Source organism: Arvicanthis niloticus, chromosome 1 (genome assembly GCF_011762505.2).
Source record: "Arvicanthis niloticus isolate mArvNil1 chromosome 1, mArvNil1.pat.X, whole genome shotgun sequence".
Lineage (NCBI taxonomy): Eukaryota > Metazoa > Chordata > Mammalia > Rodentia > Muridae > Arvicanthis > Arvicanthis niloticus.
This window is the reverse complement of record NC_047658.1, coordinates 143,219,094-143,363,272: the sequence shown is the minus strand read 5'-3', so window position 1 is coordinate 143,363,272 and position 144,179 is coordinate 143,219,094. Positions and strand designations below refer to the sequence as shown.

At 39.7% G+C, this 144,179-nt stretch overlaps 1 protein-coding gene, 1 non-coding gene and 1 pseudogene across 7 annotated transcripts; 2 read left to right on the top strand and 1 right to left on the bottom strand.

The window, feature by feature from the left end:
• The first annotated feature begins 20,442 nt into the window (after positions 1 to 20,442).
• Positions 20,443 to 20,578, top strand: LOC117701731 (small nucleolar RNA SNORA17). The gene has a single exon (XR_004605820.1). It is a non-coding gene; the product is annotated as a small nucleolar RNA SNORA17 (small nucleolar RNA).
• A 3,614-nt stretch (positions 20,579 to 24,192) lies between these two features.
• On the bottom strand, positions 24,193 to 88,567 carry Hectd2 (HECT domain E3 ubiquitin protein ligase 2). 6 transcript variants are annotated; one of them, XM_034486467.2, is made up of 21 exons: positions 88,311 to 88,567; positions 72,428 to 72,557; positions 57,871 to 58,009; positions 56,973 to 57,075; positions 56,544 to 56,633; positions 54,683 to 54,747; positions 49,071 to 49,116; positions 47,206 to 47,315; positions 45,427 to 45,575; positions 44,568 to 44,691; positions 42,195 to 42,294; positions 39,399 to 39,506; positions 38,470 to 38,602; positions 37,418 to 37,506; positions 34,443 to 34,601; positions 32,520 to 32,594; positions 31,758 to 31,845; positions 31,570 to 31,676; positions 29,908 to 30,023; positions 29,291 to 29,434; positions 24,193 to 25,929 (listed from the first exon to the last, which is right to left on the bottom strand). In XM_034486467.2, the coding sequence occupies exons 1-21, from the start codon at positions 88,440 to 88,442 to the stop codon at positions 25,809 to 25,811; spliced, it is 2,328 nt and encodes a 775-aa protein (XP_034342358.1). In that variant the 5' UTR covers positions 88,443 to 88,567; the 3' UTR covers positions 24,193 to 25,808. The 6 variants fall into 6 exon arrangements, 3 of the variants coding, with proteins under 3 accessions (XP_034342358.1, XP_034342362.1, XP_076775736.1); XM_034486471.2 differs by having other exon boundaries at positions 42,195 to 42,291; XR_013106225.1 differs by lacking the exons at positions 24,193 to 25,929; positions 29,291 to 29,434; positions 31,758 to 31,845 and having other exon boundaries at positions 88,311 to 88,552.
• Positions 88,568 to 95,640: 7,073 nt separating this feature from the next.
• On the top strand, positions 95,641 to 96,241 carry LOC117722892 (peroxiredoxin-1 pseudogene; annotated as a pseudogene).
• The last annotated feature ends 47,938 nt before the right edge of the window (positions 96,242 to 144,179 follow it).

Below are 144,179 nucleotides of genomic sequence, written 5' to 3'. Positions count from 1 at the left end.
TTTGTGGAAACATATTGTGTAAATTTGGTTTTTTCGTGGAATATCTTGGTTTCTTCATCTATGGTAATTGAGAGTTTTGCTGGGTATAGTAGCCTGGGCTGGCATTTGTGTTCTCTTAGGGTCTGTATGACATCTGTCCAGCATCTTCTAGCTTTTATAGTATCTGGTGAGAAGTCTGGTGTAATTCTGATAGGTCTGCCTTTATATGTTACTTGGCCTTTTTCCCTTACTGCATTTAATATTCTTTCTTTGTTTTGTGTAGTTGGTGTTTCGATTATTATGTGACGGAAGGTATTTCTTTTCTGGTCTAGTCTATTTGGTATTCTATAGGCTTCTTGTATGTTTATGGGCATGTCTTTCTTTAGATTAGGGAAGTTTTCTTCTATAATTTTGTTGAAGATATTGGCCCTTTAAGTTGGGAATCTTCACTCTCATCTATACCTATTATCCTTAGGTTTGTTCTTCTCATCGTGTCCTTAATTTCCTGGATGTTTTGTGTTAAGAACTTTTTGCATTTTCTTTGACAGTTGTGTCAATATTTTCTATGGTATCTTCTGCACCTGAGATTCTCTCTTCTATCACTTGTATTCTGTTGGTGATGCTTGTGTCTATGACTCCTGATTTCTTTCCTAGGTTTTCTATCTCCAGCATAGTCTCCCTTTGTGATTTCTTGATTGTTTCTACTTCCATTTTTATGTCCTGGATGGTTTTGTTCAATTCCTTCACCTGCTTGGTTGTGTTCTCTTGTAATTCTTTAAGGGATTTTTGTGTTTCCACTTTAAGGGCTTCTACCTGTTTACCTGTGCTCTCCTCAAATTCTTTGAGAGTGTTATTTATGTCCTTCTTGAAGTCCTCTATCATCATCATTAGAAGTGATTTTAAATCTGAATCTTGCTTTCCTAGTGATATGGGAAATTCAGGACTTTCTTGTATGGGAGAACTAGGTTCTAATGATGCCAAGTACCCTGGGTTGCTGATGCTTATGTTCTTGCGCTTGCCTTTTGCCATCTGTATCTCCTTAGTGCTACCTGCCCTGTCCCTGACTGGAGCCTGTCTTTCCTATTATCTTGGTTGTATTAGAACTTTGTTGGGTGGGTGTAACTACTGGGGTAAGAGCTGGGGCCCAAAATCTGCTCAGTGCTCAAGCTCAGACAGGATGCTGTCCAGGTTAGAGCGCCTGGGATCCCCGCTTCCTCTGGGTTCTTAGAGATTGGGGGCAGAGCTGCCACCCAAGATCTGTTCAGTGCTCTGGCCCAGACCAGAAGGAACTAGTGCTTAGGGCTGGGAGTGACCTCCTCATTGTGTTAAATGCACCTGTGGCACCCCACTGCCTCTCAGAGGACACCCCAGATCCATCCTGTGTTTGATGACTGTTCAGATCCAGCCTGGCTTCTCCCCCTCATCTGATGCCGTCTTCTCTCTCTCTCTTAATCTTGACAGTCACGCTGGTCTTCCGCCAGTTCCTCGTCTGGATCTCTCTAGTGATTGGGTGTGGTTACTTCCTTCCTTAATATTTCTCTACTTTCGCCCATGCCTGTCTGCTTAGAAAAGACACCAGGGGCCTCCTCCCTCATCCCTTCTATGCTTGTAAACACCGTTTGCCTAGCATCCTCTTTGCTCTAATGTCTAGCTGGAGTGTGGGCTAAGTGCAGAAGGAACATTATTGCACTGTTCATTGTTCTCTCCAACACTGTCTGGCAGTGTCCTTAATAAACAATGTAAGTTCCTCAAGAACACTAAGAGTGATTGCTAATGGCATGGGGACCATGCAAAATAAAAACCTCAGTAACTAAAAAAATGGGAACCTTGCACTTTTGCGAAAATCAGTTCTGTATCGCATTTGTATGCAGGCATTGAGACTCACCCTCTAAAGGGGAAGAGAGAGATATTGTATTCAGAGGTGCCCAGCTTTGTTTTCAGAATTATCCAGTTACATATGGAACTCCTCAGCTCCTGCTGATGAAGTGGTTTCTGCGGAAAACTGGCTGCCTTCCAAGAGGAAGGAAGGACTCCGCAGATACTTCCCAACAAGATGAAAGAATTTCCGAAATAGCAGCTTAATGTTGTGCCACATATGGGCTTTTCAAATTCACAGCTGGTTGGAAAAAAAAAAAAAAAACATTTCTGGCTTCGACCCATTTGAGTTACTGTCTCTGTGGCTTCAAACACCCCAAATGTTAACTCGTAGTTACTGTCAGGGATTTCCCCCCTTCCCCCACCTGCTTCTTCCTGTTCAATACAGTATTTCTAGTGCACAAAACCAGCATTAGACTGGTATCCACATAGGATGTAGGCTCCATGGATGGATGTAGCCCAGTCAGCAGAATGTTCACCTATCATACATGAGGTCTCTAGGTTTGGTCTCCGATATGGGAACACATGCCTATAATCTAAGCAGTGATATAAAGGGTTCAAGGTCATTTCTTCTATACGCAGAGAGTTTCAAGGACAGCCTAGCTTACCTGACCAGGGCTCCATGGAGGTGATGCCTCACCTGTCCTTTGTCTCTTCAGTCCTTCAAGTAACTACTTTTCCTACATAGTATTGAATGAATGAGTCACCTGTCAACTATCAATCGACATAAAAGAGACATTGATACCTACTCAAACCCTCTCTTTAAATGTGCTCACCCCTGCTCACATCACCCACCCCTCCCTTTTCCGTTACCATCGCTATGTAACTAACAACCATCCCAAGGTATACTGGCTTAAAACAACCTTTCCTATTAAGTTCAAAGATAGGAATTTAAACAGAGAAGATCATAGAGTGTGTCTCAGCTTGCTACACGACACAGTTGCGTGACCATAGGTATGATGTCTCAGTTTGTCACACGACACAGTTGCGTGGGGTCTAAGGTGAGGGAGGTTTTGGCAGGTGGTATACTCACACTGAGACTCCTCCATCCACATCTATTAGGCTGCTTTGACTTGATGTGGGTGTGGTCTCTCCATGTGGTTTGGGCTTCTGCACAGCGTGGCAGCATCAGGCTAATCAGGTTTCCTACTTAATGTATCCCATAGGGTAAAGCACATTATGTGGTAGAACACTGAGGTGCATTCTGAGAGCAAGCCAGAAGCTGCATGACTCAGAAGGACTCAGTTCCAGAAGCCACAGAGTCATTCTGCTGTCCCCCATTAGTAAAAGACATAAGAATAACGAGATTTAAGGGGAAGAGAAGTCATCTCCACATTCTGATTGGACCATGAACTGCACTGTAGAGGGGAATATGGACTAGGAGAGATCTCTGCAGTCATCTTTGGAAAACACAATCTGGTGCACTCTATCTTTGCCTACTGATAAAGAGTAATTAACTTTCATCAGTGAAGACTGAAAGATGCTTTCAGTCAAGGTGACCCTGTGATCATCATGGGCCTTTCAGGTTTTACTGTTTCAATAATCTGTCTGTCTGTCTGCCTTGTCTGTCTACCCGTCCGTCTATTTTTATTTTTAAAAATTACATTTATTTACTTTGTATGGATATGTGTGCATATATATATTTATATAGTATGTATGTTTGTATGTATGTATGTTTGTATTTATGTATGCATGCATGCATGTTTGTATGTATGTATGTTTGTGTGTATGTATGTTTGTATGTATGCATGCATGCATGTTTGTATGTATGTTTTTATGTATGTATGTTTGTATGTATGCATGCATATATGTATATATGTTTGTATGTATGTATGCATGCATGTTTGTATGTGTGTTTTTATGTATGTATGTATGTATGTTTGTATGTATGCATGTATGTATGTTTGTATGTATGCATGCATGGATGTTTGTATGTATGTTTTTATGTATGTATGTATGTTTGTATGTATGTATGCATGCATATATGTATGTATGTTTGTATGCATGTAAGTAGTATGTATATGGAGGTCAGAGGACAACTTGACAGGAACTGGTTAACCTTCCACCATATAGGGACTTGGGATTTAATAAACTCAGGTCCTCAGACTTGGCAGCATGTGCCTTTAACTCCTGAGCCATCTGACAAGCCCCCTGGGTTTGTTATTTTTTAATCATGATAGATTTTTGGCTTAGAAAATTATATTTTTGGTATAAATGTATAAGCAAGATGAAAGAAATATTTTTGTCTAGTTTTTAAAAAATCAAGACATTAATAAATATGCCTTGGGGGAAACAAGGTCTAAAGAGTTTGATTAAGCTTGTAGGAATAATTTTCTTCTTAGAAATTAATGTGAGTTATTAGTATGAAGCCTGAGAAGTCTTGTATCAAAGAAATCTTTCTCAGGGCATGAGAGGGGGGAAGGAAGCTTTGAGGCGTGGCAGTGGTGAGATGGCAGGGCTTGTGAGGGCTGAAATCTATAGGGGGAATTCGGATCAGAGGTGTGTCTAGAAAGGTGTGGGGCACAGTGGTAAAGAAGAGGGGGAGTTGGGGGGGGGAACCGGGCAGGGGAGCATCACACTAAATTTGTATTAAAAAATTGCAAGGTAGCCCACTACAGTGACTGGGAAGTAGTCTAAGGCCAGCATAGCCTGGTTAGAGTGGGTGAGCATTTGTAGCTAATTAAAAATAAAATTTAAATAGAGGGGCTTAGTCAATGAAGAGCCTTCTGCACAGATGGGAGGGTGTGACTTTGGATGCCCAGCACCCACATCAAAGCGCACAACTGCAACCCTGGTGTGGGAGGCTGGGGAAGCAGAGACAGGAGGATTCCTAGAACTCATCTGCTGGCCAGCCTTGTCAAATCGATGAGTTCTAGGTTCAGTGAGAACAGAGGTGCTCTGCAGGTATGTGAGTAGATAAAGCTGCTCCTAGAAGCCATAGATAATTTTTTTTTTCCCCATGAGACTCGGGCGGAGACGCACGGGACAGAAGCGAGTGGGATTCGAACACGCGGAAGCCATAGATAATTAAATGAAAACCCAGGGGTAGGCTACTTCTGTTTCTGGCTAGACACCAGAGACCCCCTACACATGCCATGTAGGCTGCTGGGGTGGGGGGTGGGGGGTGGGGGAGGGTCATTAAAATAATCTTACTCAGTTGTGGCCTTTACTTTCTATACTACCAATCTACTAGGCAAGGGGTGTCCAGTGGTGTGGGTGTTAGGGACGTTAGGAATTTGAAACCCATTCCACCAGAAGGAAATTCATATCTGGCTCTGCCCAAAAGCCTGTTGGGGAAGAGCATGAAAGCCACTGTTGTTGCTTTGCAAACCGGACATGCGATACTTGTCCAGTTGCCTTCTGGGCATTTCCGTTGATGCTCAAAGATTAGTGCTGCTGTCTGGTTTGATCAGTGAATGTTAATACCGACTCACAACTCACCTAAGTGCTGAGAATAAGCGGCTGGGTAGTGCTCAGCCCTAACGGAAGCATCTGTGTCATCCCTCTGGGGCTCAGCATCAAAGACGAAGGCACAGAAAGAATAGAAAGTCCAGAGAAGGAGATGGAGTCCCATGCCCTTGCCCCTCGTACTCCAGAGGCATGTGCAGGCAGAGCTCTGAGTTGAAGGCTGCCCTGGTCTCGATAATGGATTCCAGGTCATCCATGGCTGCATAGTGAAATCCTGTCTCAACCAATCAATCCAATGAGTCAATGATTAAGCCTGTCGGCATTCTGTCTTGAAAGGGAGAGGAGCTTGTAGGCCCCACTCCTCCCTGAGGAGCTGTAGGTATTAATAATTGCTGGTGTCCGGGAGGGTAGGGCCATTTTATTCAGTGATCTAGTCGCCCCATGCTCCGGCAGGTAATCTCTTCCCCGGGTAAGTAACCGTGATTAAACTTACCAGGACACCAGAACCAAACCAAAGCAAGACTTGAAAGTCTACAGAAGTAGTCAGGAAGGGGTTAATGGGAGTGGGAGGGGACAACAGAGGGCAATAGAGCGTGAATTTGATCAAAATACATTATATATGTGGATGAACAGGCTATAATGAAACTCATGCTTAACAAAAGAATACAATTTTCAAGTAGAAAAGAGAAAAGAAATCAAGTCTTCAGGTTCTGGAGGTAGAGGTGGAGGAGAAACCAACAAAAAGAGAATTCTCGCTTTCGTTGAATTTGGGCATCTACTGGGTTGCTCATGACCATCATTTCCAGCCCTGCTGTGATCTCTTAACATTTATATTTACCTATTTTGGTGTATGTTGTGGGGGGTATGTGTGTGTCGTGTGGAGGTGTGTGGAAGTCAGGCCAATCTGCCAGAGTCTGTGGTCAGGCTTGGTGGAACAAAACCTCTTGTCGCACCCCCTCCTTACTGTGAGTGTTAATGGATGAGCACTTACCGGCCTTGATTTCTTCACCTGTGAGGTGGTGATTTGAATGCGACCTTTACAATAATGTCAGCCCATAAATGGGGCCTGACAGACAGCAACTGCTAGTAGCATTGTTAAGCTCTTGCAGCCTCGGCCTGTTCTCTCTCTCATTCTTCCTTAGAGCTCTACAAGGGACGGTACCACACAGTTTACACCAGTGTGTTCTCCAGCATGCTCGAATCAGGGACTGCTCTCAGTGGAATGCTCTTCCCTGAGGAGAAAAACCTGCTCTGGCGAACCCTCATGTAGCTGGAGCTGTTTTCACAAAGACAGGAGCCTTGTTGAAAGGAAGTTGGAGAAGAAAGCTGTAATTCCCTCTGCTTCACCTTCTCCTCTCTAGCCCTGCTGGAGCCTCAGGAGCTGTGGGGCATTTTAATCTATTAGTTCATCCTCAATCACCCACCGAGGACACAGCATTCACAAAACCTCATGGCCTTGTATCAACCATGTTGGCTTAATTCTTGTACCAAAAGATTGTGACGGAAACCAGAGGGATTGGGAGGAAGCCAGTCAGGGTGTGAAGTAAAGCAGAGCCTTGAGGCTCAGGCTGGGAACCAGGCTCTGTCTTTAGGCAGGAATGGAACTACAGAAAGTGCGAATATCAAAGGACCAAGGTGCCTGTCTGGCTTTGCCTTATCAGGCTGTGAGGCCTGGGCAAGTCACTTGCCTTCATGACCTTCGTTTTCCTTACCTGAAAATGGAGCTTGGATAGAATTCTACAGGCAGATAGGGGTGAATTTGGTATGAGCTCCTAATGGTCAAAATGCACATACATCATGACATCCAAGGACACAAACAAGAGTGTTCATAGCATGGTTTTTAGTAGCCCAGACTGGGAATTACCTGCATGTCTATTCACAGTCAAATGAGATTCACAGTGAAGTCCGTGAGGAAGGCAAGAGGTACGTACTACATAGTGCATGCAAAGAATGGACTAATCTCTCGGACATAATAAGGTCAAGCCCTAAAAAGCACAATTAGGAATCCATGCGATGCCATTTATATGAACATGGAAAAATCTCAGTTTAAGATTTTAGAATTGACACCAGTCATCCCTAGTCTAAGTGTCTACAAGGAACCTCCCTGCACAGGGGCCACTCTAGAATCATGTTCTGCTTTTAGACCTGGATGTTGGTGTCTTAAACCTTATTAAAAATATACTAGACAAGGGGGCTGGAGAGAGAGCTCAGCAGTTGCAGCACTGGCAGCTATTTTTAGAAGATTTGGAGTTAACTTCTAACACCCATGTGGCAGCTCACAACTAGAGTCACAGGGGATCTGTGCCCTCTCCATGGGCACCAGGCACATATGTAGTATGCAGACATGTATCTAGGCAAAACACTGATACACATACATTTTTAGCTAAAATAATATATAGCAAATAAAACATTCTGAGAAGTTGGTGGAGGTGGGAGAATCTAATGGCACCTACGGACTACAGTTCCACTCCCTGCTCTTCCTTTGCCATCTGTGGTGGTTTGAATGACAGTAGCCCCCATAGTGTGTTTGAAGCTTAGTCCCCAGTTAGTAAAACTATTTGGGAAAGATCCGGAGTGTGGCCTTGTTGGAGGAGGAGGCGTGTCACTGGCAATGGGCTTTGAGGGTTGACTAGCTCATGCCAGTTGCAGTTTCTGCTCTCTCTGCCTGCAGATCAGGGTGTAAAGCTCTCAGCTACTGCGCCAGCACCATGCCTGTCTGCTTCCCACAGTGATGATCATGGACTCACTCTCTAAAACTGTGAACAAGCCCACAATTAAATGCTTCCCTTTATAAGAGTTGTCATGGTGTCTCTTCACAGCAATAGAACAGTAACTAAGACATCACCCTGTGCCCTTGAGCAGTCAGGTCCCTTTTGTGGTTCACATCTTCATTGAGCAAATCCTTGAATGAGAGAAGAGGAAGTCTGACATTCTCTGGCACAGCCCTTACCCTTCAGTAGCTGCAAAACCCTTTCTATGCACACTGCACATCAAGGCAGCCCCTTCTCCATCCTAAACAACACTACGTCAGAAGGCCCCAGGTGGATCTGGGTTTTTATCCAAAATCTGTTGGTGCTTACCACTCTGGGACAATCTCTGAAATTCAGCCTCCCAGGGAAGCCGCAAGGATCAAGATGCGCAAATCTGACAGAGATTACTTACACTGTCATCATGACAGCTCAAAGGCAAGACTGTAGTCCAACTGGCAGAGTGACTGTGGCGTGTGGGTTATTGATGAGGCCATTGATTACTCAAAGCTGAAGCTATCCTTTGGGAAGCAAGCTGCATACAAACAGGTTGAAATCTGTGGAGCCAACAGGCCGAGTGTTGAAACTGGTTACGCAAGTGAATGGCCCACAAAGTCTTGGCAAAACTGGGCAGAGGAGCCTCATGATGAAAGACCTCTTGGGAACTGCTGGTGTTCTCCTGTCTGCAGTCCTTGTGATAGCCTTATGCTGTACCCAATGTAGGTCTTCCATCTAAGTTTGGAACAGAGAAGGCCAGGCTGCATGAGCTCCTGAGCTGGGATAGTTCCCAGTGCTTGATGAGTGTTGTGCCCTGTGTCAATCATGTTGGAAGCTTGTTCTGGTCAGTCCCCCCAATAGCCTTGTCAATTGGCTCCATGGGAATGAAGATAGTGTTTACTGGGCATCCACAAGAAGGCAGTCAGTCCTCAGGTATCCCACTGCCCTTAGCTGGCTGCCATTACCCTTACTTTATAGGTAGGTTGATGTCTGCAGGTGTTAACACGAGTCTGTCATACAGCAGGAAGAAGGTTTAAACTTGATCGAACCAATCCAAGAGCCTTTATTCTTCTCTGTCTTCCCATCCCTTTGATCTTTTGATCATAGAGATGACCACTCCCAACTCTCTACATGATGCACCACACACTTGGCCATGAGCTTTAGGTGCACTAGTGCATGCAGATCCCAGCTCTGAAAGGCTAGGACTCTGGTCATATCTCATCTCTGTTTTCTGCATCACTAGGCCAAGGGAACAGAGAGGGCATCCAGAGCTGCATGGGACTCTGAGCTAAACTGGGGGAGCTGTGATTATCTGAGACAGATCCTGGGAGCTTGTTGGCCGAGGGTGTGAACTGGAAGAAACATCTTAGTTGGAGAAGGGCGGTACATATTCTAATGCTTGGGAGATTAGCTGCCTGAACAAAGACATAGGAAGGAATAGGGGAGGGGAGAAGCAATGTAAAAGAGGCGCTGATTGCTTGCTGCTAGCCAATAGTCGTGGTTTAGGTGCTTTGTAGATGATCCTAGACACACACACACACACACACACACCACACCACACCAAACATACTATACACATATGCACACCACACACATACCATGCACACACCCCCAAATACCATATACCACACACATAGGACATACACAGCACACACACCACATACATACATATACCATACACACATACCACACACACCATATACCACATACATACATACACCATACACATACCACACACACACACCATATACCACATACACACAACACATACCCCACACAGCATGCACGTACGTGCGCGCGCGCGCGCTCACACACACACACACACACACACAAACACACACACACACACACACACACACACACGTTTGCCTGTTAGGTTGCTCTTTCATAAAAGTCATAAAGATCATGGCCTCACACCACTCCCACCCTTCTGACCATATGGAGACTTGGACAGAGGCATCTAGCCAGTGAGCAGAAGCAGAAACAGAAAGAGAACCACAGGGAAGGAAAGGGAGGGGAGGGAAAAGAAGGGAAGGGCAGGCAATTTCCATCCTGATCACCTGAGGCATTGCCAGGTCACCCTGACTGGGGTGCCAGGGTGCCCAACCCTCTTACAAACTCTCTGGGTGACAACTGCAGGCTTTGCTGAGAGTTGACTCCAGGAAGTCTTGACAAGAGGAAGAGCAGTTTGGTAAAGGCCAATATACCTGGAGAACCAGCATGGAGCCATTGACGACATGGCCAGCTATGTGATGGGCAGGACAGTCTCCTCCCCTTCCCGTGCCCGGATTCCTGGAAAGCTGAATGTTGACCAGGCCAATTTGATCAGTGATTCTCTTTTCTATTTCATGGAGATTTGGAGGCTTCATGAGCCTATAAAGAGACCTGAGGTGGACCTGAAAGCCAGGGGGCAGGTGACTCTGAGCCCCTCACCCCCATTCCAAGGGAAGCATTCTGAGCTCACTGAGTTACCTGTGCTGTGTGTACCACTGAGAAGTGGGACCAGTGGCCTTCCTTTCTGTCCTGTCCTTCCCAGGAGGGGAACCCCCTTTCCAGTGTATCCACCCTGTATACACCCCCTGCTCCTTGTTGCACAGAGGCCTCTGTTATTATATCCAGTGCTACATTCAAGTAACCCTTATTTTACTTAAGAATGAGCCCAAGTTGCACACACAGTGATGCTGACAACTTGGCTATGCCAAAGAGAAGTTCTTAATTTTCATTTAAAATGTTTATAAGTGTTGCCAAGCTGAAAGTCCTTGACTTGTTAAAGAAAAAAAAAAAACCAACAGTATAAAGTTGGGTACTTCATCTCAAGTTTTAGGCATCCACCAGAACAGGTATTCTTAATTTTTCTACTCATAAGCCTTTTTGAACTAAGAAAGGTTTATACATCCCCAAACATATGGGTACATAAAATAGGTATGAAAATTAAACATTTACTGATAATAAATCATGTGCATATTAATGGGATGGATATCATTATTTATTTTATATAAAAGTGAAGTTCTGACTGAGTACTTGGTGCTGTGTAGGACACAGAACATCTTCAATAGTTTTTTTAGTCAATATTTTTAATTTGTAATAATCAATGCTGAGAGGTCTAATTTATACAATGTAGTCATAAACCTGGCAGAAGTATGTTGAGGGCCATTTCAGAAAGTGTTGAAAATTCTATCTTAAGATAACATTTATTTAATAATTTTAAAATGAAAATTAAGTTAGCAACTCAAACATCAGTTCACAAAAATCAAGCAAGATGTGGTGCGGGCAGTGAGGGGAACAAGAGGCCTGAGGCAGAGGAGGATGGGGGCAGGATGAGCACGAACAGGTTTGTATAAAATGCCCTGATAAAGTCCATTAGTCTGCAAGCTAACCTAAAAACAAGGAAAAGATTATAGGATGCTATTTGAGGAAACTAGAAAACATCATTAAAATAATTTGGTGTGTGTCTGTTTGTCTGTCTGTGTGAAAGTGTGTGTGTGTGTGTGTGTGTGTGTGTGTATGTCTGTCTGTCTGTGTAAAAGTGTGTGTGTCTGTCTGTCTGAGTGAAAGTGTGTGTGTGTGTCTGTCTGTGTGAAAGTGTGTGTGTGTCTGTTTGTCTGTCTGTGTGAAAGTGTGTGTGTGTCTGTTTGTCTGTGTGAAAGTGTGTGTGTGTGTCTGTTTGTCTGTGTGAAAGTGTGTGTGTGTGTGTGTGTGTATGTGTGTCCATAAATAAGTGTGGAGGTCAGTTCTCTCCTTTCACCAAGTGGGTTCTGGGGGGTCAAGTGAAGGTCACCGTGAGCCATCTTGCTGGTCCCATAAAACGTTGTAGCACAATGTGACCCAAAGAGATGCTAACTGATCCACATCAAGGAATGACGGTGGAAAACATGGAAACGCGTTGTTTTCTGTAATGACACCGTCATGCTTCTGTAGGAGGAGAAGACTTCCCACGCGCACTAAAATCACAGCGGTTCTGGGTGTGCTCCCATCTTGCAGCTGAGCCCAGGTGCTTCGGGCATCTTTGGCACTCTGGTTTGTTGGTAGTCTGGGCTGGCGTGTGCTGTGTGAAGTTCACTTGTGTGCTCAGAGGCAAGCCTGCAGTGGAGTCCTGGAGAGCTTCCAGAAACACCTCAGACTCAGTACACCTTTGATTTTGAATTTCTGGTCATTGTACCCTCAGAAAACTTTTTTTTTTTTTTTTTTTTTTTTGAGACAGGGTTTCTCTGTGTAGCCCTGGCTGTCCTGGAACTCACTCTGTAGACCAGACTGGCCTCGAACTCAGAAATCCGCCTGCCTCTGCCTCCCAAGTGCTGGGATTAAAGGTGTGTACCACCACCCGGCGAGAAAACTTTTAATATTGTCAAATTTTTCAGCCTCCTTCCTCCCCGCCGTCCACCCCCCCCCCCCCCCGTCAGTGACATGGTCCTGTATGGAGTGGTGACCCAGAGTTTAAGAAACTGGGCACTAGATTCCTTGCGTATTTCCTGTGGATTAATTCAGACTGCTGACATTTAAAACCCAGACTTCAAAATGGAACCAAAGCGTCAGCCTCTAAGCCTTCATCTGGATGCCCTTTGAGAGCGGTTCCATTGACTTGGGCTCTCTGTCCAGCCCACTGGGGTGCCCCAAGTGAAGTAGCTGTGAAAGTTTCTCTGGATCCCTCTTCTCCCTCACATACATACCATCGGGTGCTCCTACCTAGAATCCCAATCTAGTGTAGCTCCTGTCACGCCCCCCTCCCCTCCAAGGAGGTCCTCAAGCAGGTGTGAGGAAGACGGTAACATACACAGAGAGTATGTCGGTTTGAGTTTGAATCCCTGGCCCCAGCTCACCTGTTGGAGGCTTGATTACTAACAGCTTGGTTCAAAATAGGGATTCAAGGGGAGTGACTGGATCCTGGGGCCTCTGACTTTATCATGGATTAATTTCTTGATGGATTCATAACTTGGCTGTACCACCGAGAGATGGATGCTACAAGCTTGGGGGTGTGCCCTGACATACTTTGTTCCAGGTACCTCCCTGTCCCTTTGCTTCTTGGATGCCACAAGGAGAGCAAGCTTTCCTCAGCTATGCACTTCTGCTGTGAAGTTTCTGCCTTAGCACAGGCTTAAAAGCAATGGGGCCAGGTGCCTGTGGACTAAAACTCCAAAACCACAAGCCCAAATAACCCCTTCCTCCCTGAAGTAGGACTGTTCAGGCATTTTGTCACAGCACTGAGAAGCAACTGACATAGAAGATGATGGCCTGATACCTCATGGCTGGTGACACTGAGAAATCTGATGTTGTGAATGCGGTCATTCTCCTAAGAAGCCAGCCAGAGTCTTGGACCTTAGTGGCTATGAGATCACCTCTCTCCTATGTGAACTTCCTCATGAAGTCCTAGATGCTCACAGGAACTCATTAGTGACAGATTAATGACTTCTGGGCTCAGGCTTTGCTGCTAAGTCTGTGCTTGTCACATGGGCCTTCTGGGTGTCACACAGCAGCATGGTGCTACTCACTAGAGCTGGGCTACCCACCCTTCTCTGCTGGATGTCTGTCCTAGCTGGGTTAGAGTATGAGACCATAGTAATTCCAGGGGAGTCCCAAGTAGAAGACGCTGTTAGTGCCTACAGTCTCAGCTCTGGCTAAGCTGCCTTTCTGGGCAGCTCTCTGGTGAGTCCTGGGGCAGTGCCTGAATCTTCCTGCCCTGAGCTGTGTGGACTTCAGGTTTCTCTGCATGTGTGTCCCTGCATGGCGGGTGAGGAGACTACTCCTGGTGATTTTGGTAGATGCTTACATTTGTCTGCACTGGTAGTCTTTCCTGGGGTCCATAAGTCATATCTCCTGTTGAAAGACTAGTCTGATTGCATGAGGCTGCACTGAAGGCTGTCTAACACACTTTCCAGGAGACTGCTCTAACACAGATGGTATGGGGCTTCATAATAGGAGAGCCCAATGACCATCATGTCCTAGGCTAAAATAAAATGGAGCATGGGTGTGGCCGTTACTATTCACCTGGGCTCTGGTCCTCAGGAGCCCAGGTCAGGATCTTGGGAATGACAACCATACTCTTCCCTTGGCCGTGTGCAGCCAGGTAGAACATGGCTTTGGGAGTCCCACCTTGGCTTTAATGGCCATCCTGTTGTTAACAGGTCAGCGACCCAGCTGCTGGGTCCGGAGGAATCTCCAGTTGGGGGGGGGGGGGCTTATTTGCCTTTCTCTTTTGAAAGGTCTGAATTCAACCCTGAGAAATAGGAACTGTCCTATTTTCCTTTTTAAATGTACCGAGGGTTTTCTAAAGTAAACAAACACTGGTTACTGAGTAATTGACCTACATTTCTCAGACTGCAGTGGCAGGTGCTCTGCAATGATGGTGCTGGGAAGCCGTGATGGGGGAGAATCCCGATCCTTCAGCAAACGTCAGAGTTTAGATGGGTCCCTCAGTCTCAGATACAAACAAGTACCATCCTCACAGAGAGATGTCTTCTCTTCTCAGTATTATTTCTGCTACATCTGGGAATAGAGGAACCTCTGAAATTAGTTTTCAAGTACTTTCAGGTATCATTTAATTAAAAGGCCACCACATGAATAATAGCTGGACTATCATAGAAAGGCTGTGAATAATTGAGACGATTCAGGATGGCACTGTGGGCACTCCTTATTACTATGCCCACTGTATCCTCAGAGGGACCATGGAATCGCAATGCTTTGGAGGATAGGCACAGCAATGACTCCTGAATACAACCAGGTATTATTCTGTAGATTCTGTGAATGTTGCTTACACGGCAAGTGAAACTTTCTGAATGTAATTGAGTTTAGGATTTTGATTGAGAAACCATCCTGGATTATCTGGTGTTGCCAGTGGTATCTGAGAGGTTCTTCTGAACAAGAGAGGAAGCAGAAGCGTCCATGCTACACTGCTGCTTTTGAAGGTGAAGGATGGGATCATAAGACAAGCAGTGTCAGCAACTTTTTTGACCTAAACAAGGAGAGGACACAGAGTCTCTGTAGAGCCTCCAGCAGGAAGGTAGCCCTTTCAAGACTCAAGATTTTAGCTCCATAAGACAAATTTTGCATCTGTGATCTCCAGAGCTCAATGCCAGGAAGTGGGTGTTGTTTTAAGCCCCTGTTGTAAAGTGTTAGAGTGGCAATAGGAGACTGATATTCCTTCATTCATTGGTCTTGTGTAGAGGAATTTTAACCCAGCAGTATAGCTGCTCTGGCAAGGGATCATATCCAAAGACCTGTATGATAGTTCATGTCCAAAGATCTACATGGTTCCACCAAACATGCTCTGGATTAGAGCATGATTTGATCTGGTGGAATACAGACATGCTCTTAGTGTACACCTTTAATCCCAATCAATGAAAGTAAAGTTAGTTTGTAGAAGGAAGTTGTCATGTTTGAAAGTGATATCTAATTGAAGGGCAGACAAAGTGATGAATCAGAGAAAGATTTGACAGAACAAGTCTCAAGAGAACAGCACAGGAAAGAGAGGCTACTTTGGAAAACATTAGTGGGAGGGCAGAAAGAGGGAGAAAGGGAGAGAGGGAGAGGGAGACAGAATATTAGATTGTATGGAGGCTAGAAATTTCCAGGCTTAGGCAGTTGGGGCTGAACACACAGTTTTTCTTTCACTGTTCTAACTTTCCCGGCCTAAAGCCTGGAAATTTCTAGCCTCCATACAATCTAATATTCCAAGCTAACTAATTCAATCCAGGATCTCTTGGCTTCTGCCTGAGGGATAGTTAGAACAGAGAAAGAAAAACTGTGTGTTCAGCCCCAACTGTGTATTCACACAGCTTGGGTACAGCTCTCATCTTATCCCATCATCTGGGGAAATAGAAGTGGCAATTACCACCTTGCATGTGGACATGTCCTTTGCTTGTCCTTCCCCAAACCCAGATCTGAATCAAATGTTCTGCCTTGAGCCATGACACCTTTCCAGTTCTTGATGACCAGGAACTAAACTAACACTCTTGGTACTGCCTTCTGGGTGAACCCGCCATCCTGTGGAACTCTTCTTAGGTCCTTAGAGACAAGAAGGAAAGTGACAGGCACACCTTCCTGACCTCCAGAGTGTGTTCAAAGACCTCAGGGCTCATAGACTCCAGGCTTTTAGCATTTGCCAGGGAGGTAGGTTAAGGCGATGCTCTGGACTCTTATGTGGCCCTGGAAGTCACTTGCCTAAGGCAGAGAGTCGGCTAGGACCTGAACATGACTGAGATGGCCCTTATTCATAGTTCTCAGGCAGCTTGTAAGGGGGTATGGTCTGGAACCTTCCACAGGGTCATCATCACATTCGGTGGAGAGTCTCCTCCATTGGGATTTGGCTCTGGGTCCCCACTGCAAGTAACTGGTGGTGACAGAAGACAGGATGGGGTCATTCTTTTCAACATATATGTCCTGTACCAATACAGGCTGCAGTGTGCCAAGTTCCTTGCTGACGATCATCAGCAGGCAGGGGGAACACCCTCACCCTGGTCTCTTGGGGAGTCAAGACTTGTGTGTATTTTGGATTTCCCAATGCTTTCCTAGGAGGGCCAACAGGGGGTGGCAGCTGTGTCCTAAGGTTTGGCATGCAAAGAACTTCCCAGGTGATCCTTTGACCGTCAGTGTTTCAGGGGTGAGAGTCAAAGCAGAAAAGTAGGTCACTTGGTACAAAGTAGGGCATTAAGTTTCCAGACTTTTCTCTTGGAACAGGAAAGATCATAGCCTCTGAGAACCTTGGAGGTCTATGCCTCTTCTCAGATTTAATTACTAGATGGATACTAGTGAGCTGGGCTTTGGCTGGAGCTGTTCATATACTCAAAAGAAAAATCTTAACAAAACTGGAGCTAGAAACTGCATTGATTAGACAGGCCCCCACTGTGTGGGCAGGTCCCAGGTGTCACTGCTAGGTTTAAGCTACTGATCCCCATCACTGTCCCCAACTGAGCATTCTCACAGAGGAGAGGCAGTAAACACAGGTATCTAGCCGGGGACCCAAGTAACTTCTAGATTAGTGGTTCTCAACCTGCCTGTAACTGCTACAGTTCCTCATGTTGTGGTGACCACCAACAATGAAATTATTTGGTTGCTACTTTATAACTGTCATTTTGCTACTGTTCTACATCCTAATATAAATATCTGATATGTAAGGTATTTGATATATGATCCCAAAGAGGTTTCTGCCCACAGGTTTAGAACTGCTATAACATCACTGGATCTCCAAGTACAGGACCTTTATAAAGTCTGTTTTGGGGACATTGTTGAGATTCTGATTTCTAGTTGTCACCAAACTCTACTTCTCCCTCAAGTTACATACACAGCTGGACCACATTTTGACTCTTTCACAGCCATGTTTGCTGTGCACGGGAGATGTGCATGGGTGCCTCCAAGGTACCCTTCAAGGAAGTCTTGCTTAGAGCTGGCCCCACCCTTTGCTGGCTGCAACTCTTGACCTGCACTTCGTCTGGGCAGCACAGTAGTGGCATGGTTGTGGAAGACCCAGTCCCAGATGGCCTGAGAAAGGGAGAGCTGGCCCTGTCCCTCACTGGGGCAGTGCTGGAGAGCTGGTCCCACCCCTTGCTGGGGCAGTGCTGGAGAGATGGCTCTGGTGTCAATGACACAGGAAAGCTGGTGAGCTGACCAACTTAGCTTCCATCCAGGCACAGATCCAGGGCTTTGAGTTGGTCCATCCCAACATCTATCCCATCTATAATTTGCTGGAGTGCACAAAGGGACCAGTCCTGCAGGATCTCCATGACATAGGGCAACAACAGGATATCCAAGAGGAGTCCTGGTGAGGACCCAGCATTGATAGAGTAGTAGAAGCCAGAAGCCTTGAACCAGAGCAATGACTCACTGCAATGAACATTTGCAAGTAAAGCTGTTTGGGCAAAAGATATAATGTGTGACACACCATGACACAGCGCTTTCTGGAGTGAGATTTTGTTGCTGTTGCTGTTGTTTTTGTTTGTTTGCTTTGTTTTTTTTCTCTTTTTTATTTTCTTTGGGGCGGGGGGGGGGTTGCAAGGGTGGAGGGTAGCTACAAAGGATGGGAAGATTAGTGGGACTCGGGTGTATGATGTGAAATTCACAAAGAATCAACATAAAGTTGTTTTTAAAAGTGCTCTCATAGGTGTGTGGTACCAGCCAGCCTTGTCACAGTCTTCAGCTGTGGAGTCTCCACTCCTAACCCTATGTCAGCCCTGCAGGAGCTGCTTTATTCTTTCATCACCATTTTTTCACAGGCCTTGATATCTAATAACTCTGTGTCTCCCCAGACCGACTGGAGTGTCTCCTTCCTAAGCAATCAACCTATGATCCCAAGGGACTGAGTTGGCTGAGTTGGCTTAAGTGCAATATAAGTGGAAATGGTACTTGCTATTTGGGGTAGGTACATTATGCCTTCTCCTTCAGTTCCCTGGATATGGACTTTAATGATGTACAGCATGGTAGGCCCATAGGCTGGAGGTTGCTGGAGATCAAGAACAGATGGCTTGCTAACCTGAGCATCCTTCCAGAACTCTGAGTTGGAAATGACCTTGCATTGTACACAGCCACTGAGTTCGGGCCATGTGTTTGCTAGTTCAGCTGAGCTGTCCTGACTATTTCCCCCTTCTCATCAACCTCTTTAGAGGAGATGGAGGAGTTAGAGAAAGATGTGTCTTTAAATATGAGTGATCACTGGCAGGTATGAGTGGACACTCAAGTGCTTACTACAGCTAGACTTAGGCTTAATTAGAGATCCTTGAAACAGATGGTTAGACAGAAGAGTAAGTCCTGGGGCAGCTTTCTTGTGTGGAGATCTAAACTCCCTTAAAATGTAGTCCAATGCTACTATGGTATCAATAAGTAAACAATAAGCAATCATAAAATAGGGAAAGTAAGTTCTCATTCTAACAAACAGGAGACTAAAATCATCCTTCCTCCTTTTAATAATAGGCCGGGTTTGGGATGTAACATAGTCAATTCCCTTGACTATGGAATTATCCATACCTTTCAATAATGCACAGTGATAGATGGCAGATACAGTATATAGTTGTACACTGGTAGGTGAGGAATGGTATCTGGCTGTCTGGCTGCTGGGTGGGGATAGAAGCCATGGAGGCTATTGAGATCTGTTCTCATGGTTATGTAATTAGAATGTGGGGTGGGGTGGGTGTGCAGCTCTAGTGAGACATGGGACTCAAAACCCACCTTTACACTCTGGCCCAGTAGAGGACAGCTACCAGGCAAAGAATATTCCATTGGTCCCAGATAGGGGTTCTTTGCCTTGCAATGGTTTTGTTTTTCTTTATTATGTTTAGAATTCATATACTCAAATTTTGTTATGTAGTGGGATGGAGGGTGAGGGCACATTTGATGGCTTCATTCTCTAGGTTCTGGAATGCTCAAATATTGGCTTTTTTTTTTAAAACACTTTCATTGTAACACAAGTTGGTTCACAACAGTTTTAAATATTTTTTTGGTAATTCTTTACATTTTTAAAATTTGTAATATGATATTTGTATTATCATATTTGGGATATGATATGCCCATGGGGACCAGAGGGTGTCTGATCCCTTGGAGTTCAAGTGACAGGAAGTTGGGAACTTCCTGACATGGATGCTGGGAATGCAGCTTGGGTCCTCTGCAGGGGCAGCAAACTGTCTTAACCACCGAGCCATTTCTCCGTCTCATCTCTTGAAGCTCTTAGCATGGCTTTATGATAAGGTTAGCATTGTTTGGGAGGATTGGAGACATCACAGGAGCCAAAATCAGACAAGCTGGACTTTAGTCACTGGCTGACATATTTGGCTCTGGGTTGATGGCAACAGAGAACCACTGAAAAGGTTTCTTAGCAATGCAGTGGTAGGGTCCATGAACAGACTTGAGATGGCTTTCAGAGATCAGATTAGAACCAGCACAGAAGTTAGGTGGTCAAGGTCTAGATTGGGATAGTGGCAGTGTAAATAGATTCACAGTAGATGTGGAATTGCTGGGCCCTGGCAAGCTATGAGGGTAAAGCCTATAAGCAGGACTCCTTCATAGTCCTGTGTCCAGGTTCCTGCCCTGAATTCCCTGGACAACAGGCTGCGATATGAAAGTATGGATGAAATAGTCCCTTCTTCATGTTGCTTTTATCATGGTGTTTCATCTCAGCAAGAGAAACCCTAATTAAAATAGAAATTGGTACCATGCTGTGTGGTATTGCTGTGACAGACATGAACATGTGTTTTTGGGAAGACTGTGGAATTTGGGGCTAGAATCACCGTGTGTGCTTAGAGCCTACTGAGCTATTGTGGGAACTGAGAAGTATGATGAGAGCTTTGCAGACAACAGAGGGAGGACTAACTTGTTTAGTTTCAGAGGGAAGTTCTGGTAGTCTTTAAAAGATTCTATCAGGGCTGTTGATATTTGGAATTAAGAGCCACTTTGCCTTACTGAGACAATACTGGTCAGCTAGAGCTGAGAAATAAGTGGTGGTTAAGAAAAGACCAGCCCCACCCCTAGAGGTGCTGCAGCTGTGGCTGCTGTTTCATCACATGTGTGGCAGTAGGTGGCAAAGAAGGAAAGACACTGTGTCTATGCTCAGTGTTCTGACCTATGAACACCTGAATGATTAGTAGCCTGAAATTTCCTGAAGAAGCAGGTCTGGAGGGGGAAATGAATGGGATTGGAGTGATATAAAATTCACAAAAAACCTGGGAGAGAAGTAGTGGTGGGGGTGGGGGTGCTGAATAAGCTGTAAGGAGCAAGCTAGTAAGCAGCACTCCTCCATGGCCTCTGTTTCAGTTCCTGCCTTGAGTTCCTGCCATGACTTCCCTGGATGATGATCAGTTACATGGGGATGTAAGGAAAAGAAATGCTTTCACCTCAAGTTGCTTTTGGCCATGTAGTTTTATCACAGCAATAGAAATCATACGATAAAGCCTTATGCCATAGTCCATACCTATGTGTAGGGACAAGAAGGCCTCTTTCCTGAGAACATGTCCTTAAGAGCATGGATTATCTCATCTTAAAAACAGTTGTTAGAAAAACCAAGGGGAGTATAGCACCCTTCTGGATCTTAGGGATGGACGCAAGTGGCTACAGCCACTGCTGGAAAGCTGCTTAAGAAAATGTCAGTGTGGTAGTCACGGAAATCAGACAGCTTTCTACTCATCAAGTAGGAAGGAAACTAATACAGGCCCAGAGATGAAGGCATCTTATGAAAACCCACACAACTCCAAAAGAGCAAGGCTAAGCATCCCCAGATCCCCATCAGGAAGGGTCCTTCAGGCATCTTCTTTCTATGCCCTATGTGAAGTGTAACTAGGAATTCTCTTCAGGCCAAACCAGCCCTCCCCTGAGCCTGTTCCTGCTGCACCAGAGCCTTGAGGGGAATTCCACATGTGAGACCCACCAGGAAAGACTCCACAAAGCTCCCGAACTTCAGAAATGTGAGCGCTGTCCCTGTATCTTTAGGTATTTCTGTTGCTTTCTAGCTTTCCAGAGAAGACATGGGGGTGAGAGGTCACTTGCACAAAGACATCTCTCGGGCTCCAGAAAACCAACCTGTTTAGCCACAAAACTAACCTGTCTAGCCACAACCTGTTGGCTGGAGATTTACATGGAGGAGGGGCCCCTCACACACACCCTCTGTCACCAGAGTTTCCAACCATACATGTACCATCACACCTGAGGGCTCACTAGAAAATCTGATGAAAAAGTCGTCCACACCTCAACATGATGAATATAAATATACTATGCATATATGTTGCTACGGTACTTATCCATTAAGAAATTTGACAAGTATAAGATTTCCTGATTATGCTTTCTATTGTCTCGCTAAACTAAAATGTAAGGCTAAAATAAGTGGACATTTAACATCTGACATTTACTGAACCCCATTGGTTACTATTAATGAAATGTAACATAGTCTTTTGGAACATGTACATGTATGTCCACACACATTTATACACACTACATATGAACACTCAAAATTTGGGTCATACCACTTATTCTTGTTTTGTGAGAACATTCTTTTTGCAGTGTGGGATAGCCACACCCACTCATTGCTGAATGAGCCACAAGGTAAATTGGATGAAGGCAGGTCTATGTAGTCTGGAGTGGAAAAGTAGACCTTAATGGCAGTTGAGACAATGGCTTCAGAAGTCATCTTCTTTTTCTTTTTTGAAAGAATCGCTTTTTAATTATGTGTCTGTGTCTATACCCGAGTGTGGGTTTGTGCACAAATGCAGTGCCTACAGAGGCCAGAAGAGAGCATCAGATCCCTTGGAGCAAGAGTTACAGGAGGTTGTGAACTGTCTAATGAGGTTGCTGAGAAACGAACTTAGATTCTCTGCAAAAGCACCAAATGCTCGTAATTGCGGACCCATCTCTCCAGTCCCCAGGAGGCATTTTCTTGAAGTTCTACCTTAAAGTTCTGAGGTCAGGGCAGAGACAGGTGTGAGTCAGCACAGCAGGCTAATATTTCAAGAGAAGCTACTAAGCCATGTGGGTCTCTAATCAATACCATGGATTTACCAAATTTCACCTGAGCAGTTGGCTCTGATTTTATAGAACTTTCTGATCCAGCATCGTGTGGTATTAAGAGGGGACACAGAAAATACATGTTCTTGAGCTTGATATGCATACGCCTAACCACATATACATTTAAAACTTGGATGCAGCCTGAGAAATAAAGACTGAGATGATAGTTAAGGAGGACAGTATTTGCCTTTTGGCTAGATCCTTTGTGGCATGGTGGTGATTTAGGCTTAGCAGTGGGGAAGAAATTTCTGGTTTGGGGAAATTACAGGAGAGAATGGAGTTGGGTTGGAATTGACAGAAACTGATTGCTTAGAAAGGAACAAAAAAGATGCTTGAGAAGGCAGTAGGCTGAACAGGCGATGGGAAAGTAGAGTAAGCACTGGAGATACCTTAGATTCTCCACAGGGAGGCAGGCAATGAAAATAGAATTTTACCATGGTTAATTGTAGAGGTCTTAGGATAAAGAGAAGAGTAAGCCTACAGTCAGGGAAGCCCATTGGCTATGACTGATTGAGTGCCCATCTAAACCAAGGAAGAGGCTGTTCTATGAAGAGTCAGAGCTGACAGGCAAGACGAAGATGAACTTAACACGTAGGTCAAAGAAAAGGAAAGACAAAATGAGACCAATGTTTATAAGCCACCAGAATCTCAACAAGATTGCTTGCAACAGAAATAGTCGACTAAAGAAAGCATACTGAGAGTCTGTCAAATTGACCTATATGCCATTGGAGACACCGCACAAGACTGTCTTTGATACATGAGCTCATGCAACAACAGCAACGCCAATGTTAGCGATACTAGGGAACACTTCTGGGTTTACTCCACTGCTACTGTGTATTCATTGGATGAGATATCTTATCTATGGGACCATTCAGACACTGTACAAAGGTTCATACCAAGAATATGCTATAAGGCAATTGACTGTACTGTGTCAACTACATAGCTCTTGAAGGTGTATGTTTTAGTAATTTCCCAATTACGATATCTTGTAAAGTGCAGTGTGAGTTTAAATTTACTGTTTTAATTAATTGTCCAGTGTTTAAAAAAATGAACTGAAGCCAGACTGACTGTATAATTTTAATATTTGAAAATGTACACAAATAAACTCAGTACAATACAGATTTATACAAAAGAAGGACTGCTAAAAACTTATACAGAAAAAATAAATAGGTTTTTAAAAAAAGGACAAGACATTTTATAAATACTAATAAATACTGTGCAATGCTTTAATTTACTATGGCAGATAGAAAAACTCAAGAAGTCATTAACAGGTTGTATATTTAAAAAGCTACATGAATTTTCTAGCTGATTAAAATAAAATGTAACAGTAGTAGTTTTTACTTTTAAAATGAGGTATTATTACATTGTAAACCAAAACAGAGCATAAATATATGACTTAGCAATGAATGGTTATAAACTTCAACTTAAAAGACAACAAAATTCCCATTATTTATGGACTTTTGTCACTCAAAATTTGGCTTGCCTGTGTACTTGCAAAAGTGACATAGTTATCAATACACACACGTCGTTAGACATGCAGACCAAACCAGTATTATTTCCATGAGTCATCCCTAACAAATAAAAACTTTGTTTACATTTTACTGAAAACACTTAAATCTGGTTTCCTATACATAATTCTTTGTGCTTGTTAGTAGGAACCTACATTAAACATCTCTACGCAGTGCAAGAGAAGCAGTTTTATTTGCATATGGATTAAAAACAATATACACACCAGACCAAATGTACCTTTAGCTGTCTTACTTAGGCTTTCCAAGATTTTAAAGAAGAAATATCCTTTTGGTATACTCAAATTAGAAAGTAGTCATTTGCAGTCTCAAGCATTACAAGAAGGGAAGTTGGGTTTTCTAACACACAGAGGTGGGCTTCAGAACTATGGGCACACTGATGAGTTACTGCACCCTTGAATTCTGCTGGTTGGGTGCAGAAAGCATAGTTGACAAGGAAATGCCTAGCTTAGGGAAGATTTGGGCCAAGTATTACTTGCATGTGGATCATATGCTGGTACTAAATGCTGGTTTCATTCTTATTGCAAATGTCACTTCAGAGTTTTCTGAAGAAAAGCTATCAAAGAATAAGTCTTGAGATGGACATGTTTATAACATGCTAATAAAACTGCTTCACTATAAATTAAAACAAAACAAAACAAAAATCCCGGGGCTTAAAAATGCAGTTTTTACATGCTATTTTACTATAAATAGAAAACAAGGGTACTTTTGAATTTACTATATTTAGAATCCAGTGAAAAAACAAACATTTTAGCCAAAATGTCAAACTTCTCTTTTATATCAAGGTACATCATTTTGACATAAATGTTTATTGTATTTCACTTTTGTCAAATATCTTATCCTACATTTTCCAAAAATTAGTGTTTTCATATAACTGGTGATCAAAAATGTAGATATAAGTAGTACATTAAAATATATAAAATAGCAGGGTTTCTTTTGTGCTTGTAATTATTTTAAGTAATCAATGACTAGTTTGGTCTAATTTGTTCTACTATATTGATTTTTAAGAAGAAATGACCATTATACAAACATTACAGAATACTCAAGTAACCAATTTACTGTCAGTGAGCATGCAGACTAACAATACTTAAAAGAATATAACCTTGAATCCAATTGGTCTGAAAATACTCTCGTACAATCATCTTTGTTGATTTGTAAAAGCTGTATACACATCTAAAACCCTAAATTTACTTTGTAAAAATAAATCTGTAGCAATAAATGGCACTATCAAAATCCCATGATTCTTCAGCTGCTGTGTAGTGTTATTTACATGCTTTTCAGCAACAGGTGAAAAGATCTTATAGGACCCCAAACCGATATATCAAAAGACCCTGTACACTGCATTTGCAGTTACACTGTTGTTACCTTTGTATGAAAATATGGCTACATGCTTTCTGGTAAAGATAATGTAGCTCTCTGCTCTCTCTGCTACGGTGTGCTGCCGCGCACATCTGCCACTGGGTTCCATCATGTCAAAGACGCATTCTTACTGCACTTGGCTTTCCCAGTGGATACCTGTGACAAACTACATCTGGAAAACAACAAAAGGCTATAAAAAGACTGCTGGACCCAGACCTGTTTCTGCCATAGGCTCCTTTTCTCACTCAGTCAATTTCTGATATATGTATTTTTTAAATCATGCCTTCACTACATATATTTTGTATCTGAGTAAAAAAAAAGACCCTCATTATTTTAAAAGTGGTGAGCTTTGTGAAAGTGTTTTGAAACAGAAACATGAAAATGTTAAAGGCACAGTAAGAGGGAACTGAGTGCTACATATAGAATATTGTATTTCAAGTCTTCTAGGTTACTCAAGTCCAAAACCTTCTGAATTTGAAATTCCAATAATCAGTTTCTGTTTCAGGTCTTTTTTGCTCTTGTATGGGGGAAGGCAGAGTTGATTGAAGCAAGTGTGTGCCACAGGTAACCTAGAGGGAAAAATAACTCTTTAAGGGATACTAGGTCTTAAAACAGACATGAAATGACTAAGAAACTTCAAAAACTCTGCATACATTGAGATCTATTTTCCTGTTCCACGATGACTCATGTCTTCTTTATTGAGAACTTAAGGATCAAGTGCCATTCTGGAAACAGGAACATGTTTACAGACAAGACAATCAACACACCTGTCTTCATTAAACTCTTAATTTGAAAAGCTTTTTGTTTGGAGTCAGACAGATCTGAATTTAAATACTGCTTCCCTCCCTTCCATGGAATTTTGAATTGCTCAGTGTCTCCAAATCTCAGTTTCCTCACCGATATGTTAAACTGTGTAAGATTGTGATCTATGCAAAATAGCTAGTAGATAGTATATTGTTATAGTTCAGTCTCCATTGTCAACAAGCCATTTTGGGCCTATTTTTTTTTTAAATGATTTTATTATTAATTTATTTTATGTATGTGAGTACACCATTGCTCTCTTCAGACACACCAGAAGAGGGCATCAGACCCCCATCGCAGATGGTTGTGAGCCACCATGTGGTTGCTGGGAATTGAACTCAGGGCCTCTGGAAGAGCAGTCAGTGCTCTTAATCACTGAGCCATCTCTCCAGCCCTTGGACCTATTTTCAAAGCTGTTGTCCTCTATGTACACTGAACATCCAGTCCTTGAATCCTTCTGATCGGTTCCCTCCACACCACTCTACCAGGTAACTGTTAGAACTGTTGTCTTCATCCAGAGTCTCTAGAGGCATCTCAGAGCCTTCTCTTCAGTTTTTATGAATTCCCCAGCATCATAATAGCTTTCAGCAAAGTCAGTATGTAAGAGTGGAGAATAATCCAGAGAACAGTTAAAAAAAATTCTGTATGATCAGAGTTTATACTGCAAGACCATATAAAAAGACTTACAGATACTAGGTCACTTACCACTTATGGAGTTTCCTTATGGAGTTTCTGCATTACGAAAAGCACTGCAGCATATGCTCTGACATGCACTGCTTCACTGAAGCCCAAAGCAACCTAAAAGTGGTTATTCTCCCCAGTGTATGGACAAGGGAAATGAGACGTGGGAACAGATAGAGCAAGTATCCAAAGCTGGAAAGGAGTAAGCTTGAGTTTCAAATTCAGTCAGGTCTGACTCCAAAACCAGTGCTATTTGCTGAGATGTGAAAAAGCACTGCCACTCACATTCAACAAAACCTATGAATTGTCAATAGTGTGCCTTACAGAAGAGATGAAAATTCTTAATTCAGATGGAATACTGTCCTTGCCTTTTGAGGAACACTGTCACTGTACTAGATGGAAATGTCATGTGTCTTTGACAGTTATATTTAATCTTATATTTAGTCAATGTGAGGTCCCTGCTGGGAATCTATAGAGTCGTTCCAGATTCAGGACTAAGCTATATTAGCTCCTGAAATTATCTCTGAAATAAAAATAATCGGAGACATTTATATGTTGCTTTTGTATTAAAATAAGTTACTCATATTACCTTTAATTCAATATTTTTATTGCTATATTCTAAAGAATTCTGTTGAGCAAATAAAGCTACAAGTGTAAAAGCTTCTTTTGACATTTTCTCATTCTTTTAATTATGACTTATATAGAAATTTATATGAGTCATAATTATAAAAATATTCATTTTATGTTTTAAAATACAATCTTTATTTTTTGTGTGGTGTATGCTCGTGTGCATATATGGGTGGTGGTACACATACCCATGGTATACATAGAAACCAGAGGAAGATACTAGGATTAATAGACATTCTATCACTCCCTGCCTTCAGTTCACTGCAGCAGGGTCTCTGACGGAACCTAAAGCGTGTCTTTTGACTTGGCTGGCAAGCCCTAGTGATCCTCCTGTGTTTCCGCATCCTTACTCCAGCTCAGGGCACAAGCTGATGTGGCTACACAGCTGGCTTTTTATATGTGTGTTAGGGATCTGAATTCAGGGATTTGTGCTTAACCAAAGAAGAATGATATTCTGATCCCTAAAGTAAAATTTTGACATTAGCTTAAACAGTCATTCAGGAAACAGTTACTACGCGTGTGCCTATATGGAGTATAAGGTGCATAAGACCTACCCTCTCCATCCTGAAGAGAGTGCAATGACTGCAGTATAAGGTGCAACAAAATGTACTGAGAAAAATGATGACTTTTTGGTGTCACAGGAAAAGTCAACATTAAAAAAGATCTTCATGAGAGATAGCAAGCACATATCATATGAAAAATGAACAAATCAAAAGAATGGAGGAAGGCAAGCAAAGTGTTTTAAGGATGAACCAAAATAGTATGTGAACATAAACAGAAATGGACTCTAGGAATGGAACTGATGAGGAACAATAAAGCTACTAATGTCCAGCAAGTCAGGGCCAGGTCAGTGTCATGGAGAAGGAGCTATATAGGAACCTGGACAGGAAAGCGGCCTTAACTCAGCTAGGAATGAGGTGAGAAGTAACAGCACCCGGGTGGGAGCAACTGGGAAAGCACAGAATCAACTCAAGTTTGGAAACAAAAGGCCTGGAACAGGAATTGAGAAATGTCCAATGTGTGACTGTGGGACAAGGGTGATCATAATGAAAGCCGTGCCTTCTCAGAGTACTTTTTGGAAGTCACAGAATAGTGGAATAGAAGTAAGGAATACCAGAATTAATTACCCATTAACACTATTAGAAAACTGTTTAATGTCATGGTCTTTATTACTTCATATGTGAGGAGCATGAGACTTGAAAGATGCCAGTACCAGAAGAACTTAGATTATTAATAAATATAGTAGCTACCTCCATTCTTTTCAGAAGCCCCAACTTCATATATTTCCTAATTATAAAAATAATTTTCACAAAAATGAGGGCTAGACAACATGCTACTACACGGCAGACTGGGTTCTAAAGAACACCACAAAGCAAATACTTGACACAGGCATTTGAAAGGAGACAGAGGATGTCACCATTAGTACTGGGATGTGTCAACACTGCCAGGAACTTTTCAGTCTCCTCTGTTTCAAGGTCACATTGACCCTGAAGAATTTTACATGAAAATGACTTCAGACTGAAAGACTCTTGATTCCAAAATTACTAGTAAGTTACATATTAAAAATAAAGTTAGCTGGGCAGTGGTGGTACACGCCTTTAATCTCAGCACTTGGGAAACAGAGGGAGGTGGATCTCTGAGTTTGAAGCCAACTGCCAGCCTGGTCTACAGAGTGAGTTCCAGGACAGCCAGGGCTAAACAGAGAAACCCCATCTCAAAAAAAAAAAAAAAAATCAATCAATCAACCAACCAACCAACCAATCAACCAACCAACCAACCAAATCAAGTAAGTAAGTAAGTAAGTTATAACGCAGAGTTTACCAGTTAGTAGAAGTTTCATTCTTTGAAATTTTAAAATTCAAATCAGCCATCCCTCCAACAGGTACTCTGTCACTTCCTGTAGTAAAGTGTAGCAGCTTCTTCTGAAGTTCAAGAGGAAATCCAAGCACAACATCCCAAAAGTATCTACAGAAGGAAATTCATACATGATGTAATAATCCTTAGAGACTCTAATAAACTAAGCTCTGAGAAAATTTCTCTAATTCAAATGTGTTTGATAATAGAATAAAATAACATTTTTATAACATTATTTAACTAGTCTAACAGTAGGACATGTTTTTTTGTTCTCTATATAATATAAAAGCTTTTTTTTTTTTTAAAAAAAAAAAAAAAACACAGTGCCAGGAAAATACTATTTAAGAATTTAGCATCTTTGGAAAAAAAAAAAACCCTCTATACTTTGATAGAAAGAAACTGATATAATTTTTCCCCAGTGGAATTCTAAATGCATTTCTATTTTAGTACTCTCTCATTTTAAGAAATAAATGAAGACAGGGTGGGGCTACAGAATATTTAACTTAAATGACTGAAGAATTCTAAGTCATATGAACAAACAAGCCATACTCTCTTCTGTTCTATAGATGAAGGTTGGAGCTCACCGGATGGTCAGGTCTGTTTTCGCATAGCCATCGTACTGTGTACTCCTCTGCAGTGCATGCATATCCAGTTCAGGACTGCCACAGACCAAAATTTCTACCTCTTCTGGACGAAGCAGCTGTCAATAATCATAAAAGCCAGAATTAAAACTGATAGTCGTAAATGAAATTTGAACTGTTTTCATTGCAGAATCAAATCAGAAATTATGACACTGTTTCAGTAAATCAAATGACTTTTTTGTTGAAGAAAATGCTTTCCATTTATATTTTTCTATTATAGTAGGTATTTTGTTTCTAAAGTTTTGTATCTTATGACAGTAATTAGTAGTTTGCTAGAAAACCAAGAAAACAACTCAGCATGAACCAAACTCATTCTTCTCCAATCAGCAGGAAGCACTGATGTGTTCTGATCTGGCTGTCCTGCCACCTCTGCGGTGCTCTGTGCACTGCAGGCTGGGTAGTCTGCTAGTCTAGACCTAGTCTGCTTGTGTCACTCACTAGCTTTCTACCTTTTAGATGAGTTAGTTCTCATTTGAGATTAGATCTGAAAAATAGGCAATTATGCCATGTAATTTTTATTTTCCCTTCTCCATCCTACCATGCCAGAGTCATGAAACTTAGTTACAGTTCAACAGTTCTCCTTTTTCAAAGGTACTTATCAGCAAACCTATTGCAAAGGTTTCTCTAAAAGAGTGGTTCTCAGCCTTCCTAATGCCATGACTCTTTAATAGTTTCTCATGTTGTGGTGACTCTCAAACACAAAATTATTTTTGTTGCTACTGTTTGCTATTGTTATGAATCATAATCTGATAAACAAGATATTAGATATGCTATTCCTGAGAAAGGGTTGTTAGACCCCCAAAGGAGTCAGGACTCACAGGTTGAGAACCACTGCTCTGTAACAAGCCAGAAAGAAAACTACTTGCTCCTGCCACCAATGGAACTTTAGTAGTCCACTTCTTTCTTCTTTAAAAACAATTCAAATGAAAGGCTACTCCAGACTCTCACAATAAAATAGAAGAGACATATGATAGGCATGATGGCATGTGTCTGGTTATTTAAGGTGAAAAAAAAATCATATAATATTTACAAAATGGCATTCTAACTCCAAGTTACATGGCTAAGACAAGTCAGATCACCGTAAGAATCCACCATGTTTTTGGAGATGAACTTTAGACTCAAGGTTACTGACAGACCCTTGAGTAGACAGGGGCAATTACACAGCATGTTCCTACGTAGCCCCAATCCCTAGAGCTAGACATTAACTCTCCTGCTCTGCTTTGCTCCTAAGTCTCAACATCCTCACACAGCTTTTAAAGCCCTAATTTAAGGCATAGCAGTTCCATCTCTATAGGAGATAGGCTGAAAGAGGAGCACTACCGTTATTTATATTTTTAAAAACTTCCGATTGATTCTTTGTGAGATTCACATCATGTGCCCCAGGCCCATTCACTTCCCCATCCTCTCATATCTGCCCAATGCCCTTGAAACCTCCCCCCAAAAGAAAATAAAAAACACATAACAAAATATAAACAAAACAAGGCACCTATTTTTCAAAAGTAGAAAATGTTTTCTACTTTTAAAAGCTTATCTACTATGATACTTAAGGAATTATTTCCTATATCGCTAGAAACCCTAATTAAAAGCTTAAAAATGTAAACTCACCATTAGGGCATTTGAAGCACACACACTATGAAATCCACAGTAAAATGCAGCAAATTGCTTATAGATAGATTTGTTCAAAAGGAAGTCAGTATAAAGCTGGACATACTCTGGAAAGCAATTTCACACTGTTACACAGCCATAGTAATGAAGTACTAATTCACTGCAATTTAAAATGGCATCTAACTCACCTCTTCTATTCTGATTGGTAACTGGAATCTTATCACCTCCTGGTTTTAAGTTATAGGATTTAATTACTCCAAATTCTTCTTGAAAAACCTGATGGGCGATACCATATGTTAATTGTATTGTTAATATACATGGAGGCTTCAGTGGGTAGATCTGTAGAACAGTTCTGCCTCTCCCTTAATACACAACTGCCAAAAGCCTCAACCTTCCAGTGACATTTATATTAAGAAGAGGTGACATTCTGAGGTAGAAAAGCATGTCTTTAATCCTTCCTGTTAAATACAGTTAATACTTTAACAAAGCCCACAGCACTTGTACGGCAAGTGAGCAAGGTAGAAATGAGTGGGTGGTTTTGTCTGACTCATTACTTTCTCTTAAACTTCCTGTGTTCAGGCAATGTAAGAGGCTAGCTAGTTTTTGATAAAAAGCAAATCAGTCATGGGAATATGCAACTGCCCAGGGGAGCACCATGCCCTTGATAAATTCATTGTTTGCATGCTTATCTGCATGTGTATGCAGCACTGTTTCTATTACATTATAGCTTTGATACTTTCAAAATTAGTTAAGTGAGAAAGGGTTTTGCTGTTCAGCTCAAAATCACAATTCTTGTGTCCTGAGTGCCAGGACCTAATACACTGCTACACTCAGACTTAAGATTTTACATGTTGATTAGTTCTTGTTCATCTAACAAGTGCTTAGGAACACATGACATTTTCATATTTAAGATGAACAGCTCATACACAGTGATATGCTTTCATCAGTACCTGGAATGTTGAATAGAAATCTTCTTCAACATTGCCTTCATATGATAAGAGTTCCTTTAATCCATGGGCTAATTCCTGTAAAAATAAAACAAATATTTGCGATGTACTTTCTAAGACTCATGATACTTGTTAATGATTGCTACCATCCATAACTTGGAAAAACTGATGTCCACGCAGGAGGGAGTTATGCAGTTTATACTTAGAAATCTAACTCTATGGCCCACTCCTAAGCAAACAGGTGTTACAGCCCTACTGTGATTTCCAGTGTAATTCCTGTCTCCCTGCCACATTATTGTTTATGGATTTGCATTACTTCTCATTTTCAAATCACATATATATTTTATATGTGCTCCTGTTTTATGATGCAGTGTTTAACATTAGACATGCAGCTCACATGTGTTAAGGGGCTTATACATTTTAGTTATCATGTCCTCCTCTTCCAAGAAAAGCCTGGGAGTGCTGGGAGAAATATTTTCTTTCAAATTCAGTTATCTATGAACCAAAATTTAAAAGTAGAACTGGCTCAATATTTCATGTTTTAATCAAGCTTCATGAAAAATTACTCTTAATTTATATTAAATTGTTTGAAGTGATAAGTAATATTATGGGTTGGAGTAATCTTACTTTACATAATAAATTTTTATTTCGCTAAGAGCACAGGGACCAGGCCCTCAGATCTGGCAGGGTGGAGGTGATTTTTATTATGAGTACTGTGATATGTGTATTACCAACAACCACCATCTGTAAGAAAGTCACAATGCAGTATAGGGACCGCAAAGAGAACGTGAAAGTCTACCATCAGAAATGGATGAAGAGCAGGCTCAGAGCCTGATTGATAAACAATGGCTGTATTTCAACAAGGAATGATACCTCCAGCTCCATTCTTTGCTCCTTTTCCTGCTGAGGCAATGGGCCTGTCTCCCACAGGCTCCTGCATCCTCCTCATCCGGTATGATGCCCATACCACATATGGGAGGTCCTTCTGTGATGCCCTTCTCCTGGGATGATGTCTGTGGATCCTGCTCTTAGAATGAGGCCTCCCATAGGAGGCCACATGCCCAAGATGCTTAAACCTCCCATGATAAGACCTTCTGCTTTTCCTACAATGGCATCCAACCATCCTAGCATGACTCAGCTGAACAGATAAGCAGTTTTGTATTACTTGGTCTGTTTTGTCAGATCATGATGCTGTGTCTGAAAGTTTTCTGGCAGTACAATAAAAGAAGAGTTCTCTCAGTTTCTAGTGAAGAGAATAGTCTTAGATGGGAAAAGTGGGATAAACAAGTACCGTCTTCCCTTACACTGTGAAATGTGAAAATACAATTGTCAGCTGGGTTTTCTTTTTTTAAGCACATATTTTATATAAATCTAGGCTGGCAGAGATTTGATATGTCTATTACCATAAAAATTTATTTTAAATTATGTTTATTTGTATGAGTCTGTTTATGAGTTTGTGTATATGATTGCAGAGGCCAGAAGTGTTGGATTCCCTGGAGCTGGAGTTAGAAGTAGTTGTCAGCACTCTAATATGGGCACCAAGAACTGAACTTGGGTGCTCTACCAGAGCAGTAAGAGCTCTTAACTGGTGAGCCATCTTCCCAGCTTCTTATCTGCTTTTAATTACTATTTTTTAAAACAAGCTAGTATTGACATAAGGACATCAGGGCTCAGAGAGAAGTTTACAAAGCCAATAAATGGCATGATCGGCACTCAAATCAGTGCCCATGAGACTTAAAAATCTGTACTATTCTCTAAGAGCTTAGGCACATTACAGAATAGGTCTCTGTAAGGAAAAGACTAAAAGTAAGACAGAGAAGTGTTCTAAAAGGGAAACCTGATTTTAAAGTAAGAACTGGATTAGAAGATTACAAATAAGGAGGCATTTAGCATAACATGACTACAAGGTGTTAACAACATACTTACAGGCATGATCTGGCACAAGTCGTCAATGGTAACACTGCAGATGCCTACTGGTGTACTCTGATCACTAGGTACCACGGGAGGGCTCAGTAATTTTTTGTAACAGCAGGGAGGAAAACGAATATCCAAGGTGATGCTGTTATAAACAGCTAGTCCCATGAGCTATGCATACTAAATGTTAAGTATTAACATAAAATCCATTACAACAAATGAGTCTTGAATTATGTATGCATCAGTCTTCTTATATACTTCTTTCAGATCCAACATTGGCTTTCTAACGAGTCCAACACACCTTTCTTTTTTCCTTTAATTTCATTTTATTTATGTACTATAATTCTCGATTAACAAAAGCCATGGAAAAAGTGTTCATTTGATAGGATTTAATGATTTCAGGCATTCCTATAAATGATTTAATATATAAAAAATAGTAATTTAAGCAAGTATGTTGGTGGTTTTGTAAGAAGTAGTTGGCTGCAGAATACAGACTGATATTAAAATTGCCATTTTAGTTATTTAAAGCTATTTAAGTTATTTAAAGTTATTTAAGCTTAAGTAAGACTGTGTTAAAAGAGCTGGTATGAATAAGCATATGGATGTACAAATACTGTTAAAAAGATAATAGTGTAAGCACTCATAAATACAACCTAACGAACTAGAGTTCAGATATCTTATCTACTTGTAAAATTTGTCTTACTTACATAGCAGAATGCAACTTATCCATTTGCCAAAAGAGGAACTTCAGATCAGATTTTCTAGTATTTAAAGGTCAGTTATTATATTAAAGTTACTTAAAGAGTCATTTATTTTATAGATTCAAAAGGAAACCTAAACATATAGGCCTAGCAAATTTGAATACTGTTGATTTAATCTGCAAAGGCAAAATGAGGGCTGGAGATATAAGACACAGCTATACTGTTTTCTAAGTAACTGCACAGGCTGACCTGTGTGTAAGAAAATAGATACTGCAAATACACTCAAATATGTAATCAAGATAGTAACAAACATGATAATCATAATACTACTACAGTGTTATAATTCATAATTCTCCACTATGGTGATAGCCTCTAAACATTTTTTATTTAAAAAATTTTAATGCTAAAATCCTGAAAGCAGATTGTGCACAGTAAGGAAGCAGGTTAACAGGCGTATGCTACAGAGCCTCTCACACAGGAATTCTTTACTTCACACTAAATTAACCTGCTCTAGTTGAAACAGGGAGGGAGTAATTTTTCTGCCAGTGTCACTAAGTGCTTTGTGCTGTGGACAGTCTCAAACCTGTACTGTACTGTACTATCTCTATATAATAGTTTCAATATCCCTCTTGGTATAGGTAATTCTTCTTTTAAAATATCACTGCTATTAATACTCTTTACCATTATTTTGTATTTTATGGCTCCACTTCTTGTAAACACTAAAATCTTACCATATTTAAAAATAACTGTAGTCAAAAACACTAATTGTGTGAGTTTAATTTTAGACACACTTGTTTAATGTGAGCTATAGACATAAGAACATGTTTAGTATGATCTTTTAGCCACTGACTGAGTAAAAAACACCAATATTATAAAAGAACATGACTGGCAATTCACAATTTTATGAAAAACATTATTTCAGAAGTTCAACAGCTAACCTTATTAGTGATATCAGGAAGTCAAAATATCACAACTCTGAGCTGTGACATAGTACTGTAAAGCAAGAAGTTCAAATAGGTCAAAGTTAGTATAAAGTACCACAGAAGTTAGACACACTCAAGTGAGACCTGTAAATTACAGGAAAACAGGACTCCATGACCTGTTCAGCCTTCTTGGGTAGTGTGGAATTAGTTGCTCTGGACCTTATATATGACAATCTATAAGCATTTCAAATTAACTTGACTATTTCAATGTGTACTTTTATTTCCTGCTTTTTCTTTCATTTACCCTTTCAAGTTCCATATACATCCTCAGGATTTAATCATAGTAAATGTGACACAGCCTATATGAATGGATGCTCAGCACTTCCTCAAGTCCCAGGATGATCACTACTTTGTAGCAAGTCAGTAACAACTCTGCCTTTTATTCCCTCATCATCCTCTCAGCTTAAATTCCTACCTTTTCTGGGAAGAATACAATATCACATCTTCTCCACCTTACAGCCTCACCACATTTTTTTAATGCTATTCTTGGTTTTAATAAAGTCACATACCACTTAGTACATGCATTATTAATGCATGTTACATAGTCATCTGACTGAGGATAAACTACCCTGTATTGATGCTTATCTACTTATTTAAATGCTAAAGTTCTCAAAGACTGAATTTTCCCTCTTTTTGTACACATCTTCAGCTCTTGCTCATCATTTTACTCTTCTTTCATTTCCCACAATTAATACTTCTTGTAATTTAAAAGCTAATATACAAGGCATCTTTGTCTAATATCTAACCTCTCTTTGCTCTACCACTGTAGGAATAAATTATACAACAAACTTGAGATAGAGATGAGAAACAGCAAATGAATTTATGAATTTAAAAAGCTGTAAAATAATTATGTATGTTTTAAATATTCCCCATTGCATTCACTTTTCAATATTTTAGGGTTACCTCCTTTATGTCTCAGGATTTCAGGGTACATTAAAAAAAGCTAAATTTAATTCTTATGATTTCAACTTAGTAAATTGAGTTAGCACAAAATGCAAGGACAGAAAGTATTTTATTACAAATGGAAAATACTCTAGCTTTAAAAAATTATTAAATTTTTGATAATTTTGATATATAATCATTTTGAGACAATAAAGATTTAAAAGTCAGCAATTTTCTTTAAATGTATTGAGTCTATGGAGGTTTGATATCACACACACACATATTAGAGAAAATCTAATAAATCTGATGTCTAATTTTCTAAAACATTTTTCTAAACTATAGTTTAAAAAAAGAAAAAAAAAAAAACCTTAAAAAAATCCCTAGTCTAGTAGCACCTCCTAGTGGAAAGTTCAAAGGATACAATTCCAACCAATCGGAACTCCGAATAGTTCTCACATTTAAAGCTGCTAAACCAATGGCAGTGTGAATCCTTGTGGTATGTAAACATGCCTGCAAAGGAAACACAATTTGTCCACAGATGAAAAGCACTGGTAAAATACATATGAAATCTACCAAAAGCAAATCACTAATAACAGTTCTGTTACAAATCATCTTTCATGTTAAAAATTTCACAGAATACATTTACAAATCTTAGTAAAATATTTATAGAAGGCATTTTTATATCTTTGCGTTTTTACAAGGATGTACAAGATTTTACACATCCATCTATGTTATCCATAATGTGTATGATATGTATACCCTATAAACATAGAGATTCTCCTTTGGATGAAAACATTTAATAGATGCTAATAATTATATAAGTATTTTCTCTAAATAGAATAAAGTAAAATTGAAGATTTTTGTCCTTAAAAATTAACTTATGAATTTCTATTTCATTTGTCTGTGGTTTATACATGTATATGTGTTTGTGTGTTCACATGTTCATCTGTGTGTGAATCCACAGGTTAATGTCAGGTGTCTTCCTCAGTCATGGTCCATCCAATTTTTGAAAGAGTCTCCCACTGAATCTGGAACTGAACAATTAAGCTAGACTAGTGGGCCAGCAAGCTCTAGGGATCTATCTGTCCCTGTCTCCCCAGTGTTGCTGTTAAAGGAGTGCTGGCAGTACCTGGCTTTACACATGATACTTGGGACCTAAGTTGACCCTCAGGCTTACACAGCCAGCTGTTAACTGTCTAAACCATTTCCCAAGGCCACAGACTTCTATTTTTTAAATGACTATTTAATGAAAAGAAGCTTCACATACTAATACAGAAAAAAAAACTATAGACTTGTTTTAAAATTCTGAATGTTCTTTATTTCAATGGCACACTTCCATTCATTTGATTTATTCAAGAGATGTTAAGGCTATTTGTGTACAAATTCTACATTTACAGCTGACAAAAATGTCAGGGCTACAACTCAACTTTAACAAGTCTAGAGGGACAATGATAACAAACATCAAACACTCACCATAATCTGGATGGAAAATCTGGCGAATTAGGAGAAGGAACCATTCTTTAGTCAAGCCACCCATATCCAAACCAGCTTCACCTACAAATGTAACTTTCAACTTCTTCTTCAAGTCAGCTCTTTTCCGGGTTAACTATTTGAAGAAGTTATATAGTAAGGCAGAATGAAGAGCAATGAAAAGAAAAATTTATTTTTTAATTTTTGGAAACAATATTAGGCAAACTTTCATTTGTTATTACTTCCATAAGCATCTATCCATTCAAACTTCTATCCATCCACCCATCCAATTTGCCAGATAGTATAAGCTAGGTGTTATTCGTTTTATAGATTAGAAAAAAGAATTAAGGGGTCAGATGCCTTGATAAAAGGTACTGCCCTCAAGAATCATACTGTGTCCAAAATTTTAATTCAGTAGACTATACTATAAAATAACTTTTTATGGCCCTTTCTATTTCAACACTAAATAAAACCCCCACAAAGATAAAATAGCCATTATCTCGTAACTACATGCTGGTCTGATGTAGCAATGTACATGTAAGGAACCTTGCAATATACACTGATGAGTCAATGTGTGAATCTGAACAGGTCCTATATACCCTATACCCTACAGGTCAGACCTCTAAGTTTAGAGAAGAGCAACCTGAGGTGTTGAGAACTAAAAATGACTTGTTATACACCTAATCAGAAGAAAGATGGCTGGTCTAGAGTCTAGGTAGCACACTAAAAAACATGAATTACATATTTAATTGTTCTATATCAACTACTCTGAGGAATTAACCTACTACTAATAAACATTATATTATAAAGCTTATTTATATAAAATTTATCTTAACTCTATCAGAATTTATGCAAGTGTACATATTGGCAAATAGAAATAATAGTTTAAAAATTTTAGTAATAAGTCAGAACCATTTTGGAATAAAATATACCTCATCAAGTGAGTCGCTAACCAGATGTGTCCTCCTTACTTTCATGTTTAGAAATAACATATTCATATCAGGTCTTTGTCTTCGAGATACTTTATCCACCAGACTTTGCTAATTAAATAAGAAAGCAAACATTTTCCACTTTTACTTAAAGTATAATTTCATTTAAAACAGTCAAAAAACTTAATTCTTTTTTATGCTATCTCTCATGTAAATAATTTAATAAACCAATGACATACATTTTAGCTTGTGAAACATCTTATTATTAACTTTATTTTGGAACCCTGGTAGCCAGTAGGTACCAAAATCTTGTTCAACTTTTATAGTGAGAAGGCTAACCTGCAATTTCCACAGGCCTCAGACCTTCAATAGCAAAGTTTCCTGTGTAAAAAAGGGGGACATTTAATCCAATGCATGTATTTCTAATGCTAAGCTCAAGTTTAAGCTATTTTGGATACTTAATTTATCCTAAAAGAATAGTCTATTTCTAGAAATTAAAAATATATATATATAGGTTCAGAGACATTATCAATGCTCAGATCTTTAATTCTAGTAGTTCTACTTTGGAGAATTTTAAAAATTAGAAATAAATTTATTCCACAAGATATTTATAAAAATATTATCAATAAAATCAAAGCTTAAAACTATCCTAAATATATCTAGTAAGTGAAATATAATGTAGCTACTAAAGTGAGTAGGAGAACAATATAAACAGTTCAACAGGGGTTAAAATTGTGTATATAACACTGCGTTATCTCTGTTGATTAAAGAGTACCAAAGAAAATTTACCAAAATGTTAACATATATGCTGGGTGATAAATATATAAAAGATTTGAGAAATGCAGCTTTCATGTTTCTCCAAAATATAAGCACTGAGTATATAAAAACCAACATATTAGAATGCATAAGAATATATAAATGTCATTTAGTATACAAAATCAATATGCTTATATATTTATTTATCTAGATAATGATTATTAGACTATTTCATTGTCTTTGGTGACAATGAAAATGAACTCTGTGGAAATAAGGATATTTCAGACATTTGAAGAACACTAATGTGCTATAACATAATATCTCATATCCTAAATTGAGTTTGAGACATCTTAAGATTTTGTAGATTACTATAATAGATGCTGGTTCATAGCCTCCCCCAGGTCTCCAATCTCCAGTGTGAAGACTCTTAGTAGATTTTTGTTTTTCTGGGTCCTATCTTACCAAGGAAGTCTGTATTTTTGAACAGTGTCTTGTGTAACAGATCTCTGTCTTACCCTTTCTTTCTCATCTTCTGATCGCGACCCTATGTAGCTGTCACATGTCAACAGTAAATATATTTACCCCTGTATGCTAATGGAGGCAAGCTTAGTGTCCTTTTCACTGGAAATGTGTACTTCCCTTTGTGTACTTCAAATGGAAGAGGCCATTAAAGGCAGGATTTTAGGCAGTCTTGTGGAACGTACTTAATTTTGCAGTTTCAGACTATAGCATAAGCTGTGTCAAAAGAATCACCAGTCATTAATTCAAGTGGCATGGCAGTTAGGAAGAACCGGTGAGAACTAACAATGCCACTGGTTTCTTCAGTCTACTTCCTCCTTCTCACATTCTGTGAAAGGATATCTGGGACTCTCCTTTCCCTTAGGAGAATTACAGCATCTGATACATTAAGCATGAGTGGTAGAACACTGCTATAGACATCTGGATAAACTAGTGCTATCTACTTTATTTAAACTGTAACAAACCACATACCCACAGCAAAAAGAAACTACTTAAAAAAAAAAAAGACACATGGCACAGAAATGCAACTAACTCAAAATGTCAAGATGACTGGCTCCACAGATTAACTTTTAAGCCAGTATCGGGTATCAAATATGCCCATTTAATCTCATTCTTCAGTGGCAGCATGGCTTTGGAATTCCCTTTGGAGTCATAGGCAATAAAATTTCTTCTAATATTCCCATACTCACTCAATGCAGGCTGATTTGGGGAAATTTTCAGGCACCAAAACCCTTATCTTTTTCTTTGACAGAAAAAAAAAATACCCAGGAACTGAACTGCTGAGGAATAAATATTCTTATATTTTGAAATATCCTAATTTATATTTTGTACTCTTGAACAAGACACGGGAATAATTTCTGTCTACTCTGTTTTCTTTCTATTTTAAGAAGCCAAGCTTCTCTTTCCTCTTTAACACTGTATGAGCTCTCATTCTCCAGTAGGCTCCTGCTAGCTGCACACGTGTAGAGGAGCAGTGAGTGCTCATTCTTGTGCTATCCTCAACAGTGGTAGGCAGTGCACAGGCCCAGGGAGAAACGTCACCTTGCTCTACATTTTCCTAGTCTGCACTACTGTCTGTGCATTTCCCACGTACTGAGAAACAATTATAGGACTTTCACTTTCCTTGAGCATAGTTCTTAGTTCTATAGGATATATATTAGTGTTAATCACCTAATGTCTTGGTTGTTCCCAATTTTCATGAACTCCAGAGAATGCTGTAGTGTTAATGATCCGTGTAAAGGCACTCCTGGTCTCATCATGATTACACAATGAAGTCCCAACAAGCTCCTCAAATTTGGGTCTATCAGAAATGTTTCTGCTGTATTTATAATACACTGGGAGGCTGACTAGATAAGGGGTGTTCTATCTCCCATACTGTGAAGAAGGTTACCTTGTAGAGGTTATAACATGAATTAATCTTTAACATTTCCTGATTACACTAAAACAATTCATAAGACATTTAACTTATTTATTATTTACTATATTGATTATAGTCAGCATAAACATGTTTCGTAGCTGGCTTACCCTTGCGATGCTTATCATCTGTTGTTCTGAGTCTCTCTGAATAATGATTTTTTTTGCAGCTATAGAAATAACGAATGGGTACTGACAGAAGGAAAACCTGCTTTATAAGTGAAAACAGAAAAAGCAAAATGGTGCATTTTTAGCAAAAGTACTCTAAGGGAATCTAAGGTACCTTCCTTTCATATAAAACATTACTTTTGTATGGTGTTTTACCATTCACAAAAGATTTTATGTGCATGAGTTCATTTCCACAAACCTATGAAAAATGTATCATCCCTAGAAGTACAGTGTTTTAATTCTCTATAGGAAGCCACACTAATTTTCTAAAAATGTGCTAGTCACTTACATTGTTCACACAAATCATTTCCATTTTCAGTCACCTATATTATCACCTGTGGTAACATGGCCAGCAGCAGGACCAGGAAGCAAGGTTGATGGTCCAGAAATAGGACAGAATATTTATATGTTCAAATGAATATACAAGTTATTATTCAAGGACTATTTCTGATGTGTGAGCTTCAGAAATGAAGAAACAGTGATAATTATAGCATATAAAAAGCAGTCATAAATTTAAGAGCAATTATAATAAAACAAGAAAACTAAAATACAAAATGTACTTACTTACAAAGATATAACATTGTTATCAAAGGGCATGGAAATAACTTATCTCCCAGATCAAAGCTAAGTCTTACACTATATACGAAAGCCACAAACTACTCAGACATAGATGTATATGGGAAGAATGAATACAGCAGCAGTAATACTTTGAGAAGTGGCTGCAGTGTATGTGGGGTATAGCTCGGTGGAAGTAACTGAAACAAATCCACCAATTTAAGCTGTATTCCATCTGAACATAGTAGGTGGTATATTTGTGGCCACTAGTTGCAAAGAAGACATGAGAAAGAAGAGGTCGCCCTATGTACTGAACATCAGTCTGCCTTTACTCTGATTCAAAACTGATAATAAGTACAACTTGCTCAGTACTAGTAACTAATAAACTACTAATAACTACTAAAGCCAACTAAAGGTGTGAAAATAAAAGAAAATGCAACAAACCTAAAAGGATATATGTTGGTTTCATTATATACTTTAAACAGTGCTTCTCAACCTTTGCCATTTTGGTTTTATAAAAAATAAAATACATACAATTACTCTGTGCATGAAGTACCCAGGCAAACACCCCACAGTCAGTAGTGACCTGCCCTGAGTTCCAGTTTCCATTACAGTTTCCAGCTGACTTCCCATGGCACATGGGACCAACTGGAACACCAGTGGAGTGCACTGTTGGTGTGTTGCATTGTGACTAGAAGGCGCTCATATTAAAAGCTGACAATGAAATAAACTATCAGTTGATTTATGGCTACACTTATACTAAAACGGGAATGAGAGCATCTTTATAAAAGTAATTCTACCAAAAAAATATTCCTCAGACTGACTACAGGCCTTAGAAGAAACTGTTTTTCAGTTTTGATTGTTCATATGTACACTGAGATTTGAAAAGAGGGCCATTATAAATTTTGAGTCACTTCTGGTAGAATTACTAGAAAATTTAATTCATGTGTTTATGTGGGCTCTTTCGGTTATTTATATCTGTATTTACACCTCTCAATCTCCTGAATATGTTTGGGAAATAAACTATGTTTGGGATAGGCTTGATAATTTAATCCAAAGTAGAAATGTGGATAAAAAGTATAGTGTACTCAAGAATTTGGCCAAACATTTTGAAAATTTGTTGCACTAAATAAACTGTGAAGCTCCTTTCCCTGAAATACCAATTCTCTGTATAAATAATTCATAATCACTTTTTGGTACAGACTTAGGGAGAGGAGTGAACATATATTAAGTGGCCATATGTGTGTGATAAATGAACTGGACTAGGTATACTGGTACTGTGACCTCTAAGATAAGATGGCTTATCACCAGTTTTTGTAAATAAAGAAATCTGGAACATTCACATTAATTCATTTACACAGTGTCTAAGGGTTTTTCATGCTAAAATATCAATATGTATTATTCACGGAACTGAAAATATTTATCTTCTAGTCCTTTAGAAAAAAACACCACGTTGCTCCTAGTGTGATGACAACGCACAAAATAGTAAGTAAGCCAAGAAACCTCATACCTAGGGAAGAACCTTGCTGTTCCTGAAAAGATACTTTTAATTAAAACAAAACTATATTAACATGTGTATAAACTGAAAATGTAGCAAAAATTAAATCTCTTGATAGATACAATGACATTTTAAATCTACATATCTAAATGATATGTTTATATATAGAAATTACATACATACTATTTATAGAAACTTAAAATCCAGTTATTACTTTAATAGCATTTTGTTAGGTAAATAATTGGATGATCTATTGATCATACCTGTGAGAATTTCCAAAGCTCTGCCAAGTATGATACTCTTCCATGAGATCAATGTGATCCAAGGTAGAATTATAAAAATCAGTGTAAGGAACAAGGGGAGGGTGAACCAAACTGTTGGCAGTATCTGTGAAGAGAAGTTCTTATATAATGTGCTTCCCAACATGTATATGATTTATTCTATTAATAAACACGTTATTTAAATATCTACTGGCTAGCCTTAACTTAAACCTCTGTTTTAAATAACAATAGTTCCAATGAAAAGGCCGTTTAAACTCTGTGGTTAAAAAATATAGCTATTTCTTGCTTTTAAAAAAGTGATGAGGATCATAAAAATATTTAGAGAGGAGAAGAGGGCAGATGGTGATCTACTCGTCATTTAGAGAGGAGGGCAGATGGTGATCTACTCGTCATTTAGAGAGGAGGGCAGATGGTGATCTACTCGTCATTTAGAGAGGAGGGCAGATGGTGATCTACTCGTCATTTAGAGAGGAGGGCAGATGGTGATCTACTCGTCATTTAGAGAGGAGGGCAGATGGTGATCTACTCGTCATTTCCCCACCAGTGCCATCTCTTGTAGACCTCAGTAACTAGTGGGAATTCATGTTCTCTCAGGAATGAATACTTAGTGAATCATATGCACTTAAGACTATAACACAAGCAGAAACAGTTCTTCCCAGTTTTGTAAAACATTTATAAAAAATTATATTTTGTAAAATCCATAAAACAGAAAATGACTTTGTTTTCTTTAAAATAGTGATTTAAAAGTTAAAGCTATCTCTGTAGTACCCAGTGACCCTTAAGATATGTCCCCAATACTTATCAAGAGAAAAGGAAGAGTGAGTGAATAATCAAAACCTACTAAGTAAAGCCAGAACTTTGGCAGCTGATGGAATCCACCAGGTACACTTTGTCAGAGGTGGGAATTCTTCAGGTTTTGCTGGAAACAGGCGTAAAGAAACAAATTGCAGCAGTCTCTCTACCAGTTGCTTGAATTTCTTCTGGGTTAATCTGGTAAAGATTTTGAAATAATTCCAATCAAAACTTTCATTTCTTATTTTGTCAATATATTCGTTAGAGATCAAACTACATTCTATACACATAGAATATAGACTATTCATTCTCACAAATTATATTTATTAAGCTGAAACATTTCAAAAGATGTGAAATCCTACCAATACTATTTCTCAAATAAGAAATAAACACCAAAATTACTATGGTGTCATTAATATAATTTTTAAGGCTTTCAGGATTTAGCCAGTCTCATTATTCACAGATCCTGTTCTTGAAGACTAACCTGTATGCTAAGGTTTGCTCCTTACTCCCCAGGTCAGCACTTGAGCTTTCATGGCCACTTGTGGACACAGAACAGTGGATAGAACCCTGAGGCACCGGCATGCATGAATGAGATTCAACAGGGTAGTGCTTTAACCCTCGTTTCAGTTCTCATACAGTAACCAAGTATCTTCTCTACAGTCTAAGATCATGTTTTTTATATTTCATGTCTTTTTTGATGATTCTGTTATTTTAAAATGGCCCTCCAGCCAGGCATGGCAGTGTACACCTGTAATCCCTATAACTGGGAGACCGAGACAGGAGGACTGTGAGTTAGAGGTCCACTGGGATACATGGTAAGTTCCAGGCTAACCTGAGGTACAGACTCCAACCTGTCTCAAAACCCAAAGATCTTACAGTATAATAATTAAGTGCTGGCCAGTTCCTATGAACAAGAAGAATGTAATGTTTTACAATGAACAAGAAGGATGTGATGCTCTACAGTGAACAAGAAAGATGTGGTGTGTTGTACTGACAAAATGTGTGTGTTACAGCTATATTGGCATTGCATACAGTGCAACCATCATGATCTCAATTTAACTATTTAACTTACATAGAATAAAGAAAGCATCAAGTATAAGCACTCATGAAGCAGACGCTTGGTGAGCTGACAGGGCTGCAATCAGAGGCTCTTAGTAACCCACCTAAGCTAAAGGATCAGGGATATGTGCTAGTTCAGCATTGATGGTGACTTCATAAGTACAGTTAGTATTTGAATACTACTACCAATAACAGTAATTATTACCAGTATAATTAATAGTAATAATAAGTATTATTATAGTCATGAGAATTGACTGTATTTAAATTTTATTTTGAAAATATTCTGTCCTTTCAGTTTTTTCCCATCGTAGAGAAATGTCTATTAATGTAACTATAGTCCTGAGAGGAAAAAGTAATGTGCTTTTGTATTCTGGTATTTTTAATAAGGAGAAAGTATCACATATATAGTAAGATGTGTTAACAGAGAAGAAACAAAAAGACATGTAATAAAACAATAGCTGAGCAAATCCATTTGAAATGTATAAAAAACAGAAATGTACTATATAAAAACTGTAAGTGGTTGATATTTTCAACAACTGTCACAAGAACATGGTTACTTAGATTAAAAACATATTTATGAATCTTTTATGTATTACTAAAGTATCCATTTTCTAACTGGCTTTTGAAGCATTTCAAAGTATAAACATCATTCCTAAAAATCTTCAAAACATTTAAATATTGTAAAGGCTTACAATAGTTTATCATAAAATTAATAATATTAATTTTCAACAGTTAAAAGTGAGAGACTATGAAAGTTCTTGTTTACTTTTTAAGCCAGTGAACTAGGAAATGATGGTCAGCTTCCACTAAGGTAGCTATCTGTCGTAGCAAATGAGCATAGATGACATATGTAGATGTGACATTAAATTGAGGATTCTGAAAAAGATATTAAAGATAACTGTGTTAAAACTGTGTTAACAAGGAAAACCACAAAGCTTAATGAGTTTTAAGCGGCAAATTCAGGAAGCTACATTTGAGTTTATGTAGTTCTTTAAAAACAATCAACTTGTATTTAAGCAAAACTGGTTTCTGTTACAGGCTTTGGAGTCATGACAGACATGGATCTGAGGGTTGATCCTACCATATATTAGCTGTGCATCACTAGGCATGGTTTTAAACTTTAATTCTCAATTTTCTCAGCTGTAAAATGGATATAATATCTATCTCAGGAGTTGCTTTGAGTTTTACAAAAGAAAACATACATAAAGCACCTCATTCCATTTTTCATAAATGCTGGCAATCATTATTATTCAATTAAGTAGCAAGAGAATAATGTGGGTTTTCTTTATTTTTTTAAAAAGGAAAACTAAGTAAATGTAAGTTGTAAAACTTTTACACTGAGAAATAAGTTAGCTTTATTTGTCACAGAGAATAACAAGCATGCACTCTGACAATTTTAAACATTAAAAGACTGAAAAATGCTCCGAAACTAAGCAAACCCCATATTTATCTTTCAAAAGCTGAAGCTCCATTACAGTGTACATTGCATAAATTTCCATAAAAGTCTTATTATTAAAAATGCCAGGTGGTGAGATGGCCTGGTGGTTCAGAGTGCTTGATGCCCTTCCAGAGCTCATGAGTTTGGTTCTAGCACTGAGAACTGTGTACAATGTTAGTTCCAGGGCATTGGACTTCAACCTTCACGGGTACTCCACACAAGCAGCTCACACACAGACACACACACGAATAAAAAGCAAAAATAAAATTTTTAAAATTAATCCAATTGTGATAAAAAAAAAAAGAGAGAACACTGTTTTTCAAAACTGACTAATGGGCAGGAGTGAACTTAGGGCACTGACCACTTCATCCAGTGAGAGCTCTGGGAAAGGGTGATGTGTGAACAGAACTCAGAGCTGAGTAACACATGCCTCTAAGAGAGCTGAGCTTTAAGGGGTCATTTTATAGCTTTTCCTCATCTTCATGTTTCCTTTTTTCTCCTACTTTTGATGCTTTTCTCATTTGTTTCTTTTCTTCTTCTTGGTCATTTCCACCCCCTGCCCATTTTTTTGTTTCTTCCTTTGTTTGCCATGTTCTTTCATTTGAGCATCATATTGATAATATCATAATACTAAACACTATAGTTTAATATTTTTACCTTCAAATGAGTTAATATACCTGAAAAACTTTGGCAAATTATAAAGAATGATGTAAATGTAGTGTGTTAACTAAGATAATTTAAAAAAAATAAAAATAAAAAATTGCTTTTACTAAATATATTTTCATACTTTTGAATCCATCTCTTTCTCATAAGAAAGCAAGTATCATTTTGCTTTGTAACAAATAGTACAACTTTTATGTTTCTGTCAGAATTCTAATGAACATTACTAAAAAATAAAAATCTAGTATACGGGAAAATTCTGTAGCCTGTGCCAATTAGCTCAAAGGAAAGAGTCTGAGTGGAAAGAGAAGAACATCCATCTATTTGTTCCCAAACACTGTGGAAGGGAGGTATGAACTCGCTTATAATTTAATCCCTCATATAATTTAGCTTCTGAGTGTTTGTTACAATGTTAGTCTTTGGGTTACAAGTAAATATTATTCTAAAGAGTATTAATTCCATTGCCAAGTAATAGTTATCTGATATAATTTACACATGCAGATTGACATATGAATTCAATAACTCAAGCTTACCTGTAACAGTATAAAATATGCTCTAAGATCATCTTTTGTTCGTGGACTGAAAAAGGAACATGCATGATTGATTACAGATGAGTGCTTAATTTCATAGTATTTAACAAAACATGACCAATATATGTGTTTGTAAGAACTGAGAAGCCAAAATGAATTTAAGTTTATATGCATTATTTTTACTGAGCTATAAACATGTCTCTAGTGTGCTTGGAAAGTAGTAAACTAGTTTTGAGTATCACTTAAAGAGCAAGTTACTGAGGAAAACTGTAGCATTTTAAGGTAAAAGGTAGACTATGGATTATTTTGACTTAATATTTATGTATTCATTAAAGAAAGAAAAATGTGCTTCAGTTTATAGGCCATTCCTCCTTGGTATCCATCCCAGGTTCAGTCACCAAAAATAGACGCTGATATGGATGTCAGGAAGTGCATGCTGACGAGAGCCTGATATAGCTATCTCCTCAGAAGTCTACCAGAGTCTGACATATCCAGAAGCAGATGCTCACAGCTAACCATTGATCTGATCAAGGGTTCCCAAAGGAGAATTAGAAGACTGAAGGAGCTGAAAGGGTTGGTGGCACCAAGAGGAGAGCAACAATACCAACCAACCAGAGCTCCACAGGATCTAAACCACCAGCCTGGGAGCACATAGGGAGGGACCCATGACTCCAGCTATATATGTAGGGGAGGATGGCCTTGTCAGGCATGGGTGGGAGAAAAGGTCCTTGGTCCCATGAAGGCTGAACACCAATCAGGGAGGAATTTGAGGGTGGGGAGGTGAGAGTGGGGGCAGGTAGGGGCACACCCTCATAGAAGCAGGAGGAGGGGGGATGGGATAAGGGGTTCCTGGGTGGAGGGGGGAATGGGGTAAGGAGATAAAATCTGAAATGTAAATATAATGTAAATAAAATAAAATAAAAAAAAATGTCTATAAACCGGCAACAAGCAGGCTGACAATAATAGATCCAAGCCTCTCCTGCTCCTCTATATCCAATACCTCCAGTCTTATCCCCAGCTCTGAAGCAGAAAACCTGCTGTGGTCTCCTTTCCTTTATAGTCCCACCTCCAAACTGATCACAATCTTCTCCTCCAACTCAACCCATTATCCAAGCCTCTAATATCAGCAGGCATACCCTGGGAAAACATGAGCTGAGCAGGCTATGGAAGCAGGTCCACAGAAAATTTCCTGCTAGGCAACATACAGCAATCACACTCTGAAAAGCCAAAGAATAAACAGAAACCAAGGAACAAAACTTCTATTCAACAAAGACAAACCCAGTATAGCAAGCACCTACACCAGTGGTTCTTGTTCTTAACCTGTGGGTCATGACCCCCCACAGGGGTCACATATCAGATATCCTGCACATCAGATATTTACATTATGATTTATAACAGCAGCTAAGTTATAGATATGAAATAGCAACAAAAATAATTTTATGGTCGGGGTTACCCAAACTTGGGGAACTGTATTAAAAGATCACAACATTAGGAAGGCCAAGAATCACTAAACTAGACCTACAATCATCCCAATTCCAGATATCTAGATACTAATATAAAAGCACCATCAATAACAGTCAGGGCATTGTGTCTGCACTAGAAGCCTGCTCTCCTACCACAGCAGGCCCTTTTGACATAGATAAAATACAAGAAAAGACTTTAAAGCCACCTGAATGAGGATAATAGAGATTCTTAAAGAGGAAATTAATAAATTCCTTAATGAAATCTGTAAGAACACAAAGAGTGAAAGGAAATGAATAAAATTGTTCAATTCTTGAAAATGGAAACAGAATCAATAAAGAAAACCCAAACTGAGGGAATTCTGGAAATGAAAAAAATTTAGAAATTGAAATAGGGATTACAGAGGCAAGCTTCACCAACATATAATATATAAGAGATGGAAGAAAGAATCTCAGGCATTGGTGATACAATATAAGAAATAAATATACCAACCAAAGAAAATGTTAAATCCAAAAAACTCCTGACACAAAACAACCAGAAAATCTGGGGTACCACAAAAAGACCAAATCTAAGAAAAATAGGAATAGAGGAAGAAGAATCCAAGCTCAAAGGCTCAGAAAATGTTTTCCAAAAAATGACAGAAGAAAAAATTTCTAACTTAAAGGAGAAGATGCCTATAAAGGTTTAAGAAGCATACAGAACACTAAATAGATTGGACCAGAAAAAAGTCCCCTCAGCACTTAATAATCAAGACACTAAATGTACAGAACAAAGGGAGAATATTAAACAAAGGGACCTACTAGAATTACACCTGATTTCTCAATGGAGACTCTAAAAGCTAGAAGGTCCTAGACAGATATGCTGTAGACTTTAAGAAATCACAGATGTCAGCCCACACTACTGTACCCAACAAGACTCTCAATCATAGATGGAAAACATAAGATATTCCATTAGAAAACATTTTTAAGCAATATTTATCTACAAATCCAGTCCTGCAGAGGGTGCTGGAAGAAAAACTCCAACCTAAGAAGGAAAACTATAACCACGAAAACATAGGAAATAAACAACCCAGACAACCAAAATCAAAGGAAATGAAACACACACACACACATGCACACACGAATGCACATGCATGTACACGCAATCACCATCACCACCGATAACAACAACAAAACAACAGGAATCAGTATTCATTGGGCATTGATATCTCTCAATGTCAATGGTCATAATTCCCCAATAAAAAGACATAGACTAATGGAAAGGATGCCAAAACAGGACTGATCCTTTTGCTGTATCAAAGAAACACACTTCAACATCAAAAATAGAAATTACCTATGGGTAAAGGGTTAAGAAAAGATATTCTAACAAATGGATCTAAGAAAAACAAGTTAGTGTAGCTATTTTGATATCAAACAAAATAGACTTCACACCAAAACTAATTAGAAGAGATAGGGAAGGACACTACATATTCATCAAAGGGAAAATCCACCAAGATGATATTTCTATTATTAACATCTATGTCCAAACAAGGGCACCCACCTTTGTAAAAGAAACACTACTTAAATCACATACTGACCCTCACTGACAGTAGACTTCAATACACGACTCTCACCATCAGACAGGTGGGTCATCTAGATAAAAACTAAATATAGAAATGCTAGAGCTAACAGATGCTATAAACCAAATAGACCTAACAGATATTTATAGAACATCTCACCCACGCACAGAAGAATATACATTCTTCTCTGTACCTCATGGAACTTTCTCTAAAACTGATTATATACTCAGACACAAAGCAAGTCTCAACATCAAGAACACTGAAAAGCTTCTGCAAGGCAAAGAGTACAATCATTCAAAGTGGCAGCCTACAGAATGAGAAAAATATTTTTACCAACTCTACATCTGACAGAGGGCTAATATACAAAATATATAAATAACTCAAAAAACTTGATATAAAAAGCTAAATAACCCAATTTAAATGGGGTACAGATCTAAACAGATTTTTCAAATAGGGAAAACTCAAGTGGCTAAGAAATAGTTAAAGAAATTCCAACATCCTTAGCCATTAGGGAAATGCAAATCAAAATGACTTTGAGATTCTATCCTACACCTCTGAATGGCTAAGATCAATAATACAAATGACAGCTCATGCTGATGAGGATGTGGAGCAAGGAGAACACTCCTCCACTGCTAGTAGGAGTGCAAACATGTACAGGTACTCTGGAAATCAATATGGCAGTTCCTCAGAAAGATGGCAGTCAATCTATCTCAAGATCCAGTGTAGAGAAAATTTTGGTTTCTTTAAAAAACAGAAATATTATGGGAAAGTGCTTTCGTTTTAATTCCAGGTGTGAGATATGGAGCTGCTTTCGACTGTCCACAGCAGCAGACTATGATTTGCCTCATGCCCAGGCAGAAGCATGATTTTGCCAGGTGCAGATAGTTTCTGCAGTTTGTGATGTTTAGAATTCTGGAAACACTTGAGAAGGTATAAAATTGCTCCTCTTCCTCCTCTTCCTGCTGCAGCTGCTGAAGAAGACCAAACTCGCCCCAAGAAACTCAGTGCCCCTAGTCATCAGGAAGTAGTCTAATGATACTGATGCTCCCTTCCTCCTCTCACCTTCTTTCTCTCCTACCTAGTGTTGGGGGTGGGTGTTGGAAGGGTGAAGAAGGGTAGTAGAAAAAAGAATTTTAAAAAGTAGCCCAAGGTCTGGTTACAATTCAGCTGTACCATTCTTGGATATATACCCAAAGGACACTTTATTCTATCATAGGAACACTTGCTCAACGATGTTAACTGCTGTTCTACTTATAATAGTCAGAAACTGGAAACAGCCTAGATGTCCCTCAACAAAAGAATGGATTAAAAAATATGGTATGTTTACATAATAGCTCATATGAACTTAAAGAGACTGAAGTAGCAATCACAGGTCCTACATGGGTCCTCTGGACACCAGTCCTCTGCATATATATACTATATCTTTCAGTTTACGGGACTCCTGAATATGTAAATGTGTGGGTCTCTGATTCTTGTGCCTTCTCTTAGGGCTCTTTACTTTTCAATTGTCCAACTTTAATTTTTTCAAATATTTTATTTTGTTATTATCTCCTAAAAGTCTATTCTTTGCTAATGAGAGATAGAAAGGAAATGGATCTGGATAAGAGAGGATGTGGGGAGGAACTGGGAGTAGAGGGAGGGCAAACTGTATTCAGAGTTTATTGTATGAGAAAAGAATCTATGTTTAATAAAAGATGGAGAAGGTCTATAAACCAATGCACATCCAGCTGCTAATTAAAAGAATTTTACTTTGGACATCCTGAAATATCTTGATTTTAACATTATCAGTTTTGTCCAGGAGAGTTTTAGTCCCAAATCTGACTAGCATTTCTCACTTGTTCAAAGTTTATAGTACACTGTCACAGATACACAGAAATAAATTTCTAACTTAAAAATGGTTCTTGAACATGAAATCATTAAATCCAAGATCTTTCACTGGATCCCAGATTAAAGGCAAAAAGCTCCTGGGGACACTAAACGCTGATGAATTTTCTCTCTGCTCAAGACTCAGGTGTTCACCTTTCACTTTGCTTAAGTCCTTTTCCATTCCATCTGGTACTTCATCAAACTAGCAGTGTCATTCATGTTTACATGAATTATTAGACATGAGCACAAAAAGTATGCATGGGATTGACAGCTCAATGTTTTTGATGAGGTTTTTGTTGTCATGCTCAGGAAGTAGCCAAGGCCCAGTTTGGCTTCAACTCTTCTGGCCTGAGGTGCTTACCTGAAGTAACAAAAGTTTTCTTTAAAGCTAGTAACTTACTTTCTGAAAAAAATGTATTGGCTACAAAGAAGCCCAAGATTTTGGATGAGTACTCATCCTATATTTGCATAGCACATATATCTGAACACAAAAATACTTACACATAATTTTAAAAGATTCATTGATTTCTTTTTGTATATTTACAGATCCTAAGAAATCCAAATCTCAGTACATTAAATAGCTTTGTTTCAAGTATTCTATAATTAATCCCTTTCTGATCCATATCATTATTAGAACTCATATACGATACTTCCTAAGAGTAAAACACACATAAATACACGAGATACATATCTAAGTCATCTATACAGATTAAATACCAGTTACAATTACCCTTTCCATTCTTGTAACAAGCTGTTAATGATTCCCTTCAATACTGACTTCTGAATATCTTGAGGCTAGAGGCAAAAGAAAATAATTAAGAGATAATAATTATTAGGGTATTTTGTGATTTTTACATTAATCTTACTTGCAGATATGTTTGAATAATGACAAGCAGACTTAGTGACTGGAGAGCAACACTAAGCAGTATCTGATTCACACCTGAGAACTCCAGGGAGCACCAGTGATGTAGGCTGCCATGAGGTTGCTCTCTGGGATATGTAGTATACAGTTTGCAGAAATATACAAGGTGATCTTTTGATGACTAGCAACACTTTTATATAACTCAAAAAAAAAAAACCCTTATTTTTCTTTCCTTGAGAAGACAAAATCACAAGTCCAACAGTATTGTATTTACTAATTTAAAATGTTTGGCATATATATTTTGGGTATGTACACATTGATTCAAGTTACACTTTTTTGTGCCAAGGGTTTCAGTATGTAAACCAGGCTGGCCAAGACCTTTTGATCTTCCTCAGCTTCTTAATTGCTGGGATTATAAATTGCACAATTATACCTGGCCATTAGGGATACATTTAATTCCAGTAAGTCAGTCTTGGTAACTCAGCAAGTGCTACCAAGATATGTTCTATTAAAATTACATTTTTCTTTTAAGATGATAATGTAATTACATCATCCCCCTTTTCCTTTCTTTCCTCCAAAACCTCCTATACAGCCCTGTTTTCTCTCTTTCAAATCCATGGTGTCATTTTCATTAATTATTATATGTGTATAAGTAATATGCTATACACACACACAGTCTGTATAATGTTATTACGTGTGTATATGTTCTCAGGGAAGACCTGTGGTATTGAATAACCAAATAAAAGAAAAATTGTTTTATCTTAGTGCCCCAAACAAAGTCATAAGAAAGGAAGTATAGACCAGTGGTTATCAATCTACAGGTCACAACTCCTTTGGCAAACCTCTATCTGCAAAAGTAATTTACAATATGATTCATAACAGTAGTAAAATTACAATTATAAGGTAGCAACAAAAAATAATGTTATGGTTGGAGGTCCCCACAACATGAGGAGCTGTATTTAGAGTCTCAGCATTAGGAAGATTAGAACCACTAGGGGAGCCCAGTAAAACGGCCAACAAAGTATTAGCAAATTGAGCCAAAACATTTAAAAACTTACACACTTTGGCCATGTAGGATTTAGTCCAACTTTACAAGGATGATTTAACCATTGGAAATACATGAATATAATTAATCACATTAACAAACTGAATTCCTGATTTAAGACCTACTGTCTCTGAGCCTATGTCACTTCCTATGACTGATTCAGAGCTAAACTCTGAGAATCACTCAAGTCACCTTCCCTGAGTAAGTAAAGCAGGTTTTAGAAAGTCTTTCTAAATACATATTTTATATATAGTGTATTTTCTGTTTAATTCTCAAATAATTAGAAAAAGAATGACCTAATTTTCTGAATATTCTATTTATCATAAAATGATATCTGATTGTTTAGTATAATTTTATTACAAAGTGGCTATGTCTGAAAAAGAGGAGATGGAGAGATGGCTCAGAGGTCAAGAACAATTGCTAATCTTCCAGAAGACCTAAAATCAGTTCCCAGCACCCATATACCTGTATACCATGCACCAGCTCATAACCATCTGTAATTCCAGCTCCAGGGAATCAAGTGCCCTCTGCTGGCCTCTGTGGCCACCCTTATACACATAATTCATTCACAGAAACACACATAAATTAAAAATTAAAATGTATCTTTTTAAAAAATAAAAGAGCTGTGCAATAAAGAAGACACATAAAATTATACTACTTGAATATGTCCATAACAATACTTACAGTATTAAGTAAGGCATCAAATACTGCATTCACCAAATTGGCATTAATCCCAGAGTCCTCAATAGTATTAAATGAGGATGTGGCATCTTTCTGAAAATTCAATTAAAGAATCAAATATGTTTAACATTTCATGGATTATTCTTAATAATATCTGAATTATACTTTTTTATAATATCAACTAATCCTATTGTCTGATGATCAAAAAAATTATTTAATGCAATTACTGAAAATAAATTAATGTATAAGAATGGTTTTAATAATTTTTAAAATTAAAAAATATTAATGAAATATTTAGTAAATCACAAATAATATCTTGATACATATAATTTTAAGATACATATTGTTTGTCAATACTGACTATAAAATTCTCTCTTTTTAAATTTAAAATTATAAGTGAATGAAAAGTATCTTTTATATATTATTTATTACCTTAAACGCAGCATTTAATTCTGTGAAAGAATCAAATGCTGTTATATAAAAAGCATGTACTGTTTTCCAATTTCCTGTGGCCTCAGCTTTTTCTAAATCTTCCCTAAAAAAATAAACAAAATCATATATTAATCATAAGTGAAGAGAAACATCATTCAGATAAACAGCATTTCTTAAAAAAATGAATTATCATGCTAAATATATAATTTTAATACTGAAAACAACATAAATCAGTTATAGTTAATACAAACAGTATAGAAATGTTTTAGTTCTTAATTATATTAAAATACTAATTCACTGTTTCCATTTTTTTCCTAAGAGTCTTGTTCTGTAGCCCATGTTGTCCCCAAACTTGGGGTGTTCTTCCTGCCTCAGACTCCTGAATGCTAAAATTACTGGTGCATACTATCAAGTCCAGCTAAAACTCATCACCTTGACCCACGCCCTTTCTCACTCTTTCCTTTTCTTCCACAGTCCACCTTCTGGAGCTTTTGAACTTTACAGCTTGAGTCTCTCTTTTTGCATTCCCACGTAAGTGCTTCAAATTCTGCAGTTTGATTTTCTGAATGGTGACACAGCTTTTAAAGAATGGTTACATAGCAGATGAATTTGTGTGACTATGTGTTTTAATGGCAAAATTATTTTTTTGCCACTGTTTTGGGACAATTCTGACTCATTCTCTTGGTGTTTGCTGTCTTTTGCTACAACATATCCACTATCCATTATTCATACATTTATTTATATCTTCAACTTGAGATATCTTGTCTTTTGTGTCTTCACTTTTGACTAATATAAAAATCTACAAATTCAGATAATTTTTTTCAGGGAAAGATGTTAAGCTATGCAAAGCACTGACATGTAGATGACTATCAGTCTACACAGAAGAGTTAGAACTTACTCAAAGTCTTTCACAGTTTTAGGCTGGCTAGGAAGAGCAGGTTCTGGAAGGGGAGGGACCTTTACTTCAGATGATATTGCATCCATAGACATGCGCTGTTTTTGTCTAACATCAAGACAAATTGGTGGTAGGTCTCTCACTGTAAAGTGTAAGAGAACATTCCATGTAATTAATCAAAGCCTTTTCAAATTAGCAAGTATCATAGTAATTCAACATAAACAGAAAACAAAGCATTTTATAATGCATTCACTTTGGGATTATGTAAGAAAAACCCCATCCCAGTGAAGGGCACTTTCAGGCATTTCATTTCTAACAGCTATTAGACCATACTTTTCATAAACTCAGAATCTGTAATAGCTATTTGACTATACCTTATATAAAGTTAGAGCTGACTACCATTGCTCCATTCCTCCACAAAGCCCTTCATAGATGAAATGCATAGTTCTTTCTCTCTCCTTCCTTTATAAAGGTGTCTTTCAAGGAATAGTTCAGTGAAACTTAACATTATCAACACTTATTAACTTTTCAGAAATATGCAAATAACTTATATATGCTTTCTTATTAGAGTCCACAATAAATAAGATCTGATTTACTTCTGTCTCCTTACTTTTGAGTTTTGTACTGGTCCATATTTGTTCTTCCATTTTCTTGAAGTAGTTACATGTATTTAAGATCTTACTTTCTTATTGTGGACATGCATTTCTTGTGTGTTTTCATGGTCTTCCTGGCTGTTCCTTAGTTCCTTATTAAAATAAAAATTTGTAATTGAAAAGTACAAAATTTGACCAGGATCCTTTTTGCTGCTAATTTTTACTTGAACATGTTATCATTGAGCTCTCAGAACCAGTGTATCTCTGTCCTTGTCAACGTCTGAGTAGAATCCAAACAAAGAGACCTCTATGACTCATGTCCCCCTTTCACTTGCACTCAGGTGTTTGTTTTCTTCAGTCACTGTGCTGCTCAGTTTGATTGTAAGCTCAGTATAGGTGCCCTGGGATAAGACAGGCTGTCAGTTATCCCTGAGAATTCTCAGGATCTCATTACTTCCTTTAGACCTCATCATGGAGCCTCTCTGTTCACCTGCTCTTGATAAAACCCCTTCAGCTTCAGCTTTTGTTCTAGAGCCTGTCTTCTGAGCTTAACAATGAATATCTATTACTTACTTTGAAACTCTCTTATGCCAAGATCCACCAAACAGCTTTACTTAGTTCTCATGATACCTCCTGCCCAGCAGCTCACAGCAGGGAGAACTTCAGTTATTTATTCTGTTTATTTTTAGGGGTTTAAGTGGCTACTTTATCAGTTAACTTCATTGTAAATTATGCTCATGATTTTAAACATTGATACATAATTAACCTACGTTTTATATAGTGATTTAAGGAGACTGAAAAACTGTGTTTGTTTCTGCTGCTATACTCACAGAATCTAGCACTTGCCCTTTTTTTATTTTAGAAAATAGGAAAATTCTCTCACAACTCCATTAACTAATTTTACCTACTTTCCCTGTGGTATTTTGTATTTTTATAATTGGAGAACTTGCAATCTAAGTCTCTTTTATTGTATGTTTCTTCATGGAAACATATGTAAACACTAAGGACAATGTTCAGTAAGTAGTAAATGATCATCAGGGTACTGATGCCATCAGTGGATTAACTGACTGGTAAGTAAGAATTGAATGGGATATTAGAAGGTGGGGCCTAACTAGATCAAGAAGATTACTGTTTTAGTCACCATTCTATTGCTGTGAAGAAAGACCATGCCCACAGCAACCCTTATAAAGGAAAACATTTAATTGGGGCTTGCTTAAAGTTTCAGAGGCTTTGTTGCCCATTTTCACGGTGGGAAGCATGGCTACATGCAGGCAGACATGGCGCTGCACACGTAGCTGTGAGCTCTACACTCAGGGCGGCTAGCAGCAGGCAGACAGAGTCACTGGCCCTGGCTTGAGCTTTTGAAACCCTCAAAGCCCACCTCCATTGACATACTTCCTCCAACAAGGCCACTCCTCCAAATCCTTCCAAATAGTGCAACTCTCCGGTGACCAGGCATTCAAATCTATGAGCCTAGGAGGGCCATTCTCACTCAAACCACTAGTTACTTACTGGAAGTGTGCCTTTGAAGGGTTTATTTATCTTATCACCAGACCACTCTCTCAGCTTCCAGCTGCCATGTATTTATCTGTATTTATCCCATGTATAATGGGGCTAAGTGACAATGAACTAAAACAGTGACTCAAAATGAATCTTCCCTCCTTTTAAGCTGATTTTCTCAGGTATTTTGTCGTGTGTGTGTGTGTGTGTGTGTGTCTGTATATATGTACATATACATATCTCTCTATGTATACACACATATATACTAGCTAACACAATCTATTTTAAAATAAAATAAACTTTTCCTATTAGAAGATAGTATAATTTTCAATTTTTCATATGCCAGAAACACTGATGGATGAGCCCTCCTTAGAATCTGAGGTGAAGCAAGTGGGAGTAGGACATAAGAAATTCATTTCTAACATGCTCCCAGGTGATGCTGATGCTGCTTGTCTAGGGATGTACTATGTACTATGTGATGTACTATTCAGTGGTGTGAGGTGAGAAGGTAGTGATGCTGAAAACACACAATATAGATTACTATATTTCTTCATTTCTATAATTATTTTACACCTCTTATTAACTATGCAAATATTAAAGATCTAGCAGTTTGTACTATAAACAAAGATTTGATAAAGGCTTAATTTATTATCAAGTAGAATTAAATATTTCCAAAAATAGTTTCTTATGTTTAAACATTTTTATTAATAGTGAGGAACATTTTAGCAGAAAAGAACTTAACTCCAGTCTTGTTACAATGATCTTTTGTGACTCTTCCATCTTTCCTCATTCTTTACTAGGCTTACCCTTTCCTATCCCTTCCTACACACTTTCCCCAATCTGGCTATAAACACCCTCTATTAAACACAAACAGACTCATTCAAGTATAAATTAGCTTATTCACAAACCAAGCCTATACGGGTGTACATTTTTATACCCACTCACTTTTATTAATACCATACTGAGGTAGAACAGTGAAATTGAAGTTAGTAAGAGAACTTGGTTTTGGCAAAGCCTGAGAGCAGTAGCGTAGCATATAAAAGAGACAGTAACGCCAAGGCAGGGAAGACTGTCCAGTGAGGTGGCACCAGAGGCCAACAGCAGGTTCTATGTTCAGTTCTAAAGGAAACCTGACTGATGAAAACTGCATAACGTTAACATGCATGCTAATGAAATGCAAGTCTACAAGAGGAGCAGAACCCTTTGCTCATATCAGTGAATGGAAGCCAAATTACAGGATGTGACATTCAGCTATTAAGGGAAGAAAAATAACAGCTCGCAGCTGCTCTTATGTCCCTAAATATCAAAGCATTGTTTCTAGAGAATGGTTTTCTGCCTTTTCTCACAGATGGATTTTATTAAAGTTCAACTCAAATGAGAAAACCAATAGCTATAATGATTAATTAAACCTCATATCAATATCATAAATAAAAACAGGAAAATCTTCATTTTGATATATGCAACTGCAATATATGAGGATATTGTAATACAATAAAAAAGCAAAAGTACATTTGTGAAAACATGTCATTGAGGTTTCATTCAGTCAATACTTGGAACACTCCATGCTAAATTGATAAGCAGTAATAATTTTCCTTCCTTTTAATAAACTGCTGCCTATTTTAGCTTGTTGCTTAGAAACATTAAGTAAAACACTTGAAACCAATGTAAGAAGAATATGACCATGATGAGGGCTGGTAGCATATTAAAATGTGTGTAGATTGTAATACAGTTATGTATAAGGGTGTGAGATTATTAGCAACATTTTGCCATCTCATTATTTATGGGTTGACTCTGGTTGAAAATGGCTTATGTATCATTCTACAACTGTAATAATCAAGATAAAAATTGACATTTTGGTTGGTTATATAAAGACTGTTCCTGCATAGCCATCAAATATAGTAACAGTAGCTCAGAGATAAACAAAAGTATCTATGTAGATTGTCTGTTCAAGAGAATTAACCTAGGTCCATGTGCTGTTGACAAGGAAGTACTGGCAGACAGAGTTGCTGCTTTTAATACATATCACAAAACATTATACCCTAAGTTTCATAAATAATAGGAAAGTCCCAGCCTTGAAAATCAGGGAGTTAATCCATTGCTTGCTGAGTTACTCTGGTAACCTTAGTCACTGAGGCTCTTGGAACATTAGCTCTGATATAAAATGATTGAAATGGTCAGTCATTCCTAAGGTTGCAGAGAACTTGAAAGGCCAACTTAGGGTGTAATTGAATGAACTGTTTGGGAGAAGCTTACCCTTTCTTTGCTTAAGCTAACAGCTCTTTGGGATTTTTTTATATTGTAAATATCGGTTTACTGCTCTAGTTAGTAGTGTAAACCTGGGAAAATGGGGCCTAAAAATGAGGGGACCTAAAGTTTCATTCAATAGGCAACTTTATACAGAACATCAGACAATTATACTCTGAGGTTTAAAGTATACAATCACAAAGACCAGCCAAGATGTTTTTCCATAGAGGCTGTGGTGGTCCAAATGAAAATGGCCCTCATAGGGGATGGCACTATCAGGAGGCCTCGTTGGACTAAGTGTGGCCTTGTTGAAGGAAGTGTATCATTGGGAGTAGCCATTGAGGTCTGAGATGCTCAAGCCAAGCCTAGTGTCTCACTTCCTGTTGCCTGCTGATCCAGATGTAGAACTACCAGCTACTTCTCTAGTGCCATGACTGCCTGTGTGCCCACCACACTTTCTGCCAGAATAATGGACTAAACCTCTGAACTGTAAGCCAACTCCAACTAAATGTTTTCCTTTATAAGAACTGCCACGTCACGGGTCTCTTCACAGCAATAGAAACCCTAACTAAGACAGGCATCTGAGTAACAACAGTTGAAGTAAACTCAGTCCTATCTGCCACACCTGGAAGGAGCATGAAAACACATTCCAAGAACAGTTCTGTGTTTTGAAAAAACTGAGGTCACAAGACTCTTGTCTTATTTTCTGTTCCAACAACTATTCAAAAACAAAATAGACAGGACTTACAAAACAATCAAATATATATAAAAAAACTCTCATCAGTGTGATTAATATCGTGATCTGCTGTAGAGAAGCTGAAGTAGCAAAGGAGAGTAAAATGCACATGTTATCTAAAAGCCTCCTTTCAGGTGTGGGGTCCTGCTCTACAGCATGCTCTAAAGTCAGTTTTGGAAGAATCAAAAGCCCTATCTTCTTTTCCTGGATCTACCTATTATACCCACATATATGGTGGTTTTTAAATATGCCCGTAAGTTCTTTGATATTTCTTCAGTCAAAAGAAGGATCTAGTTGCCATCCTTTTGAACATGGGCTAGTCTTAATGAATCCCTGATAATAAAACTTGGTGCAAGTCATGACTTGATTACAAAAAGCAATGCAAGTCTTGTGGCTTCCTCTTTGGGAATATTCAGTCTTGTAATTCAGTCATTATGCTGTACAGACGTTAGGAAGCCACATAAAAAGGCCACAGGTAGGTGCCTAGTCCCAGTCCCATCTAATCCAGCCACACGAATGTTCAGCAAGCCCTCGGAGGTTGTCACTCTAGGTCTCTGTTTTTCAAGTCACCTCAGATGATGCTCAGGAGAAAAAAGACTCCTTTCCAATAATTACTAAATTTTGAGGTGGTTGTTATAATGCAAATAAATAACAAAAATGTGACATTGGGAAAATCAAGTCATCTCTCAGAATTTCATGTCTCATCTTTTAAACAAATAAAGGGCCTAAAGGGATAACTCAGCAGTTAAAGAGAACTTGCTGCTCTTGCAGAAGACCTGGGTTTAGCTGCCAACAAGCACATGTGGCAATCATAACTTCCTGGGATGGTTCAAGGGATATGATGCTCTCTTCTGGCCCCTGGGAGCCTGCATGTATGTGGTGCATTTATATGTATATACATATTTACATACATTTGGGTATACATGCACAAAAAACCTTTAAAAAGAAAACCAAAAAACCCCAAAAAACCAAATGAAGGCTTTTGAGGATAAATGGCCAGTTGAGAAGACTTTTAATTCCTCTCAAAATTCCATTAAAATACAACAAAAAGTTCTCTTATTTTCATGACATAAATCTGCAGATTCAAAAGGCTATATAGCCTCAAAGTTAAAAAAAGAATGTGTAAACACTGACTTAGATTCAAGACAGCTAAACACAAAGGCGCAGCAAAGTAAGATGAACTGGGGCTTGATTTATACTACTCAATTCCTGAAGGAGGTGAAATCTGGACATGGCTATTTAAACAGTGAGGCATGGAACTAAAGTAAAAACTGAAGGCAAGCTTAGATCCCTAGTTGGTCTCTCTTTGTTGCAGGGTCACAATCCGTCTCCACTCCTACTCCAGCAGAAATCTGGAAATTTACATTCTTTGGAGAGAATACAATAGGCACTTTGGACTGGGAGAAATGTTACAGCTGAGGCAATATGAGTAGCAGGAATAAGGGAAGAAAATGCTAACTGCTAAGTTCTAAAAATTATCAAGAAACCACTTTCATCCCTGTCCTCCTGACAAATCAAATATTCAGTTCAGCTTAACTCCATAAGGCCTCCCTCTCCCCACACCACAAGAGGAGATTATAGCTTTCTTGGAGATCTGACATGCCTCAAAAGAAATAATGTTGTTAATTAATCATACTTCCCTAAAGAGAAGCCTACCCATATCACCTTATAATAAAGATTAAGGTCAATAACCTTACCCATGCCTCCGATTTCAATTATTTTGTTCCTTAGTGCAAATGATAAGCAGAAAACTAAATATAAGCTTCCAATTAAAAGCCTCCAATGTGGAAAAGACAAAAACAAAGACAAGTAAAACTTGAGTTAATCAAAATCCTTGAAAGGAGGCAGGGTGGAAACCTATCTTAGAAAGCTATCATTTTCTTCTTCTGATGAATTAAAAAAAATCATGACATAAGAAAGTTCTGTAAAAGAAATATGCAGGGTGTGACAAAGAAGTCTTAATAACTAAAGACAAAGTTACAGAAATTATTCAATAGAAAGTATTTTTATGCTGCCGAGCACGGAGGTGCATGCCTATAATCCTAGCTAGGCGGGAAGCTGAAGGAGAAAGATCATAAACTCGGGTTTAGTCTAGACAACTTTTCTAGACTCTGTACATTGTCTATTACACTCAAAATCTACATCCAATCCTTGGTGGTGGGAGGGAGAAAAGGGGAGACAGGGTCAGGGGAGAAAACAAAGAATTTAAGGAAATTTCCCCAAAGACAGAACAATATAAGTCAAGAAAGGGGGAAGGGGGAACAGGAGAGAGAGAAAAGAAAAGTTAAAAATAGGATTTCAGAAAGTCTCGGGTTTGAACCACATAAGATCTAGAGAGGAAGGGCAGAAAAATCAGAGGGAGGAAATAACTAAAAGGTTCCCCCCCTCCCCCAAATTTAATACAGGAGCTGATAAACATAAAGTGTCTACCAAGTATAAGAGATTTAAAAATACTCAAACCTAGGCTTATTACTCTGCAGTTTTAAACCCCAAGAGACAAAGAAATGGGTTCCGTGCGTTTTCTCAAAGTAAGCCATGAGGACAAAGAAAGAAATACAGAGATAGTTATCTTGCAAAAAGGACCAGAACTCATAGTGGCCTACATGAGAGCTTTATTCTACATAGAGTAGACAGACTATGTTGAGAATTAAAATTATTTGATCCTTGTCATTACCACCATCTTGGCTGTCTTTGTAATCTTCTGAAACCCTGCATGGACTCTTAGCTATTCCTGGTTGGCCTGCCAGAGTGCTGGTGAGGTTCCTGTATTCCTCTTCTGGCTCCACCATCTGAATAAGCTAAGGATTCTCAGGTCACCTCCCAGCTTTTGTGTGCAGTGCTCTGGGTAGTTGGAAAGCCATGTGCTTGCTAGACATCAAAGGCCCTGATCAAACAATCACCCCTCAGCTGTTTGGGCAGCTGTCCGTCTCACAGCGTTCTTATGAAGAGACAGAGAATGGGGCAGCAGTGATCTCTGAGAAGAATGCACATGGTCTGGGCTCATTGAGACCTGCTGATACTGCTCTTTTCTTGATTTGAGTGCTGAGATCATGGGCTTCAATTTAACCACAACTGCATTCAAGATCTGTGATATGTTTGAATTAAAAAACTGTGCCCTCAGTTGCTCATGAAGCATCACAGGGTAACAGAAACTCTGCTCTATCATAATCTCTTCTACAAGTCTTCACCATACAAATATATACAGATGTAAACATATAAAAGTTACTCATCACTAACATTTGTTGAACTATGTAAGGTATGGAACTAAATATGTTTTCAATGTTTTCTTTCCATGTATCCTTGTAACTTTACAGAATAGCTTTTTATTACCTCATTTTACAGGGAAGATAAATAGAATAAGATTAGTTTTTCTAGAATGGCAGATTGTACATTACAGAAACAGGATTCAATTTTTTTAAAATATTGAACAATGCCCAATCTTCTACTATGAATGAACTCAAGTTACATAAGGCAAACCTATTGGAATCAGGAGCTAATAAACTGTAAATGTATCCAAAATATCACCCTAACAAAAACAAAAACATCCTTCAAAGATCAATCAAAATCATTATATGGGTAAATTCCATCTTATATACTACTTATAAAACTTAGGTACAGAAGTTCATTAGCCACAACTACCCGGTTCTGTGACCACTAAACAAAGGCCTATGTGGGTCAGACGGTTAAGAGTTTACAGACAGCTCCAGGCAGTCAGCTGACAGTGTGAGCACCATGCAAGGCATAATGGAACAATTTGAAGGTTCTCTCTCTCAGTTCAGTTCTTGTGCTGTTTTTGACTACTTCCGTTGTGGCATGAAGCAGAAACCGGGAAAGACCAGAGTAGATTAGTCATAACAGGTGGTGTTTACATCACTATCTATAAGTACTTTTTTGAACATTTAGCAAAAAGAAAGCTGAAGGAGGAAGAAGAGGAAGAAAACCCTATGATTCATAGAACTTTAGCCAGCAGAGCCAAATAAAGCAACACATTCACTGGTTTGGGGAGATGGACTTTTTACCAAGTTCCATGAACTGTATGTAAAACTCTAAGCATGACTAAAGTGTTCTTTTATGTACTTTGCATTAAAAATACAAGTTATTTCTATAGAAGCTCATCTTTAATTGACTAGATGCTTCATACTAGATTGTCTTACAGAATTAAAGATCAGAGAAGGATTTGGTATCTCACTAGAGCAAATAAGCCAGCATAGAAAAATTATTCTCCTATTCATTTCTTTATTCAGTAAATTACTTAACAATTACAGACTACATGAGACATGGATTCTAGGCCCTAGAGATACCTGGATTCAAAACTCAAGAAAACTAGAAATATATGCATGTCCAGATCTGACAGTCAGACTTCCAGGAATATTTTACAAATACTTTGCAGATGAAGAAAATGGAGTATATATAGTCACTTGTTGTACTGTTTCTGCTTTTAAAAAAAGATGGACACAATTCAATCTTTTTAATAAGGTCTGAATAAACATGTATATCTAATATAATGGAATGTAATTATAAATAACAAGGAAGATACCTCAGGTAAAACAACTGAAAATAACAATGCAAGGTGCTGGGCAATGTACATGTAGGGAAAAAATATATATGTATATGAATATATACATATATATTTAATTTTTAAAAAAGGATTATTTATTTAATGTATGTGAGTACACTATAGCTGTCCTCAGACACACTAGAAGAAGGCATTGGATCCCATTACAGATGGTTGTAAGCTACCATGTGGTTACTGGGAATTGAACTCCAGACCTCTAGAAGAGCAGTCAGTTCTCTTAACCACTGAGCCATCTCTCCAGCCTGAGAATCTATCTATCTATCTATCTATCTATCTATCTATCTATCTATCTATCTAATCTAATCTAATCTATCTAATGTTTATATTTATACAATAGAATATAGGAGGTGGAACAAAACAATGTGATAGTGACACATATGAAGCTACTTATTTTTATAGACCTTTTTTCTAAACTCTGGAACAATTCTATTAGTGTTTAAAAGAAAAGCCCCAGACAGACAAACTATAAATCTCAGCAGCTGCGCACAGGTGGAGAATGGAGAAAAGGAAAAAGGCTGAGCAGTTCGAGTTCAGCTGGCAGAAAGGTCCGCTGAATGGTGGTAGGCAGCCATGCGGCTGGGAGGGAAAGTTTAGAGGAGTGAAGCCAATGAGTTAGGAGAGCACACTTAGAAAAGAGAATGAATAACAGAGAAAACTATGTTTTCCAAGTAGTTCAGAAAAGCAGACAGACTTTTGAAGCTGCTTGTCTGTGTCTCTGTTAAGAGACTGCCTGCCTGCTGTGGGATAGGAATTCTAGGATGGAGAAGCACACTAACTCATTAAATGGATAATTATTCTACCATCTCTTTAGGGTAGCTTTTGAATCACATAAATGTGCTATTTAAAAGGTTAACTCTGATCTAAAACAATAGCCTTTCCCCTCTCCAAAATAAACATTTTAGGAGCAGACAGTAGTGCAAAAGATAAGTAAACTAATGTAGCAAAATATTTTTTCAGATACACTTTTCTCCAGGAATAGTTAAGAAAATAATGAAGGCACTTATTCTGGCTTAGGAGAAGATATAAGAAGAGATTTAGTCCAGTACTGGTTCATTTTCAAAGGAAACTTGAAGTTCAGGGTTATTTGAGGCCTTGAAGAAATTCCTAAGGTAAAATGCCAAGGTAAAAGTGGCAAGTCCTTTGCTCTCCCCACACAGCAAGCTCTGCACCAGGTTTCCTCTGACCACTTACTTCTGTCTGCCCTTCACACTACTCTTAAATGGAAACTGCACTGCTTTACATGCAAATACATCACAGGACTCTCATACAGACCTAACCACCGAGTTCAGACAGCCTTCTTCCCTTTGGCTATTTTAGAGTGACAAAGATGCATTCCTCAAGTAAGAACTGCAGAGTTCATGCCACAACAAGGCTCTACTAAGAATAAAGTCATGATATCAGCTGAGGTTGGAATCAAACACTGGCTTCTAAGTAAATGGGAGCTCATATCCACTCTTCCCTGAATTACCAACAAAACAGAGATATTTCAAAAGGCTCAAGGAAAAACTGGCTTTGCTTCTTTTAAGGGTGTTTTGTGAAGTTTTTAAAAAATGTTTTAGGTAAGTCTAAATGGGGAAAAGAAAAATACAAAAAGAGAAAAAAGAAAGGAAGGAAAGGAGGGAGGGAAAGAAGGAGAGAGGGAAGAAGGAAGGAAAGAAGGAAGTCCTGTTACTCACATCCACTCCTACTTTACTTATCTTCTAGGCCCCCCCCCCCTTTTTTTAAGATACTGCATCATCCCTAGCAGCTGTTATAGTAGGTAAACCGCCTACACTTCTCAGCTTTTTCAAAGGACAGCCAATTTGACAGGTTTACCTAGACATGTGAGCTACAGGGAGGAATGGATCCTCAGCTGTTAGGGAACCCACACTGGGGGAACCCACACTGGGCTTCCACAGCTTCTCTAACAGCATTTGGAGATTAGATGAGAGGCAGGCTGTTAAGAAAATGCCTGGCCATAGTCCTGCTACCAGAAAAGGAAGAACATTATAACAATTGCTAAGAATTATAAACTTCTGAAGAAATAATCTTAATTGACAAGTGAGAAAGGTTTCTCAAAAAAACAAGGAATTATATGCACGCCTACATAAAGACTCAGTCTAATTCCTATTCAATAAAAGAGTTCTTTCTGTAGCACTTGTGACACATGAGCATACCAGAACTAAGGTGGTACCCAGACAGAACAGCCAGATGTCTAGACAGGAGTTCTATTAAGGTAAAGAAGTCTGCTGAACTGTTCTGTTCAACTAGAGTGATATATGCAAAAACTCCAAGTTGAGTGAGTTTGGTGTTAAGTCCCGATTCTACAAGACTGGCTTTTATGAGAGAAAAACAGGCAAGAGGTGGGAGTTTACCTAGTTGGAACACATTTAAAGTCAACAAATCTACTTGAAAACATATAGGCACATGAGCTGACAAGCCAAGTTCACAAATCAAAGTATCTGTACAGGTAAGAAAGCAAGGGACAGGCAGGCACATGGAACACAGATACACACCAATATATGAAATGAACACCCATAAGTAAAATAAAAGAAGAAAAGATTAGGTTGAAATTGAGAATGGAATCAAAGGCCATTGTTTTAAACAAAAAACTGAAACAAAGGTGACTACTATCCACCACACTCTGACGTCCCTGTCATATTCTGTGAGTTGTGCTTCTGTCCCTGTATCTCCTTAAATGTTACAGTCCTAAACCATGAACCTGTAGATGTGACCTTAAAATGGATGGATACACTATCCAGGAAGATAGAACCCAATCACACCAATCGCTTTCAAGTGGATCTTACATTGGTTGCAAAAGGCAGCGCTGAAGAGACTGGAATCATCCACAGAACTCAGGAAGGTTAACAAGCCAAAGGGCCCAAGGGAGGATGCCTCAATACCACTTGGGAAGGAAAAGAAAGCAATCATGGGTGTGTGTGGGTGTGTGGGTGTGTGTGTGTGTGTGTGTGTGGTGTGGCAGATGGAGGGAGGGACCTGGGTGGGAGAGGGGACAAGAAAGAGAAAGGGGGAACATGATCAGGTATTGGGGGGGAGTGAAGCCCTGAGGGCCAGCAGAAAGAATGGAAACAGGCAACCTCGGGAGGTAGGAGGTAGGGGGACCTCTAGAATATACCAGAGACCTGGGAGGTAAAAGATGCTCAGGGATCAAAGGGAGGGACCTTAGATGAAATGCCCAACAGTGGAGAAAGGGAACTTGCAGAGTCCATCTTCTGGCAGAGAGACAGGGCATCAAGTGGAGGTTGTCATCTCACAGTCAAAAACTCTGGCCCAGAATTGTTCCTGTCTAAAACAACTGCAGGGACAAAAATGGAGAAGAGACTGAGGGAAAGAAGGTCCAACTTGGGGTCCATCTCAACAGGAGGCTCTGAGGCCTGACACTATTACTGATGCTATGGTGTGTTTACAGACAAGAGCCTAGTGTGACTGCCCTCAGAGAGGCCCAATAAGCAGCTGAAAGAGCCAGATGCAGATATTTACACTCAACCAATGGACAGAAGCTGGGGACCCCTGTGGTTGAATCAGGGTAAGGATGGAAGAAGCTGAGGAGGAGGGTGACCCTATAGGAAGACCAGCAGTCTCAACTAACCTGGACTCCCTAGATCTCTCAACCATGCAGTATACACTAGCTGATTTGAGGTCCCCAACACATATACAGCAGAGGACTGCCTGGTCTGGCCTCAGTGAGAGAAGATGCACCTAACCCTTGAGAGACTTGAGGACTCAGAGAGTGGGGAGGTCTGATGGGGTAGGGGTGGGGGTGGGATATCCTCTTGGAGACTGGGCTGAGGGTTGGAGGGAGAAGGAATGGGATGAGGAACAGTCAGGGGATGGACCAGGACAGGGATAACGACTGGACTATAAAAAAAATTTAAAGAATAATAATTAAAAAGAAAGAAGAAAAAAATTCAAGAAAAGGACCCTATTGCTGGCCTTGAAAGAATAGCTTTGATATTATTGAGAACCAGTAAGAAGACACATGGGAAGGAACTGTGTATGTCAATATGACAGTCAGGAAAGGCGATGGCATATCAATCTTACAAAAATCAATTTTGTCAGTAATCTGAAGGGGGTTGGAGAAGAATATTTGTGCAGAGTCCAGCCCAAACAACATCTTGATTTCAACATTGTAGGGTTCTAAGTATACAGAACCTAGCAACATCCATCCAGACTTCAGACCTAAAGAACTTTGAGTGAGTACCTGAGTGTTGGTTTAAAGCCACGAGATTGTGACAATTCATTATGCAGCAATAGAAAATAAATATAAGATTTTGATTATTGTGAGGATACAATGAAATAGTCTTTCTAAATTATATGTTATTATCCAGTTGATATGTCTAAATAGAAATCATTATATATAACTCATCTCCTAATAGTAGGCTAATTTTCTTTATTTCTATAAAGCTGTCACAATTGTATTTTTGTTTTACTGTGTTGTGGAACTATAAAAACTCATACCTCTCTGGGATAGGACATATATGGGATGGGACGCATATGTGAGGGTGTAGGTATAAATAAATCAAAGGAAGAAAGACGTTATTGAAGGTAGAGGTCCAGAAATAAAGTTCTATGGCTCTAACCTCTAAAACTGTACAGTAGTATGCACTTAGTATGCACTGCCAAAAAGAACATTTTTATAGCACTAATTTATCATATAAGTTATTTGGCTAGAGTATGGGGGCATTCCAAATTTCAAAGATTTGTTTTGTGTTTTCACAGGGAAAGCTATTTGGAAGGAATGTAAGCAATTTATAAATTTTCTATAATAAAATAAGCTATATAAAGAAATATTTACATAGCTTATTTCTCTCTTTTGTAATAAACTTACCCCCAAAATGCTAAATAATTAAAATATATTTTAAGTAGTTTACCACTATAATATACTTTTAGCCAAGACACACAGAGTATTACCATTCCTGATATTAGGGAGAGCAAGATGGGCAGGTGAGCTTCTATTTTCAGCGGCTTCTTTCTTCTGAGTAACAGTTGAAACAAAGCTGCTAAAAGTGGAAATCTGGCCCTTGGATCCTCTGTCCAACCCCTAAAAAACAAAGTGTTTTAAAGATTTAGATTTTATGACAGAAAGACGATGAAACTGTTATATATGCAACTGGCCAAATTATCTTAAGCATCAAAGAGCCACAGCAATCATCTGACTACTTATATACTGGTAAGGTTTGCAAAGGGGATGGCAACAATATGCCTATTAGTTATTATGAGGTTTAACAAAGTCTACTCATAAAATAGTTAACACTGCTTCTTGTACACAGTACGTAGTCCACCAATGTTAACCACCTTAATTAGATATTTAGATAATACTGCTTTTATAATCCAATGATTTAATAATTTATGAGTTATAAGCTGATTTACTAAAGTACTTACAGTGACATGATTCAACTTTAAAAATGCATCTAAAATGATAAATCATTTAGTGCTGATTTTTTCCAAAGCATTATAATTAAATTGTTGGTATACCAGGATTTAAAAAAAAAAATGCTAACCATATAAGGGATCCCTAGGTACAGACCATGGAATATGCTAAAGAAGAAACTATCCATTAACATATTTTCATCCTCAACATCTTGAAAAATTCCTAAAACATTTAATTAATCTGTATTTTGTAAAAATAAATATAAATTATAAAAAATAAGATAAAAATTAAGCTGCAGTGCTGACTTTAGGGCTTTTCTTAGTTCTTAGATTTTTTTTTTTGAATTGATGTACCAGAACTTGAGACAAGGCCTCTATATATCCCTGCTGGCTTAAAACTTGTTCCAAAGCTTAGCACGGCCTTGAACACCCGTCTCAGCTTCTCCAATGCTGGGATCATAGATCTATACCACCAAACCCCACTTTTCAGTTCCCAGAATCTTGAGAAAAGTAGTTAACTTCTTAATGTATTTTGCTTACATTGTGTGTACATGTGCGCATGCCTATGTAAATGTGTGCCATGCTGCATAAGTGGAGGTCAGAGGGCAACCCCAGAGAATCTGCACTCTCCTTCTACCATGGAGATTCTGGTGACTGACCTCAGGTCAGCAATGTCAGTGGCAAGCACCTTTAACCAGTGAGGCATCTTTCAGCCCAACATCTACTTTTTAATCTAAAGGTAGTTTTACTTTCATAGTAAATAAAGAGGTTCTTCTTCACTTCTTTATTTATTCACCAGATTGATTCCATTTACTCTTTTAGAACCAATTCATACATAATAGAGCAGATATATTTTTTGCTCACCAAATATTCATGTGTTCTCTCCAATTTTTTTCCCCTTTTACAGAGTCATCTAATTAACTCTGATAGGCTAGAGGTAGAAATCACATCTATCAGTTCTGCAAAGAAGTGATGACACATTTAAGATTGGTGTGGAAATCCCAGCTCCTGTGTTTTCCAGCACTGTAACAATGACAGATGCTAAGAGCTGGGGTTATGGTTTGTTCATGAGCTTGGGTCTAGAGTGATGGATTACATAAAGCAGAGCCACTTTTGACCCACAGGTTATATACACTAACAAAGCTTTTAGAGCTTTTCAACACTGAAACTGGGCTGGGTAACTGAAACAACAGTTCATAATGACTCTGTTCTTTCTGTGTTTTATTTTTCTGTAAAGCCAATCACTCTTGCTAAATCTTGCAATGTATTTAAACTATTCCAGAGAAAGTCACTGTCATCATATGGGTCCATTATGCTGCACTAGAGAGTCTTTATTCATCACAGGCTTGGCATAACTTGTGCAAGGCCCTAAATCTATTGTGTTTTGTTTTGTTTTGTTTTTTAAAGATTATTAGTATTGGGGGTTGGAGAGATGGCTTGGGAGTTAAGAACACTAACTGCTGTTCCAGAGGACCTGAGTTCAATTCCCAGCAACCACATGGTGGCTCACAACCATCTGTAATGAGATCCAATGCTCTCTTCTGGTGTCTGTAGACAGCTACAGTGTATTCATAACTATAAAAAATAAATCTTTTAAAAGTATTAAATAAATACACCTTTTAAAAAAGTTATTAGTATTAAAAGAAAATGAATTTCAGATACTATACACATAGTATTTCAACGTGTCTGGATTTACGTGACTTTTGAAAATCAGTTAATTCCTATTTCACAGGTAAGGACAGTGGAATCACCTGAGAGTCACAAAAGTAAGCAGCTAACAAGTAACAGAAAGGTAATAGCTGGGCTGAGGAGATGGCTCAACCATACCTCAGAACCAATCTCAGAACCCACATTTTTAAAAACCAGGCATGGTAGTACATGCTTTTAATCCTAGCATTGAGGAGGTGGACACAGGCAGGTCTCTGGAATTTATTGGCCAGACTTCAGGTCAGTTGAGAGAGATGCTGCCTTAAAAACACAAAGGTGGAAAGTATTTGGAGAAAGTCCCTCAAAAGCTGTCCACTGACTTCCACTGCATGTGTATACATGTAAACACCTTGAACTTGCACACAAATATATACCTGAACACACAAAAATATGCACACACATGCACATAGGCTTCACCCAAAATGAAATGAGACATTGAGAATCTGAAGGCTATATCTCCACAAGTACATAGATGCAATTTCCTTATGTGCAATATCTTTGGCTACTCATTGACTTTGCTATTGTTATTTGTTTTTGCAGCTCAGTGAATCTCAAGTTAATATTTGTGTGTTAGATTTAGTGGAGATAACACTGTCTATAAAAGTTCAACGTATCTAGGCTGAGAAGATGCCTCAGTTGGTAAAGTGCTTGATGCATAAGCATGAGGACTGGAGGTTGTATCCAGATACCCAGGTGATTGGCTGGTCTAGCTAAGTGGTGAGGGGAGACCTTTTCTACATGGAGAACAAATGAGGAAGTGTAGCAAGAACAGCAGGGCCACTTCTACACACATGTACACAGACATATAAACATCTACATATATACACAGAAGTTGAATAGATTATGTAACTGAAAATATAGTCTTTTAATTAATAATTTTAATATGGGAAAGGAATCAGAAGTCTCAGAATCACAGACATACATATCAAAGGTTAGAACTACAAAAGAATAATTACTCACTCAAAAACTTATTTCTGTTATAACAACATACTAGAACAAATCATTTGTTGAGTGGTTGTTATACCCCTACCATTATATTTGATACTTTACTACATTAAAACATTCTTATGATATAGGTGCTTGTGGTGGCTAATCTTGGTTGCCAACTTGACACATGTGGAAAAGAGAACTTCAATTGAAGTACTGCCTCCATCAGACTGGACTATGAGCACACCTATGATGCATTTTCTTGATTGCTAAGTGATGCAGGAGGGCTTGGCCTACTGTGAGGAGTACTATCCCTAGGCAGGAGGGATTGAGCTGTATAAGGAAAAAAGCTGAACATGAGCCTGGGAACAAGCCAGTAAGACAGTTCCTCCATAGTTTCTGCTCATACTTCCTGTCTTCTGTTCCTAACTTCGGTTTCCATTGATGATGGGCTATAAGATAAAACAAACTTCCAGTTGAACCAGCACCATTTGTTGAAAAAGCTGTCCTTTTTCCACTGGACAGTTTTAGCTCCTTTGTCAAAGATCAAGTGACCATAGGTGTGTGGGTTCATTTCTTCAATTCTATTCCATTGATCTTCCTCCCTGTCTCTGTACCAATACCATGCAGTTTTTATCACTATTGCTCTATGCTATAGTTTGAAGTCAGGCATAGTGATTCCCCCAGAAGTTCTTTTATTGTTGAGAAAGCAAATGGATCCATTCTTATCTCCTTGTACAAAGTTCAAGTCCAAATGGATAAAGGATCTTCACATAAAAGCAGATATATTGAAACTAATAGAAGAGAAGGTGGGGAAGAACCTTCAACACTTGGGCACAGGGCAAAACTTCCTGAACAGAACACCAATGGCTTATGCTCTAAGATCAAGAATTGACAAATGGGACCTCATAAAATTGCAAAGCTTCTGTAAGGCAAAGGACACTGTCAATACGACAAAACAACCAACAAATTGGGCAAAGATCTTTACCAATCCCACATCCAATAGAGGGCTAATATTCAATATATACAAAGAACTTAGACTCCAGACAACCAAATAACCCTATTAAAAATGGGATACAGAGCTAAACAAAGAATTCTCAACTGAGGAAACTCGAATGGCCAAGAAGCACCTAAAGAAATGTTCAGCATCCTTAGTCATCAGGGAAATGCAAATCAAAACAACCCTGAGATACCACCTCACACTAGTCAGAATGGCTAAGATCAAAAACTCAGGTGATAGTAGATACTGGCGAGGATGTGGAGAAAAAGGAACACTTCTCCATTGTTGGTGGGATTGCAAGCTGGTACAACCACTCTGGAAATCAGTCTAGTGGTTCCTCAGAAAATTGGACATAACATTACCTGAGGACCCAGCTATACCACTCCTGGGCATATACCCAGAAGATGCTCCAACATATAACAAGGATATATGCTCCACCATATTCATAGCAGCCTTATTTATAATAACCAGAAGACAGAAAGAATCCAGATGTCCTTAAACAGAGGAATGGATACAGAAAATGGAGTATTACTCAGCTATTAAAAACAATGAATTTGAGAAATTCTTAGGTAAATGGATGGAACTAGAAAATAACATCCTGAGTGAGGTAACCCAATCACAAAAGAACACAAATGGTATTCACTCACTGATAATTGGGTATTAGCTCAGAAGCTCACAATACTCAAGATGCAACTCAACAGACCACATGACTCTCATGAAGAAGAAAGACCTAAGTGTGGGTGCTTCAGTCCTTCTTAGAAGGAGTAACAAAATACTCAAGGGAGCAAATATGGAGACAAAGTGTGGGAGAGAAACTGAAGGAGGGGTCATCAGGAGACTGTTTCACCTGGGTATCCATCCTATGTGCAGTCACCAAAGGTAGACACTGATGTGGATGTCAGGATGTGCATGCTGACAGGAGCCTGATCTAGCTGTCTCCTTAGAGGTCTGCTAAGAGTCTGACATATACAGAGGCAGATGTTCACAGCTTGATCATTGAACTGATCAAGGGGTTCCCAATGGAGGAGTTAGAGAGAAGATTGAAGGAGCTGAAAGGGTTACTGACCCCATGGGGAGAACAATAATACCAACCAACCAGAGTTCCAGGGTCTTTTAAACCACCAGCCTTGGAGCACATAGGGAGGGACCCATGGCTCCAGCTGTATATGTAGGGGAGGATGGCCTTGTCGGGCATGGGTGGGAGAGGAGATTCTTGGTCTCATGAAGGCTGGATGCCCAGTGTGGGTGAATTTGAGGGTGGAGAGGTGGGAGTTGGGGGTGGGGGCACATCTTCATAGAAGCAGGAGGAAGGGAATAGGATAGGGGGTTCCTGGGTGGGGGTGGGGGGGGGAGAATGGGGTAAGGGATAACATCTGAAATGTAAATAAAATATCCAATAAAAATTAAAAAAATTTTAAAAAAGATAAAACAAACCCTTTCCTCCCCCAACTTGTTTATGGAGTTTATCACAGTGATAGAAAAGCAGACTAGAACAATACTTACACTTCATTGTACAGATGAGGAACTTGAAATGCCACTCGTTCTCAAGTTCACAGACCATGAAATCAAACTCCACTCTAGTGAGTATCAAGTCTATCTGTAAGTTACTATATCACAGAATCTCTAACTATATAGTAGCCATCAATACAGGAGCTTGACAGGTGGGAATATGTTAAATATAATATACTGCCAATTTTAATGACTATTCTTTGTGGCTATACTTTTATTGATATTGAATGATACTTAATAACTTTAGGAGCAACTCAACTAATCAGAGGAAATTAATAAACATACAAGAAACAAAACACATTAAGGAGACTTCCAATATCCTAACAATTTAGGAAAGACTTCTGGTTTTTTTTTTTCCCTTCTCCCTTCCTTTACCTTGTCTTAACAAAAACAAAGCCTCCAGGAACACTGTTTAGTTCACTTGTGAGATTTTGAAATAATACTAAAATAATTAATTTGGTTAATTGCTATGCAACTGCTAAAGAGAGAAACAGTGTTGGGAGCTAAATCAATCCAATTTCAAGAAATGAAACCTGAACTGATATATAGTTGAAACAGTGACTAAAAGATGGTAGACTGGCTAACCAAGAACAACTGGCAAGCACTGTTTCCACTCTAAGTCTGATGCACAATGAGGATGAAGAAACTGTCCAATAAGTTATACAAGAAATGCAATGTACAATGCTTCAAATTTCAAAAGATAGCTTGGCACCTCACTCTGTCAGAGGGCTTATTGGAAGAACATCTTTGTGAGTAACTAGACAAGGTGCCAAGGCTCAGTAGCAAACATGTTTTACATGATAAATTAACTGGCATTTTCTAATGGGGCTTTGTATAAAACAATGAGCAAAATAAGGGTAAAACCATATGTGAGATACTATAGGAAGTAAAGAATAAGTGACGAAAGAGAAAAAAAAAAATCCAGAAAGTAATGTGTTAAAAACTAAGTGGGAGAGCTGGAGACATGGTTCAGTAGTTAAGAGCACTGACTGCTCTTCCAAAGAACCAGTATTGATTTCTAGCACCCACATGGCAGCTTACAGCCATCTCTAACTCCAGTTCCAAGGGATCTGACACCCTCTTCTGGCCTCCATAGACACCAGGCAAACACATGGTGCACAGACATTCATGCATATGTAAAACCTATCCCCATAAGATAATTTAAAAGAAAACTAAGAGAGTTATAAAGATTCAAGAATGTGAAACAATAGAGAGCATGTCTATCTCAATGATTTACTACAAAATCTACAAACAGATTCAGTGGAATGGAATGGCAGAAATATTGACAAATATGATTCAGAATTGACAAATGAATGGGAAGCTAGAGAATGAAGGCAGTGACAAGAACTGCCAAGAAACTTGGCTAAAGTGGTAGAGGTGGTGGGTAGCAGGTGATAGAGACCAAAACCTGAAGGCTATAACTGACTTGCAGGGTTTTCAGTTGTCTTATATGGAGTTCTACAGTTGAATACTAGAGATGAATCTTGGAATATGGCCAGCCTGCAAACAGTGGGCTGTATGTGTTGAAGAATAGACAGTAGGAGGATACTCAAGCAGCTGTTACAGATTGAAGCACAAAGAACCGGGGGTTGAAGGGGGCAGGGAACTGAACTTTAACAGCTCATTGAGAGAAAAACATACTCAAAACACTTCAACCTAGTGTACTAAGTAATAGAATTCATTCTCTGGACAGAGATTGCCCATGAATTTATTAGAAATTCAATATTTCAAGGAGCAGCAAAGTTTTATGTAGTAATTACAATAAATTTTATTTTGCTAATACCTCACAAGGGCCTCCATAGTTTTCTGACCATATGAATATGTAGGTAATATGTAAGATTATAATATTAATCTTAAAAAGTTAAATACACAAATATTTAGAATATCTGTTCCACTCACATTAACATATAATCATATTTTCAACCTCATTTTCTTTGAATATTTGAATTATCACTTTCAAAATTCCTTGAGGAACAGTATCTGAGTCAAATTTCTAATTTCTTAAATCATATTTTTCTTTTATACCCCAAAGAGGGGGTATTCAGGTTTCATTAATCAGTATAAAGTGCCAACTTCTGTTGTATTCAAAATTTTAGTACACTTTGATTTTTTTCCATCTTCCCAAAACTGCCTTAGTGATAGACACTTCTGTTTACACTCTAACACAATACTTGATGGAGGTATAAGTGCCTCTGTTCCATTACACAATGCTGTAATATGGTAACATCTTCCCCCTATCTTATAGTCTCTGAAATAAAATATCTTTCATTTAATTTCTAGAGGTCTACAAAATCCAATCTTAAGCCTCAAGAAATCAGGGTAGATTACCTATTCCTATGATGGGTATAAAAACTACTTTTACAGAAGAGTAAATAATTTCCTGAGGTATTCAGTAAATGCTATTATGTCAAATAAGTAGTGTCTTTATGCTTTAAGTTAAAATAAGCAATCCTTAAGATCTCTTGCTTTGTCAAAACAAACAAACAAACAAACAAACAAAAAACCCTCTCCTAGTTACCAATCAAGATCATATGAGACATAAGACCTGAAGTGTATTTGGAGTCTGTAAAAGTACTATTTCAGGTCTTGAAACCAGGCAAAGATATGTTCTCTCTTTATGTTCTTTTCCCACAGCTAAGATGCTACATTGAAAGTACTCATTTTACAATCTTCCTTTAAAATGTGGAGTCAGTTACTCTTAAGTTGTAAACATTCTTCCTAAGCTAAAGAACACCAGCACCAAGTAGAATTTTAGTATGAACCCTATCTTTTAAAGGATACTTTAAAAGTATCCTTTTAAAGATACTTTTTAAAGATAAGAATAAAGATAACATTCTTTGAAATAATTCTTATTATTGCTTACTTAGCACAAGGCTCACTAAAAATAGTTTACTTTTTTCTTAACAAAACTCTAAGCCCAAAATAACATTATTTCCCACTATAAAGGTCACAATGCAATTAATCTAGAGACAACTGATAACTGACCCCCATAGGTATTAGTACTGAAGCACTGAGCTTCAGTGAGTGTTCACTGACTATCAGGAAGTTAAGATGGTCTCTGAGATTTATTCATTTGCTTCACAACACACACACACACACACACACACACACACACACTGAAGCAGCAGCAAAATACTTTTAGGCTTTATGTTTGTGTGTATGTCTGTGCATAGGTATGTGCACATTTGTGCAGGTATACAAAGGCAAGATGAGAGCATCAGATAGATCCTCTGGAGCTGGAGTCATAGGCAGTTGTGAGCCATCCGACATGGATGCTGGGAAACGCATTTCAATCCTCTGGAAGAGCAATAAGTGCTCTTAACCACTGAGCTGTCTCTCTAGACCCAAACACTACTTTCAGAATAAGGTCACAATTCTACAACTAATTATTAAGAATCATGATGTTCTTTAATAAAAACATGAATTAATACCAAGTTAATTTTATTGCACCTCTTATAACAACTTCAAGAATAATTTTTCAATTCAGCATTAGTAAAATTTCAATAAATTTTATATTTAAAGCATACATTCAACTATATTCATTCCAGTCTGCGATTCCCCACACCTGCCCTCCTGGTACTGCGGATGAACATGATTTTGTGCATGCTAGGAAAGTACTCGACCATTGATTACATCCCCAGCACAACCATATTCATCCTAAACAATATTTCAACTATGTCACGCTGATCTGTCTTAATGTTGGCGTATCAATGTAAAAACTAGTTATTTAGAAAAGGCTCACCATAAAACATTTTATCCAGGGCTGGAGAGTTGACTCAATGGTCAAAGGGCACTGGTTGTTCTTATAAAAGACCCAGGTTCTATTCCTACCACCACATGGAGGCAAGCACACAAATGGTGCACAAAAGCACGCACATAAAATAATAAAAATAAAAAACACAAAAATATTTTAAAACAAAAATTTTATCCATACATACAACTGTAATGCTAGAAAAAAGTAGGTGAAAAACAGAAACCAAAGCTTCCCAGAGCCTTCTCAGCTCCACCCACTTCCTATTCATCCACTGTTGATCTTTTTCTTCTCAACTCTAAAAATAAGCAAGTTAATTTTAAAATGCAACACACACAGAAGTTGCTAATTTTGGTAACACTAAGCTATATCCCTTATGAAGATATTTTTCTTCTTCAAAAAGAAATTCATCTGAATTCTTACATTGAAGAGTTCAGAGTGCAAGGCATCCCTTAATTCTGTGTAGACTGGAAAGAGATGGATGGATGGATAAAGGCAACAGATTCTGAGCTTGAGACTTGATACAGAAGGCTGGTAAGAAAAGTGCCAAAATAATAGGAATAGCAAGGGCTAGCTGACTTACAATTTCTCACTACACATGTAGCTTTCAATGTGTATGATTTTAAATTTCATATCTATTATGTGAGGTAGGTATTACTATTGTTTTCCTCATTTTATAGACTAAGAAATAGCAAAGTGGTCTCACAACTGACATTTTGGGGACATCCTCTAGTTCGCAATTTATAAGCACGTTTTTTTCTCCAAATGTTAAATATTATTGTCAAATTATTTGTGTTCTAAATCCTGAATTAAACATATGGGAGAAGGAGCAGATGTGCATTCTGGCCTTGCAGCCAAAAAAAAAAAAAAAATTGAGAGACTTTATGATCCACTCAAAATTAGACATCCAGAATATGTATTTATAGCTACCAGCTTTCTTTTCTTAACTGAAAACTCTTTAAGTACTATTTTAATCTCTCTTTAAGAGGTTATTTTTACTTTATCAGATTACTTTGTTTTATATAGAATTTAACTACATATTCATAATATTAGAACCAAGTGATCATATATTCAAGAATGTATTTATTTGACATAGTATTCCTACCTTTGGAAAAAGTTTGAACTAGTAAGTTGCTGGACCACATCCTCTTTTCCATATTGGGATTACTGCTTTAGGTGGAGGCTCTTTGTGCCACATCTTGCCACCAGAGAGGGACATAGAGAGCCCAGAATAGGAGAAAGAACAGATTTTAAAACAACCTTTGTACTTCAGTATCATTTTACCCTTTGGTAATATACAAGCAATCTGACTCAAACATCAGTCCCAGAAAATGGGATAATAATCTATACACTGGGTTGTTGTGTGATTGTTGTTAATTGTATTAACTGACTAAATGATACATGACACATGAAAAATGCATAGTGCAGGATATGTATTCAACAGTTATATATATATATATATATATATATATATATATATATATATATACTTTTTTGAGAGAGAGACAGACAGACTGATTGATTGATTGATTGATTGATTGACAGACTGATTTATTATGTAGCCCTGACTGTCCTACATTTCAAGAGATGAAGATCCCTCAAAAGTGCTAGGCTGGAAGCATGGACCACTAAGCCAGGTCATATGTATTTTCAAAAAAAGTCTTTAGTTTATTAAATTATGTAAGATATATTCACCATCATTTTTTCATTCTCTTCCTACATCACCTCATTTAGAATATAATAGTCAAAAGGCACAAAAGGTTACATATAAGACTGTTCAAAATGCTAAGCTGTGTAGAGTTTAGGTAAGCACGTGCGCACATGCACGCACACACACACACACACACACACACACACACACACTTTTTTAAAAAAATTTTATTGGCTGCACTATTTTTTAATATGCCTCCTCCTCCTCTTCTTTCTCCTCTTCCTTTTTCTGCCTTCTTCTCCCTTCCATTCTCCTCCTCTTCCTCCTCAGAAACCTTTTCTGAAACTAAGTCTTTTTTCCCCTGTATTAATCCTTCTTCCATTCCTGTTACCTAGGTTCTACACTGTGTGGGTTCTTCTACTCTGTACAGTTTATCCTGTGGTCAACACTCCAATCGATGTGCTCATCATCTCAAACATCAACCACAACCCTCCTTCCTTCACTTTCTTTCTACTACTTCCTCCAGTTTAACTACATACTACCAGCAATTTTGTTATGTTGGTCCTCTATTCAAGGAATTCCAAAGGCTTCCCATTAACCACAGGGGAAATGTCCAACCTTCTCCAGCCCCCATGTATCCTTACATACCTCCCACAAGTCCCCAGCATGTTTCTGTTGGGCTTGTTGTATTGTTTTCTAATTTATTTTTCCTTTTAAGGCCTCTCAAGTTATTAACCCCACTGTTTACTTTACATATTTTCTTTTGCTCATTCAGATCCTATCATTCCTTCAATGGCCAGCCAGCTTAAATAATTACTTTATTTCAAGGCCTTTCTTCACTGTTTCTGTAGCTTATTGTGGCTTTTTTTTTTTTTTAAGTTCCAGTGGGCTTTTATTGAGATCAATTAACAAAAAGAAATAAGGTTTTACCAACCATCTTTTCTAAACAATGTACAAACTCCATAAAGACTCAGGTCCATAGACATGTACATACAATATAACACATCCCAACAAAAACATACTACATCACCCCCCTGAACATTTTGCCAATTAAACAGAAAGCCGATTTTCCCTTTCCGCTAAATGTTTTCAAATTTTTAAGTTTCCACTTAAAGTGGAACTGGTTCCATGTAACTAGGGACATTAGAATTATTGTGGCTTTTACATACTGATCTGTTCTTTACCCATTAGCCCTGAATCACCTGAGGTAGGACATCCTAGTTAAGCCGTGTCTGGGTTTTCTATCCCAGTTAATGCAAAGCTAGGCAAAACATATGTTCAGTGACTGGTAGTTCCATCATGGTCCACAGGTTCCAGCAAGCCCATTTATACAAAACACAAACTCTTGTCCTCTGCATACACCTTGTGTTTTCCCTCAAACTCGTCTCCTACCTACTTAACACAGTTCCTAATCTTCTACTTGTGGGCAAACTTCCCTTTGAATTCTAAACTAGGGATGGAGATGTAGCTCAGTGGTAGAATGTATGTGCACAAATCCCTGAGTTTGATCCTCAGCAAAATACCCATGCACACACATACATACACACTCACCCATGTGCACACACATAGTTTAAACTGATTTTTCACCTTCTAGTTTATATAAAATTTATGTTTTTTGAATCTATCTTATTCCTTGGTATATCTTATTCCATTGAGAATCTAATCTCTCCTGGTCAGCACAATAAATACTGAAGGAAGCAATAAAATCCATCCCTACTTGCCACAGTTAATTCTGCTTCTCCTTTGTGTATTTTCTTCTTTATTTACCATGTTTTTCTAATCTTTGTATTAAATCACTAGCTAATTTACATATTTGTCTCCATTTCAATTGGCCAGTCTAGGTGAATTCAGTCTGTCTGATTCCCATAATCCCAGGCTTCCTGAGCATCTCTCACTAAGCCACTTCAACAGCCCCTTTCAGTAACCCCGCCTCCATCTTTCTTAGAACCACTTTAACAGCTATTCCTAAACAGATTTGGGATGAGGGTGTAGTTTTAAAACACAGATTGCTGAGCTGTGCTCATGGCTTTTAATTCAGTACATACAGCATTAGTGTTCATTCTTAGTTAAACCAAGGAATTAAAAGAAAAATATGTCTTCATTCTCAAAAATTCTGTTTTAAAAAGCTTGCATTTGGGCAGTCATAGTGTTTCCCAGTTGATTTTATTGTGCATCAAAGATTGAAAACTGGTGTCTTAGGGTGGGAAGTGAGTCAAGACCTCAACATCCTACACCAAAGTAACTCTATGGTCAGTATCGTTTGGGACCTGTGTCAGGAATCTTCTGAATAGAACTTGGCATAGAGGCAGTATCAGAATCTATCAGTTTCTAGCATTCTCTCTCATCCTGGCACCCCTCTTTAAACATTCAGAATATAGCTTAAATTTTTGACCTTATTTAGAATCAGCATAATCTGGCCTCCTCTTCATTTTAGTAAGCTGTCACTCTTACTGGTTTCCACACCGTCATAACCATGGCACACTAATTTTCTGAAAAAGCCATAATTACAAGGCCACTTGAATTGAAATATAAACTCAAGTTGAAAAGATGGAGCTATTAATTTGGGCAAGAAGGAAAAATCCCTAAAAGACGCCTCAAAGTTACTGATGTCAATTAAGATACTAAACAAACCTTGACTTCTGCTTAAGCCCTCCAGAGTCTGAAAATAAACCAGGAGGCCATAAACTGTCTTTCCCCTTCCACCATATTCCACCAAGCCTTCTCCAGTCCACTGGAGAAGTCAATCATCCCAGATACCCTGGCTTTCCTGATCTTCAGATGTCAGCATATTTTTTTCTTAAGCCTTTTATTGTGATGCCTCAAAATTTCAGCTCAGAAAATCCTCTTGAAAAACACAAACACACACTTGCATTGTTCTCTTAAAAGTTCCATTGAAAAATCCAGCAGTATCAATGTTGAAAGACATTTTAAGACACCACCAGAAACTGCCTCAAAATCCCAAGTTTTCTATTCCAAACTGGTTTTTATCCTCAATGTTTACTTAAAGATTTTAAAAATTCTTAAACTATAGTCTTTTTGACTAGTCCACAATCCTGAAAAACACGTCTTTGCAATTCATTTGGTAACAAAAATGGGAATGTGACTTGAAATGGTATAAGGCAAGTAACAGTTTTTTTTAACCTCATTCTACTTATCAGAACAGACAATACACTGTCTGCAGTTTTAAATACTACTGATGCTGGAAAAATGGCCAGGACTTCACTGTAGGTATTACATGTGATGATACTTAAAAGGATTACTTTCTTAAAATCTGAAAAACTTGAAATTACTAAGACCTATGGGTTTCAGATAACAAATGTTAGACATCCATCCACTCTATCAGCTTCTATAAGTTCCAAACCTTTCTTTCAGTTACTTTGAAATTACATATAAATAATAAATAATAAATGTTATTATATAATATATTTTTATTATATATAAATAATTTGGGGGAAAGGTACTTGCCGTTAGAAACTAAACACATTCATAAAATTGCTTCTAAAAGCAGATACATTTTCCTCTTTAATAACCACCTTAGGAAAAACTGCTGGAAGCGGGGGGGGGGGGGGGGGGGGGGGTGAGGACTGACACCAGAGGTCTCCCCTAACTTCCATACTCATATACACACACCCACACGTATGCACACACTAGACACATACACAGACTTGAAACAAACAAACCACATTGACATTAAGAAGCCCTACATAATAAGCTCTGAAAACCCTGGGCACTAACAGACTATAATATGAATGACAAATTGCTTCAAAGCATCTTCCAAGATAATCCCTAACTACAGCTGCAATTTACCAATCAGTTGTAGCTATGCTTTTAAATGTGTCATTGCTGTCCACAATTTGCTGCACTGACTTAGGATAAAAGAGTTGTCTTTAACAATTTCCAGTTATTACAGGCTTCAGACATTTTTGAAAAACCTACCAAATCATAACATTATTCTGATACTAATACTTTATGAAGAAGAGTGAGCTATTTTAGTAAGTTCTTAGTCATTTAGGAGGGCGGCTTCTAGAAACTAATTGCAAGTAGAAATTTTTAAAATGTATAAGATTCCCTAAACTTTTACTATTTTGTCACGCAGATGCACTGACAAGTCATAATCTTTAAATACATGAAAGCAAACTTGCCCAAAGTATTTAAATAGTAGGTCAAATAAAAATGTCAAAACCAGAGGTTAATTATAAAGCAACCAGACTCACAACCACTAAGTACAAACAGGGAGGAGGGAGAGAGGGGATGATGTCCCATGACATCATTTGGCAGTATGGAGTTTGAAGGCTGAGAGCGCCTTCCAAATAACCCTTGCAAAATCCAGTTGGGAAATTACCCGGGTTAAGCTTAGAGAACCGAGTTTTAAAAGAAGAAAAAGCCTCTCTTCTTCAAGTCACATGCCAGTACCATATGAAAAAATAAATAAATAAATAAAAGCATCCAGGGATGCATCTGCCTCCCACTACCTCGATAGGAACGGAAAGGTCAGAATTAGGCGGAAACTCGCCTCAGAGACTGTTCAATCTGAGGGAAGAAAGGACCGCAAAAGCGAAGGAAGCGCTGCCTCGGCTCCCACTGGCAGGTTTTCCCTGCGAAAACCTCACTGCCGCCCAAATGACACCGATGCTCGTCCAAGAGAGGATGCCGACCCTCTGGACAAAGTCCGGAGCCAGACCCCCCACCCCCCACCCCCCACCCCCCGAAAACCAGCAAACACCCAGCATCAGGCAGAGAGAGGACCGCACTCCCGGAGCGTGGAAGGCGCGGGTCCCAAGTGGTGGCCCTTGCCCTCGAGGCGCGACTTCCCCAGTGTCCCCTCTCCAGGCCGCCTTCGCCCGCCGCCCGGGCGCCCCCCGGCCCCCGCCGCACCTACCGCGGCTGCGCCGGCCGTCACGATGGGCGGCAGCTTCTCGCGCTCCGGCTCTTTCCCCTTCCTCTCCTCAGAGGCGGCCGCGGCCACGGCCGGCGGCGCTCCGGGCGAGGGATCCCGAGCCGCCTCACTCATGTCTGGCCCGGACGGCTGAGGCGCGAGGCGGCGGCGGCGGCAGCCGGACTGCAGCCGGGGTTTGGCGCTGCTGCTGCCGCGGCCGCGAGAGGGCTCCTTCCAACCGCCGCCGCCGCTCCGCCCCCGCGCGCGAGCGCGCGCCCGGATGTCGGCGCGCGTGCTCGCGGCCCACAGCGCGCGCCCTAGGCCGGCCGCCAGCCTCCGCCGGCCCCGCTCGCGCCCTCGGCCGCTCTAGGCTCCCGCGGGTCGTCCGGGGCTCAGGCCGCGACCCCGCGTCACGCGCGGGGACCGCTGAGGAAACGGAGCGGGGCGGGAGGTGGGGGGGGGGCGCCCGGCCGCCATGTTGGTTGCGGGTGGTCGTGGGAGGGCCACGACTTAGGAGGGCGACAGGCCTGTGAAGGATGAGACGCTGATACCAACCCTAGCTTTCCCTTCACCTGGAGTGACCCCGGGACCTTTGACCCGGCTGGTGGCCTTTGACCTTTGAACTCCTCAGCGCTCAGAAAGCAGACTCGGGGTCGCGTCTGCCCCGTGACCTTCCCCTGTCTGCGTGACCTCCAGTGCCGGGGAGACTGCCTACCTGAGCACCCTAATGACTAACCCGTTCCCCGCACGCACGTCCTCTCATGGCCCCATCCCTCGGGAGAAGCGCTTAGGGTCGGGAGAGGACAATGCGACACCGTGCTCCCCTCCCACACACACTCCAGGGCAGGACGGCCAGGCCACACTTTCCATTTCTGAGCCGCGGTCCCTCATGACTGCCAAGTCCGCCTCTCCCTTCCGTGCCCACGCGCCTACATTTTGCTCTCTTTCCCCCCATCCTTCGTTCCCTCTAATCCCTTGTCCCCTTCCGTTTATAAGTTACAGATGGACACATCCAAACTGCTGAGTAATCCGTAATAAACCGCGTAATAAATTCCGGATAAGGACGTTAAAAGCTGTATTACTTTAAATCGTGATGTTAAAATATCCCCACCTCCACCACCCAACGACGTAGACAATTTCCTTTCTCCTCGCCCCCTCCTTTTATCAGTCTGCTGGAATGGCAGAGACACCTGCTGATGGAGGAGAAGGGAGGGAGGAAGTATTCACTGTACCACTTACTAAAAATAGAGAATTTCTCGACACTGAGGTCTTCAGATTTTTAGTCAAGACTTCGTTATTTTATTCATGGTGAAGTGAATATCCTAATCCAAGAATACTCAGCTCCAAATACAAGAAGCAAGAATATCTCCGAAACAAACTCAAGGGGGATTTGGAGAATGTTATTTTATATAATTCAGAGTCGGCAGAACTAAATAAATACAGTTCTTCATGGCATGAAGCTGTTTTTCCAAGCCCAGAATTTGTAGCAAGCAATAAAGTGAATAGGATAGTGCCTACCGTATTGCTTTGCAAATGATAAATTTTGCTTTTATTTATGGGAAGTCTTTGTAGTTTTAATATAATTGCGGTCACCAATATTTCTCTATTAATTAAAAGGTGTGGAATAAGTATCATAAAGTAGCCAGGTGTTTCAGTTCTGATAATATTTAGAGCCAAATGACGTAGGCATACTTTGTAGCATCTTTTTGTGTCTCATTTTTCTTGAATTTTTGTTTTTAGACCTCTCTTCTTAAATTTCTGGACTATCTCATAGACATCTGTTTTCTTTTAGCAGGTCAGCATGTTGAAAACTGGTAACAAGCGTTGTAAAGCCAACCCTTCATTTTAAATACAATTCAAGATGTACAGTGCTACTGTGTCTAGACTGGTAGAATAAATTCTGAAATGGTGGTGAATTATCTTTCCTATTGTCTTCAACTAAATTTAGTAATTTGCTATTAAAATACTTGGATCAGAAACGAGTTGGATGGCATGCCTTATGTTTTCACTTTTCATGTGTGAGACAAAATAAAAGTGTGTCTGTACATCTAGTCACATTCAATAGAACAAAAATATTTAGATATTGGCAAAAAACTGGCAAGTCAGAAATGTTCATTTCTACTGCTCCAGATGAGACAAGCCAACAGAAACAAGGCAATTGGTTTATTCTGCTGGGAGTTCTATATAGAAAAGATAAGCAACATGGTGAATTTGTTTCCACTCCCTACTAAATACATGCTTCTCAATTTACCACCTAAAGTCTTTCTCATACAAGACCCCAATGGGGACGGGGAGGTAGATGGGGGCGCTCTTGGTAAGCTAGAATGATAACTCTGGGGGAACTTAAGAGACTTGTAAGGCAGTTGTCACAAAAAACTTCCTGTGTCCACTGGATCTGGGGGTGAGGGGAAGTCAGACAGAGTTCTGACAGTTCTGTATAAAGGTATGCAGAAGATGCTTTGCAGCGACACCAAGTGTGATGGTCAAGGACAAACTCATTAGCCTTGGAAGAAGTGGATGTAACTGGACTTGATTAATTAGGTTTTTCCATCTGAATTTAGGAAGGTGAAAGACCTAAAGGGGAACAGGGTTGCAGGGACAAAGAAATGGGATTTAGAGATGTTAGTTCCAAAGAGGAATGTCAAAGATCGAGTTGGAAGGCAATGGAAAGTCTAACTGACAGAGCACCCCTTTAATTACACACAGTAATAATAGTGTACTGAACAACAGCAAAATTGGTTCTGAAAGAGCATTTAAGAACAGTTCCTAACCAATCATTATGATCACGTGGTCTACTTTAAATTTGTGCTTCAGTCTTACTTTTAAGGTTCTGTCCCATTAATTTATTGCGTGTTGTGCCACGTTGCACATGTGGAGGTCCGAAGGCAGCCTGAGTCAGTTCTCTCACTCTGTGGTGTGAGTCCTTGAGGATGGAGCTTGGGTGTGCAGCTGGGCAGCCAGCACCTTAATCTAGTGAGCCATCTCATCAACCTTGGGATGCACTTTTTAGGGAGAGCATCTTTTACATATTCCAATTGGTCCTGAAGCAGTGAAGTTGGTAAATATACTTCTTATAACCATGTTGGCATACTTCCTCAGGCACAATGATTGTAACTTTCTGGAGAAAAAAAGCATCTGACCTATTGTATTACAGAAGAAAGTAGATCACACTGGCTGTCAAAATGAAGCAAACAAGCAGTAAGGGTCCTGTTTAACTAGAGATGTTCTATAAGACCCCATTCACGATTTCAGTTTTCACACACACAAAGATATAGCATTTCTTACTTTTATTTTAAAAAAAAGCCAAAAACTGTACACAGAGATTGTTTTAAACCTGTGCAACTCATTCTTTAGACAGCTTTAAATGGTGGGATAATCATGAAAGAAAAAAAAATAGGAGAACGTGACGTTTGGGGTGCAGGGTAAGAAGATGGGGCGGATCTGGGAGGAGAAGGAGCAGGGGAGAGAGTATGACCAAAATATGTTATATAAGAAGGTGTAATAAAAGTGTATGAAACAGACATGAATGGTAGTGGAGAACGGGTTAGTGATGACTTAGGGATGGAGGTCGAGGATGCAGGGATGGAAAGAACAGAGTTGGAAGAGTGGCAAAGCCCTTTTCGTAGCAGAAGATGGATTGACTTGCAATGGCCATCTTCACCTGTGTGTGTGGGACTTTTGGGTGAGCTGTATAATACTGGAGTTTGTTTCAAATGTATAAAACTGTTTAGGAGGACTGTAGTGCAGCAAACCAGAACAAAGACAGAATGGAATTTTAAAAAACTGTACATTGTTGCATAGTTCTAAGACTGAGGAATGCTGGGTGATCAAGCTTAGTGCCTTTAAACTGGATGCCCCTTGTCATGGACTCCTCAGTGCCCTCAAGGTCTTCAAGCTTGTGTTTGCTCTGCCTTGGGTCTTACCTTCAGCTTCTTACCTACTCTAATTGGCACCACAATGACCTGTTAAAATATATATAATTCTTTGCCAGTCCTTTGTTTAAAAAATACCTCAATAGCCTTTCAAAGCCTTTGCAATAAAAATCCAAACCCCCTGCTCTGGCATTCACCTGAATTCTTTGCAAAGAAGGATTTTCAGAATGCCCTAATTAGAGTCATTTTTTTTTCCTTTCTGCTCCCAGAACATATTGTACATATTTACTTGGCGTTCATAGACTACATTGCGTCTTGGTTATTTGTTCCACAATAAATTCATGGAGAAGAGGGAAAGCACCATGTCTAATTACCCCTTGAATCCCCGCCTGCAGGGAGCATACTATCTGGACTGTGCTGTTGAGGTAACTCAATAAGCTCACATTAATAAAGCAAGATGTTTCTGTAACGAGGCTTGTAAAGGCACCCTGATACTGTTCCCAAAGAGGAATTAGAAAAATACTCTGCATGATAGGTTACACTCGTGTAGAGGATTTGATCCTATTATTGCTGCTTTTTAATTTTAAATTTTATTAATTCGTTTTAGAAACAAGTCTTGCTTCATAGCCCAAGCTGCTCTAGAACTCACTACAAAGACCAACCTGATTATCAAACTTATGTTAATTTCCCTGTCTCTGCTTCCCAAACGCTGTGATAACTGGCATACACCACCCTGGCATTGCTTCTTAAGCATCTCAATTGTAAGAACAAGGCTATCAAAATAAATTTTCATAAAGCTGAAAATGACCCATATCTATACTGTTCCATAGAACACCTACTAAGTTGGTTCCATATCTGAATAATTATGTGTGACTTCTGGTTCTAGGATGATATCTCAATTATGAAAGGGCTCCTCCAAGTTTGTGGGTCTGGTCTAAAGGGCTCCATATTTAGCCTTTTTCTTTCAAGTGTAGGCAAGCCAACCTTCATCAAAGGAGTGGAGACAGATCTAAAGGCTCTGACAAGTCCAAGAATCTAAAACTCCCCACTTTTGGGATATCTTTTAAAGAAGTGTACGTTTTCATAGGCATTTGCATTTATGGCTAAAGCAAACTACATTTGACTACATCTTATATTTGTTAATGTGATGGAGAAATTATCTAAATTGAAAACATTAACAGCGGAAAATGTTGAGATGGCTGTATCAGTTCTCAAGTTGATTTCAGATACTTTCTTTAGACACTCCTAAAGGGATGTGTATGTGTGTGTGTGTACATGTGTGTAACTGTGTATACCTATATACATATTATTGCACATACCTAGTAAAGAGTTCTCCTTGAATACCACATGTGTAATTCTAATTGTCTTACCTGTATATATTGATAACTTTTAAATCTTAAACCTAACTTTACACTTGTTTTTTACTTACAAGAGATAAAAACAACTATAAAACAATAAATGACAAATCAGAAACACCCTGCTCAGAATGTGCCTATTTACAAGATTTATAAAAATAAATATTCTAATGTAGCTTAAGACATCAAAACAAATCAATATGGCAGCCATTGCTATTCCCTTTTCCTCTTGTCTTGTTAGCGATGCTCAGTTAAAACTGGTTTCTTCTCTGGACTTTCTTTTAGCTAGTGATGAACATGTGATTTAATTCTGATCAATGAAATATGTTTTAGTCTTTAGCAGCTCAACATGTGTATGCATGTATATGAACACACACACACTTCACAAACACATATAAACTACCACACACACTCCACAAGTACATATATACCTCATACACACATAACACACAAACACACATCTATATACACTCCACCCACATACAGATATACACACACACTCCATGTACACACATATGTACACACTCCACAAGTTTTTAAATTTCATCTTAACTTACTCCAAACCATTCAGTCAGTTAAACATAAACTTGTTGTTATGATTCTAGTTGAGTAAATTATCTTAATGATATCCATGTTATAGTTCTGAAAATCTGACAACCGTTATAAATCACTGAACTTCCTTGTTCGGAGTTAGAAAAGATGCCTATGGATTTTAACTCCGTACATTGGAAATAATGAGCTGCAAAAAATTGACTTTAGTTCAATCTTTTGCCATTTTAACTAGTTTATATGGCTTTGCCAAAACTACTCTCTGAGTTAATTTTCTTACCCTTGGATGGGTGTTGTGAAGAAAAAATGAGAAACATATAAAAGGACTTAGAGAGCTATGGTGCATTTTAATAACTGCAAGTTAATGGGCACTGCTGGGTACCAGAGATCGTGCTAAGCACTTTTAGCTGATTGGCAGTTTTATTCTCTTTAGAGTTCCATTTAAACATGTACTGTTGTAGAAAAGTCTTATTTCCGTTCTATAGAACGGAAGAGGTCACATCTGGTATACTGTTTGTCCAGAGTCATCTTTTCACTCTCCAGTTCTATTGAAAGATAATTTATTGAGGCAAGGCTGATAGATAACCATGTATTTTAAGATATGTAATGTGTTGTTTTGATACACCTTGTGAAACAATTACCAGAAAATCCACCAAATTAAAGTAAGAGATGCACACGTACGGGAAGCGTTTAGATTACTAAGTAGGTAAGACCAAAAAAAATAACTTCTTCATGTTATAGTTTCATGTTAAAACACAAAATAGACAAAGAAAGCATACAGAAAGCTATAAGGGAAACAGCAAGTCGCATGGAAAGGCAGGCCCATTGGAACAACAACAATTGGCTTTTCAACAAAAAACTAACCAGCCAGGAGGACTTGGAGTGATGTATTTTAAGCTCTAAAAGCCCAGGAAAATGATGGCATAATTAAGAAGAAAATCTTTCCATGATAAAAGCAGGCTAATGGAAGTCATAACCACTAGCTGCCACTACAGAAGGAGCTTGAAGAAATCCTTTGGACTGAAGAGAAATATAAACTTGGCCATGATGTTATAGAAGAGAATAAACCATGCAAGGCCGATAATAAAGCAATTGAGGACAAGGGAAACATAAAACACTACAAAAATCAACAAAATGACAGTAGTTAGTATAGACCTTTCAATAATGATTCCCAATATTAATGATCTCTTCTCTTCACCTAAAAGACAGAGGCTGGTAGATTGGATTCCTCATGTCCTGTTAAGTAACTGCTGAGAAAAATGGATCCCGGAGTGTTCGGATCTACTTGTTACTGCCAAGAAACACACCCCGACATCAAAACTTGGAGCGATCTCAGCCTCAGAGGGTGGGAGGAAGTGCTCTGGGCAAATAGAACGAGGGAACAAGATTTCACTATTCTAGTGTCTGAAGAATAGACGTCAAACTACTTTTAGTCAAAGGATGTAAAGAAAGTCACTTCGTGTTCGTTAAGAGAGCAATCTATCGGGCGATCTCTTCCTGTGTTCTCACAGTTGATTCTGTTTGAGAGACCCATGGCTCCACCCTGCTGATAGCAAGATGTCTTCAGGAAATACAAAAATTGGGTATCTTGCTCCCAACTTCAAAGCTACAGCTGTTATGCCAGATGGACAATTCAAAGATATCAGCCTAAGCGAATACAGAGGAAAATACATTGTGTCCTTCCTTTACCCTCTTGACTTTACCTGTGTGTCCCACAGAGATCATTGCTTTCAGTGATAGAGAAGAAGAATTTAAGAAACTCAACTGCCAAGTAAGTGATTGGAGCTTCTGTGGATTCTCACTTCTGTCATCTGGCATGGATTAACACACCCAAGAAACAAGGAGGATTGGGACCCATGAACAGTCCCTTAATATCAAATCCTAAGCGTACCATTGCTTAGGATTATGGAATCTCAAAGTCTGATGAAGGTATCTCTTTCAGAGGGCCTCTTTATTATTGATGATAAAGGTATCCTTTGCCAAATAACAATAAACGATCTTTCTGTTGGCCTCTGTGGATGAGATTCTGAGACTAGTCCAGGCCTTCCAGTTCACTGACAAACATGGTGAAGTGTGCCCAGCTGGCTGGAAACCTGGCAGTGGTACCATCAAGCCTGATGTCAATAAGAGCAAAGAGTGTTTCTCTAAGCAGAAGTGAGCACTGGACCATTTTTTTTTTCTGCCAGGCAGCATTGAGCAGCCAGAAGAAAATCTCTTGTATTCTACTCATGCTTAAACACACAAAGTGGTGCGATTCCAGATAAACCTTTCCTACAGGGCTGGGCATGGTTAGCCTTTCTTCCACTATTGGTAATGTCCTGAGCTGGGCAGATCATTTTATATCAGTCACAGAAACCAGCCTGTTAATTCTTTCATTTCTTTCTTTCTTTCTTTTTTTTTTTTTAAGTATCTTTTAAGTGTGAATTCTGAAAAAAAAAAAAAAAGAGAGCAATCTATCAAGGGGACATTATAATTTAAACATATACACACCAGGTACAGGTATCATAGATTTAACCCAATGCAATAATAGTGGGTGACTTCAGTATTCTCACCAAAACCCAGGTCATTCTAACAAATATTGAGAGAGAAATATGAATTCAATGATATTGTCACTCATATGAATCCAATAAACATCTAAGAAGCATCCATCCAAACACTGCAGGATGCATACTTTCTTAGGCAGCTCACAGAGCTGTCTTTATGTCTTTAAGCATGTATCAACAGATACATAAAAATTGAAGCAACTTTTATATTCTTTCTGCTAGAATGGCATCAAACTAGAAATCAGCAGCGAGATAAACCACAGAGCACACGGGAACTTCATCAAATGACGCAGGAAGGACATTTTAAATTTTTCTTAGGATCAAATGATAACAAAAACACAGCAACCAAAATCTATGGATTCCATGACAGCAGTCTTAAGAGAGAAGCTTACATTGGAAAAAAATCTGATCTTAAATAAATAACAATGCATCTTAAGGTCTTCAAGAAAAATTAAATAACAAATCAAACCCCAAACCAGTAGATGAAAAGAAGTAATTAAAGTCAAGAGAAAATTTTAATGAAATGGAAATTTATAATACAAAAAAAAAAATCCATGAAACAAAGAGTTGGTTTATTGAACAGATAAACAAGAGAAGCAAACTCCTACCCAAACTAAGCAAAAGGAGAGAGGAAAAACTCCTCAAATAATGAAATTAACAGATGCCAACAAAATTTAGAAAACCATGGGACTTTTAAAACTTATATTCCACTAAATCTGAAAATAATTTTTCTACCAAAATTAAACAAAAGTAAGATGAATTAATTAAACAAGCATATAGCAAGCAATGTGATTGAAGTGACAAATAAAACATCTCCCAACCAAAGAAAGTCCAAGCTCAGATGGAGTCACTGCTGAAGTCAACCAGACATTTAAAGAACAATGGGTTGGCAAGCAGGGCACATACAACTCTTACTGAGGTCTTGGAGTTAGTCCCCACCACCTTCAGCAAGTGTTTTACAATTGCCTGTAACTCCAGCTCCAGGGTATCTGGACCTTCTTAAGGACCTGCATGCATGTGCGTATTCACACACCCATACACACACACACACACACACACACACACACACACACACACAGAGAGAGAGAGAGAGAGAGAGAGAGAGAGAGAGAGAGAGAGAGAGGGAGAGAGGCATTTTAAAAATGAAGAACAGCAATGCTTCTCAGTTTTTGTCTTTGAAACAGAAAACCACAGAGCTTTTTTTTTTTTTTTTTAATAAAGCCCGCCCTACCTAGATACCTAAACTAGACGACACAGCTACAAAAATACCATGCACCAATCTCCCTGATGAACATAATAGATGTAGTTCTAATTAAAATGCAAACCAAATCCAAGAGCACATCAACCACCATGATCAAGTTGTCATTATTTTAGAGACCCAGGAGTGGTTCAACACATGCAAATCAAGAAACACACATTGTACACAAACTAAGTGCTGATATTACATGGTTATCTCAATAGGTACACTAAAGTCTTTTTGACAACATTTAACATATCCTTCAAGATAAAAGTCCCAAGGAAACCAGGAATAGAAGGAACATGTATCAACATAATAAAGACTATATATGACAAACTTATAACCAGCATTATACCAACAACAGGGGGCACACAGCATTTCCATTAAAATCAGGAACAAGGTAATATTTTCTTCTCTATCCACTCTTACTCAACACAATTTTCGAAGCCTTAGCTAGAGCAATAAGACGAAGAAACAAAGGAGATAGACAGGAAAGAAGCCAAAGTATAATTACTTGTAGAAAATATGATTCTATAGATAAGACACCCTAAACTTTCTCAAAAGAATGACACACATTTTAAGCAAAGTGACAGGATGAAAATCCATGTCTAAAAAGCAGTAACCTTCCAAATACTTATAACAAGCATGCTAAGAAAGAATCAGGAATATAGTCCCATTCACAACTATAGAAAAAGAAAGAAAGGGAGGGAGGCAGGGAGGGAGAGAAGGAAGGAGGAAAGGAAAGAAGGAAGGAAATGAGATGAAAGAGAGGAAGGAAGAAATAAAGATCCTAGAATTAACAAAACTAAGGAAGTAAAAGACCTCTCTCATGAAAATGTCAACCTATTGAAGAAAGAGGTTGAAGAAGACACTGGAAGATTGAAGAACCTTACATGCTCATGGGTGATGTCACTTAACAGGATGATTTTCAGTCCCACCCATTTTCCTGCAAGTGACAAGATTTCATTCTTCATAGCTAAACAAAATCCCATTCTGTATGTATACCATAATGTTTTATTCATTCATCTTTTAAAGGACATCTAGGCTGAATCCATCCCTTGATTTTATGAATGCTGCCAAAATAAACATGTGTGCTTCATATCATGATCTTTGAGAGTGTGAGTGTACTGCCTGAGTGGCTGAAGAGTCTGAAAAGAGTAGTGATATGGTGGCAGTCTTCTCATTGGCTGTTTCTCCTTACCTTCCACACCCTCCTGCCTGGTTCTCCTCTGACGCAGGGAAAAGATGTTTTAGGAAAAGAAGTCTTCATGTCTCATGTTAAATGTGGGCGTGCTACTTACATCCAATCAATGAAAGTTCATCTTTTATCCACGATGATTAGTTTAAAGCTGGGGGCTTGACCCAATTCAGGTTAGCAAGAGGTAAGGGAAGTATTTTCAGAACTTTAAAGGGAGAATGCTTCTTTGTATAGAGAACTCTTGAGAACAAGCTCTTCTCTGGCTCCCTCTCTTCCTCCCTCTTTCACCCCACCCCGGCCGCTACATGGAGGTTCTGGGGAATAAGCTCTGTGGAATAAAGTTGATGCCATTGATGGCAGCAAGGGAGAAAATAAAGAAAAGACTGGGTTTTCTTGAGCAACTCATGATCCACAGAGCTTGATTCATTACATCATTTTCCTCCTAAGAAATGTGTATGTTGATGCTATTATTTCATATAGCCAAAAAAGTCCTAGTTGGTTTGATAACTTTGGGGGTGGGTCCAGGAATCCTTGTTTGAAATGAACTGTAACAAGTGATTCTGAATCAGGTGGTAGTGAGCCTAGGGCCACATATTTAGAGAAATCACATTTTCAGAGAGCAAAGGTACTTGCTTCATTAACTCAGTACTCTGAACTTCTAAGTAAAACATGTAGGTTAACAAGAGTTTAACCAATCACATTTAATGAATTGTATTTTGACAACTTAAGTCATTTGTCTATTATACATCTGCCAAAGATAAATGCTCTTGAAACCTAAAAATCATACATTTTCTGCCTTGCCGTCATAAATGATTTCATTGCAGCAACAATGACACCAATTTTATGCCTTTTATGTAGCAAAGTAGAGAAAATGGGTCTTGAATAGTCATTACTCAGTAAAAAAATGGAGCTGTCACCCCAAATAGTCAACAGTCACAGCAGAGTTTAACCAAAACCAGCAGCTCCTATGTTCTTCCCTACACAGGAGCTAGAAACGGATGCATAAAATTGGCAGGCATTGTTAGGATTTTCAGCTATCAACCAATCATATCTGTATCTATATTCTGTTGATGAAGTCGTGAAATGCCAGTTAAACATGGACAGAAGAGCCAGGAAGATGGCCTAGTGGGTAAAGGTGCCTGCTGCTGTCAAGCCTGAAGTGTTCTCTCTCTCTCTCTCTCTCTCTCTCTCTCTCTCTCTCTCTCTCTCTGTGTGTGTGCCTGTGTGTGTGTGTGCCTGTGTCTGTCTGTGACTATATGGCATATCCACACTTGTTTTTGTACATGTGTGCACCTCTGGGTGCACTGGAAGCCAGTGTTCTCTATCACTCTCTGACTATTCTTTTGTGGCAGGGTCTCTCCCTGAACTTGGTGCTTATGGATTTTTGTTGTTGTTGTTGTTTGGGTTTTGTTTTTTTTTTTTTTTTTTTTTTTTTTTTTTTTTTTGGCTAGATGGATCCTCCTGTCTATCTGTCTACGTCCTTAACAGAGCTCAGGTTACAGGCATACATCAGATGTCTGCCTTGTTACATGGGTACTAGAGTCTAAACCCAAGCCTCATGATTGCCCAGCAGGTGTTATTGACTGCTGACCCATCTTTCCAGCCCCAGAAAGAACTTTTCCTATGTCTCTGTTTCCACCTTTGCTGGAATGTCAACACCACTGGGCAGCAACCACAGTCCCTTGTCACCCTATGCCAAAGCCAAGAGCAGAGCTTGATTCCCAGTAGGCACTTAATGAACATTTATAGAATAAACAGATACATGATTAGGACTAGAATTATATCAGCCAGCATTACAACAACACTCAGCTGCTGGCAATTCTTTATGCTTGAATTCATTAGAAAGATTATAATAAGCTTCTTTGAATGTGCAAATAGAGTTAAATTGGCCAAATCATTCAAAACATAAATCCGGGGAGTTGTGGCAAATACTTTTAGTCCTGGCACTGGGGAGGTAAAGGCATGTGGCTCTCCGTGAGTTCCAGGACATCCTGTTCTATATAGCAAGTTCCAGGGCAACCAGGGCTACCTAGAGAGACTATGTTAAAAAAAAAAAAAAAAGGAAAAAAGGAAAAATAAACAAACAAAAATGACTTTATGAGGATAATAAAAGGGGTACTTGCAGTTTCTTTGGAAAGTCGGTTGTATTGGATGGTGTTTTGCTGGGGCAAACACGTGAAGGAGTGTTTTCCTGAAGTGGACACAGGAGAAAGGATGTTCTGCTAAAGCAAACACGCGAAAGGACAGGTGATGAAGGATTCTCTGCAAATGACAAACGTGTATTGGTTCACATTACATGTGTTGTTGAGCTCTGTTTGTCAAGACTCCGTAGAGAGAAACACACCAAAAAAACTTCTAGTGCTGTGCTGGGCGGCTTTTTGCTGCTTCTGTGGACCCAAGCCAATTGGCAGAGTGATGTCATCTGGGACAGACAGGCTCACGTGCTGAGACAGGGCCTGTGGAGCAATAGGACTCAGTGGACTGTGAGAGAGGCTTGCTTGCAGAGCAACACTGTGCAACACTTTTTTTGTCTGTGTCTTCTCTGAGAGAGGCACAGCAAAGACCATCTCCTAGCATCCCTGTTGGCCCTGGTCCCTCCTGCTGACTCATGCTGATTCTGCTGAGGCCTTGCTGTTCCTGCTAGGCCATGCTACCACTGCTGCTATCCCAACTGTGTTTGCAACTGGACTGAACCGTGTTTGCAAATGGATTGATTGAGCTGCTGCTGCTGACCTGTGAACTTAACTGCTGATTTCCTGACAACGCAGAAGAGATTTGCTCCAAAGGACCATTTCTAAACAGGTCCACTTCCCCTGTGTCCTAATAACCATTCTTTTTCACTACCTCTGGTGGGTGGTGGGCAAGAAGGGAGGTTAAAGTGTTTAAGAGCCATTATTTAAAATAGGGTGAGAAAAAAATTAAAGCCAACAAATGAGTATGTAACTGTGAATCAAATTAGATGTTAGTTCTAATGTTTATCAAGTTCTTCAATCATATACAAATCCACATTTAGAGGCAATGAATATGGCTGCTAAATCAGATGGTGTCAAAACAGACTAAAAACAGACAGACAGACAGATACCAGACAGGCTTCAAATGTATAGTTTCTGGAAAATAATCCAATTCCAACCTATTTGGTAAAAAAAAAAAAAAATAGACTGTTAAATTCTACCAAAAATGTATTATATGTGAGACACTAATAGGTACTCTTAGGATTACATATATGAGCAAACATGCCTGGCCTTCTAGCAGTTCCAAATATGCCCCAAGGCAGATAAGTATAGTACAGGCTGTGTATGACAAGCCTTATCAGAAAAAAGCAATGAATCATGGGGGTAAAACTGATGGAGAGTGATGTTTGTGGTTTTCTGTTTTTGTTTGTTTGTTTGTTTGTTTTGTTTTGTCTTCTTAGAAGGTTGAATAAAGGTCTCTGGGTGAATGCTTTGTATAGAAGTTTCATCAGGCATCATGGCGATAGGTGTAGAAAATGACTGAACCAGAAACCTACCCTTTGTCTTACTAGTGGCTCCAAGTCCATGCCTTAGAAGTAAACTGTGTGTGTGTGTACACGAGTGTGCATGTATGTCTGTGCGTGTACAAGCTTGTGCATGTGTCTGTGTGGTCTTAGGGACTGAATCATGTCCTATGCATATGCTAAGCATATGGTGAGTGTTGTTATACCCAGCTATATCTCAAGACCTACCTCAGAGAGAAATGCATAGAATCTCCCTAGACTGACAGCTGTGTTTTACTACTCTAGGTCTCCGGGGCGCTTAGTCCTGTGTATGTGAGTTTTTCATACACACAGTGGAGAGTCATGTGGGACCTTTTGAAAGTGTTAAAGAAATGCTGCAGATGTTATCAGAGAGATCAATACAGAAGAACCCCCAATCCACTGGTAATTTCTTCTCTCCAGGTCAAGGAATTAATCTACAGGCTTTTTGATTCTCTAACAAGCCTCTTTTTGAAGTGTTCTTTTTATGTAGTGAAATGTCTTTTTAAACTTAAATATAGAACCAATATTTAAAAAGTATGATGAAATACACAAAGAATGAGAAATAAGAATTTTTTAAAGCTGCTTTTGTGACTCACCTGAAACCCTATTAGTGATGTATAGTACTTGTAACTACATTGCCCTCTAGTGGCAGCTTGAGGTTATTTTATTTATTAATTTTTAAAAAGTATTTAATTATTTATTTACTTATTTAAACTCCAGATTTTATTCCCCTCCCGGTCCACCCTCAGACTGTTCCACATCCCACACCTTCTCCCCACAAGGATGTCCCCCCATCCCCTACCCCACCAGACCTCTAAACTCCCTGGGGTCTCCAGTCTCTTGAGGGTTAGGTGCATCTTCTCTGACTGAACCCAGACTCGGCAGTCCTCTGCTGTATATATGTTGGGGACCTCATATCAGCTGGTGTATGCTGCCTGGTTGGTGGTCCAATGTCTGAGAGGTCTTGGAGGTCCAGGTTAATTGAGACTGCTGGTCTTCCTACAGGGCTGCCCTCCTCCTCAGCTTCTTTCAGCCTTTCCCTAATTCAACCACAGGGGTCAGCAGCTTCTGTCCATTGGTTGGGTGCAAATATCTGCATCTGACACCTTCAGCTGCTTGTTGGGTCTTTTGTAGGGCATGTTGGGGCCCGCACTGGCCCACGTTCGGGCTGCCAGAAATGTTTCGGGCCTCTCCACTCCACGCTTGGCGGCCACTGTTTCCCGGCCCAAGCTGCCGCTCCGGTCTGCGGGTCAGGGTTCAGCAAGAGAGAGAGTGAGGATGGACTCGAAGAATAGAGACCAGAAAGAGTGTGTTTCAATCCTGTTTATTCTTTGGTCTCTCTTCCTAGTCCAAGTCCCAAGTCTTGAGTTCCTAGTTCCTAGTTCCTAGTTGTACTCAATCTGTTCTCTTCCGAGTGTCTAATGTCTACTCCTACTCCTAGTGTCTGAATCTCTGTTACTCCAAATTGTTCTCTCTAAAGTGTCTGATTCTCTCATCTCTCTTCTGTCTGCCTCTCGCCTTTATATGTCTCACTTCTAAGCCATGCCTTTTTTGGTCACGCCTTTAAGTCATGCCCTTAGGTCTTGTCTCTAAATCTGATCTCTAGGTCACACTCTTAAGTCACACACCTTTAATCTCACACACCTTTAATCTCACACACCCAAGGAAAGTCCTGGGTATCCAAAGCAAGATGTTATCAGAGTGTGCTCAGCTGTTGTAGGCTATTGTAATCCAAGTCTCATGTCAGGGTATATGGCTCAAGATGGCTGCAAAGCTGATAGCCGCTTTTTGCTAAAAGTCGGCCCCCAACAAGGGCAGTCATGATAGGTAACTTTTGTGAGCACTCCATAGCCTCAGTAATAGTGTCAAGCCTTGGGGCTTCCCCTAGAGCTGGATCCCACATTGGGCCTGTCGCTGGGCCTTCTTTTCCTCAGGCTCCTCTCCATTTCCATCCCTGCAGCTCTTTCAGGCAGGAACAATTATGGGTCAGAGTTTTGACTATGGGATGGCAACTCCCTCTCTCATTTGATGCCCTGTCTTCCTGCTAGAGGTAAGCTCTACAAGTTCCCTCTCCCCAATATAGGTCATTTCATCTAAGGTCCCTCCCTTTGAGTCCTGAAAGTCTCTCACCTCCCAGGTCTCTGGTACATTCTGGAGGGCCCCCCCCCCCCCACACTCCACCTCCTACCTCCTGAGGTTGCCTGTTTCCATTCTTTCTGCTGGCCCTGGGTGGGGGGAGGGGGCTTCAGTCCTTTTCCCCCACCCAATACCAGATCATGTTTTTCTCTTTCCCCGCCCTCATCCACTTTCCCTCCCAGGTCCCTCCTTCCCTCCCTCCCTCCCCTCTTGTGATTGCTTTTTCTCCCTCCCAAGTGGGACTTTGGTGTCCTCTCTTGGGCCCTTCAGCTTGTTGACCTTTTCGAGTTCTGTGGACTGTATCTTGGAGTATATGTATGTGTATATGTATGTGTATATGTATGCTAATATCCACTTATCAGTGAGTACATACCACGCATGTCCTTTTGGGTCTGAGTTACCTCACTCAGGATGTGCTTAAAGTTATTAAACACAAAACTCATTTCCTTTTAGGTAGGTAGATCAATTTATTGATTGTTTCCCAGTGAGGTTGCACTGAAGACTCTCAGAGGATGAAGACTCTTATTGATTTTGTGGGCTAACTAATCTTTCTTTTGTCATAGTGTAGTGTGAGAAAGAAGCTGGAGCAGTGGGTTCAAAGATGGAGGAGTACTTGGAAGCACTCAGTTCTCCCGGAGTCCTGAGGGGACTTTCAAAAACATCTTACATTTTTAAAATGTAAGGTTTCAAAAATGTATTTTATTCTCTCTCTCTCTCTCTCTCTCTCTCTCTCTCTCTCTCTCTCTCTCTCATGTGTGTGTGTCCACAGAAACCAGAAAAAAGATGTCAGATCTCTTTGAGCTGGAGTTTCAGGCAGTTGTCAGCCACCCAGCCTGGGTGCAGGGAACTGAACCCAGGTCCTCTTCAAATACAGCAAGCATGCTTGCCTACTGAGAGGAACATTTCTCCAGCCCTTCAAACACATTATATTTGCAAAGCATTGGCAAAACCACAAGGGAGTTTTCTGCGGGTGTATGAGAATGCATGCATTCATATATGTGTGTGTTATTCTAGGATGCAGAAGCTTCCTGAGTAAGGGACACTAGTCAGCAAAACGCACAGCACAACCTCCAGTCAGGCAGGTATCTTTCACGTGACTTTTACAATAATGCCTCAGCCCATTATTGTCATCCTGATTCTCCAGAATACCCACAGACTATAAACTCTGTGTACGTCATATATTAGAAAGGCCTAGGCAAACAGATGGAATAGGTGTCTTCCGTCTTCCCCAGTGACTTGCTGTGTGATACTGGCAAGTGTCTTGGTCCCTCTGAGCTCATGTGTGATAAAGAGATTAATGCTCACCTCCATGGTCAGAGGGATTAATAGAATGAATGTATGGGGGGAAAAGCTTGGGTCAGATAAAGTAATCAAAAAAAGATTAACCCTTCCCCCAAACCCCTCATTCTTCGAAACGCGTCAGCTGCACCACTTAACTAGAAGCACAGCAAAAGAAGTGGTGTGTGCATCTCATTTTGTCCAAACAACCTTACAACTAGAAAGAGCTGTGGCATCTGGGACTTCACAGCCTATGCCTCATTTCGTTGGGTTCTCAGGCAGCCTATGTGTCAGGTCGTCCTGCCATCTCCTGTCCTCCGTTCGCTAAGGATCTGTCCCTATATGGAGCAGAGACCTCGGATGAAGCCCTGAGCTGATGCTCTGCGAAGCCCCAGCACAGGTAGGATGAGGCAGATGATGGCGTGTGCCAGTTACAGATCAAATAACTAGGGTTCCAATCCAGGCGAGAGGAGGGCAGGGTAGGTGGGGAGGATGGATCGAGTAGTGCACTCTTCTCAGAAGAGGAAATGAATTCATGATGTGAAGACTAAGTGTGCATTTAGACCGAATGGGTCTTGAACACTTGAAGAGGTAAAAGTGTTCTGTAGCCCAGGCAACTGGAATGTCTTTAAAGATGTTGCCTCTCTCTTAAGTAACTTAGTCATGGTCCAGCCCAAGACAAAGCAAAATCATTAGTTACACTTGCAGGAATAATTGTGGGTGGAGATGACATAACCACAGGTTTTTCACATGGGCAAGTATTTCCTGTCATGCAGGTTTCCCTAAAGAAAATGAAAATGAAAATGAATGAGTACATTTTCTAGATCACAGCACACATGTGAAGATAAGAGGATGACTTTATGGAGTTGGTTCTCTCCTTATACCTTTACATGGGTTCAATCTTGGGTTGCTGGATTTACACAGCAAATACCTTTGCCAGCTGGGTCATCTTTTTGGCCCAGGTCCTGGTATCTATCTATCTATCTATCTATCTATCTATCTATCTATCTATCTATCTATCCATCCATCCACTTATCTATCTTGAGGCAATCTTACTATGTAGCCCTGATGGCCTGGAACTCGCTATGTATTCCAGGTTGGCCTCAAAGTCACAGAGATCTGCTTGCCGCTGTCTCAGTGGCTTTAAAGATGTGAATCCAGGCCCAGTCGAAACCCCACTTTTTAAAGTGGGAAACTTAACATATTGTTTGTAGGTTGCTAAACAACTTTAGGTACACTATGGTGTATAATCCATTCTCTCCTCCCAGGTTCCCTCTCTGTGCAAGCCAGCTCTTCAGCAGACAAGGACATCTCTCTTTTTCTTAGCTGAAAAGGAGGTTCCATATATCAGTATGCAACAGTGAGGGAGAGGACGCACATAGTGTCATATGTGGTTTCCAGGCAGGGCAGCGATGGAGATGTGTTGAGGGGTGCATACAGATTTCTGCTTCCTAATAGGGCAGAGGTGAATTATCCAGCCCTGATTACCGCCACCAATGATGAAACAATGCATTTTTAGATTCTTCTCTGGGGTATGTATGAATATTTGGTGTGTAGGACTTTTCCTCCAAGGATAATTTTAGCCCTGAAAACTCATCAAATTATTTCAAATCCTGGCAAGTTTCAAAACATGAGTGGGTGACTTAGGAAAGGTCTATTCTCAAGAAGTAACAATGGTGTCAGCACAATCCAAGGGACTTGAAAAGGAACACTTGCGTGCATTCACACACACACACACACACACACACACACACACTGAATCATTTTCTTTCTCTCTCCCCTTCCTCCACTCTCCTCTTTCTCTCCCTCCGTTCTTTTGCTTCCCAAAAATTAAGATGGATTGACCACATTGAGAGTTATTTGGGTATTTCTTTCCAAAGCTAAGGAATAGTTTTATGTTGGTATTAGAGGGAAACAGTTTTAACCCACAGAAAAGAGGGCAGGGTTTAGGCTTAAAAAAAAAAGAAAAAGAAAAGAAAAGAAAAGAAAAAAGAAACCCAGCACCATGGGGCTGGAGAGATGGCTCAGCGGTTAAGAGAACTGACTGCTCTTCCAGAGGTCCTGAGTTCAATTCCCAGCAACCACATGATGGCTCACAACCATCTGTAATGGGATGTGATACCCTCTTCTGGTGTGTCCGAAGACAGCTACACTGTATTCCTATACAATAAATAAATATTAAACAACCAAACAAATCCAGCACCATCACGGTGATTGTTGCTGACCACGAGACCGCCGTTTCAATTTGCCACTCCTCTCTTTCCTTTCTCCTAGCTCTTCCTCTCATAAAACAACACAGTCACTGGGGGTCGGGGTAGGGGTGAGGGTGGTGTATATCCACCAGTCATCCTGGGTGGCTTCAGACCATGCCTTTACAAGGATGAAAAAGAAACACTCGAAAGGAATAAGTAACTAGACATTGCACACATGAGTAGTTCCTCGCACTTCCTTTCCCCTTGTCCTCATTTTAATTCTTCCTCCTGCCTTGTAGGCATGAGAAAGGAATACCACATATATTTTTTGACCAAAAGCATCTTTTGGTCAAGGATTGCCATTGGCTTGACATGATTGCTCTTGGTCTGCTTAGCAACTGGCTAGATAAACATCATCAAAGGACCCCCACCTGTCTCTGCTGTAACCCAAGCATCACTACCCCTGCCTGTTCATCTGTGCTATAGGATTAGACTGAAAGGCAGGTGGCAAAGAACAAACTTTCTTCCCAGAGAATTGGTAGCCCTCCGAGAATACCACAATGTGCTCAGGAGACATTTAGAAAGCATCATTCAGGATAACAGACTCTAAAGTGAGTACAGTTAAGGATCAGGCAGCAGGAAATGAGCCAGCAAGTTAAATAAATATTTATTTAAGCAACTGTGGCAGACCCACTTGCACTCATGGATTTTTTTTTTTGTTTTAATTAAAAACCTAAATTATATACATTCGGGAGACTAAATGGGTTAATATACAGCAGATCTATGTGCAGGTTATAGGTACACAAGCTAAGAGAGTCCCAGCATCAAATTACCTTAAATGCACAGACGATTTTTGTCTACAGAGCATCTGCACCTGTGGATTCAATTGACCTCCTGCCTAAAATGTTCAGAAAATACTGTGTCAGCCATGGTTATTTTCAGACTTTTTCCCCCCTTTCATGTCACTCTTCCTGAAACCTAACAGTACAAGGCAGGTGAAGAAAATGAGAGAGAATAAAGGTTGGACCTCTGCAGATGGTCTTTGGACCGAGGAGGGCCTGAGTAGAGATGGAGTCTCAGATGAAGTCGGTTAAGCTATAGGAATCTAAAAGATTGCTCTAGCAGAGGTCCGGGGAGAGTCGACACAGAGATCAGACCCTGCCAGTAGCTGGGATGTGAGAGATAATGAAGGCAAGAACAATGGAGGTATCAGAAACTGGCAGGACTTAATGGTAGTGGGAATAAAGAAGAAACTCAAGTGCTGAGTTACTAAAGAAAAGAAGCGGTTTGTGGCTGCTCCTAATCTAATGAGGTAAATAGCTCAAAGAACAACTGCCAGTCATGGCTGCTGTTAAGAGCTCGATTGCTCCGGGAGGAAGATTGGTCTAATCTAGTTTAGCCTTTCTTTCCGTTCTTTTCCTTGAATGCTGTGAATGGAGTTCAGGCGATTCACAGGGGTATCGCCCTGGAAAACCAATTGGCTGCCAAGACACAGCACAGAGTGACATTCACTGCCGGTGACTCGAACTGAGAAGGATCTGGCATCGGTCCTGTTGGCAGGATGAGGCTTTTTATCCCTCTCTCTTTCCTTTCCCTGGGGCATGGCACACACCCAAGTCCACTCTCAGGTCAGGCATGCGGTAAGGACTAGAAAGGGGTCTTTTGTCAAACCAGACTGTCATCCACCAGCAGGGACTGGAAACTCTTGGAAATTCTTCTATTCCAGGCTAGGAAAGAAATAAAGAAAAGCAGATGGAATGGAGTGATTGACAACCTAGACCGGAAACTAAGGAGGGGAAGAGCTGAGACCAGAGATCTAGGCTCAGAGCAATTTAAAACACTAAGAGGTGGAAAGAAACAACAACAAAAATCCCCTTCCATACAGCAGAGGGGTTCCCAGGACCCTGGGAAAGAGGTGACAGTGTGGGTGGCCTTGGGAGTTGAGAACAAAGGGCAGACGGGGGCGGAGCCCTGGGAAGGAGAGCTGCGGTTGGGATTAGAGCAGATGGTTTGAGCAGGAAGTAGATGTTCTGAACGTTCTTCTGGACGTGTCATTGAGTGAGATTGATCAGCTCGGCTTTGTCTGCATCCAGAAAGAAGCTGTGTCTTTCCGCGGAGGCACACAGTAACCAAAGCCACCGAAATGAGAACATGAGCCAAGTTACGGATCTCATAATGAGAAACGCAGCGGTCCACTGTAGCATTCAGAGTTACCTCCTTGCAGGCCAGCCAGGAGAGAAGTCAACTGATGGCCTAAGGGTGCAGATGAACCCACAACCAGAACAGAGGTGGCCTGATGCATGACTCATAGCATAGAGGCAACTTACACAAAGACACTTCCCCTACATACAGTGTTTAAATGACTCCAGCAGCCTTTACAGCTTAAACTTTCCTCCTGTTTGTTTGTTGGTTGGTTGGTTTGTTTGTTTTTTGGTCTAAGCCACTGAAACTACCTGCATCCACATTCACTGAGGATCTGAAGTGTCCATATATCATTTCAGTGCTATCCAGGTTTTCCAGAATCACTTTAAGAGATTTCCTGGAATCGGCAGTTTTTAAGAAGTCTGCACAGAATTTATGGAACCTAAATACAGTTACGTGATAATCATTCCGTTTCTTTGCGATCAATGAGTGGAAGCACATTTATTTAACTAGGTTTGCCTGGCTGTATTTATGATCTGAGGTCTGAAAAGCCAATCATTCGTCTCTCTCCCCGTTTGGGAACTTGTGCCTATTAAATTGTCAGTCTAAGGGGGGAAGTGGGAAGCTAAGCGTTGGCTTTATTTAATGTTCTCTGGTCAGTCATTTGACTGATACTAGGACTTCCCAGCTCTCCATTAGAACTCAGACCTAGAGGTTGCAGCGGGAGAATGCTAGGAAGGCCCTGCCAATGGGGTTTCTGCATGCAAATGAAGGTAGAGTTGGGGGCCAATGAGCCAGTCAAGAGGAAAAAAGAGGTAAGAGTTTGGATAATTCTTGAACACATTTTGTCAGTTACTTTTCTGTTACTATGCTAAAACACCAGGATGGAACCAACATAAAGAAAAAGTAGTTTATTTTGGCTTATGGTTCTGAGGAATAAGAAGAGTCCATCGGGGCAGGGAAAGACTTGGAGTGAGTAGCAGGCACGATCAAGGAGTAGCAGCAGGGTCAGGAAGCAGGGAAGTCACATGATCCTCCACATTCCGGATGCAGAAGGAATGGACTGCAGGTAAAGCGAGACTTTTAAACCCTTTTTTTCTTTTTCTTTTTTCCTTTTTTTTTTTTCTTCGAGACAGGGTTTCTCTGTGTACCCCTGGCTGTCCTGGAACTCACTCTATAGACCAGGCTGGCCTCGAACTCAGAAATCCGCCTGCCTCTGCTTCCCAAGTGCTGGGATTAAAGACATGTGCCACCACTGCCCGGCAGTAACCCCCCCTTTTTTTAATTGGGTATTTTATTTACATTTCAGATGCTATCTCCTTTCTCCATCCCCCCCCCTCAGGAACCCCCTATCCTATCTCTCCTCCTCCAGCTTCTATGAGGGTGTGCCCACCCACCCACCCACTCCCACCTCCCTGTCCTTGCATTCCCCCACGATGGGGCATCCAACCTTCATGAGACCAAGGACCTTTTCTCCCACCCATGCCAACAAGGCCATCCTCCCCTACATATACAGATGGAGTCATGGTTCCCTCCCTATGTGCTCCCAGGCTGGTGGTTTAGACCCTGGGAGCTCTGGTTGGTTGGTATTGTTGCTCTCCCCATGGGGCCACAAACCCTTTTAGCTCCTTCAGTCTTCTCTCTAACTCCTCCATTGGGAACCCCTTGATCAGATCAGTAGTTAGCTGTGAGCATCTGCTTCTGAATGTGTCAGACTCTGGCAGACCTCTAAGGAGACAGCTAGATCAGGCTCCTGTCAGCATGCACTTCCTGACATCCACATCAGTGTCTATCTTTGGTGACTGCACATGGGATGGATACCCAGGTGGCACAGTCTTCAGACAACCACTCCTTCAGTTTCTCTCCCACACTTTGTCTCCATATTTGCTCCCTTGAATATTTTGTTACTCCTTCTAAGAAGAACTGAAGCACCCACACTTTCCTTCTTCATGAGATTCATGTGGTCTGTGAGTTGCATCTTGGGCATTGTGAACTTTTGAGCTAATGTCCAATTATCAGTGAGTGCATACCATGTGTGTTCTTTTGTGATTGGGTTATCTCACTCAGGATGATATTTTCTAATTCCATTCATTTACCTAAGAATTTCTCCAATTCATTATTTTTAATAGCTGAGTAATACTCCATTGTGTAAATGTACCACATTTTCTGTATCCATTCCTCTGTTGAAGGACATCTGGGTTCTTTCTATCTTCTGGCTGTTATAAATAAGGTCACTATGAACATGGTGGAGCATATGTCCTTGTTATATGTTGGAGCATCTTCTGGGTATATGCCCAGGAGTGGTTTAGCTGGATCCTCAGGTAATGTTATGTCCAATTTTCTGAGGAACTGCCAGACTGTTTTCCAGAGTGGTTGTACCAGCTTGCAATCCCACCAACAATGGAGGAGTGTTCCTCTTTCTCCACATCCTCTCCAGCATCTGCTCTTACCTGAGTTTTTGATCTTAGCCATTCTGACTGGTGTGAGGTGGAATCTCAGGGTTGTTTTGATTTGCATTTCTCTGATGACTAAGGATGTTGAACATTTCTTTAGGTGCTTCTCGGTCATTCGATATTCCTCAGTTGACAATTCTCTGTTTAGCTCTGTTCTCCATTTTTAAACAGGGTTATTTGGTTCTCTGGAGTCTAACTTCTTGAGTTCTTCATATATATTGGATATTAGCCCTCTATCAGATGTAGGATTGGTAAAGATCTTTTCCCAATCTGTTGGTTGCCGTTTTGTCTTATTGACAGTGTCCTTTGCCTTACAGAAGCCTTGTAATTTTATGAGGTTCCATTTGTCAATTCTTAATCTTAGAGCATAAGCCATTGGTGTTTGTTCAGGAACTTTCCCCCTGTGCCTAGGTATTCGAGGGTCTTCCCCACCCTCTCTTCTATTAGTTCCAGTGTATCTGGTTTTATGTGAGGATCCTTTATTCACTTGGACTTGAGTCAGACTTTTAAACTCTTAAATCCTGCCCTTAGCAATGCATTTCTCCATCAGGGTCATATCGTCTCCCACAACAGCACCATCAGCTGGGGACCAACTGTTCCCTCTAGGATCATGTTGACACTGCTTCTGTGAACTACTTGAAACAGGCTTCTAGCTGACTTCTCTAGGAAACTTTGACCTCCCCTGCCTGGCCCTAATTTTGACTTAGTTTTTTTCTTCAGCACAGTTTCTGCCATCACTTCCCCCTTCCCCCCCCCCCCGCCCACCCCCACAAGAATTTCTCCTTCTTTCTTCCCACAGAGCAACCAGCCTAGCCTCGGATCCTCAGTAAGATATCAGGAAGACCACCAGTTATGGGATAGGGAGAGCCAGGCACAGGCTGAACCTGAATCTCAGTCACCTTTTCCTGTGCCTCATTCTGAAGTCTCCTCCCCACTGCAGAGAGTTACAGAAAGGTCTTCATAGGAAGAGGCCCAGTTTTGCTTGCTTACCAGACTCTCCCCAAAGCTCTGGTTTTGGTGGTTTTAATACTACCCTTCAGTCTTTAGATATGGCTGGTGTCAGTCTGAGAAAATCAAGGTGGCCACACAGAGGAGAGATTTCTTTCAGGTGACATAGGAGCAGATGTTGGTACAAGGCGTGTGGCAGTCTCTTGCATGAGAGATGAAACAGAAGAACAGGAAAAACATCTGAGCCAGGAGACAAATGACATAAGACGTGGCTGGAATGTGGACAGAGGCCATCATGATGTCCTCTATGCCATGCTAAAGCCCAGAGCTTTCTTCTGTTGACAATGGTTACCAAAGTGGATTCTGTATATTTTCCACTGGAGGCATGCCAGCTAGCTAAGCTACTAGTGTATTTTAAAAGATTGTTAATTATACTCACTAACAAACACAATTGTTGATGTACTTATATGTTTTTGTCTTAAAAATGTAAATAATGAAATAATTTGCAGTAGTTGGGGATCTGAAACACACTCCTCAGGCTGATGTGTTTGGACACCAGATCTCCAGCCTGTGTCATTTAGGTTGTGGGGTCCATGTGGTTTGCTAGGTCAGTGGGACAGAAACAACACCATGATGCTCTTGTCTCACTAGTTTAAGAAGTTCCCCTCAGCTTTTAAGGACTTCAACATAGGCTGAACTAGGATTTATGTGATTGATGATGAAAGACATTTCAGTACTTGCTGGTATAGTGAGCAAAGTCGAACATTTTATTAAAGATATTTAAATATAGGCTTAAACATAAGAGTTAAGAGAAAGAGACACCCAGAAGAAAATAAGGTACACCCAAGTGGCAGAATATATTTCCCAAGGGAGAAATGATGTATTTAAGTGGTGGTTGGGTACAGGCTCTTCAAGGGAGAGTAAACAATTAATTGTCTTAGCCTTAACCAGAAACACCATTTTGATAGCTCTCAAGTTATATTTCCAAAGTTTGATAAGAACCCGCCCCCCTCCCCCACTTTCTTTTCTATCTCTTTAGTTAAGTAAGGTGGCTCTGAAAATGCCTTGGGTAAAATTATAGCCTGATAAGGTGAAGCCAAGAGTCAGCAGGGGTACACAACGGGTTTAGTATGTGTCTTTTTCCTGTAACTGGCGTCTCTGGTGAGATTCCCAGAAAACTGCTGGTTTGTATTTGAAAAGAGAGAAAAAAGAGAGGCCACAAGCAGTATTAAAGCTACTGCCACCATGTCTTCTGTGCCACAATGGTCTGTCTTAGGGTCACTGTTGATATGACAACACACCATGACCAAAGCAACTTGGGAAGAAAAAGTTGATTTGGCTTACTCTTCCATATTGTAGTCTATCACTGAAAGAAACCAGGACAGGAACTCAAACAGAGCAGGAATCTGGAGGCAGGAGCTGATGCAGAGACCGTGGAGGGGTGCTGCTTACTGGCTTGCTCCCCATGGGTTGCTCAGTCTGCTTTCTTATAGAACCCAGGACCACCAGCCCAGGCATGGCCCCACCCACAATGGCTGGGCCCTCCCTCATCAATCACTAACTAAGAAAATGCCTTACAGCTGCATCTCGTGGAAGCATTGTCTTAATCGATAACTTCCCAAACAAACCTCCCCTCCCTTCGGTCACGTCTGTTGATTGCATTTTGTCACAGTGATGACAATAATAACTAATATAGATTTTTAAACCACGACGTCCAGGCGGACCTTGGCTTATCCCATTTATACTGTGTATCTAATGTGTTACATGTAGAGGGCTAGGCATCCTGACAATTAGTGAGATGGGAACTCTGTAACTCACAGAGGCTGTGGCACATGGCCTGGATAAATTTATATTGCCTGGATAAGTGGACTTACAAATCATTTTGTGTCTTAATTAACTTTGCAAAGTGGGCATATGGCTTAGGGTAGTCTTCCAAAGAAATTACAATTTGCTTAAGAACATTTTGCAAAGTGGTCTGGGGTACAAACCGCTCACAGCAAATGACTTTTAACCATATGTAGTTAACAGTTCAGTTTAACAGTGATAAGTTCAAATTAACACTATGAAGCTATGATTCCTCATATCTATCAGATCTGCAAAAACTCAGAAATTTGACTCAATATTCTGCTCCTGTTTTCTATTGCTGTGATAATAACGCCATGACCAAAAATAACTTGGAGAATAAAGGCTTTATTTGGCTTATATGTCCAGATCATAGTTCATTGTTGAGGGAAGCCAAGGCAGGAATCCAGTGGGGTAGGAACCTAGAGGCAATATTGGAGCAGAGATATGGAGAACTGCTACTTACTGGCTTTCAACATGGCTCACTCAGCTTACTTTCTTATATTACTCAGCCCTACCTACCTGGGGGTGGCACTGCCCCCCAGTGGGTTGCACCACCCACCTCAATAACTGAGAAAATGCACTATACACTTGCTCACAAGTAATTTGAGTCTTTTCCCAGATGACTCTAGCTTGTGTATATTCCAGAGAGAATGAAAAAGTGGTACCACCCCACAAAGAAGACTTAATATTATCTAGCGTAGTCACATATACCTTATTTTGTCAAAGCAGATACTAAAGACAATCAGGGTTATATGATAGGAATGCAGAAGTCAACATGAATAGGTTACCACTGGCCAGGTAGAAAACATATTGAGTATCAGTGAGAGTCACAAATTCAGAAACCGAAGCATATCGAACAAGTCTATAAGATTCTAACGATACAAAAAATATCTTTGGTGCTGTGAGTTTTGCCCCAGGTTGGGTCCTCTTTGGAAGGTAGCAGAGGGGGAAAAGCATTGTCAGGGGCAAGATTTGGTCTTGTGAGAGAGTAGGGTTGCTTTTTATAATAACATTTACTTGTCTTGACTCTAAGTTATTCTGAAGCCAGAAGCTGCAGGTCTCTGGGTGAATTAACACCTGTTGCTTAACATGGGGAACTGGGGGTTAAGTAAAGGGTTAATTGCTAGGGCTCCTTTCTCTCTTGCCCAGAAGACTCTTGCTGGTCAGGCAGGAGAGAGGTTTAGAGCAATTGACTTTTATTGAACCAGGAGAATATAGTCAAACTGGCAAAAGGAAAGACTTTTACATAAGCAAATATGCATAAATAAACACATATACATTCATACACACATTTGTCTTTTGTTGGGCCCAGCAATCTGTCTCATCAATGTATATACTTACACAGACACACCTATACATACATATATATGTATATGTCATAAGAATGTGTGTGTGTGTGTGTGATCAAATGCCCAACCAAGAACCAGCACAGAAAGTATTTACTCATTCTGAGTGAAAAATACGCTTCATTTTTTGCATATTCCTTTATTGCATCGAGAAAGAAAAAGTGTCTGCTTTTCTATTGAGTATGAAAAGGCCCTGTCCTTATCAGTGAGAAGAGACCTGCTGTTAAGAGAAAAGCCTAGCTCATGGTGAGAAGACCTCCTGCTTGCTGTGCTCTCTTTGCTGTGCTCTCTCTGCAGCTCCTTCTGGTCTGCTCTCTGAGTTCTATCCTATCTTGTCTCTCTCCCCAGCTCTATCATTTTCTGCTGTGTCTTCTGCATCTATTTTTTTCTACTCTGCTTCCCTTCTCTTCTCCTTCTGCATCCTTAATTCTGCTCTGTTCATTGTCTCCCCTCATCTGCTCAGCTTCCCATCTCTGTAATGCTTCTAGTCTCATTCTTCTGCTTTCTTAATGTCATCATTTCTAGTTTTGTTTTGTTTTAGCTTTTTGTACTTTTCCAGAATAGATCACATAGCATTCTAAAAGTTCACAAAAATTTCAAACATACATTCAAATCTTAAGTTGAACAAGAAGTCACAACAGAGATATTTACATGTGTTTTCATTAAGACTTATCAGTCACTAGCTCCACAGGTTCATTGAGAGTCTAAAACTATAATTTTTATGTCTAAGCTAACACAGTATGGCAAAAGGCAAGTTAATATTGATTTTTTATAGATAAACCCAGGCAATATTTCTGTCTTTGCACCTACAATAAATCCTTTGTTCCTTTAGTGAATGGTTTATGGTCTAAATTAATACATTCTTAAGTAGTAAGTTTGTATCAATGCCTGTTTTCCATCTAGTACAATTAGCCTGTAACATGTGAAGACTGGCAGAGTTCTAATTGCAGTTTTTATATCAGAGAGGGGCTTGATTGCAGCCCTTATTATAAAGGGCTCAATAATTATAAGTATGAATTTAGAAATTCTTATAGAATCATCATTAGGAATTAACAAATTATCTATTTTGTCTATATAACATCACTATAAGATAGTACATCTTCATTGACTTGCAGAAAATCTGCCCAACAGGATGGGCTGATGCCCAGAAATTATCATATTAATTTAATAATGACAGGAAAGACATAACAGCAATAAAAATCAATCCTGAGATGAGATCTCTAAAAGACTTGCAATCCAGAATTATCCATTACAGCCATGCAGAAACAATCTTGCCATCTCCAGGAAAGTCACCTATATGCCTTTAGCGTTTTCTAGATGGCTCCTGATGCTTAGGTTGATAAATAGAGGAATTAGCAAAGAAAGGAAAATGGAAAACTGACGTGAGGACTCTATTAGAAGGTTTTTTTTCAGTTATTTACCAAGATAAAAACAATGATAGTGATTAGTGATAAAACAGATCAGGAAAATATTATATTCATATACATATATATACACATACATATATATCATATACACATACACATATACATATAGAGATGTTAATAATTAAAAACATACTTACAATGATAAAACTAGCTGTCCAGAAATTTCTGGTTATGATGGAGTAACATTGATTGACTGGACTAACTCTTGGATTGAACTGATTAAAGGCACACAAAATCCATGGGTTAGTGACTCTTAGACATTTGACAGGAAGCAGTACAGGATAGCGAGTCTTTGAATAATGGAAATGAATAGAGTCCTATTGTTACCAAGCAAGCTTCTTGTTCAAGGTTTCTGGGCTGCTGGATATGGAGGAAATCCCAAAGAGAAGCAGGCCAGCACTTTAAAATTAAGTAACAGAACTAAAAATTCATAGGGACTACAGTGGCTAGAATTCACAGGGTAACTTAGCATGAATTTCACCTTCAGTTCTTTCTTTAAATGTTTCTGGTTTTATGTTCACTTGATTGATATCAGTTCCCTGGTTCAATTACAAATGCATATTACTTATAAACAGAAAAATACAGACAATTTCACTATTTTTTTCTAGCAAAGATGAGTAAGTAAAATCTTGGAGATGGTCATTTTGGCTGATAAAGACTAATTAGAATGTTTTGAATAGAGACAGATATTTTTGTTTTTGATTTGGCTCTTAGACGATTGCTTGAAGCAGTGGGGAACTGGGGATGAGATTAAGCTATTGAATATGAGCTTTTGAAATTTGATATGATTCAAGAACCTGCCTATTTACACATTGTGTAATCTGGAGACTAGATTCAAAGGAGAAGCACAGGCCATATCTGGGTAGTTGTCTTTAAACTTTTGCACTAGTAATAGTTTCTCAGAGCTTAGCAATGAACACATTTTATGACTTTGCAAATGGAGGGCCACTGAAATGAATTTGTTATTTGTCTGAAATCAATCAGCCAGTTGGATTGTAGTTTTCAGGCAATGTAGATGCTAAGATTCATTTTTAGTAGCTAGATCACTCTTACTTGTGACATCCTCAAGGCTTCCTGTCCACTGTGCAGAATCCTTGTCACTATAGGACAGCATATGTCATATATGACATAGCACATGCCACTCTATGACATAACAGCCCCAGCTAGTCCTGTGGATTCTCCAGTTTTGAATATGCTTAAAACAAGTTAACCCTATTCTTCGTTTTCATTGATAAGGAAATTTACATAGCCTTAAAGAATTAAATAAACATGATATTTGAGTAGAAAAGATAAAACTCTGACAAACAGTTCTAGACAGGGTTGTTGATTTGTCTATGACACTGGCAGCTCTCCCCAGATCAACATTTAAAATCTCATGTAATCAGAAGGAGAGACATGGAACCTTCCAATTTCTCCATAAGTACAGCTTACTGACCTTCTACTAAAAGAAGGACTCTTCAGGCTTCCTACTTTATAAGCTTGACTAGCCTGTTTCTTCCCCAAAGTCTCCATGGATTCGTCCTGGTGCCTGGTGCCTGGTGCCTGGTGCCTGGTGCCTGGTGCCTGGTGCTCCTTATCCAACTTTGAACTTATTTTCTTCAGAGTAGCACCTTTCTCCTGCTTAAAATAGAAATCTCTGAGTCATTCATCACTAAAAAACACAAAAAAGGTGATCCTGAAATATATATTAGCTGTTATTATTTGGAATGAAAGCTTGAGGCAGAACCACAAGGCTGTTCTCCATTGTCACAATCAGTCCCAAGATTGACAGTAAGAGATGATGAGGAGGTGCATAGTAGCAGGGTAGCAATGGAGGTGGGGATGGGAGGTGAGGAAAGGAGAGAAGGAAAGAGAATGAAGGAAGGAGGAAGGGAGGAAGGAGAGAAAGAGAGAGACAGAGAGACAGAGGCAGAGAGAGAATCCTATAATATACATGTTTCCAGTGCTGCTAGTCATCCTCAGTGTACCCTCTCTTCTTCCCACAGATTTCCAGTTTCTGGCAGCATAAGGAGTTGGATGGAAGCACTTGTATTTGAGATATGAACTTGGTTGATTCAAGGGACTGAATCTGAAAGGATGATTTCTGGAAGAAAAGATGTAGAGTTTCAAAGAACTCTGGGATGAACTCCAGTCCTTGTAGGAACATAATCAGGCAAATGACAGCAGAAGATGCTTGGAAACCATGAATTTATACCAAATAAAAGGTTTAGAAATCATCAACATGGGAAAGTGGACTGGAGAGAGAGAGAGAGAGAGAGAGAGAGAGAGAGAGAGAGAGAGAGAGAGAGAGAGCTAAGATGAGAAGACAGAAAACCGACGTGTTCTCAGCCCTCGCCAGAGAAGCTTCTTCTCTCAGAGGCTCATGATTAATATGAAGTCACAACTGTTCAAAGTTGCAGAGCTCTCAGCCACAGATGGAGAGCTGTGTCCCATGTGGATGCCTCCACCATCCCCATATCTCAAACTCAGGGAACATTAAGGAAGAGGTGATGAACGTTTGGCTCGGGGGTAGGTGCAGGCTGCTGCGAATCTGAGGCTTCTGGACATGACAGAGCAGATGCACTCAGAAAGTCGTGGCAGCTATGGTTTCCTGTGCAAGAGCTAAGCCACCTTCATTTTATTCACTAGCGATCCCCCCCCCCCAACACACAAAAGGGTGGTAGTGTTAGCAATTCAGATCCACCCAAGAAGAGTCACAAAGTGCTTCTTTCGGGTATCAGTCACATCCTCACAGCAGTCGTGTGAGCGGTGAAGGACGAGACGTATCAGAGCTACACAACAATTGTAGTACAGTGCAGTGACTTAGACTTCTTATGTCTTTATGAATTAATTGCTGGTGTTAATCTTTCTGCACTGTTACTGTTTGAATCTAGAGGGAAGTCCTGTACGCAATATGTTGCAGGGCCACAGGGACAGAACCACAGAGGCCACTGGAACTTATATAATGGCCCCGTGTGCTCCAGAGGCTGGATATAGCCCCTGACAGGCTCATGGTTTGAGCATTTGGCCTCCAGCTTGTTGTTCTACTTGGAGGACTTTGGAGCCCATAGAATGTGCAGTGACTTAGACACTACGTGACATAACGTGTCCTCTGTGGTGTTGGCTTTGAGACCTGAAGAATTTAAGTTGTGAGTCAAGCACGGTTTATACCAGGTTGCAGAGAAAAGCCTATGAGGCTAGGGAGTGTAGAAGAAAGTGGGATTCCCTACAGGGAGCCTTTGTGTAGGCTGTGTATGAAACTCTAATGTTCATTTTTAAGTTGCAAAGGGTACTAGAGATGTCAGGAGCATGGAGGACCTGCTAAGAAGTGTCTTGGGTACTAAATCGAGCCAGCGGTAGAGGGAAGTCATGTATACAACAAATGGCAGGACCACAGGGATGGGACTGTAAAGGCCATTGGAGCTTATATGTGCTCCAGAGGCTGGACATAGAAGCATGGGATTTTGATGCTGTTTTGGCTAACTCCCTCCTTGCTGTCTTCTTGATGCTCCCCTTTTGGATGGCAGTAAATGCTCTGTGTGTATGCACACACGTGTGGGTGTGCTTGTACTGCACGCACATGGCTATCTTCCTCTGTGACACTGCCATTCAAAATTCAAGCCATTGTACATTAGATGTACGTACATTTCTTTTCTGCCTTACAGGGGCTTACAGTTAAGAGTTTGCCTGAGTCTTAAAAGGGTCTTTGGCTTTTTGAACAGTGTCAGAACAGTTAGGACTACAGAGATGTTTGAAGTGGTTTAAATGCATTCTGCATTGTGAGATAACCAAAAGCTTTTGGTGAATGTGCTGCAGTTGAAATGTTCTGGCTTGAATCTGTCCTGTCCATAGGCCCCTGTTTTGGGCACACAGTAATTAACTCACGGTACTTCCTGAAGCCTTGTGGAACCTTTTAGGAGCTGGGGCCCGATTAACAAAAGTAGATTACAAGGGGTGTGCCAGCATGGGTAACACTTGGTTCGTACAAGCATTCTGCTTCCTGGCACCTGTCTTGAGAGAAGCCTGAACACCAAGCTCCCATTGTCATTGAGTTAAGATGCCATGACTTCCCTATGACAAGGGGCCAAAATGTTTGAAATCATGAAGCAAACCAAACCTTTCTCCCTTACACTGTTTCTGCCAGATAACCACGATGAACAAATAATGTGTGGATATATAGCTGCAAAAACAGCATGAATGAGTTCAGTTCTAGCCATGATTTCATTGAGGATTATGGAATGCATACTTCACACACAAAGGGAGACAACTCTATGAATAAAGTTTGGTAGACTTTTTTCTTTCTCTCCAGAAAATAGGCCTAGAGTGGTTGCTGCTTTTCTGAAGGACAGATGCAGAGAGAAGAAACCTCCCCCATGAAGGCCTCCTCCTTCAACCTCGAGCTTTCAAAGTACAAATCCACTTTGGTACCTTCAGGCTTGCGCAGAGTTGGGGTTGAAAACTGTACACAGTGGTGTGCCATCACTTGGGATAAAGAGGAATATGCAACAGAGGAATGACACCGAGCCTGGCACTGTCTGGTGGCCAGGCAGGCTCATCTGTAACTAGGTAAGGTTCTTAGGGTTGAAATTCCCAGCAGTGGGCGTCTCCCCATATGCATCAAGCCTGTAGACAGTGAACTGCTTCGGCCAGAATGACAGATGGTGGTCTGCTACCTCGTTACCACTGATGAGTGGAGACCCACAGAGAAGAATGCTCATAACCAACAGATAGTGGTCTCCTACATTCCACGTATAGTCAAAGAAGAGAATCCTTACCCCCTCCCAGCCGAGGGACAGTCATAAGGACAAGGCTGAGGGCAAGAGAGTGAAATGAGCAGTTAGGGACCGTGCTGGTGATTCTTTGTCACAAAACACGGTAAGTAAAGCTCCAGCCTGGAGTGGGTGGAGTTGAGGAGAGACTGGTTTTTCTCAACAACCTAGTAAGGAGTATGAGAAATGAGATCAAGTTGAGACACTGTGAAGACTGTTCTGCTCAGCTGACAGCAGTTATTTGTGTAATCAGGCAGTTCCGTGTTTATACCCCACAAGGTGTCAGGATGCCTCAATCAAAACGCTTTAGAAAAGAAAGGGCCCATTGTAAGATCAGCACACCGATCAAGAGAAAATCGCAGTCCCAGGCAAAAAATGAATATGTTTTGTTTTGATCACACGTAATTACCTCAATGAAGAGATCCTCATGAGCTTCAGGCACAAAAGTGACATACAATGAAGATTTGCAAGGAAGATATTTTGAAGGATTACACGAAGAAAATTTATAAGACTGTAAGTGTAAGCATCTTTAATACATGCCCAAGCAATTAAAGCTTGATAATGAATTTGCTTACTCACAGATGTGCTGCAGAGCCTAGAATCCAGCCCCGCTGACTACTTCTAATAAAAAAGGTACAATTTATACTGGTTACCCACCTGAGTCCTTGAAAAGGAACATACAAACCTCAAATTAGACAAAGTGACTTTATTAAGCTGCCATGATATCCCCACTATGAAGGACTCAAATATCCAAAAATCAAGAGGCAAAGCAAATCCCTCCTCCCTTGTAGGACTGTGAAGATAAGCCTGGTTTCTGGTTGAGCACCAGCTGGAAATCGCTGGAGACACCACAGGGTTCCCTGCAAGGGACAGCAGGGATTTCATCAAGCTCCCAGACTCAGGCTCCTGACACGAGACCACAGACCTCCATAGATTTGGGTCCTTTCAGTCATGTAGGACAATGTCCCCTACAGGTAGAATGTATGACTGCAGGTCAAGGAGCCTCAAGACAGATCTCCACATTAATGAGGGGCTAGAGGGGTGTAGCCAATTAAACATTCTTTCCTAGACCCTCCTCCTTGCAAAAGGTATTTAACCTCAGGCTCACCCTGAGGAAACAGGGGTACAGTTTTCATCTACTTTCTGCCATAACAATAAACATCTTAAGACCATGGACTGTTTCTCCTCTTTGGGACCTGCTGTGGGGAACAGTGGAGCAGGTCTCTAATCTCCCTCAGAAGAACTTCTCTGTGTTCCCAGCCATCACCAAGACCACCAACCCAAACAAGCCAAGCGAGCAGCCATGACCCAGCCAAGCAAGACTCACAACAGCTGTGGCTACCTGCACAAGACCTGTTCAAGACCAAGCCAGGAAGGAATTATCACACAAAGTGGGCTGGGCTCCTGAGGCCCAAGTCTAGCAGAGGAGTTAGTGGCACTTGATGGATGTTGGAGGGTGATGTCTCTTTAGGGCTGTGGCTGATGGTAGTTTTCTCATGCCCCAGTGACTATGGCAAACACTAATTGGACTCAGTGGGTTATTAAAGGAGTGTGAACATGAGCTGGGAGGGAGAAGTGTGGGAGATGCAGGGGAGTCGGAGGGGGTAAGAGTGTTTATGATTAAGATGTGACATTGTAGACAAGTATGACATTATTCAAAGAATAAACAAACAAAAATCTCAAAGACCTGATTTTCCTCTTTGGCCTGTGCACACTCGTATACACTGCTGATAAAAATGAAACACAGCCATGTAACTAAAGTCAGATGCTTCAGGGATATTTTTTGTTGATTACAAGACATGACAAAGAATGCTCTGTGATTAGGCATAGAAGATATTGTTCCCCCCCCCCAAAAAAAACCCACAAAGTATTTTTGAAAGGTTGAAGCAGGTTAATTCTTGGATTTCAGAAATAATTCTCTCTCCTTAAAACAAAAGCAAAGAAATAGCCAAGTAGCCATTGAAGGTAGCATCACCCCTCTGAGTGTGTGTCCTGAGTACATCAGCTGCACCCCAACTCTTCCCCTTCCATCAGCTGCATTCTGTCCCTTCCCTTCCCCTCCTCCTCGCTTTCAGACAGTTGGGGAGAGAAGCAAAAACAAATGGGGAAAGTATTTCCCTCTGGTCTCCAGAGCCTTGTAATACCATAGTAGTCTGGCAATCAGTCACAGACCAGACGCTGATAAGTACACTGTCTCTTCAGCTGTTTTTAGAAAGTACTAAAAGAACAAACTGCTCTCTGGGTAACAACAAAAGTACTGGTCTGAGGAAAGCATTCTCTTTGTGCAGTCTTTCCATATATAAAGTCATCACCTGGCAGTCATGCAAATTACAGTAAAGGAAGGAAGGAAGCAATCAATCTAATCATTCAGTACATAAGGCATTAGAAACACCAGAAGCAATCATGAAAAACTTCTAAGTGGCATGAAGTGAAGTAAGAATCGGGCAATCCAATTGTACTTGTAAACTGCATTTGAACTTGTGGATTGTTGACAATTCTGGGAAGGACAAAAGGAGAGGACATGGTGACACTGGTGCTTTATCAGAAAGTGAAAAGTCTGGACCTATGTTCTGCTTGCTATCTGTTATTCGTTCATATAACTGTGACTCCAGACTTCCCATTAGTCACTGGGATGGGTCTTGTGTCAGGGTCTGGGTTTGCCTAGAATGTAAGGTCTTAGTGTCCTATCTATAAAAGATGACAACATGTGGTCCCTGCAGGTGTTTGTGACTAAGGCTTACTGGAATTAATAATATCACAGGTCAGTAGGATATCTTTTATACTCTTGTTCCTGTCTGGAGATGTGCTTCTCCTGAACAGCCTGATTTTCCTGAGACAACACTACCATGCCTTAGTATGATTTCTTGTGTTATAATGTTGTTATTATTATTGACAGGGCATTTTGTAATGATGTAACTTAATTCTCACAGTTCTGGAGGCTGAGAAGTCCATGATCAAGGCATTTGTTGCTGCATCAACTCATGGTGAGGTAGAAGTGCAGGAGAGAGCAGACAGGCATTGTAAAGGTCTATTCAAGATGGTGGTGCCTAAACACCTGAACACCATCCCAAAGGTTCCACTCCTAACCCGGTTGCATTTGGGATTAAGATTTTGAACAAAAATATTCAAACCATAGCATACTTCATACATTGCTGTATATCAAATGTCAAGTAATTAGATTTCTTAATTTTTATTATGCAGCCACATACTGTTTCTTAGCTGGACTGTTTCTTAGGTAGCCTATGGAAGAATACTGAAAAAGTGAAAATATATAACATTCACCCTCCTTTAAACATAGATAGAAACCAAATCAAGTACTTACATAACTGAACAAAAAATATCAAAACATAGAAATTGAATCAGGCTGGGCAGTGGTGGCACATGCCTTTAATCCCAGCACTTGGGAAGCAGAGGCAGGTGGATTTCTGAGTTTGAGGCCAGCCTGGTCTACAGAGTGAGCTCCAGAACAGCCAGGGCTACACAGAGAAACCCTGTCTCAACAAACAAACAAACAAACAAACAAACAAACAAATGAAATTGAATCAGTCTGTTCGTCCATCCGTCCACCAGTCTGTCTGTCTTTCTGTTTGTCTGTCTGTCTGTGTCTATCTCTAGCAATGACCTCAATAGATTTATTATGTATCTAGAAAACTTCAATAAAAAGCTTCATAGTTAAGTTTCAGCATCTGTGGATTAAGGTATAGGAACTGCATTTTGCCTTATCATTAAACGAGAAGTTTTGTCCAAAAAATGAGATCTGGTGGCTTGAGTACCATCAAGGAGGCTAACTTCCAGTGGCAGCTTGTTCTTAAAATACCCTGTACTTCAGTTCTATAAATCTGGCTCTGTTATCTTTTAGGGAACAGAAGAGGCAGGGTGGGGTGACTCAGGCGTGCAGGAGTAGGAAAGAACAGTGATTCCTTAGAAATGAAAAGATGAAATCAAAACTTTGAGCCAACAGGGAAGTTGCTACAATTGTGGGCATGTGCACACATGCAGCTCTATGTTTAGAGCTGTGATTCATAGCCAGGACAAATCAAGATTTTATAATCATTCCTGTAAGATATCTCTTCTACCAGCTTCCCATGGATCGGAATAAGGGAACAGGCATTTTTTTCTTTCTCATGTAACACGCACATCATATTTTGCTCACATCTTCCTCACAGTCCTTAGTAACTAACAGAATGCTGAGAATTTGTTCAAAGTGTGCTCCCAAGTAACTCCAGACATGTTTAGCAGTCTCTTCTCGATGGCAATGATGACATTTTATAGTGACATTCTTGTCTACACTGTAAGTCTTAGTGATCTTGTTTTTCTCTAAGATAATTTATCTTCCTCTTAAAGGTGATAACTTCACAATAGCCTTTTCAGCTTGCTCTAGTTCCAGGCCAGACCAAATCTATAAAGAGCCCATTCAATCTGAGGAAGGCTGAGGAGAAGTCAGACTCAAGAGGTTGGAATCCCACAGGCTACAAGCAGAAAGAGTAGATTTAGGGTCAGTGAAGGAGTTCAGCTATCATTGCAGGACTGACTGAGGCAAACCCTGGATTGAAGCCCGAGGTTAGAAATGTTCTAGATTCCATATTTTAACCCTGTTATTACACTGCCTTCTAGGCTCTTTCAGCCACGGACCACACCATCAATGACTGGCTTGGGCATCCATGTAATCTCCCACAGAAGTCCCTCTCCCCCAAGCCAATTTATATTTGCTGTCACTGAGAAAATTTATGCAGAATAGAACTAATCCACAGCAGCCTGGGGACCCAGAAACTGCTCACCTACTTAAAGGTGTAGAATAGGGTTAGTTCACCTGGGAAATGGGACCCTCCCATTCTCCCTATTGCAAACTGAGGTCGCCAGGAAGTCTGAGGTGAAAGCTGGCAAGCAAGAAATTTTTAAGGAATTGCTTGGAGAAAAATCTGTGGGAGGGAGAAAAGGGAGGGTTGGGTAGAGGGAGAGAAGGAGCCATGGGCAGTGTTAGCAGGTGTGGAGCCAGACTTATGAGAGATTTTAGAGACAGAATGGAAGAGCAAAAGCATCCCAAGATGGGACTCCTCCTACTGAGTGAACCAGTCATTAGAAACAGAAATCCTTCCAGGAAGCAGATGCGACCTTGGCAAAGGCGGTTTCTTTAAGCTGGGTGACTTACAAAGCGGGGATGATGAGTGAGAGTTGGGTGCTTGGGCAGTCTCAGGTGTCGGGACTGGCCTTTCTTTCTTGAAGAGTGATGTTGCCAGATCATCCAGGAATCTTCCATACTGACCTTCCCCTTGACCTCTAGTTCCTTTGCTGACCTACAGCAGATAGCAGGTCAACACTCGGGCTCTGACTAGTGAAAGACGGTGTGATTCAGTTGACAAGTTTAAGACCAGCCCTAGGGAAACTGAAGAGGCGACAGATTTATTATTGAGAACCTGCTTTAGCTTCCTGAACTTCTTTGTTTCCTAAACACCCTTTCCTTCCTTTATTTCTTCCTTGACCGGCTATTCATCCCTTTACATTTCTACTTCCTCAGATCCACCTTTTGGGTGAAAATGACCTAATTAATCAATTCCCCAAACCTTCATTGACAGAGGTTTGATCTGTTTTTTAGTAGTGTAAAGCTTGACCTCAGATCAACAAAGTAGCATCCTCTGGAATTCCAAGTTGTCTTGGGTGAAGTGAAGAGCATCTTATCTATAGGAAGAAAGTGGTTTTGTGACTTATCTCTCTCCTGGAAGTTAAGAGTGGTCCTAAGGAAACCTGTAAAAGTTGATGTGGACTGGATAGCCAACGATAAGGGGGAAACCAGGCTTTGTGTGAAGTTCTTCCCTTCTGGGTGTGGCTGATAAGTGCTGACAGAGCAAGATCTTGAGGCCTCAGAGTGGGAGCTGCTGTATCCAGCCACTCAGGCTAAAGCTTCAAAGACGAGTGGTTTCTACCTTGGACTGAGCAAAAATCCATCTCTTGCCTCATTTGTGGGGTTTGTAAAAGTTATTCTAAGTAGAGAACTGGAGGTGCTAGATCTTGTTAAAATTACGATGGCGGAGGAGTTTTTATAGAAAGGGCCATTGTCAGCTCCACCGCCTGTGTCCTCATGTGGATCCCATCTGTCTGTCAATCCACTTTCCAGTAGCGAGAACTATTGAGACTCTAAATGAAGACCCCGAGTAAAAAGTCTCCAAATATTTTCTTTATGTATCATAATTTTTTATTGTTTAAGGTCAAGGCAATATTCCCAAAGGCCTTATTAATGCAAACATGCTATCAAATCTGCTTTCATTGTCCCATCTATCCTGTCTTATTTGTGATAACCTAACTCTTCTTTTGATAGTGTGTAATTTATACCATCAAATAGGTTTTTGCAAGGTGTTTTGAAATATCTCATTATGTCTATTTTACGTGACCGTAAGTTGTGTTGTAGATATTTAACACATGCGGTAAATAAGTGAGCCATTGAAGGAGTAGACTTGGGTAAAACAAAAACCAAAACAAATTTTGATTCCAGTTCAATTCTGCTTCACACATGCCTCTTTCTTCCCACTCTGAGTGTTCTGTATCTGCAGTGATATTTTCTTACATCACACTACAGTGAAGGTTCTGTGAGGGTGAGGATTTTACTTGGTTCATAGGCATACCTCTGCACCAAGAATAATGTTTGGAACATGGTTAGTAAGTAAGTAAATATTTTCAGAATAAAATGTCTTTCCATTACATTCTAGAAGATTAAAAATATTATCAATTAGCCCTCAGCATTAGTGAAACTATGTAACAACTGTCTGCCTTTGCCCTAATCTTTTTCTCACTGATGATGACGTAAGCAGTAGCCTTCTGGTTTAGTTTTTCTGTAAAGAATTTGATTAGGAATCCTGAGTTCTGAGGCTAAGAGTCAATAATAATGAGTTTGGGAACCTTCAACAAGTCATGAAAAATTTCTGGACTTTTATTTGTTCACCATCTTCAACTGGTAACTTAACAAGGCCTTTATTTTGTAAGATTTGGGATTGGACCAAATGGCAAAACAAACACAGGCTGGTTAGAGGGAGAATTTGGATCAGCTCCACATTCTCATCATATCACTTTTTACACGATATTAATGTTGATGGGTTTTTACATCTTCATATGTGAAATGTAAATAAAGCACCTTTCCCATAGAATTTTCGTGTGAATGCATATAGTATTTGTCAAACACTTAAAATAATGTTTTCCACATAGGAAAGTATTCAAAGTAAATGTTAGGTGTCATTACTAAGCATAAGTCCGAACTGAAAATTTGGGAAATGCTGCAGCAACGCAAAGTAATTAGATTTCCATTTCATTAGGTGATTGATGATTCAATTTTAACACTGGATTTAAGGCCTTATGATAAAGTAGAGAGTGAATGATTTGGCTCCTCTCAGGTTGCACCTTGTGGTTGATTACGTGTTCTATCTATTCCTAGAGGTAGTTGAGTGTGTGCTGACTGTAGCTGGTCAGTTGATTCAGTAGCTTTGCCTTTCTGAGTCCATCATCACCCACCTACGTAATTTTAGACAAGCCAGTTAATGTATTTGATTCTTAACTCCCCTGATTTGCCAATGAGAATAATAACAGCTTATTGACCTTCTTCTAGAATGTCACAGAGAGGCCCAGTTAAAATATCCAGTATTCAAATAGGAGGGTGTTATCAGCCAGTGCTTTATTCTCTGCCATTTTGTTATAAAATGTTTATTTAAAAAGTAGGCTATTTAAATATTTTTTTTCATTTTCATCTAATCTTTTCCACAATGCAAAGCTGAAAGGGAACTCAGTAAGTTATAAACTAAGGCTTAGATTCAAGTGACAGATATGAGCTATGGGAATAGAGAAGGCCACTGTTGCTAACCATTCACCCTTAGTGGCCAATACAGAAGAGTATGGTGTTATTGAAAAGCCAAATCAGTCTACTTGGTTTAGGTTTGAGGTTTAATGTATTAACTCCTCAATTAATCAAACATTTGTTCTTGTGTAATATTCAATAAATATAAATATTATGGAGTTGAATGGTGGAGAATAATGAATAAAACTATATTATTTTTCCATTTTGTTCTTTGGTTGCAAATGTGACTTGATTCTGCTTGCATCTGAAATGGAATGGCTGCTGTTAGACCATTACTTGACTGATAAGCAATCATGGCTCCGGGCAGAATAAATAACTACCGTAAAACACTGGAAACAGGCAGTATAAATCACAACAGTTTATAACACGTAAGTTTCTCTTTGCTGTAGGTTTCTTATTTGCAATGCAGGTGTAGGGAGTATGAGCCAAGCACCATGATGCCATTCTCCTGAGCTGTGTAAACACCAGTCATTGGCATTGGAGATGGCTCAGATCTGCAAAGCAGAGCGCCAGAGAGAAAGAGACACGGATTTGGGGTGAGACCTTGGAATGTCAGCCAAAATTCTTGTCTGAGGCTTTCAAATGCAGGGAGAGACTACACTGACTTATCACAGAGCAACTAGTACATGACTATGAACTAGAGATAATAAAGACCTAGAACTGAGGGCCAAAGAGATGGCTCAGAGGTTAAGAGCACTGACTGCTCCTCCAAAGGTCCTGAGTTCAATTTCCAGCAACCACATGGTGGCTCACAACCATCTGTAGTGGAATCTGATGCCCTCTTCTGGTGTGTCTGAAGATGGCTATAATGTACTCACATACATAAAGTAAATAAATAACTCTTAAAAAAAAAAGGATCTAGAACTGGAGAGCTCCCCCATCTAGAAGAGAAAGCCAAGGTCTTATTAACAACATAAGTATCCACCTTTGTGATCAAGGACTTATTGTGAAGAGGACCAATCCTTAAAGACAGTCTCCCAACTTGCTCTGTGAAAACCCAATACAAATAGTCCATAAGAAGCCAAATAGAGGGTTTTGCACTCTTTGAAGAGTGAGGCTGAAGATTCACAAGTTCAGGGTGGTCAGTCAATCACTAATTCAGATGTTACAACAAAATGTAATGCTCCTTTAAGGCAGATAACAATACAAAGTTTCTATAGTATACCATGGATAATACAGAATAGTCAGTTACTGGGTTTTCAAAGAAACAGGAAAACGTGGTCTTAATTATTGTGATCATCAAGACAGGAAGAAGAAAATGAGAGTCAGTCCTGGGATGGTGTAAATTTAGGATTTGATGTATGGGATGATTAATGTTAACTATAAACTTGTCAGAGTCTATAATTACCAGAGAAGGGAGTCTCCTGAGGAATTGTCCAGACCATGTTGGCCTATGAGTAAGTCTGTGCAGAATTGTCTTGCATACATTGGTTGGGGTGGGATGATTATCCACATTAGGCAACATCATCCCCTGAGCATGGAATCCTGGACTTCTGTGTAACAGCCTCCTGAGAGCTAACCTGCATGCATCCATTGCTATTTTTTATTTTTTTATTTTTATTTTATTTTACTGACAACAGACATAATGTGACCAGCTGCATCAAGTTCCTGCTGCCTTGACTTTTCTGCCATGATAGATTCTGTTTCCCCCTTAAGGTGCTTTTGCCAGAATATTTTGTCACAACAATGGAAAAGAAACTAAGAGACCATTACAAATTTTAGAAAGGCTCTTATAAATATGTTAAAACAAAACAAGGCAAAAAAAATTATAGAAAATGTGTCTTAATGAGTAAGTAAAGAATTTTAGCAGAAAATGGAACAAATACATAAACATATTTATAAATAGAAATTTATAAATTTATAAATTTATAAATTCTAAAATTGAAAGAAGCTCCGCAGGAAGACCGACAGAGTCAACTAACCTGGACCCTTGAGGGCTCTCAGAGACTGAACCACCAACCAAAAAAGCATACAGGGGCTGGATCTAACACTCTCTTTTGGCCTCAGCAGGCATCTGCACTCACATGTGCACATACCCCCTCCCACACACACACATGCACAAGGCAATAGCTACTTTTCCTAGCATTTACTTGCATACTTTAAAAATTAAATATTTTTGTCTACATCTTCCTATGTCAGTAGGATATATTGTATACATATACTACAGGTTTTAGTACTTACATTTAGCATATAAACTAAATGTCTTGCTTATGTCTCTTGCTTCCCCTTATTCTTCCAACATAGATATATCATAATTTAAAGTATTAGTATTCAGGTTTTATAATATTAGAACTGAAATGCAACTTTTAGCTGAAGTGTAATCATACTACATGTAATCATTAGTGTTATTTCTTTCATAACTTTATGCTAATTCTGGCTTCAGTGATTGCCAGATTCTTACCAAGCTTCTACATACAAATTTCCCACCATAAGACTAATGGGACAGTTTTATATCCTTTTCACCTGAAGAGAAAGAGAGAGAGAGACAGAGGGGGAGAGAAGGAAGGAAGAAAGGAAGGAAGAAGGAAGAAGAAAGAAAGAAGAAAGGGAGAGAGAGACAGAAAGAAGGGTCTCTCCTGGAGTTTCTGTCTGTTCCCAATTCCCTGTTGGTGTCACTGCCACGCTGGGTCTTCCCTTGACACCCTTTAGAGAGTTCTCCTCACCTCTCTCCTATGTTGGATGCCAGAAATTTCCAGATCTTTAGCCATCTTCTCCTTCATGTATTTTATTGTGTTAACCTTGTAGAAACCATTGCAACCTCTGAGAGAGAGAGAGAGAGAGAGAGAGAGAGAGAGAGAGAGAGAGAGAGTCATAAGGAATTACTTTTGCTTAGACTGTGCATATGCAAAATTTAACGTCATCTTCTTGTTTTATTGCTTAGGAGGATATGGAATTTAAATTTAGATATAATTTTATTTAGACTTTCAAAGGCATCTTTGTAATACTGGCCCCACTGTTAACCATTGAGAAGTCCTAAAACATTCTGATGCTTCATTCTGCTGTGGCCTTGAACTTTTCTTAAACTCTATGATTTGGGGAGATATTTATTTTATGTGGATATGTAAATGAGGCAGAACAACTCTCCGTATTTTTAAGCCAGACAACAAGGTTGGAGAACTCATCCTTTTCCTGGAAACTGAGACTGAGGTGAGACAGAGACGAGGAAGGACTGGGGTGACTCTGCCAGAACAACGTCTTCTGGACAAGACAGGGTGGCTGCACTGGGGCACTCCTGCAGTCTGAGTGAGACCTGCTCAGGAGAAGCCAGTCAACATTCCAGCATGGAATTGATGCTTTTTGATTTCAGGACTTATTCATGGAGTCACAGTAATCAATGGAATAGCATGGAGATGTTAAAGCAGATCCACATGGCACCTTCAGGTACATTAACAAAGTACACATTTTCAACAAATTCTGCCTAAGCAATGAATTGTGGACAGTCTCAAGAACAAAGGAGGCACTTTGCTCACTCCACAGGCTCTTGTTTTTTTATTTTTATTTTTATTTTTATTTTACTTCAAATGGACCACATATCTAGACAAAGGTGAAAACTATAATGTTTTACCACAAAACCTGAAGTAAAGAAAAATTTTGTAGCTACTGCATACAAAAACTTGAAAACATCTGATAAATTGGATTTAAAAAACTAGGCTTTTTTTTTTTTTTTTTTTTAAAGAATCATTTAGAAAATAGAAAAGCAAGCCCATAACTGGGAGAAAAAAAATTAATGATTGTAGGAGGAGCTAAGGTGGGAGGAGCAAGAAGAGGAAGAGGAGGATTAAAGGAGAAGAAGAGGAGAAGGAAGAGGAGGAGCTGAGGGAGAGAGATAGGGAATGAGAGAAGTGGACTTGGAGGCTGATCGTTACTAAATATATAAGCCTTTGGATAATCTAACCATTAGAGTCTCATCTGTACTGAGCCCATGTGGTTGGTGGGATGGTGTGGGCACTGCCCAGCCTTGCAGAGACAGCATGGAAGATTGGCAGAGCCATCTCCCACGCTGGCGTCTCGTGGGTGGCAGGGCTGGTGTCTCTGGCTGGCTGCGGCAGGCACGTGGCCTCTGACGTGGCCTCTAGCCACGTGGCTGAGCTAGGCAGACACCGCAGATTAGATAGTCGGCTTGACCGGTGGCCATTTTTAAATATTTACTACAACAAATGATACATACATTTGACAAATAATTATATCCAAATTATATGAAGAGCTAGTAAGCAGTCAGACAACCTAACCTAAAAAGAACAGGAGCCAGACACCTCATGAAAGAAGATACACAAATGTGGTGACAAGTACGTGACACAGGCTTCACCATGCCCATCCTTTATATGTGATGTAAACTCCAGGGTGGGTGCTCCGATGAGAAGCCCATTGTAGTGATTATAATGAGAAGACCAGCACTGAGTGTTGTGAGAACAACTGCACTCTCCTGCACAAACGCATCTGAAATCCCCTGTAGGAACATCTGGCTTCTAAATGCTTGTTAGTGTGAATATGCATTGGCATGGCTTGAGAGCTCTGGAAGGTACACAGGATGCTGAATGGTAATAGTTAGCCATGCAAATGAATGTAAAAAGCCCATTCCTTAGATAAGCTGGTATCCTATCCTGGCATGTAAGATGATACGATTCATGTCCTTACCAGAAGTTCCTGTCTTAGGATTTTACCCATGAGAACCGAAAGCATATGTACATACAGACTTGTGTACATTTGTTTAAACAGCGTCGTTCACAAATAACCAAGAACTGGATGAAATATAAATGCTCAACAAAAGGCAAATGTGTGAATGAATTATAATATATTGAAATCATGGAACACTTTTTAGAAATAAGAAGGAACACATTGAATGCACACAGTCAGACTGACGAACCCCAACAACTTACACAGAATAATGAAGGGAGGCACAAGAGAGTCTACCTCTTATGATTCCATCCATTAAATCTCACACCAGCTATCATTAATCTCATTGCCAGGAAATGGATTGACAGTTGCTAGGAATCAGGCATAGGGTGAATGATATCAAAGAGACATAGGGGAAGATGTTGGAAACCTTCCTATATGATGTGATAGAAACATCCTTTATCTGTCTTAACTGCTATGGAAATGTATATATTTGTCAAAATTTATTGAACTTAACCCATAAAATGGGTACAATTTGCAGTATATAAATTATCTCTTAATAAAGTTATTAAAAACCCACACAGGGGCATTACACTGTAATTTGCTGCTACACAGGTTTCTGGCCTTTGACCCATCTTTTGCCACCCTTATAACCTGAAATACAGATAAAATAGCAAAAGAACAGAGAGCAAAGGAGAAAACCCAAAGCTTATGGTTTCCACATGCTTTGCATATGCAGTGACACACTTTGAAACCTTTGAACAGTAAAAGGACATCGAATGGCGATCAGAGTGTCTGCTCATGCAAATGGGTTTAGAAAACCCCATTCTACAGCTAAACCGGAGTCCTGCCCTGGCATGCTGAGCCACAGAGAGCATCACGGACATGCTTTGTCTGTTTTCTAAGAACAAAGAATCAGCCAAATGTGTCTACATGGAAACTCCACTGCATATTTGATTCTTTGGTGACTCACCAACCCTGTCTCTCCCTGAGACATTATTTATAAACATCATGCTAGTGAAGAATGCAAGAGAATATCACCAGGAGGCACACACTTCCTGCTAACAAAGGCCTTTGGAAACATAAAGGATCAAGTCCAGTCATGGTTATCTCAAGGATGAAGGAGGCCAGCGTGGGGGCTGATGTCACCACCCTTGAGCTTCCCTGGAACAAAGCCCCCAGCACACTTGCTGATGCTAGGAGATACTTTTCTGGATTAATGAGCAAGTTGAAATAAGTAATTTGTATTTCCTTAGCAATATTTCATTATTTTTTAAAAGAGAGTTTACCTTTAAGCACAGAAAAAGAAGAATTTAGAAGTGAAAAAGAGATCAAAAGAGTAAAATGTATTAAAATACAGTAAACAAAGTAAAACATTTGGCCTTAATCATAAACAAATGAGATATTTATAGGACAAATAGAGGAAAAATGAGTGTTAACTGATGGGCAGACATTTTAAATACAGCAAAAATCTCAGCTGTTTTTCCAAAAGTTTTCATATGTAAACAGCTGTATATATCGTACAAATAACTATACACACACATACATATAAATACATATAAATGAGCTGGTTCAATGTCTGGAATTTACTTCTGTGTAATATGGGTAAGGAGAAGCACACAACTTTGGAGAAATCGTGATTTGATTCTTAAAGGGTAGCAGCTCGTGGAATTAGTCAGTATGGGTGTATGTGAAGGCTGGCTAGTAGTGTGTGCTCTGGGGAACAGCCTGGGGCTTCCTCTCAAGTGTGGGAAGTGTGTTAGCCAAGGCCACAGAACAAGAAAGGAGGCTCCACAGCTTCTGACTCTGCTTGGGGAATCCCTCTGAGCTGGCTTCCTTTGCCTCTGTCCAAGGTTTGATAGCTCTGTCTCCTTAGCTGGATTCCTGGCTCCTCTCTTTCTCTGGGGCTGACTCACAGTGGTGGGTGTGGTAGTGCTCCACTTTCTTATCCTGCTCTTTCCAGTAGAGTCTCCCATGTCTCCACTCATTCCCTGAAGCATGGTTAGACAGCGCTAAGTCCTTCAGCCTCCTGATCTAACATTTCTTTTCTTTTCTTTCTTTTTTTTTTTTTTAATATTTTATTTATTTATTTTATGTAAGTGAATACACTGTAGCTGTCTGCAGACACACCAGAAGAGGGCATCCGATCCCATTATAGATGGTTGTGAGCCACCATGTGCTTGCTGGGAATTGAACTCAGGACCTCTGGGAGAGCAGTCAGTGCTCTTAACCACTGAGCCATCTCTCCACCCCGGATCTAACATTTCTATAGGAGCTTCTGAAGACCTTGGCTATTTTATAATGTACAAGAAAACTGATAAACAAGCTTTTTGTTTAATTGACTGATTTATTTTTTTATTTTTCTTATCTGATTTTATAGCTTTTATTTTTTTCAATTTTTAAGTTGCCCTCCCCCACTGGTCCCCCTCCCACAGTTCCTCATCCCATTTTTCTTCCCCCTTGCTTTTGAGAGGGTGCTCCCTGTTGGTAAAAATGGCTGGAGAATCCAGGGTTCCTCAGGCCGAGCTGTGTGTAGTTGGCTGGGAACACTCTGGGTTCCTCCAACTAGAAGTTAGGCCTGGCTGCTCACTAAAGGCCTCTCCACGGTTCCTCATGGCATGGCCTCAACACATGAAAAAGTCTTTGGGTTTCCAAAACAGGTTTATTGACATGGCAGATGGTGGATGGATCTGGATGCACCTCCCCCCCCACCCCAAACCCCAGGCAATCCTGAGTTAAATAGCAGGGAGAGAGGGGGGAGGGGCTGGGGAGGAATGCTTAATTGACTCCACCCTCTGGCCTTCAGGTACCTCATTAGTATGTAAATCTCTCTAGGGCCTGGGGCCTGTTCTTGCCCTCTACCTGTGTCCTATGAGACTGAAGGGTGCAGGTTGAATGGAGATTAGACCTTGTGTCAGGAGCCTGGGTTCTGGGTGTGTGGCCAAACCCACAACCCAAGAACCAGGATACCCTTCCACGCCCCCCCCCAGCTCCCCACCCTACCAGCCTCCCCTTCCCTGGGGCCTCAAGTCTCTTGAGGATTAGGCACATCTCCCACTAAGGCCTGACCAGGCAGTCCTTTGCTATATCTGTGCTAGGGAGCTCGGACTGGCCCGTGTATGATCCTGGTTGGTGGCTCAGTCTCTGGGAGCTCCCTAGGGTCTGGATTAGTTGAGACTGCTGGTCTTCCTAAGGGATTGCTCTCCACTTCAGCTTCTTCAGTTTTTCCCCTAATTCAACCCTAGGGGTCTCTGACTTCAGTTCAATGGTTGAGTGTGCATATCTATAGCTGACTTAGTCAGCTGCTAGTAGGGACTCTCAGGGGACAGCTCCTGTCTGTAAGCACACATCAGTAATAGTGTCAGGCCTTGGTCTCCTCCCATGAGATGGATCCCATTTGGGCTGGTCATTGGACTGACTTTCCTTCAGTCTCTTCTCCATTTTTGTCCTTGCAGTTCTTTTAGATAGGAACAATTCTCAGAGTCTCTCATTTCTCAGATCTCTGGTACTTTCTAGACCCCCTCCCCAACCTCCCATGCTGCTTATCTCCATTCATTCTCTTGGCCCTCTGGGCTTCTTTCCTGTCCCCCCATACCTGATCTAGTTCCCTTTTTCCGTCTCCCTCTCCTCTCTCATCCAGGTCCCTCTCTCCTTCTGCCTCCCTTGATTATTTCCTTCTCCCTTCTAAGTGGGATTGAAACATCCTTACTAGGGCCCTTCTACTTGTTACACTTCTTATGGTCTGTGGGTTGTGTCCTAGGTATTCTGTACTTTTTGGCTAATATCCACTAACCAATGAGTATATACCATGTATGTCCTTTGGGGTCTGGGTTACCTCACTCAGATGATATTTTTAAGTTCCATCCATTTGTCTGCAAAATTCACGATGTCCTCATTTTTAATAGCTGAATAGTATTCCATTGTGTAAATGAACCACATTTTCTGTATCCATTCTTTGACTGAGAAATAATATCTGGGTTGTTTCCAGCTTCTGGCTGTTACAAATAAGGCAGCTATGAATATGGTGGAACACATGTCCTTGTAGTATGGTGGGGCATCTTTTGGATATATGTCCAAGAGGGTATAGCTGGTCTTCAGGTAGAACTATTTCCAATTTTCTGTGTAACTGCCAGATTAATTTCCAGAGTGGTACCAATTTGCAATCCCTTCAACAGTGGAGAAGTGTTCTCCTTTCTCCATATCCTTGCTTTTTTGATCTTGGCCATTCTGATTGATGTGAGGTGAAATCTCAAGGTTGTTTTAATTTTCATTTCTCTGATGAGTAAGACTTTGAACATTTCTTTAAGTGCTTCTTGGACATTTGAGATTCTCCTGTTGTGAATTTTCTGTTTAGCTCCGTAGCCCATTTTATATTTGGCTTATTTGGATTTTTGGAAGTTTACTTCTTGAGTTCTTTATATGTTTTACATATTAGCTCTCTGTCAGATGTAGGCTTAGTGAATGTAGGCCGCTGACCTGACTCGGCTGGTAAAGATGGCGCAGGCCTCTGGTATGATCTACTGGTAAACAAGTGTACTGCGCATGCGGTCATCCTTGGACCAACTTAGTTTCGTGCCAATTCCCTCCCGAGTGGAATATGTTTATGAAGCACTGCAATTCTGAGCAATCGTGCTCTTCCACAGGCACTCCCCAACCAGGGCTGGGCATATAAGCAGCTCACTCCGGGTGTTCAAGGTTCCTGGGTAAATGATGAATGAAGTGCTTCAATAAAGGTGTTGGGAAGGATCCAAGTGTTTGCGTCTTCCTTGCTGGTCAAGTGGGGGCGATACAAGTGAAGATATTTTTCCCAATTTGTAGGTTGCCAATTTGTCCTATTGATGATGTCTTCTGCCTTACAGAAGCTTTTCAGCTTCATGAGGTCCCATTTATCAATTCTTGATCTTAGAGCCTGAGCCATTGGAGTTCTGTCAAGAAAATTTCCCCTCTGTCAGTGAGTCTTTCCCACTTTCTCTTCTAATAGATTCAGTCTATCTGGTTTTATGTTAAGGTCCTTGATCCACTTGGACTTGAGCTTTGTGCAAGCTGATAAATATGGATCTATTTTCATTCTCCTACATACAGACCAACAGTTAGACCAGCACCATTTATCGAAGATGCTTTCCTTTTTCCCCTGTATGTTTTTGGCTTCTTTGTCAAAGATCAAGTGTCCACAGATATATGGGTTTACTTCTGGGTCTTCAATTCTATTCCATTGATCGACCTGTCTGTTTATGTACAAATATTATGTGTTTTTTTTAAACACTATTGCTTTATAGTGCTGCTTGAGGTCAGGGATGGTGATTCCCCTGGAAGTTCTTTTATTGATGGAAATTGTTTTGGCTATCCTTGGCTTTTTGTTTTTCCATATGCAGTTGAGAATTGCTCTTTTCTTGTCTGTAAAGAATTGTGTTGGAATTTTGATGGTGATTGAATTGAATCTGTAGATTGCTTTTGGTAAGATGGCCATTTTCACTATGTTAATCCTACTAATCCATGAGCATGGAACATATTTCCATCTTCTGTGGTCTTCTTCAGTTTCTTTTTTCAGGAATTTGTAGTTCTTGTCATATAGATCTTTCACTTGCTTGGTAAAAGTTATACCAAGCTATTTTATACTATTTGTGGCTATTGTAAAAAGTGTCATTTTCCTAATTTCTTTCTCAGTCTATTTATCATTTGTGTAAAGAAAGACTATTGATTTGTTTGATTTAATTTTATATCCTGCCACTTTGCTGAAGTTGTTTATCAGCTGTCGGAGTTGTCTGGTGGAATTTGGGGAGGTTGCTTATATATACTATTATATCATCTGCAAATAGTGATATTTTGACTTCTTCCTTTCTGGTATGTATCCCCTTGATCTCCTTTTGTTGTTTAATAGCTCTGGCTAGAACTTTGAGTACTATATTGAATAGATAGGGAGAGGGTGGGCAACCTTGTCTCATCCCAGAGTTAAGTGATACTGCTTCTAGTTTCTCTTCATTTAATTTGATGTTGGCTATTGGTTAGCTATATGTTACTTTTATTATGTTTAGGTTTGTGCCACAAATTTCTGATCTCTCCAAGACTTTTACTATGAAGGAGTGTTGTGTTTTGTCAAAGGCTTTTTTAGCATCTAATGAGAAGATCATATGACTTTTTTTCCTTGAGTTTGTTTATATAGTGTATTATGTTGATGGATTTTCATATATTGAACCATCCCTGCATTCCTTGGATGAAGCCTACTTGATTGTGGTGAATTATGGTTTTGATGTGTTCTTGGATTTGGTTTGTGAGAACTTTATTGAGTATTTTGCATCGACATTCATGAGCAAGACTCGTCTGAAGTTTTCTTTCTTTGTTGGGTCTTTGTGTGGTTTAGGTATCAGAGTAACTGTGGCTTTATAGAATGAGTTAGGTAGTGTTCCTTCTGTTTCTATTTTATGGAATAGTTTGAGGAGTGTTGGTATTAGGTCTTCTTTGAAGGACCGGTAGAATTCTCCACTAAAATCATCAGGCCCTGGCTTTTGGGGGAGGGGTATTTAATGACTTCTATTTCTTTAAGAGATATGGGCCTGTTTAGATAGTTTACCTGCTCTTGATTTAACTTTGGTATGTGGTATCTGTCTAGAAAATCATTCATTTCATCTAGATTTTCCAGTTTTGTAGAGTATAGGATTTTGTAGTAGATTCTGTTCATGTTTTAAATTTCCTCAGTTTCTGTTGTTATCTTTCCGTTTTCATTTCTGATTTTATTAATTTGGAAACTGTCTCTGTGCGGTCTCTGTGCTCTTTATTAGTTTGGCTAAAGGCTTATCTACCTTGTTGATTTTCTCAAAGAACCAGCTCTTGCTTTTGTTGATTCTTTGTATCATTCTCTTTGTTTCTACCTGGTTGATTTTAGCTCTGAATTTGACTATTCCCTGCAGTCTACTCCTCTTGGAGGTGTTTGCTTCTTTTTGTTCTAGAGATTTCAGGTGTGCTGTTAAGTTGCTTGTATGGGATCTCTCCAATTTCTTTATGAAAGCACTTAGTGCTATGAATTTTCCTCTTAACACTGCTTTCATTGTGTTCCATAAGTTTGGGTCTGATGTGTCTTCATTTTCATTGAATTCTATAAAGTTCTGTCTTTCTTTCTTTCTTTCTTTCTTTCTTTCTTTCTTGCTTTCTTTCTTTCTTTCTTTCTTTCTTCCTTGACCAAGTTATCATTGAGCAGAGAGATGTTTAGTTTCCATGTGTATGTGGACTTTCTGTTGTTTTTGTTGACATTGAAGTCCAGCCTTAGTCTGTGGTGATCTGATAGAATGCATGGGATCATTTCAATCTTCTTATATCTGTTAAGGCTTGTTCTATATCTGATTATATGGTCAGTTTTAGAGAAGTTCCATTGAGGTGCTGAGAAGAAGGTGTATTCTCTTGTTTTGGGGTGAAATGTTCTGTAGCTATTTATTAAATCCATTTATAACTTTTGTTAGTTTCACTGTGTCACAGTTTAATTTCTGTTTCCATGATCTGTTCATTGATGAGAGTGGGGTGTTAAAATCTTCTATTATTATTGTGTGAGGTGCAATGTGTGCTTTGAGCTTTAGTAAAGTTTCTTTTACAGATGTGGGTGCCCTTGCATTTGGGGTATAGATGTTCAGAATTGAGACTTTTGGTGGAATTTTTCTTTGATAAATATGAAATGTCCTTTCCCATCTCTTTTGATTGCTTTTGGTTGAAAGTCCATTTTATTGGGTATTAGAATGGTAACTCCAGCTTGTTTCTTGGGACCATTTACTTGAAAAATGTTTTTTTATCCTTTTCCTCTGAGGTAGTATTTGTCTTTGTCACTGAGGTGTGTTTCCGGTATGCATCAAAATACTAGATCCTGTTTCCATATCCAGTCTGTTAGCCTGTGTCTTTTTTATTAAGGAATTGAGTCCATTGATATTGAGAGATATTAAAGACAGATGGTTATTAGTTCCAGTTATTTTTGTTGGTGGAGGTGTTATTGTGTGTGTATGATTCTCTTCTTTTGGGTTTGTTGCAGTATGTTTAATTTCTTGTGTTTTCTTGGGTGTAGTTACCCTCCTTGTATTGGAGATTTTGTTCCAGTATCCTCTGTAGCACTGGATTAGTAGAAAGATTTTGTTTAAATTTGGTTTTGTCATGGAATATCTTGGTTTATCCATCTATGGTAATTGAGTGTTTCACTGGCTGGCATTTGTGTTCTCTTGGGGTCTGTATGACATTTATCCAGGAGCTTTTGGCTTTTCGAGTCTCTGTTAAAAAGTCTTGTGTGATTCTGATAGGTCTGCCTTTATATGTTACTTGGCCTTTTTCCCTTACAGCTTTTAATACTCCTTATCTGTTCTGTGCATTTAGAGTTTTGATTATTATGTGGCGAGAAGATTTTCTTTTTCTGGTCCAATCTATTTGGTGTTCTGTAAGCTTTTTGTACATTTATGGCCATCTCTTTCTTTAGGTTAGGGGATTTTTCTTCTATGATTTTGTTGAAGATGTTTTCTGACCATTTGAGCTGAGATTCTTCACTCTCTTCTATTTCTATTATTCTTAGGTTTGATCTTTACATTGTGTCTTGAATTTACTGGATATTTTGGGTTAGGAGCTTTTTACACTTCTTATTTTCTTTGATGGATATGTCAATATTTTCTGTGATATCTTCTATAGCTGATAC

Excerpts from the sequence above, each read along its gene's own strand:
- Hectd2 (XM_034486467.2), bottom strand. The coding sequence starts at position 88,442 with ATGAGTGAGGCGGCTCGGGATCCCTCGCCCGGAGCGCCGCCGGCCGTG. Across the intron at positions 56,634-56,972 it reads AATTAAATGCTGCGTTTAAG|AAAGATGCCACATCCTCATT; the intron begins GTAATAAATAAT and ends TTGAATTTTCAG. Across the intron at positions 54,748-56,543 it reads TTGATGCCTTACTTAATACT|CCTCAAGATATTCAGAAGTC; the intron begins GTAAGTATTGTT and ends TTTTGCCTCTAG.